Raw genomic sequence first — 144179 nt, 5'->3', positions numbered from 1 at the left:
GTGACGTGTTTAGTGTTCTTTATTCCCATTAGAAGGTAGTGTTTATCTGCTGTGCTGAGATCACAGGGGGATTGCTAGTGCAGTTAGAATGGCATCTAATACGAGAAAGGTCATTCCATCTCCAGTGGTCCAATACAGGTTGCTTGGTCATTTTTAATTTTCCGGAATTTTTTTTTTTTTTTTTTTTTTTTGAGTGATTACCTCTATGTATTGTCATTGCAAAACCACCATTTTTCTTTATTATTATTTTACTTAGTTTAAGTATGAAGGCCATCTTTGTGTCATGGCGCACAACAAAGTTTGGTTATTCAACCGTTTATGGAAACCTCAATATCTCGGCTCAGGATGGTTGTAGCTCCTTGGAACAAATGCTGAATTCTAGAGCACATTACATGTATGTACCTGGTAAATACATAAACATTTGCACATTCTTGTTCCTTAGACTTTGAACTTAAGTCCAAATGTAAAGCTCAAGATTGCTCACAGTTCAATTTACAATGGGAAGGGATCACGTCTCAGTCTTAATTTTTATACTGGGTAAGTATATTGTGCATGCAGAACATTTCAAGTTTGAGACATCTCTTGTTTTTTTTATGGGGGCTAGAAAGTGCAATTTTTCAAAATTCCCCTCACTTTCTGGTTGAATATCTCTGGTAGGGGACCAGATACGAGCCTGAAATTTTCACTGAAATAAGTCCTCTATAGTAGCATTCTGCTATATAGTAGCATTTTAAGTTTGAGATCCCACTGGTTAAAGAGCTAGGGCTAGTAGAAAACTGAGGAAAAGTTTTTGAGAAATGAACAGATGTAATATAAGCATGACGGATAATAAAAATGAACAGTATTTACCAGTAATTTTGTTTATGATTGACACACAATAGCTTATGCTTCATATTAAACCATAATGAACTTTCTTTTACTTTCACACTATCCGGTGTTACCCACATGAGGACGGGTTCCCTTCTGAGTCCGGTTCCTCTCAAGGTTTCTTCCTCTTAACATCTTAGGACGTTTTTTCCTCGCCACCGTCACCACCGGCTCGCTCGATAGGGATAAATTCACACACTTAAAATCTGTATCCTGTGTTTATGTTTCTGTAAAGCTGCTTCGAGACAATGCCCATTGTTAAAAGCACTATACAAATAAAATTGAATTGAATTGAATTGGATTATGCTTGTCAGTGAGGTCTAAAATGTTATTAGGTTTGATATTGGCAACATTGAAGCATGTAATGTGCTCTAGAGATCAGTTTTTGTTCCAAGGAGCTAGTACCAGCCAGAGCCAAGATACTGAGGTTTGCATAAACAGCTATATAAGCAAAATTTGTTGTGTACCATGGCAAAAAGATGAGCATTGTAGTTAAAAGTAAGTAAAAATTTGTATTTTTTTTTATTGTGATTTTGCAATGCGAATACATAGAGGTCATCACTCAAAAGATGGACTTTAGATGGACTGTACCCGAAAACATTTCAACAGTCTTAAAAATAAGGATTAGGGATTCTTCAGGATTTGCTGTTAGTGCCTAAAACTGCTCAACGTATGATGTCATATTAATGAGAACTTAGAAGAAGTGGAAGCAGCAAATGTTGGACTCAAAAGTCCAGAACAGTGCTGGGTTAAGGGGCGTGGTCTTCAAGCAGCTCACTTCACTGTTTCATTCCAAAATAAGAGGATCACTTATTAATTACAAATATTTATACGTATGCAAGTCACCAAGGATCGATTTGCGCCTCTAGTGTGGATTGTCTTAAAAAGACACATCGTGAATACTTTAGAGTATGCTTACGAGTGTGGGTTCTACAGTGGTTCTTTTTTTTAAATGGAAGTATACAATGAAAGTGTAATATACTGTAGTATATGGTACAATGATTCTTTATCTCTGCACGATAGGGCTGCCGAACAGTGTTTGCTCTTTTATGGGTCTGGGTTTGTAGCTAAGAGTGGGAGGAGGAACTGTTTTGCCTGGAGGATTAACATAGGATTGAGTCCCTTGCATAAGGAGATTTAGGAAAAAAAGATTTTTGTGTGTTCTGTTTAATTCTACCTGCTTCTATACCAAGTCTGGAAGTATTCCCAGATATCTACATTGTTTAAGCAATGTATATTTATTGAGCAGACACGTTCAAGTGAGAGTCCGGTTCAATTCAATTTATTGGCAGGACTCGTACAGCACTTACAGTATTGCCAAAGCACTGAAGTGATAAATTCTTAATTACTCAACCACTAGTGTGACTTCTATATATTTAAACATCTTGTTTTATAGCTGACCCCTGTAGTGTGAGCTGCAGTGGTGGCTCATCCAGTTAAGTTTGTAATTTAGGGAGATGATGCATTACAGCTAATACAATTTTAAAAAATTGCTTCTTGTTGTTATTGTTGTTAGAGGTTGACTGGAACTATGGGTTATCAGCAAAAATCCACACCGATATTGTTTCCCGGTTGCGTCCGTTGTGGGAGAAAGGACCGCTGTCATTAAATACATTTACATCTACATTTATTCATTTAGCAGACGCTTTTATCCAAAGTGACTTACAAATGAAAAAATACAAAGCAAAAGAGTACATAGTACAAGAGCAGCCTCTAGAGGCCAAATTTAAACTATCACTGACAAATTTTGTTGTGTTATTTGAAGTGTTTTTTTTATTAATTTTGGATGTATATCTTTTATTTACTTTATATATATAATTTATTTACTTACTTATTTCATTTAAAGCTGCAGTGCTGAACTTTTGCCTCTCTATCACCATCTTTGTTTGAAACCTAAATGGCAAGTTATGTTTGGAGCTATTTTTTTTTTTCCTGGGTTGGGCTTCGGCACTGCTCCTCTGCGCAGGTGGTAGTTTGATGTATACTTATCAGAGTTGCCTGTTTTTGCTTTTCAAACTGTGAGTGGTTTCCATTTAATATGTTGCAGGCTCATTGAGTCTGTTTACATTGATGCCGTAACAGGCTGTAATAATATTGGGCTTGTTTTGAAGCTGCAGTTGCTTATTTGTCTCGTGAGAGTTGGCAACACTCCATAAGTATCCATATGTGTTGTATATTAGCTCCAATACTTGACACCAGAGGTGGCAGCGAATACGGTTTACTTGGAGTCGAGGTAAATTGCTCTGTCTCATAGCTAGCAGAAAATTTACCACACTGACCATAGCAAAACAAACAAACAAAAAACAACATAGGAAACTCAATACCTAGCAGAATCAAGTGAACAAGTGGGCGAATGTTAAATAGCTACCCATTGAGCCACTGAAATGTCTTAACTGTTCAGCAGGAAAAAAGCCATCAGTCTTCAATCCCTTCAGAACTCTGAGTTGTCGCCACCTCTCAAATGCCATACCGATATTTATTCTCGTTTTAGCATGGGCTCTGTCGCGTTCCCTTTTTGACTGCAGGCTCTCTGCAGTTCGAGCCTTCTTTGTTTTGACAACAGCTAATTCCCCAGCTGTCAACAATGATTGCGTTTAGAACTATCCAGATTAAAAGCGATTTAAATTCTAAGCAACACTCCACCATCCTCAGCCCCCACACACGCGATATAGCATCCGTCTCTTCTTCTTTCTGTTTACGGACGTGACCTCAAACTGAAATTTCCCACGAACTCCGACCCGACAGCTCAAATTTTAAATCATTATTATAAGCTTACCGTTGCGAATCGAGGTAAGAAGACAGTTTTGAACACTGATTTTTTTTTTTATGTACTTGCTCAATGATTGATTTTTGTTCATTTTTTAACAAAAAAAGTGCCATACTGCAGCTTTAAAAAAAAAAGTACAGTACATTTTCATGGTACAGTCAGTACTGTTTATTTTTGTAATAAAGTTTAGCAGTATTTTACTTTGAGTGTTATGTTTTCATTCAGTATCAATTTTAAACACTGCTGGTTGATTAATCGGTTATCGGCAGGTAGGTACTGCCCAACTTCATTATCGGTATCTGTAAAATCCACTATCGATCAATCTCTAGTAGTCGGTGTTGTTGTCATTGCTGATGAGTACTCTTAGTTGTTGAGCAATCGACCATTTACACCCAAACGAGCATTCTTAACGGATTGTACATGTAGCTAGCTAATGTTCAACCGGACACAGTTTATAAGCTGCTATAAACACAGCACTAAAAGCTTTGCAGTTTTTTAATAAATAAAAAAATTGTATTCACTTGTAATTTATTAGAATTCAAAGATACAATGTTTTACTTAACTGGAAAATGGTACCATATGGAGGGGATTTTTTTTTAAACACCTAAAGTGCTCGTATTGGCTTAAATATTAAACCAAGCAATTCACTCACTGTCATTTTCTTCATACTCTCGTGCATATGTTGGTAAAAACCAATCGGTCTTAAATTACCGAGTGCACTCACGGCACAGCGGATTTACCTTTAGCGATGGCCACAAAACTGACGACTAAACAGTAAACGAGCGCCTCTTAAGAGCAGTGTGCGCTACATCTTCCAATAACGCAGCTCATCCAGTGCAGAGCTTCGGCTAACTTTTCATCCTGTTACAGGACACCATTACTTTTGCTCTAATTGAATAGCTAGTCTTAACTAGTAATACGATCTGAAGCCGATCAACTGAGGTTCACATTAGTGAGTCTACTTATATGTAAATTTACACGAACTCGGCAGCTCTTGTAGGACATGAACATTTTTTTCCCTTCGAAACTATCTGGATTTTCATTGGATACCACATTTTTGTGTAAACGTTTCTGCTATTTACGAATAAATTTGTTTGCTTGATTGTCACGTAATGTAGGCGCAGGACAAAAGCAAGTGTAGGTATGGCAGTTTAATCAAACAAAGTCCAAAGGATCAGGCAGAAATCAAAGTACAAGGCAGGCTAGGGTCAAACGATCAGGCAAAACTCGGCAGGGAAGAGGATCGAGGTCAACAGAGTAAACAAGGTCAAAGATCAGAAAAGCAAACACGATATAAGGCTTGGAAGTACGACAGAGACTAGGCAACTGAGCGTAATACTTCGCGAAATCATAGTGTTCAAAAGGTCTCTTGGTTGTGAGTGCTGTGAATAGGATGCAGGTGTGCGTGATTAGAGTGAATGTGAGTGTTCTGGGAATTGCAGTCCATGGTGGCCATGTTTGTAGGCCGCCATGCAGGATGGGAAATGTAGTCTATGGTTTGCTGTGATATGACATTGATGAATGAGGCCCATTGATAGTCCTTGAGCGACTCATGTTCACTAGACCTTACATGTCTTTGTGTGTTTTACCGTTTGCCGGATTTAAGATTACTATTTCCTCATCTAACCAAAGCCCAATTTTCTTTTCTACAGCTGTATGCGATTCCATGGTTCCTGACAATGTTCACTCGTAAGTACTGTTATACATTCACATGCTCCACTTAAAGCCATTAGCTGGTGCTGGAACAATGAGACTCGATCAATCCATTCTTCCTTATTCATATCAAAAATTGATGAAATGAAATATTCATGGAAATGTCTAACAAGCAACATAAGTGTTTTGTGAAGAATTAAGTGTATTATGTAGTATGGCATGTTATATAGAATACATAGCTTAACGGGACGTTATGAGCTGCATGTAAGATGTTCTCGCGAAATCTCAGTGTTTCATCATTTTCAATTTGATTTGATTTTGAAGTTCTGATGCGTGTTTGGGATGCAAAACTTACCTATAAAATATACATTTCAGCATTAACCCAAAAGGTTATTTATGTTATTATATGAAACTGCGCCTTATGCATCCTAAGATGAAATGTTATTTGATATTTTTGATATAACCTAGGTCAACACGATTCACATTTTGTCTATGCATGATTCAAATCACATCTCGGTAAGAAGCTCTTTTTCTTCGAAGTGTTTATCAGAGTATAAATTTCCGAAACAATCATCGCTGATGGTCCGTAATGGCCCATTGTTTCCGAAGGCGTATTTTCCATTATGCTGAAATTTGTGCTGAATTACATGCAATAATTATTAAATAGCAAATTCCTCCATGCTGGTGTGGTGAAAAATCTATTACAGCCCACGCGTCGATTTTCCGAACGTCTCGTTCGGTGAGACAAATGTCATCTAATCTTGTTCAGTGTGCTGCTGTGAGCGGCTTCTGTTCGACGCCGCTATGTAAATGAGGAATGACACACTTGTTGAGTTGCATTTCATGAGGAGAATTAGAAAAGCGCAGGCTTAAGACCGGAGATGGTGGTGCGAAACGCCGCCCATGTGAGCTTTTGACCTGGAGTCTGTGTGGAGGGAAAACACATAGGCTCTCCTTACTGATACAAATTCAGCTCCATAAGCCAAACACGCTCAGCCTTCGTATACTCTAGAACGTACAGCTGAAATCCAATATTGTGCTAGTTTATAGATTTTACTGTATCATGTGTCCTTATGAGAAGATAATCAGATACTATTTGTAACCATGGTGACAAATGAGGAATGCTGTTAACATAAAGTCAGCTTATTTCCATAATTATCCCACATCCGACTAAAGGCCGTAACTAATTTCCAACTTCCGACTGGGGAAAAAAAATTAAAAAACGCCTCCTCAACTCCTACTTAGGAACTTAGGACGGTCTCCTCAACCCCTGAGTTCAGCAAGTGACGTAAAATCACCATGGTTAAATGTAACTATAAACAGATAAAAACTGTGATGTGTGTCATGCATTAAAATACATGAAGTTAAAAATTGCGAACGTTGGCAATTTTCTATGGTATAAGATTGCTGAAACACTGCGTGATGTGCTGTTCTAGGAAAACAATCAGCTTTAGAGCTCCAACATTTATTTATTTTTATATGAATGCTGAAGATAAGGCCTTGTTCATTTCATCTAATGCAGGAAACAATATTAGCTAAGGAAACCTTAAGGTAAAGTAATATGACGCACTTAATTAACTGCACTCTTCATTTATTCCACTCTTTTCTTCTTCTACACTTCTTAATGTTCCTAACGTATCAATGCGAGCAACTGCAAAGCCCTTGTAAGTGCATCGATGAAACCGATTTTGATTCCGTTCACCCTAAACGTCCCATTCGTCCTGCGTGTGCTTCCTTTGTAGATGTCTTTCCCCTGCATAAGATCTTCCACCTGTGGGACACGCTGCTGTTGGGCAACTCCTCGTTCCCGTTCTGTATCGGAGTGGCCATCCTGCAGCAATTGCGCGATCGGCTCCTGGCCAACGGCTTCAACGAGTGCATCCTGCTCTTCTCTGACCTGCCCGGTAAAACACATCCCTTCATTGCTGCTGCGCATTTCTCACAAGCTCATTCATTCAAATATTTAAAAGCTGTCGAATTCTTTCCAGTCCGTGTAGTGCTGCTGTGGCTGTGCGTTATCGAGTGTCGTGTTTTGTTGTTTTTTTTTTTAAAACTCCTGCCAGAGTGTGATGGAGAGCCTGCAGTATGAGTTGGTTGACATTTGGACACATAAGCATGTGCACTCAGCTTGAGGCATTGGAGAGCTGATGCAGTGCAGCAGAGTAGTTTCATTTGGCTGTACAGGCTGTGTGGTGTGTGTGTGTGTGTAATTCGGCCATGAGCTCTGTTTGGAGCATAACGTATATCCAGATCCAGAGAGAGCTTTTCCCTGTAGTTTTAGCTTGAAATTCTAATTGTATTTGGCATGCAGTAGTTTTGTGGCTGGAAATACAACGCAAACAAATGGCAATAGTGCTGCAGCTCATTGGCTGGAGCGTGCAGATTCTTTACTAATATTTTTTCGTGATGGTTATTACTAAGAGAGTATGAGGCTTATTTGAAAGGTAGTGTTTCTGGCAGAAATGTTTGTAAGAGTTATGATATGTTTGTATATTTCCGTCTTCTTTTTATATTTTTCAGGCCCTGAAATGAGCTCCGACTTTAGCTCTTTCCTTTAAAGGCAAATCATAAAAGCGTGTTGGGTGGAGAGAAAGCTGGAGTGTTTTCCTTGTAATTATAATTTGCTTTGTAATCAGTGTGCTCTTTAAATATTCATTCTAAACAAAATTAAATTCAAATTAAATACACTATAGGGCCAAAAGTTTGTGGACACACTGACGTCAGACCAATATGTGCTTGTTGGACATCCCATTCCAGATTTAGTCCAACTTTGCTTTTTATTAAAATCCTCACTCTTCTGGGAAGGCTTTGCACTAGATTTTGGAGAGTAGCTGTGGGGATTTGGGTTCATTCAGATACAAGAACGTTAGTGAGATCAGGCACAGATGTTGGGATGTTGAGGAGGTCTGGGGTGCATGCGGTTTTCCAGTTCATGCCAAAGGTGTTCGGTGGGGTTGAAGGTCAGGGCTCTGTACAGGACACTCGAGTACTTCTGCTCCAACCTTGACAAACCATGTCTTCATGGAGCTCGCTTTGTGCACAGAGGTATTGTCATGATGGAACAGGCCCTCTTAGATCCAGTGAAGGGAAATTGTAATGCTACAGCTTACAGAGATGTTCTGTGGAAACAGTTTGGTGAACCACATATGGGTGTGATGGTCAGGTGTCCACAAACTTTTGCCCCTGTAGCGTAGGTGAATAAATATGGCACCACAGTATGTAGCTAAATAGATATTTGAGTTTGTGATTCAATGCCAGGTTTAATTAAAAGCATAGCTGTTGTTTTCTCACCAGTATCCCAAGTGCTTCCTTAAATTCACTGAAGAAGCCAAAATTGTGATAATGATTAAAATACCATTCACACTGTTCAGCTTTACTTGTTAAGTTTATTTACATTTTTTTTTATTAGTTCAATGTCAGTTTACAGACGATGCTTAGATGGATAGTTTTTGTTGTTTGACAACAAAATTGGCAAATAGATCGTCTACTTCAGCACCCATGTGTGTAAAAGGCAGATCCATCCATCATCTGTCCTTCAGAATGAATGGTTTGTTTGTTTATCCACACAGCACTGGTGATTCCTAATTTGATTCCTGATTTGATTCCTGTTGGTTCACTTTATAGCTTCTTTAACAGCTTGACTGTATTCAGTCACAGTTGTTCGGTCACATTGGGGGGAAAAAAAAGCATCTGCCAAATAACTGCGTAGATATGTAAGTATATAGTGTAATAGTGTTAGTCATAACTTTAAGAGGTCTTTTGTAAAGATATTTTTATAGTTAAGCTCCAAAACACAGTGCCTACCATGTCTACCATCATTTATATAATAATAAAAACATTTGGATAATAATTGTTTTCTTTCACATGCCAAGTGAATGGAGAGGGGATAGAGGGCACTTTTGGGAAAATGCTGCTTTTTTCCAACGTGGAGCTTCACTGTTCAAAAAAAGTTCAACCAAAGTTCAAAAAGTTCAGCTTTTCAGAAGTTTTTTTTATTATTATTATTATTTATTTTGGCCTGAACTCTGAGCACTACGTCTTGTGAAAACTAGATACTGCTCATCAACTGGCTAATAGCATCTCTATGGTGAAGCACGGTGGTGGAAGCACTATGCAATGTGGGTGCTTCTCAGTGGCAGGGATAGGGAGATTTGATGGAAGGATGAATGCAGAGAAATACAGGGCGATCCTTGAAGAAAACTTGATGCAAACTACACACGACTTCAGATTGGGGAGAACAATGAGCGGAAGCATACAGCCAAAACAACATGGGAGTGGCTTCAGGGCAAGTTTTTGATTATACTTGATGGTTCAGTCAAAGCCCAGACTCGAGCTCTGTAGAACATCTGCCTCCAAACCTACAGCAAAGACAAAAACTTTCTCAAACAAATCTTTATTAGTGATAATAATAAATCCAATCTAAATAGCTTGCTCTAAGTGTACACGTTCAATGAGCCACTTTTATTCATGTCATGCACAAAAAGTGCTCTAGCTGGTGCCTTTTTTCTGGAAAAGTGTGAAAGCAGCCTTAGTTGTATAAAACGTCGGGTTATTTTGTTTGAACTGCATTAAAAGGACGTGATCCGTTCACTTTTACGGTGACGCTTATTTTTATTACTTTTATTGTCTGAGCTTGGCCTGTGTAAAACTTCAGTTCTCAGGCAGTTGAGCATCAGCAGGTAATTTACTTGTTGTCAGCTACACATGACTGCGTAGTCAGCACAAACAAACCAGCTTGTGTGAAGCAATGCGCAGCGCTTTAGCGATCTGAAAGCTCACTGTCAAACTTTCACAGCGTCTGAGCATGCGGTCCCTAAGAAGCAGCTCTCGGCTGGAAAGCCGGATGGCTCTCGTTCTGAGTGACGGGTAAGAAAGCGACTTCGGCTCTTCTCCTGGTGCATGCTGGGAAAGCTTGCCTGCCAGGCAAGCCCTGCGCTTATTCTCACAGGTGGCTGTCAGCCCTCAGCGTTAGCATGCTGTTATAGCTGCAGCTGAGAGGAAGAACGATGATTGAACCTAATATAGGAGGATTAACTGATAGATGGAACGGGATGAAAAACAGTAATGTTGCTCGTATGTAGGAAAAAAAAAAAAATCCAAGCTTTTAGCTGTAAACTCAAACAAAAAGCCTCCCTTCAGTCTCCAGAAACCCTGAAGGGAGAAGAAGCAAGCTGGAAAAAAAAAAAAAAACGGTGGCCAGAGCCGTTGAGTGACAGATCTTAATCCTCCTGTTGCGTCTAATTTATTGAGCAATATATCAACATGGCGTTTTCCACTGCAGCGAGGCAGCAGATGAGATTGCAGCTCGTTGTCCTGTTGTTCATGCGCTCATTACAGATCTCACATGTCCTGTCAGTTGGGGGAAAAGAAAAAAAAAAAGCTTCAGTCTATTCCTATTAAAGTCTCCAGTGGTCTTTCTGAAATCCTCTGTATTTGTAACTCGGGGAACGTGAAGCATGGAAGCTGCTCACTGGAAAATTCAGAGCTGTATTATTTTTCTCAGCGTTCCCCCTTCTCATCTCTGGTTGTCATGCCGTTAAATGGAAGTATGCATAGCATTTTAAGCGCAGGAGTTGAAGGACAGGTTTGTTTGCTTCTAAGGCTCGGAATTCTTTCTCTGCAATTCGTCCTTGGTCACTTCAACTCTTGTAACTAATTTTATGGGAGGCTGATGCTTGAAGAAATGAGGGAAAAGAGGTTTTTCGATGTTTGAGTGCTTTTCTCATCTTGTAGCACACAATACACATGGATACGGGAGAATACATATACAAACGTATGTGAATATGAATTTCACATATTTGAAGTACACGGGGTTCGGAAAGTATTCCGAATCCTTCAGTTTTTGCACACTTTATTGTATTATACCTTTACATTCAAATGTTTTGGCTATGAATCTACACACAAACACAGTAACTCATAATGACAAAACTCCAAGTGCTACAAACCAGGTACTGCTCATTAATTGGCTAATACCATCCCTACACAGTAAAATCCGTATTATTGAATTAACAACCGGAGTGTTCATTTGTGTCCAATGGACTTATATAAACACTGTCGGGTATAAATTCAACACTCTGGGTGTTAAATGAACACTGGGGATTTTGCTGTGTACAGTGAAGCATGGGGGTGGTAGTATGCTTTTCAGCAGCAGGGACAGGGAGAATTGAGGGATGAATCTGTGCGACCCAAATCCAGAGAGAAAACCTGCTCCAAAGTGCATACAACCTCAGACTGGGGCAAAGAGTCACCTTTCAGCATAACAACAACCTGAAGCAGAGATCCAAGACAATGCCAGAGTGACCTCACAATACAATACACAGCACAGTAAAGTGTTCAAAAACCTAAGGGGTCTGAATATTTTCTGGCCCCGCACATTGCAGTGCACATTGTTTTTTTTGTTGTTGTTGTTGTTTTTTAATTGAAGCTTCTAGTTAAAAATGTACAGGACTAATTTTCAGGAAACAAAAGCCTGAAACACAAACTAGTGAGATTCTTTCGATGGCTAACGATTATAGGTTTCTAATGGGGTTCTATTTGGAAGCTTTAACGGAAACCCTCTGCTGTAGGGTTCTCCATGGAAGCTTTAAGGAGATTTTTTTTTTCTAAGAGTGTTTATGGTTAAATCTTGTAGCTGTAAAAAAAAAAAAAAAAAACAAAAACAAAAAAACAATCAAAGCCCAGAAATAAAGGTAGTGAAAACAGATCAAACAATCGCTATAGTTTAAATATATAGTTTACAGTTAAATGGGGATTTGTGTTATACAAATACATTTCTGATGCTGCAGTAAAAGAGTTTGAAATTGCCCACACGAACACAGAGAGGTTTGGAGCATGTTTCTAATGTATTCCCAACTGCTTTATATAAACACCTCATCCTGAGCACTTCTCCAACTCGCGCCTTTCACACAGGGGTTCGAGGCACGTGGACGTTTAAAAAGCTCTGAGCAGATGTTCACGTGTTGCGCTGTGTCCAAGCGGCGGTGCTGTTCGGCACACGAGTATTTGTGTTATTTTTACTGGCAAAGTTCAGCAAGATTGTGAGGTTAGAGAACTCCTTATAAAGGTAAAATATGCCTGGATCGTGGTTGTGCACTCCACACTGTTTTCCTCTCAGCTACACACAGACACACACCTTTCTCTATCTTTGTGAGGACCTACTGTAGCTAATTAATTCTTTGATGTATGTACCTGAAACTAACCTTAACTTCAGTATCCAAAAGGATTTTAATATTCTAATTATTTTGATTCTATTGATTCTATCTGACAGTAGTTCTGGCTGCAGGACAAATAACAGGTTTATATTAAGGCGTCCATTCAAATCAGTCCGTACAGGATTTTGCAGTTTTTTGTGATTCCTGCGATATGGATAAAATCGTATATCATATAATGGATGATTTAGAATCTCGAAACGATATATATATCATGATATATTATGTTTTATCTCAAGTTGATGAAAAAAATTGTCTGTATGAAATAACTGTGCGTTCATGACTGATCTGCGGCATACCTTCTAAACGACCATTTTCATCAGCGTCTTATTTGTTATACCCAAACTACGTCCAAATGACAGAATTACGTCCCGTCCTCATCTTTTAGTTCGATTGATGCCTGTTCTGTATCAGGGTATTGCGGAGAGTTTTGCTCTGTGTCACACTCCTCCATGCCTGTTCTTGTTTTTGTTACAGCACACCACTATTAGCTCGTAGCTCCGACCATATTGCCGTATATTGGCTGCCGAAAATTGGATTCTGTGGCATTGGTGATACAGATGATATATGGGCAGTGGGAGCTCAGTGGTTAAGACATTTGGGCTACTGATTGGAAGGATATGAGTTCAAACCCCAGCACTACCAAGCCACCACTGTTGGGCCCTTGAGCAAGGCCCTTAACCCTCAACTGCTCAGATGTATAAATGAAATAAAATGTAAGTCACTCTGGATAAGGGCATCTAACAAATACCATAAATGTAAATATGAGAATATCTATCAATAGACATTATTCTATTGTCCTATGATATGTATCGCCGTATCATTTAGCCCTATTTTCTACAGTCATATAACTCATTTACAGGGATTCCATATAAACTGACTAAAATATGAAGCAGATGCTCCATGTAAACATGTACACCATATAAAAAGATGTTATTTATGTGAGCTGATGTTTATTTAAGATTTTTAAGCCTCAGCACTTATCATCAAGAAGCAAAAATGAGCAGACCGCTTTTCTTTCCTGAATCTTTTATTGGACGTTTGCCTTCATATTAAGTAAATGTAAGCGTTTATACTTGTCTGCTTTGGGTTTTCAGTAGTTTCTGTTGAAACCGAACCTAAATTCCTTTCGTTTCTCTTTTCCATTTTCCATGCAAACTTTTGCACTGGACTGTATGTACTTCTGTGTAAATGCTACAGTGAGCATCTCGCTGTGGATGGGGAAACACTATGATTTGGTCTAAGCATGAGAGTCATGTTTGTTTTTTCCTAGTGTTTTGTTGCTATGGTTTTGGAAATGTCCTGACGTTGTAGATTTTCATCCTAATGCCTCAATGTTTTTTTTGTTGTTGTTTTTTTGTTTTTATTTTTTATACTTGCCTGAGATTCCGTCACGCACCTCTCGACATCTGGAGGTAGTGTGGATAATCTGATCACATTCCAATCTCACTCACAGCTCAGCCAGTGGAATATGGTTTTCTTAGATCTAGATCATGTTCCAGAAAACATCCCGAACATCAGGATTGATCTACAGCTCTACATGTGTTTTGAAATCCTGATTAAGGTCCTGCTCATAGATATTTATATTATTTTCTTCCACAACGCTGTTGAATTCTCAGTTCTGTTTGTTCAGAAGGTGTTGATGAATTTTTCATGACAGCAGCTCTGACAGTAGTTCCGGCTGCAAGGTTTATATGAATGTGCTAAACCTGTTATATGAAAATAATGCATGCCCTAGGGACAGGAGGGCATTACCTCCGAAGTGCATTATTATGATATAACTGCATGGTCTGGAGCGTGTTATTCCACTTATACCATGGCAATTTGCCATGATTATAATGTTGAATATATTACACAACATCATGCATTTTAATGGTTTATAGTTAGATTGAACGTTGTTGTCCGAGATACAAGTTAGTTTCTGTTCTCACTTTCGTTATATTCTCTCACCAACCTATCTCTTTCTCTCTCTCGCTCGATCGGACTTCTCTCTCTCTTTCTCTCTCTCTCTCTCTCTCTCTCTCTCTCTCTTACAACTGAGACTCCTTCTGTAAATGTTAAATAAATGTCTCTAATGAAAAACATTACCACATCAATTATTATAGATTTTACTTTGTTAAACATCAAATCTGTTTATTATTAGTCGTAGATTATGTGTATCATCCACCGTAACAGTCCCTGCGTTTGATCTCTTACTATAGAAAGAATACCAGTGCGTTAATATAAACCTATTGTCCATGTTATAGCCGGTACTACCTGTGCTGTTATACAAATATAACGCACACCTTCGGACCAATCAGATTCGAGCAGTCAACAGCACTGTGGTATGGGGAAAAAAAAGTATCATTGTTGATAGTTTTCTGTAAGGAGACATTTGTTTAACATCTTTGGAAGGAGTCTCCAGTGTTAGTGTTTTGTAACAGTTAGAGGTAAAGCTGTAACTTTTAATGTTTCTGCAATATGAAAGGCTTCAGGATGCAGAGCTTTGCAGTTTCTCACTAAAATGAATGACAGGAACGACTGTTTATAGCGTTTAACAGTTTTTACTTCTCGCGCTTACTTTGCAGACATTCGACGACATTAAAGGTCATTTTAAACAGTTAAAAACTACAATATGCCATTCTTTAATAAATACACAGTTGTAAATATGGGCACTGCGGTATTAGAGAAGTAAAACAGTTTGAGCTGTTATAGGAACATAATCTTTAGGGTGATGAGAGTAATTCCGCTTCACGTCAGTCCACATCACCACCCTGTCATTAATTGTTTTCCTATAACAGCATGCCCCCCCCCCCCCCCCCGATTGTTTCACTCTTTCCTTATTAATTGTAGTAATTTCCATGATGGTTTACAATAAGCTTTTTTAAACTCCCTAAGATAGTCATTGAACTTCGGTATTTATAAACCGGCTAATAAGCAGGAAATGGTGACAGTGTGTCGTCTTTTTACGCAGCTGAAAAAGTGCTAAAAGCCATTTTTTTTCCTTCTGCCAGACGCATTCAGAAAAGCAGAGAAAGTGAGGTTCTTGGTGCTTTAAGACAAATGCGTTGGTTGGAATGATGGAAACTGTATTTGTAAATCTCTTCCAGTTTTACAAATGTCTTCATTTCTCATTTACAACAGTGTAAACCCCACGACTACATGCACCATAAATAACACATATACTTTTTAACAATTCTCTAGTTTATAAAATAACGCCATGTCTAATACTAAATCTGCATCTGTGAAGAAATATTACTCTTGTCCAAGCCTAGACATGATCAAATTACAAAGCAAATTATATATGACCTTGTTACAATTTCTCTGATGTTACTATTTAGTAACCCTACTGTGCATGTTTGTGTGTGTGTGTGTATATATATATATATATATATATATACACACACACACACACACACACACACACACACATATATATATATATATATATATATATATATATATATATATATATATATATATATATATATATATATATATGTGTGTGTGTATCAGCCCTCTTTAGTACTCCTATATATTTGTATTCTAACGAGGCATCATTATCAGTACTTTTCATATAAGACCCTTTTAGCCCTGAACATGTAGAAACAAGAGGTTTTACACAAGCACACATTACTATAGAATAATGTCCACACAGTGCCAGGTGGCACCCTGTTCATCTGACACTGCCAGAGAAATCTCATCAGCTCCAGGAAAATGCTCAGCGCTTGCCAATATTGTCCTAATTACACCCCAACTAGAAGTTGGATTTCTCTGAATGTGGACCGTGTAAAGCTGAAACTATTTAGTTTGACTGTCTGCATTGTTTCTATTTAAGGTCCTGACAGGAGGTACTTCTCTATCACACGCAAGATTTTAGTAGAAGGTAGCACAGCTGGAGCACAGACGGGATTTGCACCAGTAAACAGTCAGGCTGAGACAGTATGCTGGCATGCAACATGATTTTTTGTGTCAGATTTGTAGGAATTGTAACAAGCTATAATTACAAACCACTCACTCAGACTAACAATTCATTCCTTTTGACACACACTGTTCTTTGGTGTAAGTGTGCTGTTCTTGTGAATTTATAGTTGTTGGAACCTGGTGTAATATGCTACAGTTATTGTTTCACAGTACATTTTCCTCTGAGAATTTCTGTAACACTGACCTAAACATCAACCAAAAAAAATTCAGATCATATACTAACAACCAATCTGTTTAAATGGAAGCCATTTTATGTTCTTAACTAAGTTGAACTCTTTCACCTTGATGTTTTAAAACCCTATCACTCAAAATGTTCTAATGGTTTACTCCTGATTTATATTCTCCAATTTTTTGTAGTTTCTTGACCATGAAATAATGTAATAAAAAAAAAATATATTAATTTAGTATTATTGTTAAAGATACTTAAAAGGATTACAAAGGTTAACAAAACGTTATTGTGCATTGTTACTATATGGTGATATCCATTTCTCTGGAATAGTTAGTTGGTTAGTTACTTAGTTAGTTAGTCTATTTATTAAAAGAAAGCTTTTTCACTAATTGGCATTTTTTAATAGGTTGGATTTAGTTGTTCTAATTATGTAATTAGACACATGACAGGTTTTCTGTAAAGCTACTTTTTCAATTGAAATCTCCCACAGTCCTTCTCTCTCACGCTCAATTTGAGCCACCCACCTAATTTAGTTTCCTCATAATCTGCATATTTTTGCTTCATACAAAAAATACTTACTAAATCCATGGTATTGTTTTGGTCTCAAAACAGTTTTTCTTCAATAAAATATGTGTTATGATACCCCATTTGGCAAAATGAAGTCCAGAGAAAATCTTAATATGACTACTGTTTGCTTATGCAATTCTTTAAAAGAAGAAATGCATTATTCCAGCTTTCATAATAACGGTATATATGTCTTTTGTATACCACTCTTGTTCCCAGAGGTGGTACTTTCCACAACTCTGAGACCAGACATTGTCATGTGGTCTGTAGAAGGGAAGAAAGTTATCCTGGTGGAACTAACAGTCCCGTGGGAGGAGAACTATGAGGAAGAAGCAGAAAGAAAGAAAACTAAGTACCAACAACTTGTCCAGGAGTGTCTGAGTACAGTTCGCAGGCTGGGAGAAGTGGCAGAAAGAGCCTCCTGTTGGCTTTGGCATAAGAGGGAGAAAACTAGCTGGAATCTGGGACGAGAAGGACAGAGAGTTGGCCGCCACTGCCGACCCACCACATGGAGAGTGTTGAGGTTAAGGGTCAAAGCACTCTAAGAAGGTTGGGTACCACCTGAAGACCTCTCCTCCTGGCCATCCAGGAGGCTATCCTTTATACATCCAAAATAATGGATTTATAAAGGCATCTCTGATGTAGTACAAACCTGTAACATGACTGGGGTATGACTGGGTTATTCTTATAAAAAGAGTGAGGATGAGTAAGTCCATAGACAAAGCAGGAAGTGAGGAAGAGTCTGTTTTAGCAGATGAATATGTCCTTTGACGAATATTCTGAGAATGTTTAAAATTCCTACCTCTAATTAAAATATAACTCGTATTTCAGTGAAAGGGGGGAAACAAAAAAGGGCAAAAACACTGGTTACAAAGACTTTTCTGTGTGATATTTTTTAACTTGGAGTGTATTTACAGTTGATTTTCTTGTATACTCTGGCATGCTTCGCCTTTAAAGTACAATTCTGGCAGGAAACAAAGCACTAAATACAATATGTACCACTGTTTCAGCAGTCGTTAAAAATAATGACATGTTTAGTAGGCATCGTTCCATTGTTCAATGGTTTTGTGTTATAGCAACATGCAATAGAGCATTATAAGGACATTTTCAGTCCTTCTTTCCAGGTACACCTTGTTAAGCTGCACACCATTTTCCTGCACTAAGTCTTGTTTTCTTCTTCTGCTACTGAAGGTTCATGAATTCTTAATGTCATCTTAGGCTTAACTCTCCCAGGTGCTCCGCATTTCTCTCGTTTTTTTCTATCATGTGAACTTTCGAATGGAAACCGCTCGAGTTAATCCCCATTGACAAGCCTGTTACAGTCCGACCATACGTAAGGAAATTCTCAGGTCTTTCAGCCTCAAAATCCGAGTCACAGGTGTGGAATGATTCTCTGAGTGAACCCGACAGCAGACGGGACCAACAGCAAGAAAGCACAGACATACCGAGCGGGTTCTTTATCGTAGTGGCGTCTTATTCAGGGTGGTCTGATTTCAAACACAGCACTGCACAGTGTAGAGTCAGTGTAGACTTTGCTCTGCTTCGACGGGATCGATAGTGTGAGATTTAGCTTAGCGATTCTAAATTTAACCCTGAGTCAGTTTTACACTTCAAACCTGGTTTCGTTTTGCAGATTAGGTGGATGGAGGAAGGCAAGCACACAGGATTCTTCCCAAGAATAATCTTTCTTCATTTATCCTAACTGTTAGCACAGACACAAATAAGTGCTCTTTCAAGTGCAGCTGGGATTCTTGTACAATTTCTCACGTTCCAACAACAGCAACCCAACACAATCCAATCCAACTAACTCCTCTGCTTCTCCACTATTCCTATTATATTCTGTCTCCTTTCTGCTCTGCCAACAGGTTCTAGAAGTTTCTCTCTTCTGACTGCTTTTTAAATGAATGCATAATATTTCTAGTAACTTCTATGAGCACACCCTGAAGTGTTTTATTCCTCGTAGACCCCAGGAGTTTGCCAATGCAAACAATATGTCATACTTTTTTATCCATTAATAGGTACTTCTGATGTAGTAGAACATCCTAAAACAAGTTGGTTCCCGGTATCACTTACATTAAAGCAGCTATAAACAGTTTTTCCCTCACTAGCCTCTCTTTTTGTCCTTTTGAGGTTAATGAGACTACAAATGCTACTTAAAATGTTATACAAGAAACATCCAAGTGCAATGTTGTTTGTTGGAAAACGTACTGCTTTAGCTCTGATTTGTTACAAAATGCTGACACTGGAGACTCCTTCCATAAATGGTCAAATAAATGTCTCCTCACAGAAAATGTCACCATCTCAACAATTGCATTTTTTATCCCTTTATGTGGAGTGTTTCTGTATCTGACTAATCAGAATCAAGAATTTAACATCACTGTATTATGTATAAATGGTTATATTGCATTTCTGATCAATTCAGCTCGGACTTCAACAAGCTTTACATTACTAGGAAGTTCTGCAGAGAGGAACACATTTCCTTTACCGTTTCCATACCAAACCATATTGTATGGCATAAATAAATGTGGTTATAGTTGGGGCTTGTAATTTATCACTCTCTTTCAGCACTGTTCACTTTTTTCTGTGCTAAATATATTGTATATCTAAAATTGGACATTTAGGGGAAAAACAAAAGACTTAAAGACCCTTTGTCACGCATTTGAGTGGTTTTATTACTCTCCAAACTAGAACATCATAAAAGAGAAATTCTTTGGTTAACTGGCCACATGTTTTGACAGAACCACTCACAATTCCATGGAAGGTTTTCTAATCAGACAATTTGACGTTTTCTGGTTTTACTGAATTCTTTTAAATGAGCCTTTTTCCTTTCCTACAATCAATTAATTTTATGAATCACACTGTCAGTTGTGTGAGAAGTTGTTGTTTGGTACCACTATGTATTTTTAGTTTTTTTTTTTTTTGTTTTTTGTTTTTTGTTTTTTTTGGCAAAGCCCTCAATTTTGGGTCACCCTCGCTTCGTTTCTTTCGGCTGCGAGGCACCTCTAGCTTTAATGGTTGTCCTTGTGCTTGTGCTTGTGCTTGGAGCAGGAGCGTGTTCCGCTTGTGCATTTGATGCAGTGCCGCTTGCCTTCACGCTCCATTAGCCAGAGACGTAATGGAGTGGTGCTACGGAGTGCTATTAGTACACCACCGGAACATGATGGAGGAGTGTTTGCTTTCGGGAAGGGTTTTTTTTTTCCCCAAATCTTTCCACTGGAGACTCTAATGGAACAACAGACCCAGTTGATTATGACCAGTTGATGCTTGATCAAGTTTGATGCTCCACTTTGGTGGGATGAGATGGTCCTTAATGATCTCATATTTTTTTCTGCTCTGGTTTTAGGGCGTCGTTAATGTTTAGCTCAGTCGAGGCTTGACTTTTACCCCAGAATTTGTCTCCATAATTTCTCAGTCCTCTCTATAACTGCTTTGAGCCTTGTATTGTGTTCTATAAAGTATCAGAAGTAGTTGCTTGATGGGAAATCTGGTAAGCACTGTGTCCACCATTATGATGCCTTTGAGACACCAATTCAGGATTGCCTTGGTAAACTGGATGGTATTGAACAATTTTTCCAGCAGATTGTTGGAAAATAAATTCTGTTGCTTTTATTTCTACCGCTTGCAGCTTGGCAGTGTGATTGCTCATGATAATTTCTCAAACCGATACCATTTAATAGGCTCGTGTTAAAAAAATAAAGCTTTTCAGACATGTAGACTAATTGGATGGCATATGTCTGGCTCTCATTGGCAGTGCTGCCTTGAAGGGCTGAGAGTGATTGCATGCAACATTCATGAGTCAGGGGAGTCTGAATGTCGTCTTCTGTCTCCACTTGTACCCCCCTTGACACCTTTACGTCTCTGTCTCGTGGACACTCTATCCCGTCTCTGTCTTGAAGAATTTTGAGGCACATTTACATTCTTCCTCACGTTCCTGTTCCTGTCAGATTTTCTCTCCCTCCCTTGCTGAGAAGAGTAATCACACACCATGACCCAATAGCTGAATCCATCCTCTTCACTTTCTCGCCGTAATGTGAGGAAACGCTTGCGTTGGGTATAATTTGAATAGCAGCCCAGTCACACTGAAACACCTCATTAGATACCCCTGTCACTAACTGAGGAGAAAGTGAATAGAGTATCAGAGAGAATGAGAAGGATTGCGATTCCTATTTTGTTTATATCCCACTTTTAATCCAGTGAATTCCCATATTCTAAGCCATGGTTTAAGCAGCGTGACTTGGGTGAGGCTGTGTTATGTTTGGAGGAAGCAACTAATCTCATCCTATCCTCAATGATCTCCCACTGTAAGAGTGTGTGAGTGTTGCTGGCTGTATTTTTGCCAATGTCCTATTCAGGAACAGACTTTGGATTGCTGGAATCGAGAATTTGAATGAGTTTTTCTGCATGGTCAGCCAGCCTTAATTGGAAAAAAACAAACGCCAATGATTATTCCAAGCTTGGCTGTGTTTGTGATTTGAGCTTTTACATTTTTACCATTTTAATAGATTTTATTTTCATCAGTTTAGCCAGAAGCCGTCTGTCACTTCAGGTTTCCAACCACATGCAGCATTTCCAAATGGTCTAGAACAGTGTTTCTCAGTCCTGGCCCTGGCCCTGAGGTTTGTTCTCTTTGACTAGCCCAGTTCAACCTAGTTCGAGCCTGTTAATTAGCTGATAAGTTGAATCTGGTGAATTGGGAGAAGGAAAAACACAAAAAATACACAAGGCAATGGTACTATAGACCCAAGACTGAGTAAACTTGTGTAGTCCAATTCAGAGAAAAGTGCCAAGGACTAGACTTGTTACACATACAGCGAAGGTTTTCTTTACTCAGGTGCTTGGCTCATTGAAAATATCCCTTCCACACAGTAGAGTTTACTTTATTGTTATTATTATTATTATTATTATTATTATCTACTTTTGTTTGTTTGTGTATTTTCAATACGATTTGGTACATCTATAATGGAGATTTTTTATGTTTTACACAAGAAGGACCGGTCTTGGTCTTTGATTCAAGCAGTGAGGACTCTTTGGGGAAAATGCATCAGTTGCATTGTACATTCATTTGTTTGGTAGACATTTTTATCCAAAGTGACTTCCAATTTAGCCGAGCAGATGAAGGGCTAAGGGCCTTGCTCAAGAGTAAGCAGCTTGGTGGTACAAGGATTCGAGCTCACAACCTCACCAACAATAGAATAGAATATCTTTGTCATTGCACAATACAGTGTCATACAAATACAATGAAATTGGGTTTGTAGATACAATTATACAGCAGCTTATTAGAGGTATTCTTAGACAGTTGAAAATGCAATACTGCAGTCAAATAAGTCAGTAGTAATACTGTACCTGCATAGTGAAATTAAATGGTGGTTGAGTCACGGCATACCCTCAGTCATACAGTAATCATGTCCATAATTGTCCAAAGTGAAACAATTTTTGTCATTTTGCTTCTGTACACCACCACAATGGATTTGAAATGAAACTGTCAACATGATCGAAGTGTAGACGTTGAGCTTTAATTCAGGGAGCTGACCAAACACACTGCATTAACTGTTTAGGAATTACAGACATTTGATTCAGAGTCCCTCTATTTTCACAGGCTCAAAAGTAATTGGACAAACTAGCGATCATAAATATTAGGATTATTTTGTAATTTAAAAATGGCAAAGATTGTGTCACTGTCCAAATACTTATGGACCCAACTCTATATAATAGTACTAGTAGTCCAAAGCTGAGCCAAACTGCAAAGTAATGTAGTTTTTGTGTATTTTTTTTTTCTTTGTAGAGATTGATATTGAACGCTGTGTCCGTGAATCCATCATCCTGTTCTGCTGGACTCCCAAGAGCGCCACATATCGGCAGCACGCCCAGCCATCTAAACCCACCAGTGATGGTAATGGCTTTGTGAAGACTATGGCCTTCTATTCATCAGAGTATCAAGACCTACCAAACACAGACCTGGTGAGTGTGCTAAGTGTATAATGGAGTTTGGGGGGGTATTGACTCATTTGAGTATCATGGTGCCATTCACTCATTTGGAGAAACGGCTGTTAGATTAGACTTCTGATGTTGGTGTAACACCGGTTGTACCACCAATTTGGACTCAGTGCCATTTTTCCTGAGAATATTGAGTCCATTATGCACTATCAATAAAGATCTGGACACAAATTAAACCTAATGCGAAACTAAATTGTTGCCCAACAATGTCGATTGGAGTTCAGTCTATGTTCTAAGTCTAATTTAGTCCAGATCTGCAGGATCTTGGTAATTGAATCTCCACTGAGATCATGCCCACCACTCACATTCGGTTAGGAATAAATCCTTTCTCACTGTCAGGTTCTTAACCACAGATGGTATGATACATATTGCCGACTTCTAAAATGTGATGCCTGACTTGTGGGTTTATAATCAAGGTTCATTTGAGGACAATATTTTCCATATTAACTTGGAAAGTTGGACATAGAACACAGTCAAAAGAAAGAGGTGAAAAAATAGTTAGTGTGTGGGAGAGTAAGGCTTAATAAAGCATTTAGTCTTGAATTTATTTCAAATGTAATTAAGAAGCTTAATAAGAAGCTTACTGAACCCTTTATCTGTCAGGAAAAACCTAGGGGAAAAAACAGCATGAGTTTTGCCATTAAAACAATTCTGACCACACACATTCAGATAAGAATTAATCCTTTACCACATATTCCATTATATGTAGCAGATTTCTGAAATTGTGGGTTTGCACTGTGGTGGGGGATTATAATGGTGACTTGGGATTCAGTTGGAAAATGGTGAAACTGGGAAGCAGTTGACTTGGGAGTGGAGATTTCAAAATAAAGAGGTGAGAATGAGGGGAGCTGTGTGTGGGCAAAGTTTAGTAAACAATAATAGGCTCAGAACAAGGAAGGCAACTACCAGACGTCGTGCAAATAAATTTTGACATACTGTACAAACATAGAAGAATAGGGATTAGTAGGGCCAGGATTCTGTCATGACAAATAGGTCAGGAGCAAAGCACCCTTTCTGAAGTCCCCTAACATACCCTTGGTTTCTATTTTTATTCTAACTTGAGGTTTAAGAGCACTCTGGTTTAAGAGTATCTGTCTGTTGCTCAGAGCTTGTTGCGCTTGCATGGCTTTACATGGGAAAGAGACTATTTGTACTTTAGGCTACTGTTACTGCTGTAAGCTGCAAAATAACACCACAAAGTTGGAAGATTAATGTTTAATGAAGTATGTTTTATGAAGAATTTCCTGGCTGGATTTGAATTTCATCCTTCTAAGTTAATTACTGGCCGAATCTTGCTCATGTGGAACACCATTTGGTTGTCCCCTAATGAAATCTAATGCCATATGTTAATGAGTTATGACTTCTGAGAACTTCATGGCAATCAACACGGTCAAAATGAGCCATATTTCACACCAAATTCCTTTTCAGATGATGTTGGACAAGTAAAAGAGATGGAAGCCAAATTGTGGGTTCGGTTTTCAGTTATTTCTGAGTTAGTGCACACTGAAAACGTCCACTGGTGATCATCTTCTGTGCTCTTTAGCAGATGGTGCTGTACATATCCAGTGCTGTTTCCCCTTACCAGGTTAGACTGTCAACATGATTCTGTTGGTGTGCAAGATGAGCAGTCATCTCCAGATGGAAGCACAGTTCAAGGGTTGTTAACATGCACAAAGGGGCCTAAGCCTTCCGTCGTAAACATGTCAAGCCTCCTGACACCTACCCAACCTTCACCCCATCACCCAGGCATGAGCCAGACCCTCCATTCATATTCTAATCATTCCACAGCCAACACCTACCTAAACCCTACCCAAGCTCTAATCAAACTATACCAAACTCTCTGAGTTTCTGTCTAAACTCTAGTCAAACTTAACCAATCCAATATCCAACTCTGGCTAAAGTTTAACAAGCCTATCTCTAAGCTTGTCTCTATTTCCCTAAATTCAACCAAGCGTGTCTCTCAGCTTCTACCTAAACTCTTCCCAAATTCCAAACTAGACCAAGTCTGTCTCCCAGCCTCTCCCTACATACTGTCCAAACTCAACTAAGCTTGTCTGTTAGTTTCTGCCCAAGCTCTTCCCAAATTCTACATAAATTCGACCAAGTCTGTCTCTCAGCCTATCCCCAGATCCTACACCAATTCTATCAAACCTGTGTCTCAACCTCTGCCTAAACCAGGGGTGTCCAATCTTATCCAGAAAGGGCCGGTGTGGGTGCAGGTTTTCATTCCAACCAAATGGAAGCCACACCTGAGTCTATTGAAAGCCAAGATCAACTGATTAAACAAGTGGAATTAGGTGTTGCTCCTGCTTGGTTGGAATGAAAACCTGCACCCACACCGGCCCTTTCCGGATAAGATTGGAAACCCCTGGCCTAAACTGTATTCAGTTTATACTCAAACGCAACCAAACCCCTCTCTCTATCTTGGACTAAACTCTACTCAAATTGAACCCTAACTATATAACCAGTGCTTAATTTGTAAAGCTGCAGGTCCTGGAACACTAAGAGGGTGGTGATCCGGCAAGTCGGGAGGCACGCAAAAGTCCCCGAACTTACAGACACGTAAAAGTGTTCTAGAATCTCACGTAGCCAGCGATATTCAATGCTGATAGGTAGGCCTATGTAATTGATCACCCTGGTACACCGACGTAACAGGTTTATTGCAGTGTGTATTCCCAGTACGAAGGGAAACATTTATGGATTGCACATTCTATCAGTTTATGTGCCGTCAGCTCAGTTAGCTGCAAAACACAGTTGCCCAAAGCACTTCATAAACAAAGCTACATTTCATACAGTAGGCCTACTTACAATAAACTACCACTGACTGCACAACATAATCAAGAAAAAAGTCTCTTACCTAACACAAAATATTCCACAAAGCTATCACATCAGTGTCCTCCTCCTCTTCCCTGTGTCCCTTACGTATCCTTGAGCGCACGAATGGTTCGGGATTGAACTTTGTAAGTGGTGGACACACGATGTTCAAAAACATCAGAGACGAGATGGTGGGAATGAGAAGGGATTCACGCTGCGAGCTACAAATGAGATTCATTTTGGAGAAACCCCGCTCATTCTCCACTCGAGGTTGGTATGGTTTTCACAGTAGCAAACAACTGCCTCAGTCCTTCTGGATCTTTTTGTGTATTTAGTCTCTGTACTCCCTAAAAGCCCAAATGACTGTACGTGAGATGTCAACTCTATTTAATTCCGGGCAGTCGATCTCATAAAGCCATGCGCAGGTTGACAATGTCTAGCCTCATAAAAGGTTCTAAAAAGCTTCCACAATCAGGTTAACATCATCACTGCTAGTCGTGGGAACGGTCGCCAAACTGCTTCATCAGTGACCTACTGCCGCTCACCAAGGATTGGATTGGACTCTTGTCTGTTAGTATTTTGCTCCGTTTTCTCACTGTCATTGTTTGTGCTCTTAAAAAAATGCTGTTAATGATACAGTAACTGCTTTCTTTTCATCATGACACACTCTACAATGCATGCTACGTGAGTGTAGGCTTCACTTTGCGACAACGAATTCAGGTGAACTGTGAACGTGAAATGATTACATTATGTTATAGAGCCTATTGATTGGCTATTAGCAATATTTGCGTACCGGTAATATAAGATTAGCGTTTTTATTGCAGCCCTTTGTTTCTATTTTACTTTTGGTGAATTAAAAACGAAAACTACTTGTTTTTATAATACAGCTGTAGAAGTGCCGGATCCACATAAAAAGTTTCCGGAACGCAGGTGTGCTATATTTTGGAGGTGTAAGATCCTGTACCAGCAGGATCCAGCTCAAATTAATCTCTGTATATAACAATGACTTGAACAAGCCTTGTCTCTAAGCATCTCCCATCTCTTGCCCAAATTCTAAACTCAAGCATGTCTTTTAACCTCTTCATAAATTCTACTTATATTTGACCAAACTCTTCCCAAATGCTAATTAAACTCAACCAAGTTTCAGGCTGTCCGTGAGTTCTACCCAAACTTGACCAAATCTGTCTCTTAGGCTCTGCCTAATCTCCTCCCAATTCTCCTTAAGTTCAGTCAAGTCAGTCTCTCAGCCTCATCTTAAATTCTACTCAAACACAATCAAACCTGTCTTTTTTTTTTTTTGCCTCTACCTAAACTCTACTCAAATTCAGCACAAACTTGACCAGACCTTCCTTTTAGTTTATTCCCAAACTTTACTCAAATTCAACCAAACTTGTCTCTTTGCCACTGCCTGTTGTACTTGAATTCAGCCCAAACACTACCAAGCCTGTCTTTTACCCAATTGCCAAACTTTACTCAAATTCAACTAAAGCTTAAACAAACCTGTCTCTCAACCTCTGCCTAAACTCTACTCAACTTCTACTTAACCTCAACCAAAACTGTCTCTCAACCTCTGCCTAAACTCTACTCAACTTCTACTTAACCTCAACCAAAACTGTCTCTCAACCTCTGCCTAAACTCTACTCAACTTCTACTTAACCTCAACCAAAACTGTCTCTCAACCTCTGACCAAACCTTACTCAAACTCAGCCCAAACATAACCAAACCTGTCTCCTGTCAGCTTCTCCCGAAACCCTATATAAACTTTTCAATGGGTTTATTTAACCAGTAGCGTACAAACCAAATTTGTTCTGTTTCAGTAAGTGACCCATATGAAGATACGAGTGAAGTTCCCATTAATCTACTGGATAAGCAAAAGAGCAAATATATATTATACATGAGTGAGTTTTCCAGACTTGTTGGTTCAGCGGAAAATAAAACGTTAGGTCCCATTGCCATGCAGTCAAGATTAACAGGTTATTGCAGGTGTATAATATTGTCTCTGTGTTATCCGTATATTTCACATAACGTTAGTTTACCCTCATTCCTTCTTCACATTTGTAAACATTCCTCATGATTCACACCAAAATGATGGAAACTCAATACTTAAAACTGACAGAACCAGTGGGAAATACTTGGCTTGGCTGATGAAATACTTGTTTAATCTTCTCTGCTATGGTTTTGCCTCTTGTCTGAGGTTCACTAGTTCTTTTTTTTTCATCCACAGTTATATACTTGTGGCTGTAGTAGCTACTTTTCTGACTTTCAAAGGGCTGGGTTTTGTATTTCGTGGTACGTACTAACTCAAAGTCAACCCAGATAGTTTTGCAAACTATTTGGAGGAGTTTGTTTTGTTGTTTTGCTTGAAAATCCATTTTCAAGCAAGGATTGCCGTATCAGGATGAGTGAGTGCAGTTCCAATTTTCCACACTTACTGCAGACCTTCATTTGATGTTCCAAAGTCAGAGAAAGCTTTCATTTCTGCCTTCACTGGCAACTGCCCAAAGCCCACTCTACACCTCAAAACGCTCTCGTCTGTTCATCTAGTGTGTGCTGAAGCATTTGTCCTAATTTTCCACCATTCTGCAGCTGAACACGGCCTCACAGCTGGCATTGCGCTGCTGCAGATATCCCTGGCCATTTCTATTTCCCAGAAGACACTCAAATGGAGGAGACTTCTCCTCATGTTGTGAGATCTAATAACATACTATACACTTTATAACACAACACCTAACACTTCTGTCAAGAAAAGCAATTTTGATCAGACTTTAGAGCAGCACTGCTCATCTAGACCGACAGATTTTAGACAGACTTTTTTTTTTTCTATTAGAACAATAACACCTTTAGATCCAAGTGCTGTTATATACAGCCTGCCAAACCCTGAATTTTTATAGCCTATAAAACTGCCAATGTGTTTAGTCTAATGCCAAGAAAACTCATCTTAATAAAGTCCCTGCATGGGTGTTTACAGAAATCTGCAGAGTCTGCAGTAATGCATAATATTTTATTACGACTCTGTTAGTCAAGTTATTATTAACAAAATACAGTACTGTGCAAAAGTTTTAGGCACCCTATTTTTTTTTTTTTTTTAGTACAAACTTTGTTATATATTTTTATTTTATTTTATGACTTCCACATTATAGATTCCCAAGCCAAAATTAAATGATACAGAAAAAAGTTCATATGTCATTAAAGAAAGCAGCGTATTATGTAAGAGACACTTTTCAGACAAAAAACATAATGAAGGCTGCTGGGTTTTGCTGCAAAAATAAGAAGCGAGTGCGACAGTCAAAGTCTTCAGAAGAACCGTGTCTGGTTCTATAAGATGCGCAATAAAACTTACAGCTCACTTCCTTATAAAACTGCACTAACCTTATAAAACGGCACTAATTGTACCGCAGACTACTATTTATTTATTTTATTTATTTTTGTCACACCAAATGTTGACTTTGTTTCATTTGCTACTTTTTACGATATCTTTTTATGTAGAAACATTTAATTTCTTTATTTTGAAGGCATCTTTAATCTACAGCATTTCTTTGCTTGTGCCTAAAACTTTTGCACAGTACTGTAAATAAGCTAGGTTTTTGCTTCCTGTCGTCCTGAAATATTTACCTTTACTGAGAAACCAACAACAAACTTATTTACAAAAAAATTGCTTGTCATGAAAGTCTAATCGCAGTTTAAAACTAAACACTTTAATAATAAAGTTCTTAGGTCGTGTTCATTTTAACTCCTAATTTGGATTTAGGTTTAGTCTCATTGTGTTGGTAGTTTTAGTCATATTTTGTCATTTGGTTATTGTTCGTTTTAGTCTAGGCCTTTGTTGGCGAAAAAATTTAGCAATTTCTGTTAGCTAAAATTTTCGGTGAGAACTAAAGGTTTTATTTGTTTCTTTTTCTTTCTCTAGTATGTTCTCTTTAATGTTACAAACATAAAATCCTTAGATGAAATAAAAGTTCATTTTAGAAATGTACCTCACCATTATAGGCTTATTTAAAACCTTTCTTCTTCCTTTTTTTTTTTTTTTTCGATATTTGTTGGCTAAATGAAAGTTGTGAAGTGGCCGAAACTGTAAAACAGCTACGGCATGGAGCAGCTCCTCAAAATATTTAAAAAAATTGAATTACTGTTTTATGCTGTATACACTCAATAAAAGTAAATCAGTTTCAGTAGGGTGTTGTCAAGTATGCTAATTTTAGCTAGCTAGCTAATATTTGTTTTAGCCTCAGAAGACAGTTTTGTTTTTGTTTTTTTTTGTTTTTTTATTCATAAAATAACCTCATTGTTGTCAAAAAGCTTAATAATGTTACCAGACAATTAAGGAGAAACAGATAGAGCTCAGCATCTTGACATCCTGTCCAGTGTCCTCATGTGTCGAGGCACTGTCTTAGGAGTCGGGGTGGAGACATGAGGAGTTTCTCATATCAGATAAAATGATAAGTATTAATATTGACTAATGTTAATGATGAAAATGATGCATGATATTTACACTAATGCTCTAACTGCACTGATGGCCATGAATTCATCTGTAATGACAATCTAATTGAACTCTGAGTTTCAGGATTCAAACACAGCCTTATATCAGGGCACTGCATGTAGTGAGGCTTCCTTATGCTCGATTATTCTCATTTACGCAACAGTGCTGCTGAATTCTCAATTCTGATTGGTCACGGTCAGTGACTGTTTACAGCTGCTGTAACGGAAGTGATAACAGGAACCAACTTATTTCGTGGATGTTCCACAACATTAAATGGGGCTATAAATGGATAAATGTTATGTCTTAGACTGCGTGATCTGGCAGACACGCAGGCGAATTTTGAGAATAGACAAATAGAAATGAAATTGCAGCTTTAGTTATTTTGGGTTGAAATCAGTCCATATCCTTATGAACAATTTCTCAATTGTCATTCATTTTGATGGGTGCTGCTGCTTGTCTCATTTCCATGGTGGTATAATAGGTGTGTGGTTCTCTGGGTGGTTACTGATGCCGAGTGAGGAGATGATTGTCATTTCTTAGTCATTACAGCCAGATGTGTGTGGAGAGAAGCCATCCTCCATGACCTTCTGATAAGACGTGCCACTGTGTGGACATTTCAGTGCTAAAACAGGCATCGCTGCCAGTCTTTAAGTCATTTCAGTTTTTGAGCAGATCAACTGTAAAAAGACTATATGATTTCAGATAGTTGGGTGCTTGTGACACAATTTTTGTAGGTGTTCAACTGTTGTCTTTTTCAGATAGCGCTTGTTGTAGGGCTGGTATCCTTGTCAGGTAGGCTTGACTGTTAATATTCTACATGTCCATAACACGTGTGTAGCCGATATCTATATTAGGTAGAGATGCACCGATACTAAATTTCTCAGCCGATAACGATAACCGATTATTCAGAGTGCTATCGACCGATACCGATAGTTCTGCCTTTTATGCCTTCTTTTAAATTAATAATAATTAATTCCACAATTCTGAAGGAAATTGAAATAAAAACTTTATTCTTTCAACACGTTGTTTCACAGTAACTGGTCTCATAAACAGAAAACGCATTACTCAAATTAACATTAACACGTGAACTCAATTCTCTATAAATATATATATTTCTGTGCAATATATACTTTTTTGTCAACTCATCTTCATTTAAATCTTTCAACAGTGTACTGGCGCTTTAATTCAGCACAAGCAGCACCGATCTGCCTCAAGTTTTTGACATGTTGTGCGTTCTTTTCTACTTACCACGGATGTAAAGACTTGCGATTTGGGTTACACAAACCAGCTCCAACCAGTATGTCGATTATCCAAAGCAGAACTGCTGCTCACTGGATGTTTTTTGGGTTTTTTTTGCACCATTCTGAGACTGTTGTGTGTGAAAATCCAAGGTGATCAGGAATTTCTAAAATCCTCAAACCAGTCCGCCTGACTCCAACAAGCATGCCACGGTCAGGATTTTAATGCATTGCACTGCTGCCACATGATTGGCTGATTGGATAATTGTATGAATGAGCAGGTATACACATATTCCTGTTACAGTGGTTGGTGAGTGTATATTATTTAGGGTTATTTCTACTGATCATTTTATAGTAGATAAAAGGTCATCTTTTTAGTACATTTGTTGCTACATTCAAATTTGATTAAAATACCATAATTTAGAAACCGGCAGCCGTGATTTTTCTCCCAATTAGGTTGCCAGTTCCCGCCCCATGACGATGTTAAATCATGTGACAGTTACCAATATTGGTGTATTTTAATTACCTTTATTGTACCATGCATTCACAGGGCGGCTGAATGTACTTGGAGAGAACCCTAATAACCCTGTTCCTTTTAAAATTTGAACAGACACACACCTGTGATTGGCTGTATTCTCGCTGAAATACGGCCACGGGTGGGTATAAAAACAGCTGTCTAATTCTGTCTTCCAAGTAGGACAGCTTTTACCTCAGGGGGAACATGTACTGTCCCAAAAAAATGTCATCGGATAACTACCGAATGGAATGTGGATTATTTTGAAGGCCATAGACCTTGATAATATTGTGCATATTATGGTGTATCATATGACTGATTATTGGCTCAAGTCTTATTTTGACCTTTGAGTGCAAACCTAGCTTCACTATGAAAAGGATTATAAGCTTATTAATAATCCTCTTAAAAATGCATTCCTTTGCACTTCCCTGCTGTCCGGAGTATTCGGAGGTCCTTCTTGGGCTTTCAAGGTTGTCAGTGAGATGAGGTTGAATGTCAAATTGCAGCAACAAGGTCAAAGCAAATCACTGTTTTGTTGTTGTTGTTGTTGTTGTTGTTGTTGTTGTTTTGCTTGTAATGTTATCCAGCAGCTTTTGATTTCCCTTTTTGGAGCACCTTTTTGTGTTCTCTTTGGTGACCAGTATGTGGCAGGTCTATAAATTCATCATCAGCAGTATGTGATCTGATTTATGAGGTGTTTCCCAATATGCTAATTAATACCTCCTCCATCCTATAGATAATTCACAGGAACTTGTATAATTGTTGATATAGTGAAGTGATAATCTTTTGTTTAATCTTTATGGAAGGAGTCTCCAGTGTCAGAGCTTTGTAAAGTTTCCCAGTTTCTTGATAGAATGACATTGCATTTTTTTTTTTTGTCTCAGTAACGTAAAGCAATAATTTGCTTCACAGATGTTTCACAGCATTAAATATAACTATAAAAAAAGTCTGACATGTCCTTCGTTGCTTATTTTTAAATTGTAATTGTTGGCAAATTGCTGTGGTATAAGCGGAATAACACACTTTGGATTGGATTGTTAGACAAAATAAATAAATAAATAAACACTTCAGAGTGGTATCACAACACCCCGATGTGTATTTATTTTCCCTATAACGTTATATTCCTAAGTTTTTTATCATTTGGCAAATACGTTTGATGTTGATTCTTCGTTTTTTGTTTTTTTTATTTATGAACGCAGACTACTGCCATCCTTGATCCTGTCCCAGAGGTGCAGAACTAATGTCTCTCTCTCTCTCGTTCTCGTTCTCTCTCTCTCTCTCTCTCTCTCTCTCTCGCTCTCTCTCACAAACACACACAGACCCGTGAGCCCCTGAAACTCTCCGAGCTCAAGGCTGAAGTGTCTCCACGGATCTCAGCTGAGGATCTGATCGATCTGTGTGAGCTGACTGGCCCGGCTCACTTTAAAACTCCTGTAAAGAGACCCAAGGCGGTCAAAACCAAGATCGTGGCAGTAGACATCCGGAGCAGCGAGGAGTATCCTTTAAACACTGAGCTGCAAACGTACACTCACTCCCTGACTCACTCCTACAGCCAGAAGGTGCTGGAGTCAAATCCTTCTTATTCCCAAGCCACAATTACTGCATCAACACCACATGCAGAGCAGTGAGGTGAACTGAACTCAAGCCAATCCAAAAACTGGACAGTAAATGTCAAAGTTACAGTGCCCTACACTAATATTGGCACCCTTGGTAAAGAAGGCTGTGAAAACTTTATTGTTTAACCTTTTGATAAAAAAAAACACAAAAATACTCTGCTCTCATGGATATCAAACCATTGCAAACAAAACACAGGTTTATCAGAAAAAAAATGTGTTAAATATAGGTGTGCAACAATTATTGGCACCCCTATGAATTCTTATGACTAAAATATATGTGAAGTATATTCCCAGTGATATTTAACGTTTTTTCAAACTGAAGCCCGCGATACATCACGACCAGGTTACTGCGCTCAAACACCACCTGCGTTCTCACCTTAAAGAGCTCTGAAATGAACCGATTCCTACAGACACACACTGCCTACACGTTCAGCTTAGTTCTCACTCTTACACACACACATCATGCAGTGCCAGCTCATGCTCCATATGGCCTTCATTCCGCATTCCTGTTTACCTCTACACATTTACCAGATGATATTTTTTTTTTAGCTTTGTGTTACCAGAACACATTAGACTATTACATGTAGCTGGTAGTTGATCAGATGTTATGTGTCTGGGATAGTGTCTGGATTGTTGTTGGTTCAAATCGCAAGTTCAGAGATCCACTGTTCCGCAAGGATCCTCGACAGCTCAGCTGTATGTTATATGAAGCTTTGAAGAGTCGGATTAAAGCGTTTGCAAAATGAATAAATGGAAATGATATGTGAGGGAAATGATATGCTTGATGAGATTGAAGTCTTACATTGATTTATATTTACATTTATTCATTTAGCAGACGCTTTTATCCAAAGCGACTTACAAATGAGAAAATACAAGCAAAGCGACATATCAAGCAGAGAACAACACAAGTAGTGCGACCGTACAAGATTTATAATTGAGTTCCAGAAGAAGCAAAGTGCGCAGAGTAGAGGTGTAAGAGCCAGAGGAATTTTTTTTATTATTATTTATGGGTTGGTTTTGAAGATGGTGAGAGATTCTGCGGTCCGGATTGAGGTTGGAAGTTCATTCCACCACTGAGGAACAGTTAGTGTGAAGATTCTCTAAAGGGACCTTGAGCCACGCTGAGTAGGTACTACTAAGCGTCAATCGTTGATTGATCGTAGATTGCGTGAGGGAACGTGAGCCTTCAGGAGAGTGTTGAGGTAGGAGGGTGCTGATCCAGACAAGGTCTTGTAGGTGAGCATCAAGGCCTTGAATTTGATACGGGTGGCTACAGGAAGCCAGTGGAGGGAGATGAAGAGGGGTGTGACATGGGTTCTCTTGGGCTGGTTGAAGACGAGGCGTGCTGCTGCATTCTGAATCATCTGAAGGGGTTTGATGGGGCTAGCCGGGAGACCCGAGAGTAGTGAGTTGCAGTAGTCCAATTTTGAGATAATAAGAGCCTGGACTAGTAGCTGTGTAGCCTGTTCGGTGAGGTAGGGTCGGATTTTCTTGATGTTTTACAGGATGAAAACACCTGCAGGACCGTGCAGTTGTTGAGATGTGGTCTGTAAAGGTCAAGCTGTCATCGAGAATCACCCCAAGGTTCCTGGCCGTCCTGGTTGGCTTGAGTGTGGTTGAGCCGAGCTGTACAGTGAGGTTGTGGTTGATTGAGGGACAGGCTGGGATGATGAGAAGCTCAGATTTTGCCAGGTTGAGCTTAAGGTGGTGTTCCCTCATCCAGACCGAGATGTCCGACAGGCAAGCAGAGATACGTGCAGAGACGGATGGATCGTCAGGCTGAAAGGACAAATAGGGCTGGGTGTCATCAGCATAGCAATGATATGAGAAGCCATGAGACTCAATCACCTGCCCTAGAGATGTAGTGTAGATAGAAAATAGCAGTGGACCCAGAACTGACCCCTGTGGAACACCAGTTATGAGTTGCTGAGTTTCATAAATACCTCCCCTCCATGATACCTTGAAAGATCTGTCTGTGAGATATGATTCCACCCAGCGCAGAACCGTTCCAGTGATGCCCAGGCTGGAGAGAGTTGACAGGAGGATCTGATGGTTCACAGTGTCGAAAGCAGCAGAGAGGTCGAGTAGGATGACAGATGATCTAGAGGTTGCTCTTGCTAGTCGTAAGGCTTCTGTGACGGAAAGCAGAGCAGTCCCCGTGGAGTGATCTTCTGTTAGCTTTAGAGCAGGAACGTCCTGAACATCCTCTGGCGAAATACTGTTACTGCGTTTCATTTGGCCGTGTGAACTTATGGGAAGTAATAATAAAAACCCCTGAAGCAGAGTTTTACTCACATTACAGCAAATATTAGCGTAATATCAATTTTTTCAGTTATTCAAATTTAAAATGATAGAGGTTGTGCATACATTTATAATGTTTTTACAGTCATAATTGAATACATTTCATAGCAGTTATCACTCAGAGTTAACCATGTGATAACATTTTACTCATAATTCTACACGACAGCTACATAAGCCCTGACATAAACCTATATAAACATTTCATAATAAAGTGCATCAGCTGGAAGTTGTAACCTAGTGCATGTGTAGGATATTTACAGAGCTCTAAATCATTCTGAAATACTTAATAATCTCGTTAATCATGCAAGTATTTATTTCTCCTATTTCATTTCTTATATCCCTAGTGTATGTGTGTGTGGTTTTTTTTTTGAGGTGAGAAACGGACACTCGTTAAGCACTGGAACACTTGTGCTGAATGAAATGGAGATTGTGTAGAAAAAGTATACCCTTTTATAACACCTATTTGCAATAAACATTGCAATAATTTTTTTTTAATGTACATTTTCGAGGGGCACAATGACTTTCAGACTGGCAGTGTAGTCCGAAGCAGAGCACGGTGTCCATACAAAATTGGTAATGTGAAAGCTGTCATGTGGACCGGGAAGCACAACGCGGTATCGAACCCGAGACAACCTGCACTGGAACTGTGCCGCGAGTCCCGCAATTGTTAACACAACTCGTGCTCGGACCTGCACGTGTGTTTTAGCCAGTGACGACATCATTAGTTTGGTCTGGTATATAGCGCTTTTTTAACCTTAGCGGTTCCAAAGCGCTTTACACTGGTTCTCATTCACACACACACACACACTCACACACCAATGGTAGCAGAGCTGCCATGCAAGGCGCTAATTTGTCATCGGGAGCAACTTGGGGTTCAGTGTCTTGCCCAAGGACACTTCGGTATGTGGAGTCACGTGGGCCGGGAACTGAACCGCCAACCCTAAGATTAGTGGAGAACCCACTCCACCACCAGAACCACAGCCACCACAGTTTCCACAACAGTACGTTGTGGGACACGGTAGAGGTGAGGTGCGTCGCTGTGCACAATAGCACCAAAATAATGAAAAAACAATGTGTACTACGTGATGATGTAAGATGTGAATGCAAATGCATCAATCAAGTGAGGCTGAAAGCAGACCACTTTGCGCGGGGCGCCGGGAACAATCGCACTTGTATTCGGACCGCAGCAAACATGCCCAGTGTGAAAACCACCTTAGAGGCTAGCACGTTTGTCTCGCACCTCCTGGGTTGGGGCTTCGAATCCTGCCTCCGCCATGAGTGCGCTGAGTTTGCATGTTCTCCCTGTGCTTCAGGGGTTTCCTCCAGGTATGCCGGTTTCCTCCCCCAGTCCAAAGACATACACTGTAGGATAATTGGCATTTCCAAATTATCCATAGTGTGTGAATGTGTGTGTGTGCCCTGTGATGGGTTGGCACCCCATCCACAGTGTCCCTTGCCTTGTGCCCCGAGTTCCCTAGGATAGGCTTCAGGCTCCCCATGACCCTGCGTAGGATAAGTGGGTACAGAAGATGGATGGATGGATGTAAGTTGTCATTTGACTCACCCTTGTGTAAGTTAAAGAAATGGCATTTTCTTATAGTTTTTGTCCCTTTATTAAGGAGGAACATAGAAAAGCCTTAGCAGAAAGCGAGTTTGACACAGCGGGTAGCGCTTTTGTCACACAGCTCCAGATTTGTTCCTGAGCTCGGGTTACCATCCTTGTGAAATTTCACTTGTTCTCCGCGTGTCTGTGTGGGTTTCTTCCGGTTTCTCTGGTTTCCTTTTAAAAACATACAGGTAGGCTGACTCTGATGCTCCCTGTGTAAAAGCAAGCTTTTCCATCCTTTCATTCATTTATCAGTCTTCTGTAAGCTTTTTATCCTGGTCAGAGACATGATGAATCCGGAGTCTATGCCAGGAATATCGGAATTGAGGCGGGAACGGGTCCAGACTATTGTATGATGATTTCTCTTGCTGTAATCGAATGCCGTACAGACTAACCAGCAGCCGTGATGTTAGCCAAAGCTCTTTCTTTTGTGCATTTGTAATGCTAATGTACTCCATGTTTGCTTCCTGAACGACTGACTCGTTTCTGAGAAGTGACTCTGTGTCTAATTGATTTTGGAGAACTTGTCTGTGTTTTCAGTTCAGAAGGATGATTCAATTACTCCAGGACCCTAATTAGAGAAAATCTCTCGCATTCTTTCTCTGGCTGTCTCTCGTGAGTTATTTGTCCTGAGGTTTCTCTTGAGCCTCTTGTCTTCTCAGGCCTTTGGATTTGCTCGCTCATTAAGTCACTTTTATGCATTCTCTTCCCGGCCGTGGCCCTCCTCTTCTCAAGAGACTGGTTTATATCCTTAATTTATCTCCATCAGGCGTTTTCTCCTGTCCTCCACACGCTTGTTCTTATCTCTGTTGCTTTACTGTGGAGCTGAGATGTTTTCGGAAGTCCTGCCTGTCTGTCAGGAGGCTGATGCTCACTCTGTGGACTTCTACCGGTTCTTGAGAGTAAGATAACCACGAGCTGTACCATTGGGAAGAAACATTTTCAGATTGAGTTGTTATCAGCTGTATCAGTTTGACCCTTGACCCTGGTGGGGTAGCTTCAGCCGTGGTCACATCCCAGGCAGCATTAATGTTCCGTACAGCTCGGTGTTCGGGCCGGACGGAGAGCTGCTGCAGTGCCCCAGTACCAGCACACTGGCCAGCTACAAGAGCCGAGTCGTCGTCATCCTCAGCAACATCACCAAGAACGCAGTCACGGTCAGTATGACATCTGTCTCTCTCTATCTTTCTGTCATTCTCTGTCTCTCTCGCTGTCTCTGTCAGCCCATTTCTTTATCTTTATCTCTGTCTGTCTCTCCATTTTTCTCTGTCTATATGCGTCTATCTCTGTCTCTCTCATCTATAATTGTTTGTCTCCTTCTGTTTCTTTCTCTAGTTCTCTGTCTCTCTGTCTTTCTCTGTCTGTATGTTTCTCTCTCTAACTCTCTCTCTCTCTCTCTCTCTCTGCTTCTTTCTCAATTTCTCTGTATCTATCTTTCTCTCTGTTTCTGTCACCCTAATTTGTCTGTCTCTACTCTGTCCCTCTGTGTCTGAATGTCTCTAGCTCTATCTCTCTCATCTCGCTCTGTCTCTCTTTCTCTGTTTCTTTCTCAATTTCTGAGAATCTGTCTCTCTCATCTGTCTCTGTCTCTCTCCTCTCTCTCTGTCTGCTTCTTTCTGTATTTCTCTGTCTCTCTCGTTCTCTCTTTGTCACTCTCTGTGCCCCTCTCTTTCTCTTTTTGTCCCTCTCTGTGTCTCTCTATTTCTGTCTCTCTCTCTCTCTCTCTCTCTCTCTCACTCTCTCTATCTGTCTTTCTCTCTCATCTTATCTAACACTTCCTCTCTCTCATTCTCTCACACTATCAATCTATCTGTCTGTCTCTGTCTGTCTATCTATCTACCTCTGTATCTCTGTCTGCCTCTCTTTAGTTCTCTCTCTGTGTGTGTGTGTGTGTGTGTGTGTATGCATGAGTTTCAGTGCACCAACTGTGTGTTGCGTTTGTTTCCTGCAGTTTGCGGCTCACTTGGTGAAGGTGAATTTCCCTCGTGTGTGTGTCCTGGATGGCGGCATCAACAAGATGAAGCCCACCGGCCTTTTAACTGTGCCGTCTCCACAGATCTAAGCTCTCCTCTGTTTCTGTGTGTGTGTGTGTGAGTGTGTGCGTGCATGCATGCGTATCAATCAAAAAAAAAGCATTTTTGGTACCATGTCTTGAATATGGCATGTGGAACAAATCTTGGGTTTGAGCTAAAATGTCGCTGTTGATGTCTAAATCGTCATTAACTCGAAGGGCATTTCACTGTAAAAAATAAATAAATAAAATGCTGTAAATTTTCAGTAATTTACTGGCCACCTGAGTTGCCTGTCAAGTGCTGTAAAATGTACCGTAAACACCAGTCAAACATGTTTACACTAATGTACTGTAATATCTTACATAGTATAAAGTAACACACAATCCAGTACATTTTCTCAATGCAGGGTTCAACCGAGCTGTAGAGTCTTGCTCTAGGACCAGATTGGTGGTGCTGGGATTTGAACACACAACCTTCTGATTTGCAACTCAAACCTTTACCCACTGCGCCATCACAACTAGCTCGCTTAACACACAGTCAGTACGTTTACATGGACAACAATAATCCGATATTAACCCGATTAAGACGATACTCTGATTACGAAACTAGCATGTAAACAGCGATTATTGATGACCTTAATCCGATTAAAGTCATACTCGAAGTAAACACAAATGGAATTAAGATGCGTGGAGTATTCCTGTTTTAGTTGCATTATCGACGTGTATTACAGACATGTACACGCCTTAATCACACTATTAACGTCGTGTGGGAGTTTTCACCGCATTGTGAGACAGGACACGTACACACACGGCAGCGCTCAACCGTTTAACGGCAAACAAGAGAGCACGGCTGCGTCCCAAACCGCGTACTTGCCTACTATATAGTAGGCGAAATACATGTATTTCAGCTATTACATAGTAGGTAAGTACACGGTTTGGGACGCAGCCCACGGCTTCAAGCAGTCGTCTATTTGCACGTATAGCATGACAAATAATTAACGGCACTTGAAGTGTTCGTAAAATGAAAAATAAAAGCACCCAAAACTGTATACGGTACCATAACGAAGACGAACTGTATTGCGATACGTGAAATTCTGGAGGGAATGTCGGATGGCGTGGCGCGGTGACGTAATGACGTGTGCTGTTAATCGAACTATTATCTATAACATGTGAAACGGGTACATGAAAGAAATATTCTAAAAGCAACTCATGTAAACACCTTAATCAGAATATTATCTTATTCAGAATAAGATTACTGCTGTCTGTGTATACGTAGTCAGTTATTCACCCACTTCTACTTCTAAATGAGCTTCATTAAAAAGTTGCATTGAATCAATTTGAGCTAGTTGTAGTGGCTCAGAAGTTAAGGCTTTGAGTTGCAGTTCAGAAGCTTGTGCGTTGCTCAGTTATATCCTACAACAGCCAAGTGAGCTAATGTACTGGATTGTGTGTTACTTTATACCCCATGTAAGACATGACAGTACTTTACTGTACAGTAAATATGTTTTACAGTTGTTTTCTGTACATTTTACAGTCCATTTTTACATTACTGTAAAATCTACAGTAAATTGATTACAGTGTTCATCATCTCGTCATCTAACATTTATTGTAATAAAGAATGAATTAAAACTTCTTTTCTATTCTACTGTTTGGTGCAGAAGGGATATTCATTTTGACTGCTTGAGTGTGTGTGTAGAGAGATTGAGAGGGAAAAATGAAAGAGGGGGAGAGAGAGAGAGAGAGAGAGAGAGAGTGTGAATGGTAGCCTTAGGCTATGACAAAGATTTATACTGCATCTTGTAATGTGCTGCATATTTGAATTCTTTATACCATGATTCTCGATTCTGATTCGTCAGAAGGGTGTCGAGTTATTTTCAATAACAGCAGCTCTGACAGCAGTTCCAGCTGTAACTCAAATCCCAGCTTTATTATTATTACTCTTATTATTATTATTATTACTATAATATTACTGCGCTCGTTCTAATAAGTTATTGTTTCTATAGTAACAGCTTACACAGGGGCTTGTTCGCTGAACGCTTCACATGAACAGATTAAAACAGTGTAATTGTTGATAATGTGTTTTTTGCTATAAGGAGATTTTATGTAGCATTTATGGAAGGAGTCTCCAGTGTCAGCACTTTGTGACAGTCGAAGGTAAATCTGTAACGTTACATTTTCCACCACAGGAACGTCTTCAGGACAGAGGAGTTTGTGCTTCCTGGTTTAGCAGTAACATGACGACACATTTATTTATTTATTTATTTATTTATTTATTTATTTATTTAAATTATTTTTTACTTAATGACTTCAAGCGGGAGAAAAATGAGAGGCTGGTGAGGCAGCGATGGTTTCTCGCCCCTCTGACGTAAGTGATAATAGAGATGAACCTTTTTCATGGATGTTCCATGACAATAAAGGTAACTATAAATGGATAAATAGTATGATGCCATTTTAAAAACTATATATATATATATATAATATATATAACAAATAGAAAATGTAATCTTTGTCAAATGGCTATGGTAGAAGATGAATATAATGCTGCTGTTATTTGTCAAGTAATGAACTTAGGGCTTGTAAAAGTAACTCGACTTTGAGTCAGGTCGCATCACACTACCTCATCACTGATTATTCTCTTATTATTCTGATTACACTTTAACCTTAAACACTTTCACAAGGTGAACTGGGTTCATATTAATCAGGAACCAGTATTTTCCTTGGCTTGTGACACTCATTTAACACACTCAAGCTTTGGCAAGATCACTTCGAGGTGAGTTTTAGGAACGTTTGGAGTTTAAGGAACTTTTCATAATTATACATTATTATAAATCCTGTACGCTTCATTTTCTTGTGTTTTGAACAACATAGAAACAAATCAGACTTGGATCCTATATACATTGAGTGTATGTGTGTGTGTGTGTGTGTGTGTGAGGGAGAGAGAGAGTGAATGATGCAATGAGAGACAGTTGTGACTGTCATCTCATGGTCATTAGAGCAAACCAGATCTGCAGAACAAAGTTTCTGTTCCTCTCACATGCTGAGCAGCACTGGCACCACACACACACACACACACACACACACACACACTGCCTGCAGACTGAGCAGCTCTGTGTGAGGAGGTGGAAAAGAGATAGAAATAATGAGAGAGAGGGAGAAAGAGGGAGGATCTGATTATGACTAATGCAAATCTTTATATTGGGTTCAAATGACATGATTTGCTGGGTTTTTTGCTGACTTTTTTTTTCACTTGAACAAGCTCTGCCTGTGTGTTGTATGTCTGGGAGTCTTTGTAGACAGCTGAGTATCAAGATCAAGATTGTCTCAGAGTAGGAAGTCTACACGACTTGACTTGTGTTTCAATCTGAAAGTGAATTTATCAATGAAGCTTAACAAAGTTCACTGGGAGATCGTTTCCATCAAATCACTTAACTCTTTAAAATCCATCTCCAGTCACATGGAGTTACTACAGGACTGTAGAGATGTCCTGAATAACAGGAAACAATATTCTTCTTCTTCTTCTACAACTACTTCTATTTGGTTTTTTTCTGCTGCTGCTACTTTTACATTCTTCTGGATGCCTTCCTTTGTTTATTTGTTCTTATTCATCTTGTAATTATTTTTCTACTGTTTCATCTGCTGCTGCTGCTGCTGGTACTTTTACTTCTTTCTTTTTGTTCTTGTTCTTCATTTGCTCATTTCTCATTCTTTTCCTCCTGTTGTCTTTTTTTTCCTTCTACTGCCTATGTTTTGTTCTCATGTTTGAGTTTTTGTTCGTTTGTTTGTTTGTTTGTTTGTTCTCCTATTTTGCCTCTAGCTTTTACTTTGTCTTTTTTCTTTATGTTGTTCTTAATTTCATTTTTTTGCACTTCTCATTCTTCATCTTCTTCTTCTACTACTGCTACTGTCTTTGCTGCTGTAGCTGTCTTTTTTGTCCTTCTCATTATTGATGTCTTCTTCTACTTCTGTTTCTTTTTCTGCTGCTAAATATACTTTTTCTTTTTGTTCTTTACTTGATATCTCCTCTTTTGCTGGCCCTTTTCTTCTTCTTCTCTTCTTCTTCTTCTTCTTCTTCTTCTTCTTCTCCTTCTCCTCCTCTGCCTACATCCTACACTTCACAGTCTCCTGACACTTGACAGTCTTTTAGAAATGATTGCCCACGTTCTGACACCAGAGGGGGTGAGACATTTTGGTCATGAGTCTGAAATCCAATATGAGAGGTAAAAAGGCCCAATATAACCAGGAGATGTGTGTGTGTGTGTGTGTGTGTGTGTGTGTGTGTGTAATTGGACTCACTGGATCATGCTTCCAGGCCTCTGTGTGACAGTAGTCTGAATTTAACTGCTGATAAAGGATAATGAATTACTAAAGCATTTAAAAATATCAATCCAGAATCTCCTATAGGTGTTAGATCTAGTGACGGTGAAGAGCAGCGCACATGATTTACATCATTTTATTTACAGCATACAGTGAGTCCTTGTGCCCTGTGGATGGGGGCATGGTCATCCTGGAAGAGACCACTCCCATCAGGACAGAAATGTTCCATCATTTCAGAATAAAGTTGATCAGTCAGAAGAACTTTGTACTGATTTGTAGCGACAACTGCAAAACAGAGCTAACATTTTGGTTCTTTTCCCTGTTGTTTATATACAGTTGCTTTATACCACAACACTGTTGAATTCTCCAATCTGACCTATTGTTCTTTATCAAAGTGATGGAGCTGCTATAGTTGCTAAAAAGTAAGAGACCTAACTTGTTTCACAAACACCCCACAACATATTACACACACACACAAAAAAAACAAAAAACCAACATTATACATACAGTGGCTTCCACATTGAATATTTGGGTTTGTTTTGGGATTTTTAAATATTTAAACCTAAGAAAGTAAATGTTCACTGTTAGATAAAAAATATCTCAGGTTATGTCTTTCAGTCGTCCTCCGTCAGCCTTCAGCCTTTAATTCTCTTAACTCTTAGTTCTGTGCTCTGATCGAGAAAGTGTGTGGTTGACCGCAGAGCGTTCATGCCTGGAGAGTCTAAATGAACACACTGACACATGCTTATTCACAGAGACATCCGAGTTCATTCGTGCAGAACAGGAGTATTTATACACATAGTTAAACAGCAGTGCGTGGGCAGTTTCTACTTGTGCAAGGCCGCACACACAGTCATACCACAAAATAAGTCTCTCAAGGTATGGAAATATATGTGTCAGCTATAATAAAGGACGGCAGTTGATCCGCTTATCAGAAGAGGTAATTAAGTGAATACATTCATCATAGGTATTACAACATGGAAATCCCAATAGCATGGGATTGAGCAATGATATAAGAGAATCTCCTTCATTCACTAGCTTGAAGATTTAATATTCAAGGCAAAAATTTATCATATTGACCCTGTTATGGTGGCAGTGGTGGCTTGGCGGTTAAGACTCTGGGTTACTGATTGGAAGGTTGTGGGTTCAAGGCCCAGCACTGCCAAGCTACCACTGTTGGACCCTTGACCAAGGCCCTTAACTCTCTCTGCTCCAGGGGCACTGTATCATGGCTGACTCTGCCCTCTGACCCCAGCTTCCTGACATGCTGGGGTATGTGAAGAAAACAATTTCACTGTGAAATGTAGTTGTGATCAATAAAGACTTATTATCATTATGTTAACTGCTTTGTACAAAAGCTCAGATTTTTCTCATGCCTAATCTCAGAAGCATTTATCAGACGAGACACCGATGGATTTGATCTAAAATGGATTATAAGGTTTTGCACAAACTTGTGGAGTCCGTGCCAGCTCGAGTGCACAGTGTCATTAAAGCAAAACTCTGAAATTCATGTAAGTATTTCAGAGATCCTTTTTTTCTTCATTCAAGTTGTTGTCAATAATATCATTTCTGATGAAAATTGTTGGATTAAATTAGAAACGAATCCCAAAGAGAAGCATTTTCACTGGTGATCTCAGACTTTTGGACCCCTCTCTGTCTGCTCGTCTGTGTGTGTGTGTGTGTGTGTGTGTGTGTGTGTGTGTGTGTGTGTGTAATACACTGATCAGGGAAGCACACCTGGCAGTGAGATGTCTAATCAGTGGGGGATTATATTATGTTTATGATCAGCCGATTCCCGCCTCCTCCTTACCGTACTTTGAAATTTGTTACAGTGGTGACGAAACCCATGAAAGAGGAGGGAGGTGCTGTCAGAGAGCCCTTAGCACTGTGGGAGGATCACAGCATCGAGGGAGAGTGAGGCGATGGTCCTGGAGCAGTTGCCGGGGAGGACAGAGGAGATGCTGCTGTCTGCCGGGGACCGAGCTCCAGAACCATCACCTCACTCTCCCTCGGTACTGCGATCCTCCTACAGACCCCACTGTAACAAATTTCAAAGTTGAGCTACCTCACAGCCTGGCTCCTCCCTCTTCCTCATCACACTCCCCTTGTGCCGTCAAAACTGCTCTGACCCATTTAGGTATGCACTCCACAAGACCTCTGAAGATGTGCTGTTGTATCTGGCACCAAGATGTTAGCGTCAGATCCTTTAAGTCCTTTCAGGTGTGAGGTGGGGCCTTCATAGATCCGATATGTTTGTCCAGCACGTCCCACAGATCCTCAGTCAGATTGAGATCTGGGGAATTTGGAGGCCAAGTCAACAACGTGAACTCTCTGTCATGTTCCACAAACCATTCCTGAACAATTTTTGCAGTGTGGCAGGGAGCATTATCCTGCTGAAAGAGGCCTGTACTATTAGGGAATACCGTTGCCATGAAGAGGTGTACTTGGTCTGAAACAGTGTTTAGATAGGTGGTATGTGTCAAAGTAACATCCACATGAATACCAGGACCCAAGGTTTCCCAGCAGAACCTTGCCCAGAGAATCACACTTCCTCCGCCAGCTCGTCTTCTTCCAATAGTGCATCCTGGTGCCATCGCTTCCCCAGGTAAGTGACGCACACGCACTCAGACATCCACATTATGTAAAAGAAAATGTGATTCTTCCACCTTCTTCCATTGCTCCATGGTCCAGTTCTGATGCTCACGAGCCCATTGTAGGTGTTTTCAGTGTTGGACGGGGGTCAGCATGGGCGCTCTGACCGGTCTGCAGCTACACAGCCCCATACACAGCAAGCTGCGATGCATTGTGTATTCTGACACCTTCCTATCATAGCCAGCATTAACATTTTCAGCAGTTCATGCTACAGTAGCTCTTCTGTGGGATCGGACCAGTCGGGCTAACCTTCACTCCGCATGTGCATCAATGAGCCTTTGGCCCCATGAACCTGTTGCCGGTTCACGGTTCTCCTTATTTGGACCACTTTTGTTAGGTACTAACCACTGATACCGGGAACACCCCACAACACCTGCTGTTTTGGAGACGCTCTGACCCACTTGTCTAGCTATCACAATTTGGTTCTTGTCAAAGTCACTCAGATCCTTACGCTTGCCCTTTTTCTTTTTTTTTTTTTTTTTGCTTCCAATACATCAGTTTAGATAACTGACTGTTCACTTGCTGCCTAATAAATAAATCCCACCCCTTTACAGGTGCCACTACAACGAGATAATCAGTGTTATATCATATCACCTGTCAGTGGCTTTAATGTTATGGCTGATCGGTGTGTGTTTGTGTGTGTATGGATGCATACTCTCAGTTACTTCATATGATTTTACAGCACAACTCTCACAGCTCTCACAAAGAAGTTCCATGAAACATTTCCAATTTTTTTTTTTGTTTTTTTTTTTGCAATAATATTGCAATAACTGCAGGAAAGTCAAGTAAACAACCTGTCATGCTTTTTCTTTGCTATTCTAAGCAATTACATTACTCTTCTACTTCCTATTTAAAATGCTGTTTTCTTGTCTTTCTTAATCAACATTACTGAATTATGGGTAATGTGTGCCAGGCCCGTAAATGTACCATGAGGCTAAAGGCCCACTTTAAGGAAAATGTGTGCCTGAAGATAAATGCTTTCCACACAAACTCTGGACATTGAGCTAAAATGTATTTATTGGATATTTGGAGTATAAATAGTTTAATTTCGAAAAAAGCCAGTCAGTGCCCTTTGATTGTTCTCTAATTTCTGTAACTGCTATAAAAAACAGCCCACAAAAGCTAAGAGAAATGAATCACCCACTTTTAATTAGCAATTTTTTACATGCCTCTAAACATTATTAATATCATATTTATTTCATCAGTGTTTAATTCAAAACTTTTAACAATCTCTAATTGTTATTTAGAGGGTTGATATCTTATTTGTTTGTATTTTCTAGTCGTTATCTTAGGACTAGATAACTGTTTTGAACTTAACAGGTTGTCACTAGTTCCATTTCAGATCTATAAAGTCCATGAGTGTTTGCTGAAGGATAGAGAATGTTGTCTGATCTATTAGCACATAAGCCAGCTTTGGAATACATATATATATATATATATATATATATTGGCAAACTTTTGGCCGCCTCAATTTCATCTTCAAACACAACTTTCCTCTATGTCTCAAAAGAAAAGTGTTTGATCATTGTGTTCTCCCTGCTCTTACATATGCATGTGAAACCTGGACCTCAAATACTAAAATAATTCAAAATTTAAGGGTCACTCAACGAAGCATGGAACACCGCATGCTTAACATATCGCTATTAGACCACAAGACTAATGTGTGGGTGCGAAGTCAAACCAAAGTAATGGACATAATCAAAAGGGTGAAAACATTAAAGTAGAAGTGGGCAGGACACGTAGCAAGAATGAAAGACCAAAAATGGACGTCTGCAGTCCTAAATTGGACTCCACTGGAAGCCAAACGTCCAAGAAGATGACCTAAGGCCAGGTGGGCTGATGACATCAGAAAGTTCGCTGGAATCAGTTGGCAACAAAGGGCACAGGATTGTAGTTGGTGGTGGCATTCAACAGAGGCCTACGCCCTGCAGTGGGCCGAGAACGGCTGAAGAGAGAGATATATATATATAAAGGATTATAACTTAGGTAGTAATTTAGGTAGTTTCCTAAATAATCTGCTTTTAAAAGCCTTCCAGTGTGCTAATATGAATATTTTAATATATTTTATTTCCTCTGGGTTGAAGTATTAATATACTAACTGAAATGTGTGACCACAACTTTATATGAGGAGAGACAGCAGCCTTGGGGACATGCCTGGGCTTACTGAAGAGTCACAGCTAATAAAATAAGGTCAGGACATACTTTGACTGTAGCTTTGTTCATAGCACTTGGTTCGACGGTACGTGAACCCACACGGATCAACCCAGGCTCTCAGGTCCATTTTTGTTATTGTTTCATGGCTAATGCCACGCTTGGCATTTAGTAGATGTCTTCTCATCCTCTAAACGCATGGTTGCCCTTTTATTTCAGAATCGTCTCGGTGAGCAACAAGAAATTCATCGCTAATGTGATTAGCATTTCACTCCCTGGGCTGATCAGTATGGTAATGGATTTGGACAGTTCAGGGAGCACTTGGACGACTGCTATCTGTCCTTACCTACTGCTTCAGAGCAAAGTGTTGCAACAACAGCAACTTAAAGGTGCAGTATGTCATGTCTAAACGTTTTTCTAAACATCTAATGAAGATATTCATTCAAAAAGTCAGTAGAAATGTGATTCACAATATTGCCATGCAGTGGGCCTCGCTAATTTATTCATTTTAAACTTATAAATGCGTTTTTCTGACCCAGAAAATAACCACGCCCCTATAGCTGACAAGGAATATATACAGTAGATCTAACAGAAGCGGGTGGGGTTGGTTAGACGGAAAGGAAATGCTTTAAAAAGTTTTCAGTTTAATTGCGGTTCTCTTTCCAGGCAACAGAGGTGTCTAAAAATGACAAAGAGTTCATTTAAGGTAACTCTAAACTTATATTAAAATGTGCTTTTAAGAGGGATTGATTTTATTATGGGAAAGTACAGAAAGAGGGATTTTAGAAAAGTCAGTGCAGCATTGTTATCTCTCATTTCACGATCTCTTCGGTGTAACATGTGTTAATGGTCCACAGTTCAACTGCAGGGAACATTTGGTTAAAAGCATTGAGACAGTAAAAATGAGTAAAAGTACAAATATTTAATCAAAACCACTAAAGACGAGGTTGAACCTGACTATGTGAGTGGTGTGGCATGATTACAGAACATTTTGAGCAGGGACTAAGATACAAATACAAATGTATTTTCGCCAGAACAAAATGCTGGAGCAGTTTGCATATTCATAACATCTGCCAGTTTTCTGATGACAGTAAAAGTGGAGGTGCTTTTGTGCATTTTTCTCTTGTCTAATGACGTTTTTGGAACCACCAAATAAAATAAATTAAGCTGAGCCTATTTGCACTTGGCTGCAAATATATACAACGCGGCTATTTGTGAATTTAAATACCAAAAAAAAAAAAAGAAAAGAAATGCTTGTAATAGAATTCTCAAGTTATTAGATCAACATTAGCTAAGCTAGCCCCCAACAAACATTTTAGCAACCGTGAGTTTATTTTACCAGCTAATTAGTGCTTAGTAGCTTAGATAGCATCATTAACTAAGCTAACTATCTATGTACATAGAATACAGCATTGAGCTAATTATACCAGCTAAGTAGTAGCTAATTTTACCTCTCTAGCAGGAGCTACTTTATTAGTATGCTAACAAGCTAACTTATGTTAGGATATTATATCTTGTAAACCAGTTTCTAGCTAGCTCCATAACATTAGGCTAACTATTATATTGTGTAAAGCAGTAGCTAAATTTTCTAGCAAGCTTGCTAACGATAGGCTAACTATTATATTGTGTAAAGCAGTAGCTTAAGTTTTTAGCAAGCTTGCTAATGATAGGCTAACTATTATATTGTGTAAACCAGTAGCTAAAGTTTCTAGCCAGCTACCTAACGTTAGTCTAAATATTATATTATGTAAAGCAGTAACTAAAGTTTTTAACTAGCTCCCAAACATTAGGCTAGCTATTATATTGTGTAAAGCAGTAGCTAAAGTTTCTAGCAAGCTTGCTAACGATAGGCTAACTATTTTATTGTGTAAAACAGTCGCTTAAGTTTATAGCAAGCTTTCTAACGATAGGTTAACTATTATATTGTGTAAACCAGTAGCTAAAGTTTATCGCAGGCTTGCTAACAATTGGCGAGCTATTATATTATGTAAAACAGTAGCCAGTAAAATTTGCTAGCAAGCTCCCTTTCGCCTTCATCTGTGTGACAAAGGCTAAATTTAGTGCAAATAGTGTACTTTTTTTTAATTTTCACCCTGGAGCAAAAAAGTCATCTAAAAGTTTTAAGTATCCTGTTCACTCTGGAAAGAAATGAATAATAAATTATTTCCACAGTTAATTCTGAATACTAATCATTGCAGTCACTTCCCTTCCCAATCCTAGACATTTTAATCAGATTTATTTTTACTCTGTCATTTACTGGAAAAGGGAAACCGAGTACTTTAAGCCTTCACTCTTTTCACCTTTTTTCTCTAATTTCATTCTGTCTTAATCTCCTAATCTACTGAAGCGGTGCGAGCTGAGGGCTGACATTTGTTCCAGACCAGTGCTAGATGATATTAAAAGGTGTCATGTAATCCTGTTGTGCAGTTTATTTGTTTATAGACTGTCTGAAGATCTTCACTTGACTTTTACCATCAGCACATGGACATTTCTTCTCACTGTCCAGCCTTGTCTCATTTAAATGTGTAATGTGTGAATGCAGGAGTAAAGTGCAAGACACAAGTGCATACTGGACACGGATTCCATCGTTATGGTACAAGGCAGTAAGGTTGGCAACAATATAGAGCAGGGTAAGACAGTGAGAGAGGCATCGCAAACGCACTGAAATATAAACAGCAACTGTAAAAGCACAAGGGATAAGATTAGCAGAGCACAGCTTTGAATTGCAGTATAATTAAAAGCAAGAATCCAGTTATGCTGAATATCGCCACGGCGATAGGCACGAATTTGTTCAACAGTTATATTAACAAGAAATTAATATCGAGTAAGTGGCATTTCGGACACAATATGGCCAAATGTTTGGTTTATTTTTACTTCATTAGAGAAAATCCATCCCGAAGAAGCCACACTCACTTCATAACACATCGTCTAGCATGCTAGCTAGCTCACGTTGATTTGTGCGTTCCCCTTAAAGGTGCTTCCAGTAAAATTGCTGTCCTTTCTTCCTTTACATCTTCATCTGATGAGCTTTCATCGTGTAAATCAAAAGTTTTATTGCTTAAAAATAGCATTTGCCATGTCTGTTGAGGATGTCGCTAACACTACTGTAGTAGCCGTTTCGAACTAGGACGTGATACACACAGTGAAACTTCCCAATGCGGTTATAGGAAATATAGGCACTAATTGGAACGCCAATCAGACCAATCAAATTAGTGGACAGAAAGTACTTCACAACCACATCATCTTCACGTTGCAGTGCTTTATGGAGTTAAGGAGTTTAATCAACATGACTGAATGATGATAACAGTTACATTTTCTTCTTCTTTGTCTTCTTCATACATTTCTATTAGTGATTAGTTTACAGCTGTAAGTAAGATTCATGTTTGAAGTGGTTATGTTTTAATGTGTAGTGGCGCTTCTCGAAGCCAGCTTCTGCATGAACTGCTGCTAATGCTACATCACCGGGTAACTGAACCCTCAGAGCCTCAGACTCAGAGAGATCTCAGAGAGACTCTCAAATGGTTTGTGTTACTCTGATTGACAGGGGAGTGAGTAATGCCATCCCTCCCCAAGAACATGGCCAGTTTTGCTCTGTTGGACTGCCAGACATCAATGGTTGTGGCATGGTTGGGATTCAAACTCACAATCAAACTCAATTTAATTTTTTTTTTGTTAATCTCTGAACTGCGAGTTATTTTCATGCAGCTGACTTTTTTCTCACAAGGTTTCACAATTGTTTCTCATTATCTCGCAATTACCTATTGATATTACGCAACTGCTACTTCTAAAGTTTCCATTTCCAATAACAAACCGCAAAGAACAAACAAGAAATAAAGCCTGAGCAGTACTAGCGTGCTTGTGGTTGTTGGTATGGTGTGGTTAGGGGTAGGGTAAAAGTCGCAGTAACTCACAATTATGAGATAAAAAGTCACAACTGTGAGATATTAATTCACAATTGTGAAATAAATCTGCGTAATATTTTCTCATATGTGAAGCCTTGCTTTTGTAAACTAATGGCATTAACCCTGTATCTAATCTCTGGTCTGATGAGCTGCCTACAGCTAAATAATTTGTATAAACCCATCATAAACCACATCAGAAGTACTGTTACAGAAACTGCAATGAGTCATGTTTACTGCAAAGAGTTTTTTTTTTTTTTTTTACGTTGGTCATTTCTGCTATATTTTTTCAAGTACAGTTTTTTTCATGTACTCCATTCTGAACACTGAAATAGTTTCAGACAGCATTCCACCAGTTGATGATCCGTGATGTTGAATTTCCTGGAATCCCACAACGCACTGCAGCACGTTAGTATCCAGACACATAACATAATGGATACAGAGCACCCATAGTGAACTACATATTGCAGTTTACTTTTTGTATTTTTTGGGGAATAGGGAGTAGGACACTTTTATGGATAGAAAACACAGAGGTTGCGACTCTGTTGTGGCACTCGTCTAAGAGTCACCAATAGGAGGACGGCATACTGTAGAACACACAAAACTCATGGGGCAGCTACTAATATATAGAGCTGGAGGACACGAGGACTCGAGTCCAATTATGAACGAACTCGGACTTGTCACGCGCTCGGGTAAATTTGTACTCGAACAGCGAAATGTGTAACATATAAAGAAAGATCAAAAATAAATAACAACATGCAATTAAAATAACAAGAAATTAATGAATGTCTCCCTGCCTCACCAGGGGGCGTTCTGTGTGCAAACACTTGAAGTGTGCACACAGAGGCCACCTCATAGTGCGAGTACCGAATTGAGATCTCTTTAGTGGCTTTTTATGATTGGACGGTCAAATAAATACACACACGCCATGTCAAAATGCAGGTCTGGCCGAGTCTTCATGCAAACACAGTCGGTTATGTCTTAAGTGAATATATGTCAAATATATTTTTCTCATATGAATTCATAGGGGTGCCAATAATTGTTGCACACGTATATTTAACAAAGTTTTTTTTTTTCTTCATAAACCTGTGTTTTGTTTGCAATTGTTTAATATCCATGAGAGCAGAGTATTTTTGTGATTTTTTTACACAAAAGATCGAAAGGTTAAACAATAAAGTCAATTTTTCACAGCCTTATTCGCTAATATTTACCAAGGGTGCCAATATTAGTGGAGGACACCATAGGGAACGTGACAGGGAAAATGGGTCAGGCTATGCAGTATTTAGAGTAAACAGTGCTATCAACCTTCTTAATAAAGAACTGAGATTATACTCTTGTCTTTGCAACCACTAGTAAAAGGTGCCGTAAAGAAACAAATCCATATTGGTTTTTAATAATATATTGTAGCCGAAAACGATTCAGCGACTGCCACTTCTGAGATGGAGAGGGCAGTTAAGAAGAATTATTATTCCATATTGAAATGCAAAACTCATGAGATTCCTGAGAGAAGCCTGCAGTCATGAGGCGTGATGCTGCGCCGTGCTTTATGGAGTGTCTTAGGGTCTGACACTGACTCTAATATACTACACTGTAAATTTCCACACAGGCGACAATCTATTAGGACATTAATAATCTCGATTCAGGTCTACCGGATTATCAGATCTTACTGTGTGTCCGATGTAGTTTTTTTATTTGATTATTTATTTATTTATTTTTTTTAAATAGCAGGACTGTGGAATAGTCTGCACTTCATATACTGTACACTTAGAAAATAGCCAGAAAAACAAATCTCCAGGTGTGTAGTAATACTGGATTTTATCAATAAAGACTAATAAAATGTGAATAACTCTTATTATAAGTGGGCAGTGGTGGCTAGGATGGTTAAAGGCTCTGGGATACTGATCAGAAGGTCACGGGGTTCAAGCCCCAGCACTGCCAAGCTACCACTGCTGGGCCCTTGGCCAAGGCACTTAACCCTCAATTGCTCAGTTGTATAATGAGATAAATGTAAGTTGGTCTGGATAAGGGCATCTGCCAGATGTCTAATTTGAGCTTTATTTAACAAATAACAACATCTTAATTAACCTTTTATATGTGTTCCGTAAAATAAAGAAAATAAAACGTTATCCAGTTATTGTTGGACGTTTTATCCAGGTAGAGTGTATGTAGGGATATGTTAATACATATAGTGTACATATACATACATTATAGTGTAACAGAAAAAAATGACATTATGAATTATTCAATTATCAATGAGCTTTTAAATTAATGCCAAATATCAGTATCTGTTTCATGAAATACTTTATCTGTAATATGAACAGACTTCATGTAAAAACCATAATGAACTTTCTTTTACTTTCACACTATCCGTCGTTACCCAGATGAGGACGGGTTCCCTTCTGAGTCCGGTTCCTCTCAAGGTTTCTTCCTCATATCATCTTAGGGAGTTTTTCCTCACCACCGTCACCACTGGTTCGCTCAATAAGGATAAATTCACACACTTAAAATCAGTATCCTGTGTTTATATGTTTCTGTAAATCTGCTTTGAGACAATGTCCATTGTTAAAAGCGCTACACAAGTAAAAATTGAATTGAATTGAATTTGTCGATCATGTAAAATAAATAAGAAACTACTTAAACTCCTAGAGAATCATAAGCAAAACAGATGAGTGTTGAATGTTGTGGCAAATGCATAATTCTCAGTGCTTCATGATGGTAATATAGAACATGTATCGTGTGATTTTAGTTAATTGCACACGGACTCTTGCATCAAACTTGGAATTATGTCACTATATCATATATTATATCCCTTAACTAATATTATTTACTGCATGAGTTAACATTAACAAACTGTGGAGCTTCCAAGTGGCACAACATTGCCAAAAAAAAAGCATTTAGTGCTTTCCTCCAAGTGTTCAGCTTCTCTGTGATGTACAGTACACTACATGGCCAAAAGTATGTGCACAGTTGACCATAACACACAAAGTTATGTGCTCGTTGAACATCCCATTCCTGCTTTAGTCTTCCTTTACTGTTCTACTAACCTCCACTCTTCTGGGAAGGCTTTCCACTAGATTTTGGAGCGTGGCTGTTGGGATTTGTGCTCATTCAGCTGCAAGAGTTCAGTGGTGTTGAGGTCAGGGCTCTGTGCAGGCCACTTGAGTTCTTCTACTCCAACCTTGGCAAACCATGTCATTGTCATACTGGAACATGTTTGGACCGCTTAGTTCCAGTGAAGGTAAATTTTAATGCTATATATGTGTGCTTGCAATTGTGTGGCAACAGTTTGGGGAACATATGTGTGTGATGGTCAGGTGTCCACATTTTGTATGTATATTTTGGCCATATATTGTAGCCTGAGCAGCAGTTCGATTAGATCTATTGACTGGCTTGTATTGGTTTTACATGCCTCGGAGGACGCATGTGTTTTCCTAATTATATTTTAAACCATAAGAAACGTTAAGCTAACAAGTTGGCACGTGCACTAATTAGTGTTTGTCTAAATTCTTCTGCATTAGCATTGTTTTTTATTTTCCATTTTTATATTTTAAGTATGTATTAAGTGATATTAACTAAAAATAGTCTGCACAAATGAGCAAAAATGACAGTACATCATGTTCTTAAATGATAACGTAATGAACTCTGGTCTTCAGGTATCAGTATAATTTTATTCACATGATGGTATGAACATTGCAAGGTGTTTAGCAGATTTGTTTGTTAGTTTTGCTTATTTGATTTATTTATTTTTTAAAACAAAGTAAATTCCATAAAAGTGAGTTCATTTGTTAATGTTACTCAAGTTTTGTTAATGCTGTAATGAAGTTTATGGGGTTATGATAACTAATGCTTTAGCTAAAGGAAACTTAATATAAAACATTATCATATATTTTAAGCGAAGAGTGTTACAATGTCATCTGATCTCCTCTTCAGACGTCATTAGGATTCAAATTCAGGCCCCAGTGACCTTTATGTATGTTTAAAGTCTTTCAATGGATGGGAATCCATGAGAACGTAACTGGTTAAGCTTTAATTTAGTAGTTAAATTGGCTTAGTGCCCCCTTCCCTGTGGTGTTACAGTGATACTAGCTAATCTCAGGTGTCTGCTATTCCACAAATCACAATTTTTAGCACTTACAAGTGTGTTCAGCTGTTGTGTATACATATAGCTTATAGCGTTTCAGTAATGTTTTACACCAACCAACAAAATTGACTAAAAAGGTAAACCCGTGATTGAAAAAAAAAATAACAACAAAACTATCCATGTCTAAAGTATCCATGTACGGTATAATGTGACATCATAGCCTCTTGTTGACTCCTCATTAACACCATTCAGAACATGACTTCATCTGTCTGAAATACAACTCTGTCAGTTTGACCCTTGGCTGCACCCGTGGACATATTTTGGGTTTTAGTAACATCGTAATCATCGCTTCACGGATGGCGTCTCAGTCTGTCTCGACTGTCCCCCCCCCCCCCTTCCCCACCCACTCACCCACCCACAGGGATTTTGTGATCATTCGATCTCATAATGGCGCTTCATGAGACAGACAAGCTGTGAAGAGAAGTCATGCAACAATAATTTAATTATTGCTGAGAAACTGGCTGTTATTGTGATTGTGTCTTATTTATGAAAAGTGGAGAACAGCGGTTGTTGGGTTTTTTTTTTTTCTTTCCCCAGGTATGAGACACATGCATAATGTAATACACGAACAAAAAGTTCTCACCTCTTTCTCTAGCATGGAAAATACAGCATCTAAACTATCTATCCATACTTTGGCCTGTAAAACGTCTCACTTTGCATAAAATGATGTCTGTGTTGTAAACAGGATTGCTTCAGTGACACACGATCACAACATCATCAGCGGGAAGCACTTGATGAGAACATGTTTTGAAGAAGTGCTTGTTTAGATGGCATGCACTGTGCTAAGACTAATACTGTAGGGGTTTTTTTTTTGCGCTTATTTTCTTCAGTTCAGAACACATCTGGTGAAATTACCCTTGTATGCATTTCATGCACTCTTAAAAAAAAAAATGTTTGAATGCTTATGGGTTCTATGGATGGCCATCTGAGTGAACTTTTCTGTGAACACTGAGTGTTTTCCTACCCATTTTAGAAAACTATGAACCTTTAAATATCCAAAAGTTTTAGCGTGGCGCTATTGAATTCTCACGTATGTTTGGACAGAAGGTGGTTCTTTTTCTATAACAGCAGCTCTGAAAATAGTTCTGGCTGCACGTTCTAATATGTTATTGTCTCTATAGTAACAGCTCATTCACAGGAACTTGCAGGAAAGACGCTCAACATAATTGAAGATTGATGTTTTATTTTTTTATTTTTGATTGCAGTCTTCTTATAGCCTAGGCCATCTTTATGTAGAGCAACAATTCTTTTTTCAGATCCTCAGAGAGTTCTTTGCCATGAGGTGCCATGTTGAACTTCCAGTGACCAGTATGAGGGAGTGTGAGAGTGATGATACCAAATTTAACACACCTGCTCCCCATTCACACCTGAGACCTTGTAACACTAACAAGTCACATGACACCGGGGAGGGAAAATGGCTAATTGGGCCCAATTTGGACATTTTCACTAAGGGGTGTACTCACTTTTGTTGCCAGCGGTTTAGACATTAATGGCTGTGTGTTGAATTATTTTGAGGAGACAGCAAATTTACACTGTTACACAAGCTGTACACTCACTACTTTACATTGTAGCAAAGTGTCGTTTCTTCAGTGTTGTCACATGAAAAGATATAATCAAATATTTACAAAAATGTGAGGGGTGTACTCACTTTGGTGAGATACTGTAAATGAATTAAAAATGTGTTCTTATTTAACAAAGAAATACATATAATCACTGTGAAGTTTTTGAAAAGGAGACATTTACCGAACGTTTTCGGAAGGTGTCTGCAGTTTTAGTCATTCTTTCATCAGCGAGAAGCTGAAGAGGAAATGTTTGTTTTTGTTTTGTTTTTTTTAAATAAATTTTCCACAACTATAAATGGATAAATCATATGACAGTTCATTAATAAATAGCACATTTTAATTCATTGGAATAGTGCTGGAGTCTAAGAGGAATAAAACTTTTTGGGTGTGTCTCAATCAGCTCGCTAGTTCATCAGTCAGGGCACTGATCAGGGAGGCAGCCATTTTAACCGCCGTCTCAACTGCAGAATCCTTCCAGTGCACTGGAACGTTCGCTCCCTAAAAAAAATCCCACAATGCACCACAAAAACCAGGGAGCATCAATGCTCACTATGTTCCCTTACTGGAAATGACATAATGTTTTCTTGAGACTTTCAGCTCGAAAAATACAGTTGACGAACTCAGCCAACTTCGTCTACAAATGTAAGTAGCTTGTTATCGTTGTTGCGGCTCTCAAATGATTACTTACATTAGCGATTTTTAAACTTTCTTTGATGCTATATATACGATTTGTTACAGTCTAACGACTTTTGTGTTTTAATGTGTTGTATTTTAAATGATTTTTCTTAAATCCACTAATGAGCCTACGATCCTGCTTGTAGTACCATTACAGAAACGTGTGTGATTAAGCTAACACATTTATATGACATATAAAACTTTGTAAGTTTTACATTTTTGGTGACGTTTTACAACGCGAATACGTAGTCATGTCACCGGAAACTGAGTCATCAGTGTCCCAATTTGTAGTGAGCCAGGGTCCTTCCCAGCAAACCCAGATGTAACACCAAGTGAACCTGTTTGTTCAAGTGGAGAAGTTGATCAGAAGTTGAAAAATATACCCGTTTTTATAGTTACCATTTATTTTTTAATGATACAGTGTTCTCGCAAATGTTTCATCTATGAAAAGGTTTTCATGTTTTGTTTGGTTTTTAATTAAATGATAATTTCCATTTCGAATGTCCCAAGATTCATGACTTGGTGTTTATCTTATGTAAACAGTGGATCAACAAAAACATTGTGTGCTGATTATCTATTTATATAGACTGAGTTGTTTATTTATATTTAAGATTAATGATGCATGAATGTATGAATATTCAAAATAAATGATGAAAATTGAGATTACAAGAAAGTTAGGGGAACGTTAGGGGAACGTTCGGCAAACAGAAAAACAACGTTGTGTTTACGTTAAGGAAACTTTCCCGGCTAACCAAAAACAAACCTTAAAAATGTACATTCTGGAAATGTTCCGGGAACCATAAACTAAAATTCCCACAACGTTCTGGGAACCTAAAATTGTTAGCTGGGTTACTAGTGACCAAACTCATGTACACGGTATATTGATTCACGAGCTAGGGAGCTGATAAAGGGAGCTGATCTAATTTCCTATAACAGCATGCATCTCAAGTGTTTTTTTCCCCATTTTTTGAAGAACCTTCTTTTCTAACAGCGTTGGCTGATCATAGTAATTGGATAAAATCGCACTGATATAATAAATGATGCAAATGCTCCTGATTTTAAAGATGAAATATAAGTGAGTCACTGCATAAATATATTTCAGTAGGCTTTGACATCGGTGTTCTGCTGTATACTGCTATAATTTATTGAATTTATTTTCAAATTGCTTCTGAAGGATTTCTGTTCTAAATGTCCTATCTGTCTGTCTGTCTGTCTGTCTGTCTGTCTGTCTATCTATCTACAGTATCTCATAAAAGTGAGTACACCCCACTGAGCTACAGCTCAGTGTCAAGGTCTTGGCAATCTTCTTATAGCCTAGGCCATCTTTATGTAGAGCAACAATTCTTTTTTTCAGGTCCCCAGAGAGTTCTTTGCCATGAGGTGCCATGTTGAACTTCCAGTGACCAGTATGAGGGAGTGTGAGAGCAATGACACCAAATTTATCACACCTGCTCCCCATTCACACCTGAGACCTTGTAACACTAACAAGTCACATGACACCGGGGAGGGAAAATGGCTAATTGGGCCCAATTTGGACATTTTCACTTAGGGGTGTACTCACTTTTGTTGCCAGCGGTTTAGACATTAATGGCTGTGTGTTGAGTTATTTTGAGGAGACAGCAAATTTACACTGTTACACAAGCTGTACACTCACTACTTTACATTGTAGCAAAGTGTCATTTCTTCAGTGTTGTCACATGAAAAGATATAATCAAATATTTACAAAAATGTGAGGGGTGTACTCACTTTTGTGAGATACTGTATCTATCTATCTATCCATGTATCTATCTATCTGTCTGTTTGTCTGTCTGTCTGTCTATCTTTTTATCTATCTACATAGATACATATATCCATAAACATAAATCTAATTAACATTGTGATATTTTATCATTAGATTTTAATTCAACAGTTTCATTTTGTATTTTTTACTATTTATTTTGTTTATTCTTAAATTTATTTCTATAAGGACAGTGTAGATCAAAACCCAACTTCTTATCGCTGCTTGTGTGTTGCTCGTTTGTTTGCCTCTGTACAGAAAGGGAAAATCGTTTGTAAGAAACATTTCTCCAGTGGAAGTCTTGCATATAGTGAGGTGAGTACATTCAGCACTATTTCCACATATGCAGTGTGATTATTTATGCTGGGTTCCATTTCAGGGAGTCTGGGTTTTTTGTGTGTGTGTGTGTGTGTGTGTGTGTATGTGGGGTTGTTTTTTGCATCTAAATTAGCCACCGGTGGCATTTACGTACACCTAATTGGCATTTGAAAAAGGATCCTATTCTTGCAGATGTCTGTCATGCTAATCAAGTTACATGTTTTTCATGCTTGACTGGTAGATTTCTCTGAGGTGGAACTTGAATTACAGGAACAGACCTGTCAAATTGTCATTAGTATGCTACAGGGGTCCAGCGACTGACGCGCTGCATGAAGGTGTCTCACGTTATTGGATAAAGCATTGAAATCTGTCATTTGTGTCAGTGTAATGCAATTTTGATCAAATTGAAAGTGATCTTTGCATAATAATATTGCTGACTCAGTAATGAGTCCGTGGGAGTAAATAGCAGTGCAATAACGCATTTGAAGTACGAACTGTGCTGTACAAGCACCGCAAATGCAAATATTCCACCATATTTAGATTTGTATGCTGGAGTCACTGTAGATTAGATGTTCTCGGATGTTCTTCTGTTCAACACATACCTGTTGAAGCAGTCTCCAGTGATAGTGAGTACACAGAGATTCTCCAGATTCAGTATTTATTGGTTAACCTACAGAAATGTTTTGTCACTGATGTTAGCCTATATATCTTTAATCTGTACTCATGCAATAAAATAAAAAAAAATGGCTTTCTATTAACTGTACATGTTCACTGCATAGGGTGTATTGTAATTTAGTTGCAGTTCTTATAGTACACTGGTGCTTGAAAGTTTGTGACCCCTTTAGAATTTTCTATACTCCTGCATAAAATATGACCTAAAAGATCATCAGATTTTCACACAAGTCCTAAAAGTAGATAGAGAACCCAATTAAACAAATGAGACAAAAATATTCTACTTGGTCATTTATTCATTGAGGAAAATGATCCAATATTACATATCTGTGAGTGGCAAAAGTTTGTGAACCTTTGATTTCAGTATCTGGTGTGACCCCCTTGTGCAGCAATAACTGCAACTAAATGTTTCCGGTAACTGTTGATCAGTCCTGCACATGGGCTTGGAGGAATTTTAGCCCCTTTCCTCAGTACAGAACAGCTTCAACTCTGGGATGTTTTTGGGTTTCCTCACATGAACTGCTTGCTTCAGGTCCTTCCACAACATTTCCATTGGATTAAGGTCAGGACTTTGACTTGGCCATTCCAAAACATTAACTTTATTCTTCTTTAACCATTCTTTTGTAGAACGACTCGTGTGCTTAGGGTTGTTGTCTTGCTGCATGACCCACTTTCTCTTAATATTTAGTTCACGGACAGATGTTCTGACATTTTCCTTTAGAATTGGCTGGTGTAATTCAGACTTCATTGATCTATCAATGATGGCAAGCCGTTCTGGCCCAGATGCAGCAAAACAGGCCCAAACCATGAGACTACCACCACCATGTTTCACAGATGGGATAAAGATCTTATGCTGGAGTCGTGTTTTTCATTCTCTAAACATAACCCTTCTCTTTTAAACCAAAATTCTATTTTGGTCTCATCTATCCACAAAACTTTTGCCCAATAGCTTCCTGGCTTGTCTGTGTGAGCTTTAGCAAACTGCAGATGGGCAGCAATGTTCTTTTTGGAGAGCAGTGACCTTCTGTTTGCAACCCTGCTATGTACACCATTGTGGATCAGTGTTCTCCTGCAGGTGTAGTCATGAACATTAACATTAGCCAATGGGAGAGAGGTTACAAACATGTAGTTACACACATTTAGTTACGCACATAGTTACGCATTTAGTTATGCACATGCAGTCATATACATTCAGAAAAGCGCTATATAAGTGCAGACCATTTACCATTTAGATAGTCACACACATAATAACACACCGGTATTACTACAGGAGAGCATGAGAAATTTGAACAAATTTAAGTGACCAGGTGTGATGTTGTTAGAGTTTGGGTTTGAATTCATTCAAATAAAGTAATAACACAAGACACGAATGATAACCCAAACTCTCTAACATTAAACTTAAACTTTGTAACTTTTTTTCTACAAATTAATAGGAATTTTTTGTTTTGAATGAAAACTGAAATTAGTGTGAAAATAAAAGCACAAGGTTAAAAAAGAAAAGAAAAAAAAAGCTGAAACACTGACACCAACAAATCAGAAGTGAATCCAAGATAATGACCATAATAATAGAAATATTAACAGGCATAACAATAATAAAAAATATCATATTTGTATATTACAGACAAAATAATATTATACACTGATAGAAAGAACAGCGAGAGGAACAGCTGAGTGGGAGAAAACCAGAAATAAGTCTTCACAACTGTAGAGGAGAATCTGCTCTATAGGTTTCAGAAATACTGTATATTATGAAAGACATATTTTAATGTTGCTGAAAGAAAGTAAATAATACATTCTAATCTATGTGGAAGGGAGTAAAATAACATTTGTGCTTCGGGCATAGTATCAATTCACACAACATTTCTCTTTAGAGTCGTAATTAGTCACAGTCCAAATAATCAGTTCTCATGGACTGTTTTCTGCAAACACAGTGTAAAAGGAGGACTGATGTTCCAGGCTGAAATCTATTAATTAAATCAATATAGTGTTGAGCTTGAAGTGCTAATTATTCATTTTGTCAAGAGCAACATTAATAAGGGCAGCTAATTTCCTCACCAAATGCACAGCTGAAGACTTCACTAGTGATGAAGTTAAAAACAAGAGCAGTAATAATCTAAATAGACTCATGGCACCAAATATTAATTGAGTTTACAGGCTTGCTCTCTCCGTGTCCATGTCTTACATACTGTATAACTTTATTACATTAAAACGAATTGTTTATACTATAGACAATATACAGGTTATTTATTCACATTGTGAAATTTTAGCCTTCGATTTTAACTTCATCTAATTAAAATACTGAGTTCACCTCCTCGTCAAATCGTTTCAATATGAATTACTGCTGTGCCTCTTAAAATGAATCAGTTATTACTTCATGGAGAACTGAACACACCACCCACAGGAACTGCTGGCATATTTTTTTGTCACAAAACTACACATGTATTATTAGTTGTTGTTGTTGTCGTTGTTTTAAAATGCATACTTGCTTGACAAAGCAACCCAGTACTCTGGAGTCTACAGTGTAAAATGGTGATATCTACCGAACCCATACTATAAAGGGCAGTCATTTATGAGGTTCTATCTCTTTGCTGTTGAGACAGTAGAGTGGGAGCATGATAAAAGTATTACAATCATATTACTCATTCTTAATCATGCTTCACATTTGCTTTAAATCTGTTATTTGCCTTGCAGCCAGAACTACTATCAACTAATGCATCAAATCATGCAGATACAGGCCAAGAGCTTCAGTTAATGTTCACATCAAACATCAGATTTGGGGGAAAAAATTGTGAGTTCATATTTGGCATGGTTGTTGGTGTCAGATGGGTTGGCTGAGTATTTCAGAAACCTGGGATTTTCATACCCAACAGTCACCTTGTTGATGAGAGAGCTCTGAGTAGAATGGCCAGACTGGTTTGAGCTGACATTAAGGCTACGGTTACTCAAATTATCACTCTTTACAACCGTGGTGAGCAGAAAAGCATAGCAAAAATAGCAGAAGACCACTGGAATCAGGTTGCCATGAACTGGAATCTGAGGCTACAGTGGACACAGGCTCCCTAAACTGGATAGTTGAAGATTGGAAGAAGGCCAGGTAATGTTTTTTACCCTGACCAAGATGAACAAAATAAAATTATTATTATTATTTTTTTTTAAATAATGAGTCTAATATGTAATTAGTTTATTAAATATATCTGTGCTGAGGGGATTCTGGCTGGTAAACGTTGTGAACCCCTGATCTAGTGTATGCAAAACATCCAACCTCCATCCAGCAGATGGAAAAAATCAGTGGCCCAAATATTAGAAAACCCTGGACCTGGCAACCATGCTTCCGAACTGTTTCCAAACATGCTTTTTCCCCCTGTGTCCTTTTAACTTTCTGATTCTTTTAGTTATTTTAGTTCTCTATAGCCGTTTTGTGGGTATTTTTTTTATTTAATTCTACCTGTCTGTTTTCATTCGAATATGTAATTATCATATCCGACTGTGAAATGTCCTCCGCTATGGACCTTGACTACCATTCAGGTAAAAGCCTTAATGTAGGGACTCTGTGATTAAAATCCACCTACCTCTGGCTCCCATTTGTTAAACCCACAGCAATTCAACTAGCAAGTCAATTTATACCTTTTAATAAAGGTGTGTTAGTGAAAGCACATGTAAATATGCTGAAGTCAGAGCCCTAAATGTTTGATATGGAAATTAGCACACAGAGACTGGACTATTTAATCTGTCAGCTGCAGACAGGAAGGCTGTGAAATTAACATTCCCATGTCTAAACAGACATAATTTTTCTATTCATAATTGCAGTATGTAGCATTAGCACAGAGAGTGCAAATTGACATTAATTATGCTGTCAGCTTTCATGACAAGATTAACTAAATTACAGCAACGCAGCTATTGAGAAAAAAGATGGCCAGTACATTGCATATTACGGAAGGCGATTTGTTATGAATTAATGATTTTTATGTCCTCGAACTAAAGTGGTAATCAATTTTGCCTTCATAACAATGTTATAAAGCTTAAATTTTACCTTTTGCAACTTTGTTTAATTATGATGCTTATGGAATGAAATGGATACTTCACAAATTATGTGCTTTTGTGAAATATCATAAAACAATACTCCAACAGTTTATAATAACATTTATACCACCGCGCTGCTGAATTCTTGAATCTGGGGCTGGATTCACGAAACATTCTTAAGAATAAATTTCTTCTTAACTGTCAATTTCTTCTTATTTTCTAACAAGAAAAAAGTTAAGGATATTTTTGTCACGAACCTCGAATCAGCACGGAAGCAGGAGCGGGCGGCAGGTGTAGAGCGTCGTATCGGGAAGTTCAAGAAACGTAGTCGTAGGACAGGCAAAGGTCAAGCGATCGGGCGAACAACACAAACTGGGTCAGGCAGAGAGCGTAGTCGAAACCGGAAACAAGGGTCGAGGATCACGAGAAAACAAACAAACTAGAACGGCTTGGTAACGCAGAGAAACGAGTGACTGAGCGTATACTTCGCGTAGATTCTGGGTGAATGACTTCCCTAAGTACTAGCGGTGAGAGTGTGTGTGTGTGTGACTGGTGCCAGGTGTGTCTGATCAGAACTCCGGGGATGGTGAGCGCATGCGTGCATGAGAAGTGAGTGTTGCATCTTGGGAATTTGAGTTCTGATCTGACTGAGCTGTGACAGAGCCCCCCCCCCAAAGGGCTCAATCCGGGAGCCGAGTTCTTTCTTGGCCTCCCCCGGGGTCGTGGACCAGGGAGATCAGGATAAGTTGCGTGAAAGTCTTTAGTAAGCTGTGGATCCAATATATCCTGCTTGGGAACCCAGCATTGTTCCTCGGGTCCATAACCCTCCCACTCGACCAAATACTCCAGCTTGCCTCTCCTGTGTCTAGATTTGAGGATGTTCTTGACATGGTAAGCCGGTTGTCCATCAATTTCTAGAGGGGTCGGAGGAGTTTCAGATGGTACTTCGGTGGCTAATGGACCGTTGATAAAAGGTTTGAGACGTGATACGTGGAATGAGGGGGAGATGCGGCTGTGTCGTGGCAGTTCCAGACGGTAAGTGACTTCATTGACTCGCTTGAGGATCTTGAATGGTCCAGTGTATCTTGGCGTTAGTTTTTTACAGCTATGAGCTTGTCTTAAGTCCTTTGTGGACAACCACACCCTATCACCTGGTTGGTAATTAGGGTGTTCTTTGCGGCGGCGATCTGCTTTGCGCTTGTATGTGTCTGTGGTCTCTTTCAGGCGTCGGTGGGTGTCAGCCCAGACATGCTCGCTACGTTCAAACCAGTGGTCAATGGCAGGAGCTGCGGTGGGAGTCGCGTTCCACGGGAACAGTGGAGGATGGTAACCTAGCACGCACTGGAAAGGAGTGAGATTGGTAGCCGAATGACGTAGTGAGTTCTGGGCGTACTCGGCCCATGGCAAAAACTTGCTCCAATCCTCTGGGTTATTGGCACAGAAGGTACGGAGGAATCGCCCTAGTTCCTGATTGATTCGTTCAACTTGTCCATTGGCTTGTGGGTGATATCCGGAGGTGAGATTCACTGTTACTCCCATCTTGGTCATGAAGCTGGACCACACTCTGGAAGTAAACTGCGGGCCTCTGTCACTGACAATCTCCTCCGGAATGCCGAAATATCTGAACACATGCTGGAATAGAAGTTCGGCTGTCACGAAGGCGGTGGGGAGAGCAGGTAATGAAATAAAACGTACGGACTTGGAAAACCGGTCCACAGTGACTAGAACTGTGGTATTTCCTTGGGATCTTGGCAAATCCGTTATGAAGTCTACGGATATGTGTGACCATGGGCGTTCGGGTATGGGTAAGGGCTTGAGCCTCCCAGCTGGGAGGGTCCGAGGTACCTTATTCTGTGCGCAAGATGAACAGGACGTCACCACCTTGTGTATATCTCCCTCCATATTGGACCACCAGTACTTCTCTTTTAGGAGATGGCGTGTGCGCTGTGCCCCTGGATGCCCTGTACCGAGTACCGTGTGTGCCCAGATGATGAGTTCTTGGCGGTACTCTTCAGGTACAAATAGTTTGTTCGGAGGACACTTTACGGGTACTTGTGACTGGGGAATCTGCTCTAGCTCCTGGTCCAGATCCCACTCTAGCGCATTGATAATACATGAAGGATGGATGATGTACTCTTCATGCTCGTTGACACGTTCTGTGTGGTCGAGACGACACAGGGCATCAGCTTTTATGTTCTTGGACCCGGGTCTGTAGGATAACGTGAAGTGAAACCTGGTGAAGAACAGGGCCCATCGGGCCTGGCGGGGTGTGAGTCGCTTTGCAGTGCGAAGGTACTCCAGGTTCTCATGGTCTGTGAAGATGACAAAGGGATGTGTAGCCCCCTCTAACCAGTGTCTCCACTCCTCCAGCGCTAACTTAATTGCCAAGAGTTCACCATTTCCCACATCGTAGTTTCTCTCAGCGGGGGAAAGCTTCCGCGAGAAGAACGCCACCGGATGGAGCTTTGGCTTCTCTCCAAATCGTTGGGATAGAATGGCTCCTACCCCGGTCTCTGACGCATCCACCTCCACTATAAACGGTCTGGATGGGTCCGGATGTTTGATGATGGGTGCAGTAGTGAAGGCTTTCTTGAGCTTGTCGAAGGCGGTTTGGGCGGTTGAATTCCATGACAGATGTTTGGGTTTCCCCTTTAGCAGGGACGTGAGGGGGTTGGCGATGGTACTGAAATTTCTGATAAACCTTCTGTAGAAGTTCGCAAACCCCAGAAACCTCTGTAGTTCCTTGATCATCGTGGGTGTGGGCCAGTTTACTACTGCCTGGACCTTTTCTTGGTCCATGGAGATCCCCTCGGGGCTGATGACGTATCCCAGAAACGCAATGATGATTCTATGAAATTCGCATTTCTCAGCTTTAACATATAACTGATGAACATGGTGAACATGTTCCTCCCGGGAGTCAGAATATATCAGAATGTCGTCTATGTAGGCGATCACATGGCGTCCCAGCATGTCACGTAACACATCGTTAATTAGACATTGGAAGACCGAGGGAGCGTTAGAAAGCCCATACGGCATGACCTGATACTCATAGTGGCCTGAAGTTGTGCTGAACCCAGTCTTCCATTCATCTCCCTCTCGAATCCGGACCAAGTTGTATGCACTGCGTAAGTCCAGTTTCGTGAAGATGGTGGCAGTGTGTAATTGTTCCAGAGCGGCTGGTACTAGAGGTAGTGGGTAACGGTACTTGACACAACACTGGTTTAGTCCTCGGTAGTCGATGCATGGTCGTAAACCTCCTCCCTTCTTCTCCACGAAGAAAAACCCCGCGGCTGCTGGAGGAGTAGATGGTCGTATATAACCTTGGTGCAACGCTTCCTGAATGTACTCTTCCATGGCTTTTTGCTCAGTTACCGTTAACGGATAGACTCTCCCTCGTGGTGGTGTAGTGCCTGGGAGCAAATCGATTGCGCAGTCGTAATCTCGATGAGGAGGTAGTCCACTAGCCTTCTTCTTACTGAATACTTCTATGAGGTCTTGGTAAACACTGGGGATCAGAACGTTGTCTGCCTTGTCCGGGCTCTCAATGGATGTGGATGCTAAGGAGATCACAGGGACTTGGAGACAGTGATTGATGCAGTGAGCTGACCAGCGAGTGATCTCCCTTTGATTCCATGAAATTTGTGGGTTGTGATGTTCGAGCCAAGGAAGACCGAGAACCACTGGATGCCGGGCCGTCACAATGACATGGAACATAATTTTCTCCTGATGAAGAGCGCTGGTGAGGAGGTTAATGGGTTCGGTGCAGTGGGTGATTAAACCATCTCCAATGGGGGCTCCATCAATGGCTTGGACACGGCGGGGGGTGCTGAGAGGACGAACGGGGATGTTATATTGGAGTATGGTCTCTTGGTCAATGAAGTTCCCCGCCACTCCAGAGTCGATCAGCGCCTCCCTGGCTGAGGTTGTTTGGCAGTTTTGGTTTCCCCTCGGGTAGAGCACTGTTTGAGAGGGCATTGTTGCATGAAGTGGCCCTTCTCGCCGCAGTAGAAACAACAATGTTCACGGCGCCGTCGTTCTCTCTCCTGCATGCTCACCCGAGTCTGTCCCAGCTGCATGGGTTCACTAGGGCTCTCAGATGCTGGTGCTTCCGCCTCGCTGCGTATGGAGTGGCGGCTCCGTAGTAGACGATCCAGGCGTATAGCTACGTTGATGAGTGAGTCGAGAGTCAGCTGATCATCGCGGCACGCCAGCTCCGTTACGATGTCTGTATTTAATCCCCGGCGAAACATAGTCTTTAGAGCGGGTTGATTCCATCCGCTCCTAGTGGCCACAGTACAAAATTCAAGAGCGTAATCCGCCACACAACGTGATCCCTGCGTCAAGGACAATAATTCCTCCCCAGTCTCCCGGTTGTCTGGAGAATGATCGAATACAGTGCGGAAGCGTGATGTCAGCTGATCATACGTGCTGATAACGTTCCCCTCCTGTTCCCACTCTGCGATGGCCCAGAGGAGAGCTATCCCGGTTAAAAGTTCCATGAAGTGGATTATTTTCCGATTCTCTGTCATGTCTGGGTACGTGGAAAAAAACAGGGAGCACTGGAGTAAAAAACCTCGGCAGCGTGCCGGATCTCCGTCGTATTTCTCCGGCGCTGGAGTGGGAGGTAAGTGTGTGGTCGGTGCCGTAGAAAGCTGCGCGGCTTGGTTTAGCCGAGCTACCTGCTCAGTCAGGTTGGCGAGACGGTGATCATGGTCACTAATCATCCGGCCCTGTCCCTCGATGGCTTGCGGCCAATGGGGATCTCCCGCTGCTTCCATTGGAAGGCGAAGTATTCTGTCATGAACCTCGAATCGGCACGGAAGCAGGAGCGGGCGGCAGGTGTAGAGGGTCGTATCGGGAAGTTCAAGAAACGTAGTCGTAGGACAGGCAAATTTCAAGCGATCGGGCGAACAACACAAACGGGGTCAGGCAGAGAGCATAGTCGAAACCGGAAACAAGGGTCAAGGATCACGAGAAAACAAACAAACTAGAACGGCTTGGTAACGCAGAGAAACGAGTGACTGAGCGTATACTTCGCGTAGATTCTGGGTGAATGACTTCCCTAAGTACTAGCGGTGAGAGTGTGTGTGTGTGATTGGTGCCAGGTGTGTCTGATCAGAACTCCGGGGATGGTGAGCGCATGAGAAGTGAGTGTTGCATCTTGGGAATTTGAGTTCTGATCTGACTGAGCTGTGACAATTTTGAATTCCCGAAAATTCTTCTTAAAAATTTTCTCTTTTTTTTTTTCTTAAGGTTGTTCCTAAGACAAAACTTCAAATTCTTAAAAAGAACGTTCTTAAAAATCATCGTAAAAATAACTTCTTAAAGTTAGAATAACTGCCAACTTGTCATAGAGCACCAAAGGGTAAAATTTTTATGAATATATTGGGTTGTTTCAAATATTAAACATTACAAAATTATAAAACTTGCAACATATAATAAATCCTGTATAACTACTGCAATATTTTACTTATATAAACTAGCATACTTGGCCTATTGATTTCCACTTTCGAGCAGGTAAATTCTCCTTTGATGGTTAATATCAGTAAATGTTGTTAACTGAACACATCTCATGCTCTTTACATTTGAATATATGAACGGGGTGATTGCTACTTAAAACATAATAAATTGCTACATTTAAAATTGGGCAGTATTGAATTTGTTGTAGCTATTACACTACTGTTATTTTATTCTTAAGAAAAAAATTAAGAAGCTCTTAAGAAAATATTTGAGAACTTCTGAAGAATTTTTCAAGAATTGTACCTGGGAACATTCTTACAAACGTCTTAGAATTTATCTTAAGAACTTTCTTAAATTCTTTCGTGATTTTCATGAATCCGGCCCCTGATCTGGTTGGTAGGTGATGGACGTTTCATATAAAGAATTAAAAAAAAACCCATGCAAACAGTTTAATTGATATGGTTAAGTTTTCTGTGAGATGTTTATGTAACATTTTTGGAAGGAGTCTCCAATGTCAGCATTTTTAACAGTCGGAGGTAACACTGTACTTTCAAGTTTGCTGACAAAAAGTTTGCACTTTTTGGTTTTTCTGTTACATGATAATGCATCTTTAAAGCTCTTTTCAAGTACACTCACTGCTAGAATATGAAGAATCTAATCTTAGAGTATTTTTGTTGATCACAGTAAAATCCCTAGTGTTGAATTAACACCCAGCGTGTTTATTTGAGTCCAGTGGACTTATATAAACATTGTAGGGTGTGAATTCAACACTGTGGGTGTTAAATCAACACTGGTGATTTTTGCTGTGATCCAATGCTGGTGTCTTATCTTTTTTCATTCTAAGTAAACTTTCACAAAGCTCTGTATTTTAGTGCATGTCTACCAAGTTTATTAGTGACAATGCGATCATGCTAACACTACTGTATATGTTTTATCTTCCATATGTGCATTATTTAGAAAGTATTCCTTCAAAAAAGGAAAAAAAAATCAATGTAAGCAAAGTTTATTCTCCAAAACTTCCAATGGAAAAACGAAGCAATCTGTCACGCCCTCGCCGGCAGATGGCACTGCGGCGCGGCTTATGAGTGCGCGCGTGCACATAACCGAACTCTTATATATGGACACGCGCCTCTGTGTGTTTAAGCATTGGTTGATTTAGTCCAGGTGTCTGTGGTTTAGTTTAATTATGTTGGTTATTTAAACCCCTCGCGTTGCTGTGCACGTCACGCAGTATTTATCTTGAATGAGTATTTATGTTACATTAACTAAGAATATTGGTATATGTTTGAACATAGTAGCGTTTAGCATGCTAGCGGTTTTAGTGTCATGTTTGCACTCGTATCCAGTGTTCAAGTTTAAAGCCAGATTATCTGTTCCTGTCTAGAACGGGTTTCCTTGTTTATTGCTTTAAATTTATGAATAAAGACATTGGTCCTGCACTTACTTCCTGCATATAGTCTCGAGTCGTTACACAATATTATGGCCAAAAACCGCAAACAATTCACACATATCCAATAGGAGTGCTTGGAGAGTGTAACAGTGTAAATATCTACATGATAATTAATGTAGGTGTTATAATTGACTTTTTCACTCATTGATTCCTGTCTAGGTGATGGAGCATTGATTACTTTTCTGAGGAAAGCAATGTCCTCATCTATAGTGTTCTGTGGGCCAATACTGAGAAGAGAGGTGTCATTACGTCTATAGAGATAATGGCCTCAGGTTGTGAAACATTAGGCTGCATTCACACGTGACATTTTTTCCTTCACTGCCAGAACATGTTTTACACGCAATTCTGTAAAAAAAAATAAAAATAAAAATTAGTTTCTAGGCGTAGATTAAACACTATGAGGAAATTCGAAAGTATTATACTTTCATCTTGACTTGATCGTTTAAACATTTATATTAGACAAGAGGCAAGGTATGTTCATGAAACAATTCTATTCTGATTGGAGTGATCTCTTCCAGGATGACTTCACCCCATCTACCAGGCTCAGTCACCAGATCTCAACCCAGTTGAGCAACCATGGAACACTTTGTGATGTGTGATGTGTGACAAGTGAGGTGTCAGACATTTTCTCCACCATCAAAACAAGACAGATTATCTTCTGGTGTTCAACCCTCCAGAGATTTATAGAATCTGTGCCAAGGCACATTGAAGCTGTTCTCTTTTCTGGTTTCCTCCCATCTCTCAAACATATACCCTGAAGATAGATGACCTACTTTAAACATGATAAAACCTCTACAGTCTTAGAAAAAGGGTTCCTCAGTGGTTCTTTAAATGGTTAGTTCTATGGTACAATGATGATTCTCAGGCAGCTCTACATGTAAATTTTGATGGAGTTTCACTCTCCACGGCTCACAGAGGATCTGATATCTTTTGTACAATTATCTGGCCACACACACGCTTCAGAATCTTGCAGTATTCTGGGTGTAATAAGATTGGTTTCCGTGCACCGTTTCCATCTGTTGCACGATATACTTTTTTGGAGCAAGCAATGAAAATACATGCATGGCATATTCGTGAGTTTTGTAAAAGTTAGAAAGTCCTTGTGACTTTTTAGTGAAGGTACCACTAGAAATCTTTGTCTTTGTCTTAAAGTAAAACTCTCTGCTCTAGTGTTAGAACATTCATCCAGAGGGATAGACTAAAGTGAGATGGGATTGAGCTGTAGGTTATTCCTTATATTGTTAAGAATCCCAAAGACTATTCAGATGGTGGAAGAGTTTCTTAAGATGATCTGATCATGATGCTGATCTTTTCAGTTTCAGTTGCTTCACTTGGGCATCAGCACATTATACAGTATGATTTTACCTAATGCAGACCATTAATTTCTTCAAAATTAATTCTTGTCAATGTTCACAAAACAGAATAGGAGTGAAATTACATTAGTACTGCTTTATGGTCATTATGGCTTTCCAAAAATACATGCTGACATGCTTTGAAAATGAACACCATACACTTCCCAGAGCTGTGGCAATCACAGTTGTTAGCTTAATATACGTCTTAATATATGATATGCTGATACATTGTCAGTTATCTGTGAGGATCCGTTATGGAAATAGCAAGTGTATTGTGAGCCAATCTTGCATTATGTTGGCCAAAATGCAATTAATGCTTGGGTAGTTTCACTGATAGTGAAGTGGTGGTTGTGTTCTCACACTCATATTCCTCATCATTACCTGGTCATATATGGTCCATCATTGGACCTAAACTGCTTACTTATCTAAACCTCAGGTTCTATATATTAACATTAACATTGTATAAATTTCTGGGCTTCATAATGTATTATGCTAAAGACCATCCAGAAATCCATCCAGAAATAATACTTTCAATTAAAATTCACTTTCAATGAACATTACTATTGCGATGTTTTAAAACGACAGTTCCCTGTTTTTATGTTTCCACAGTCTCCTCATGGACGTTACCCTGAGGGACGCTTCACTGAGGCCGTATGCACTGAAAAGTGGCGCAGTTAAGGAAGGATCTGAAACCCCTCAAGGGTGAAATTAAAGCAAGGTACACTTATCTGAAACTTCCGTATGACCACTTAAATCCGAATCATGTGGACAATACACTGTAAAGAATGGCTTCAATCGACAATAATATACTGGGTTCATAGTAGTGTAATACTTTAAATGTCTTTTCCCATTTGATACAGCTGCGTGCCTGGTATTCTGGGAAAATATTTTACAGTACTGGTAGTTTACACTGTATCAAAGTATTGTGTTATATATATATATATATATATATATATATATATATATATATATATATATATATATATATATATATATATATATATACAGTAGCTAAAATAACACTGCTGTGAGTGTATTGTAATAATACTGTAAACCATATAATACAGTAAACCATGATAATAGTAACAGAAATGAGTGTGAATGTGTTTGTACAGAACACATTTATTGACAGAAATCATTTTGGAAAAAGTAAAAAAAAAATAAAAAAAAAACATTTGTTGAAGCAATCATTTCATTCACACTCATCGTTACAATAATTTTAGTTCACAAACAAAACAACCCATCATGTTAGACTGTTAACTATATTAGGTGTGAAAAAAAAACTAAGTTTTAAAAGCATTTAGGAGAAGCAGCATAGGAACCTTGTCTGGCTAATTTTTCCTTGTCTGGCTAATTTAATTAAGGAGTACACCTTCAGTTATTTTAGTGCACATTAGCAGAGTAAGTGCAATGCTAAGTAATGCTAGTTTTGCTAACCCTAACTCTAACCATGACATATAGGTTTCTTTCTTATTGTTTTTTGCCCCCCTTGTGCTACTGAGGACGGTGCCTTCCTAAATCTGTCATAATCCTCTTGTTTATTTTAAGAGTTTATTGTTGTGTAATTCAATGTCTTGGATTTTTGTGAACTGAAATGAATCAAATGGTTGCTTTAATTACGCCATTTTATTGAGATACTTTTAAAAGAACTTTGTTAGAACAGCAGCATAACTAAAACTGCCACTAAATAACATTCATTTCGCAAAGTACTGATTTTATATTGCAGTGTAAATAGACCTTTATGAATAAGACTGCACATACAAATTTATTGTTTTCTGTGTGCGACAGAAAACAATGATACATGATTAGTGCAGCTCTATTGTGTGTAGCACTCCTCTTGTTAAATTAGGTATTTAGACTGAATTCATTTTCCAGATGTCAACACTTTTAATCTGAATAAATGGCTACAGAAATGATTATATAACCTTTTCAAAATAAAGAAAACTCCTTGTGGAACCTGGTGTAGGACTTTATATAATTTAAATTATAATCAGATTCAGAGTAACACAGTGCTTAAGGCTTTATTTCAGTATGTAGCAAGATAGCGTGGGTTTAATCGCAGAAAATTGACATTGACTTTCACAGAAAATAAATCTGCAAATAGACAGAAATTACTGTGTGACCAGCAATATACTGTATACGATATGGCCAAAAGTTACAAATGACCATCACACCCATAAACTGGTGCCACAAATTTGGAAGCACACAATTGTGTAGAATGTCTTTGTATGCTGTAGTATTATAATTTCCCTTCACTGGAACTAAGAGGCCCAAAATCTGTTCCAGCATGACAATGCCCCTGTGCACAAAGTGAACTCCATGAAGACATGGTTTTCCAAGACTGGAGTGGAAGAACTTGAGTGTCCTGCACAGAGCCCTGACCTCAACCTCACCGAAAACCTTTGGGATGAACTGGACCACCGCATGCACCACAGACCTCCTCACCCAGTATCAGTGCCTGATCTCACTAATGCTCCTGTAGCTGAATGAACACAAATCCCCACAGCCAGGCTCCAAAATCTAGTGGAAAGCCTTCCCAGAAGAGAATACTATAACAGCAAAGGACTAACTCAGGAATGGGATGTTCAACAAGCACATAAGGCCATATAGGGTATTGTTCAACCACACTGATACTGAAGATACCCTATTGATCACGTTACCCACCTTAAGCACCTCCACAGAAGTCAGGTCCAATTCACAAGTATTGAATATTCGTCTGATTTAAGCTTTCAGTACCTGGATTAGATGTGATGCACTGAGATTGAATCGTTTCAAGTTTCTGTTTACATTTCTCAACCATGAAATTATATGAACTACCAGAGAACTGTTTTTTTATTATTATTTATTTTATTTTCTATTTCCCACCTTGAGATTTTTGTCTCTAAAATGGAAACTCATGGTAAGTTAACTCTTGTTTGGTTTCTATAGGAATTGCTTTTAAAAACTCAAGAAAAGTGGTTTGGTAGATTTGCCTTTATTTTAACAATGGATGTTAGTATGGAAATTATACAGCTATCCTTGTGGTGTGCTGGGTAGCATTGGGAAGCACCTCACAGCTCCAGGGTTCCTGAGGTTTGATCTGGAGCTCGATTACTGTCTTTGCAGTGTTTCACATGTTCAACAGTGTCCATGTAGGTTTTCTCTAGGTTCTCTAGTTTCCTCCCACCTTCCAAAAACCACGCCGGTCGGTAGATTGGTGACTGTAAATTAGGTGTGAATGTGTGTGTGCATGGTGCCCTGTAATGGAGTAGCATCCCATCCAGGGTGTGTTCTGGGATCAGCTCTGGATCCACTGCTACCATGAACAAGATAAAGTGGTTCTTTAAAAAAAAAACCAAAAAAAAAAACTACACTTTAAAAGACACTTATTTCTTGTTCTTTCTTTGTACCGTGGATGCTGAACGCATGTTCTGGATGATAAACTCAGAGAAGTCATGACTCCTGATCTTCTTATTTCCCTACGTGGTCATGAAGGCAGCATTAGCTCCACCCCTGGCCAGAGAAAAGCTGAAAACACTCCTGACAAACATGATTTTTCCAGAGAAGGCGTTGTCAGTTACGCTGGTCATTGCAATTCCAATTCACTTCACAGGCAGCAGAGTGCTGAAAAATGTACAAACTGCTTCTTTCAACCAACGCAGTATACACAAGACCAATGTATAAAGTGTACATTCACAACTTTTATTGGCATAAATCTTTAAATACTGACATCATCATACTGTAAGATTTAAAGGGTACACACGTGTATCATATGCCAAAACATGATGGCTGATACAGCCACTTAAAAATATAATGCAAAACAATTTGACTGGCTGGTAGATTACAGTATACATAATGCCAAGAGAACACTTGAAATCGGGTCGTGTAAACATTGCCTTGCATCACTTAGACAAGTTGAAGAATTCACATACTGTAATTCTGCACTAGCAAAGCATCTTTTCCAAATATATCTATAATTATATTTATATATATATTTATATATATGTACACACGGATACATTTACAATAATACAATGGAAATATGTTGTCTCTCGGCTAGATTTTAAGCACATGATGCTCTCGTGGGCTAGTTTAAAAAGGCTTTAAAAAGGCAGTCTCGAGAGCGAACATGTGGCCGTGGCACAGCTGGGTCCATTTTCCTATTGTCTCGTTGGAAATCATACAGAAGTGTATGACATTTATAAAAGAAATTGGCACATTTTCCGTGTTCGGAACTACTGTTTCCATACACAATTTCATCCAGCTACTGGAGGCATTGGGCTTTTGTCTGCTGTAGGAATCACACTCATAATCTTGAGGGAAGTCCACGGAAAAGCAGATCCCTCTTTTCTTTCTTAAGCGAATCGTCGGGCGAGAGGGTTTTCTGTTTGTGTTTGTTAGAGCCTCCTCAGGTTGTGTTCTTCCTGACAGACACCTCTCTTCAGACTAATGTCGTCCAGGACCATTTCGCCAGTATGGCCTCTCCGCCTTTCACCCTTCACAATCACCTGCAAGCACACACACACACACACACACACACACACACACACACACACACGCACACATCATTCAGATGTAACAGCATTGATCCAACATGCTCAAGTATCCATTAAAATGAAATCTAATTTCTCTGAGCTGGGAATTAAATAGAGCTCTTCAGTGTAGTCCTCAACTCATTGTCTGGGTTACAATGACCCAGTGTTGTTTTTTTTGTTTTGTTTTTTGTAAAAGTATTGAAATGCTAATGTCAGAAAGCAGCTTTATAGAAATGCAGCTGTAGACTCTTACTTACTCTCAGGTAAGAGCGGGAAGAAAAAAACTCCTTGATATAACATGAGGAAGAAACCTTGAGAGGAACCACCCTCAAATGGAAACCCATTCTCTTCTGGGTGACACCAGACAGACGGGATTATACATGATTATTACAGTATACAGGTGTAGAAGATTAAAGAGTACTAAGTGTGTTGAAAGGATTTTCAGCATAAGCACAGGACAGTTTTTATAAATACAGCAGCACTTCCTAATTACAAATCTACTGTATCCCGGTGAGATTATCCACTCAAGTAAGAGTGAGAATTTGGGAATATCCATCCATCCATTTTCTATACCACTTATCCTACAGGGTCGCGGGGAACCTGGAGCCCATCCTGCTGCAACCCAAACTGGGAGGTGTGAGGCGAATGTGCTCAACTTTAACTCTTTAACCCTTTAACAGATTTCACAGACCCCTCCAAACATAATCGTAATCAAACTATTGCAATATTAGGCTCATTATTCAAAAGGATACAATAATATTTTTGGAGCTTTGTAATTGGTCATAGAGCTTTGTAATACTGAATTTGAAGTGAAGTTATCCACTGTATAATAAATTAGACGTGAGCATAGTTTTTTAGCAAGTTCGGGCTGTCCGAGGGAGAGCATCCACAATCATCTCTATCCTATTAAGGTGCTACCAAAAATAGTACTACTATTGATAATGTGCTAGTTAGCACTACTCGCAGGAGATGATGCTAGCATTGTCTGTTTAGCTACAATATTCATTTGATCTCAGCAAGAACTGAGCACAAGCGTAATCTTACAAGAGTAAGCTTATACTCACACTCTCCAGGCCATTGCCCCACAGTGTGATCTGTGTCGTCCTCCAGCCGCTGCCTCCTGTGCGACCCCATACGGCTGGACTGTGCTGTCGGCCTTTCTGCACAAACACCTGCAGCATGCCCACGTGGTGACCTGCCAGATTGTGCCGGAAAGCCAGACACAGGTTACCCTCGTTCCAGGGAGATGCCAGGGGAAGAACCAGCTGAGCTCCGCGGCCATTCCGCTTACCCGCCGCATCAGAGATGGTCAGATACTTTCCACCTAAAATAGAACCAACAGCACACCATGCACTTACAACACAAGGCTAGGGCAAAACATTCCCTGGGCAGGATTGTTACAGGATTGTTACAAAATAATTATTTTATTTAATAAATTGGCTGGCGTGCCACTAATCAGTATCATGTTCTTTTTTTAGTCTACGTATAAATATATATATATATTTAACCTGTGTCAGTGTTTGTAGCAGAAACATATAGGAAGCTCTTTAAAACTTTCTAAGTCCTGAAAGACTCAGGAGTACCTCAGTTACATGGTTTATTAACTTAAAGAGAGAGAAGAAATTAAGGCTAGTGAGGGAATGACAGTTTCCATTATCACTTATGTTATAACACCTATATACAAAGTTGTTTGTGGATGTTCTGCAACATTAAACATAAATGTAAATGGATAAAAAAAAGTATCCCTCTAGTATCATATTCTTTAATAAATTAAAATATTTCAGCACTGGCAAACTGCCATGATATAAAAGGAACAAAATGTACCATGTTGGGGGGGACACGCTGTTACTGAATAATAATAGTAATCATACCACCTCATCACTGATTAGTTTCATATAACAGCATGCCTCCAAGTGTTTTATTCCAGACTTATTCATAATTTCTTGCTCAAAGAAGCAGAGAAAATCTATTGAAAGTGCACACAATCCTCCATTTGTGTTAAAAAATTATAGCTTTTTATGATAAAAGAAAGTCTTACTTATAGTTTACATTTAATAGAAATACTATATATAGATGCAAGTATAGTATGTTTCTGTTACCACATTGTGTTTATGGTTAAAAAAAAAGGATTTTATTGTGGTGAAAATGTAAGACTTTAATGTAAGAAATTTTTTGCAGCAGTGTGTCTACATACATATCAAATTGATCAAATTTATAGCTGAATTGTGCTGGTGGAAAAAAGGATACAATATACTGTATTTGGGGTGTTCTATGAGGATAGAAACTCTTTTTAAAAGGTTAATATATTCAGTTATTTAACAATTTTCTTAAGTTGAGCAGTAAGTTTTTTGTTGTTGTTGTTGTTGTTGTTGTTGTTTTTGGATATGTAAAATGCTGATTCAATTCTAGTGAAGCAGTTACCTGAAGGGTCTGGTACTGTCTCCCAGTGCACGTCTCCCTCTTTGTGCTGGATCCAGTCACAAAGACCCCGATCAAAGGAGCAGCTCAGAAATCCAGCCTCTAAAATATCAAATACAGCATTACAAAGCCATTCAAAAATGCAGCTGGATTCCAAAAAATAACACAAAACACACTTCTGAATTCAGTACTGACGCAGTCACATGAGCTCTAAACATACATCAGGCAAGCATCAATCAGTTTGTTGGAGAAATGGATATTTGCAACGTTTTAGGGGCCAATGAAAGCTCTGTCCATGCCAGACTACTGATCCTGTTTTAGCGCTGAGTGCCAGGATACAGACTGAAATTGTTAGACAATTTGTGTACCTCTGACCTCACTTCTAACGGCATGCAAAAACAGTGAATAGCAACCTGGGCTCACTTCCCAGACACATACTGGACCCTGTTTTAGACTATAAAAGGAGTTGTAGCCATATATGTAATGAATTATGAACATTCATAAGGCATAATACTATATATTACTAGGATCAATGCATTGCCCTCTGTTTTTATGTGAGAGATTGCTTAAATAATATTTAAAAGTAATCGAGTGGGAGTAGTGGGATGACATAAGGAAACTGTCTGTTATGAATGAACTTTTGATAACTAACAACCTACAGCTTTTTCCAGCACTGTGCTGGAAGTTGGGCATTTTAGCCAAGTTTGGAGCTCTATTTCAATTTAAAATGGCAGCTCAGGTGCTGCTACGGAACTCATTATGCGTCAGTGGATCATTTTTCAACGGGTCAGGGTTTATTAACTAAATATTTTGGGAGAATTTATACAGTTAATTTTTAACATATGGTGAACCTTTAGGACATTTTGTTTATAATATAAAACCTCTGTTCGTAGTTATTTAGATTTATTTAGTTTTATACAGACAAAAATGCACATTGATTCGTGAATAAAAAACGAGTCTTTTCAGTCATAATTTTACTTCATTCAATCAAATCGAATTGAAATTGACATTTATGATACCATGTCATAAATACCACTTATGTTAACTCGTTAACAATTTATGCTATAAAATGCAATGCACTGTCATAACTAACATCTTAACGTATTATAACATTTTAAGAATTTCAATCATAGATAATTAAATATATGACCTTTGCAGAAAGCATTACAAATGAATCATGCATATGATTATAACTGAGACAGGATGTCACGTTATCAAACATATATACGATGATATAGAATAAGAAGTTAATCTTTAAAGATCAGGTTCGTGTGTCAATATCGAGTGCATTGATGCTGCCTTACTGCTAAGCCGAGCTGAGCTGGTAAATATTGACAGAAGCCAGCCTACAAAGACATGGATGTACAGCAGATATAGGAAAAGTGTACTGCACCTGGGTCGTCTTTTAGCTCTTCTTCAGTGTTACCCAGTTCAATATCTAAATCAGTACCGAGAACGTTGTTGTCTCCATTATTCCGAGGTACTACAGGGAATTAAAAAAAGATACATCAGAAATTGCTTGGAGAAAAAGTGCAATTATGATGGCTGACTGCACAGAAGATAAATGATTCTGGGTTCAATCTAACACAACCACAGCATATCCCAACATTCAGTATGTATACATGTTTAGGGCTTGTAATTTTATGAAATATTCATATTCAAAACATTTACACTGTGTCAGAAAGGTGCTCTGAGTGATACCTTGTAGGAATTATTATTATTATTATTTTTTTAAACTTGTGATGGATGGTAAATTTTTGATGGTGTATTATTTCCAACCATAAATGTTTTGCATTATTTAGAAGGCTCTTTGTAGGTGGAAATGAATAATTACTTTACTGTGGCACCAACAAAATGGGTAAGAAACCATACTTCAAAAAAATTACCTCGACAACAGAGGATTCTTTTTTCCTTAATTTAGTCCAAATTTTCACCCATCAGGCAGCTCTCCCCTATCAACCAACAGTTACCAACCAGGGAGGGTGATGCCCATCACGTGACCCTCCGAGGCACCTGAAGCCAGCAAACTGCATTTTTTTTGGAACCGCTGCTTATGGAATTTCGGGGCGAGGTGGTTGGGGGGCGGGGGTGCTATTCACCCACTTCTGCATGCATGAGCTCACAGATGCACATGATTGGCTAGTGTTGCTGAGATTGATAGGAAAGGGAGAGTATGCCACCTGACAGCTCTTGGGCTCCTGGCTACAGACAGCGTAGCATCATCAGAATTCAAACTCACCATCTTTAGATGATAGTGCGAATGCTTTTCTGTTGCACCACTCAGGAACCACTTAGCAGAAGATTCTTGGCAAAAAAAAGGGTATTTGGACTCTGGGCCAAAAATGTCCTGACTGTAGCCGGTGCTTGGTTTTCATTTTAATTTAGGCTGTAACATACTGTCCCATCTAGGTAGAGTTGGACTGTGTGCCTGTTCCAGGAGTCGAATGACCATCATTCTACAGGACTATGGGGTGAAATGAGGCGTAAGTGTGGGCCAACTTTGATACATTACTCATTTGCTATCAAGGCATCCACTAAATAAATAAATAAATAAATAAAATAGTGTGGCATTGCTCTTAAAGATCCTTCACATTTATTTTTTTTTAAATGTTTACCAAAACGTCACCTAGGAGATCCTAGATGGGAGTTTTGGAGCACATTTTAGAGAATCAGACACCACTGAGTGGGAAGTGGAGGCTCAGTGGTTAAGGCTTTGGGCTACTGATCAGGAAGAGTTGTGAGCTCAAATCCCAGAACTGGCAAGTTGCCACTGTTGGGACATTGAGCAAGATTCTTAACCCTCCATTGCTCAGTCACTTTGGATAAAAGTGTGAAATGAGCAAATGTAAATGTAGTATTGCTCCTGGTGTTGGATAAGATGGAAAGCCAAGAAGCCTTAAACTCTTTTGTTATGACATCCAGTGCCTTGGAAACCGTTCACTGCTTTGTAAATATGTTTGAGAGTTTTCCAAGTCTGCAGTAATGCCAGCACAACTGAATTACGTAAAATGTCACCTCTGCCCCCAACAACAAAGAAATTTCAATGGACCATAAAATGAAACCAGCCACTAAAATTCACACATCAACACTAGAACTCAATTTTGTTTAGGGGGACTGAAATATGGTCTTCACATCTTCACATCACATCTATAAGCATTTACTGTATGTCAGTATTTGTGAGGTAACAGTATTTTAAACGCAATATCTAACTCTGTCTTTATGTAAAAGACAGTAATTATGGCAATAATGAAAAGCATGAAGCCTTGAGACATCTTCTATTACTTATTCACATCATCCCTAGCCATTCATATATATATATATATATATATATATATATATATATATATATATATATATATATATACAGCTTCATAAAATAAGTGACTTATTGAAATGGGGCTTCATAATATTTTTTCAAGGCACACAGACCAACACCACTTGGGTTGAGTAAGATTCAATTCCATGTTCCTGTATGACCTTACAGTAAATACACTTCCCAGAAAGTAGATTCTTTATAGATGTTTCAAAGCTTTATGAATGTGATGCTAGTGAGGACACATAGATAAATCACATATTACATAAATCTCATAGGTTTTCATATAAGCCTTTCATCATTCAAATCATTCAGCATGGCCTTATATTACATATATTACTACAATATGTATGAATGTGTTTTAAAGACCTGATGTTGGGTTTATTAAAAAGTAAAGCTTCCTAAAGAGGTTCTACTTCCACACAGCACTTCCAAACTGTAGGTACAAGCTGAAGAACCCTTAAGAATTCTAGATTTAACTTGTTTTTTCTACAGAAGTAAAGTATTTGATTTATTTTTGTCTTGTTCAGCAGATGCACCACATAAACATATTAAGAAACTTCTGGACCTGTTAATTTGGTTTAATTCAGTGAAGTTTTCTGTGAGGAGATGCTTATATAGGATTTACGGCTAGGAAAAAAACTTTTTCATAATAGCAGTGAAGAAGCAGATTTCCGAAAAGGCTTTCCGTGTCATGCCTCAGGCGCTTTTCCCCAGTTTCACGTTGCCCTTTTTTTGCCCTTTAACGCCCCACCTCTGCTGATCTTTGTTTCTATTCATCGCTTTTGGTTCTTTGCAAACATTTGGAAAGCCAAACAGAGCCGTGTTCAGTCAGAGGAGACAAACACACGCTCAAGGCTAAACAATTCGCCCTCTCAATCTTTTCTCCCAAAAGAGTGACGAGGACCTGATGCTAGATTGGTGACATTTCCCTGTGCCATGTATGTGCCAATTATAGAACAGGATAACAGCGAGGAGATAAGGCCATGTGTCCAAGCCTTAGTTTGTGATTACTACATTGATTTCAATTACCTCCCTATCTTGTAGTTGAAAACCGCATTCTCCGGACGTGCCCTCATTCCAGCGCCGATAAATAAATTAATGAAATAAACTCACAGAGGACAAAGTCATTACAAAGCACTACAGGTGTAAGTGCTGCCGCTAGCAACGCTTTGCTAACTGCTTCATTCAATCATTATTGTTTCGAATCAATTTCAGAAATGTGGTTCTAATGAGCTTCTTCTCACGTTGCCTAACATCTCAGCCACAAAATTTTTTACAGCCGGTGGGTGAGGGTTCGGTTCCAGCAGGAGGTAATTGACTGATGTGCTTTGGCAATGTTGACCGGTAATGTAATAGTCATCACTGTTTTTCTGTTCTCATTACGCCTTGCCATCTGGAAGCTGAGGCTTTCAGATGTTATTTTCCTTCCCAAAGCAAAACTGATGTTTCCCCTACTGGTGAACCCAACTGATACAAAGCACCAGATCAGTCTGCGAGAAATAAGCACCAAATTGATAGACATTAACATCATCATTCTGGATTATCATTTTGGAACGTAAACTATATCCAAAATGGCCATAGTTCTAGCCATAGTTTTCTAAACATGAATCAAAATGGCTCCTCTGTTGCACCCAATCATATCATATACACTTATGTAAATTATTTAGCAGCTAATAAGACCAGAGACTGGCTACAAGGCCAGAGACATCAGGTTACCTTCTCTGGTCTGATTAAAGAACCAAGGACAAAAGGTTAATGAAAACAGAATATTTAAAGATGAATAAACAGAGAACATATGTATTTGTATTTATAAAATATAAATACAAATACATATGTTAAATATGTATGTAAATAAATATGTATTTATTCTCCCCACAACAAATTCAAAACAAATGTGTCTTATCTGTTCAGAGACTGTGGTGCTGGTCAAATGCCTGATGTCTTATTTATAACCATGGACTAATTCTCAATGGTTAAGCATTAAATAGTAACCACTGTCACCATTCAGTCATGTTAGTTCCTTATCCAGAACTTTATGAGCAAAGAATTTTACGTGACTGGACTATCACAACTTTCAGTGGAATTTTGATGATCTAGAGATTGAGAGAGTTTGGACAGCACTACCTACAGTAGTACACTAATAGAGGAAACAGAAATTGTCAATGAAGTACATGCATGGTTTGTTCATCACAGAAATAATAATACCATCCATTGCAAATGTGTACAAAATCACACCTGATTCAGTATTTATATTGCATTATAGTGTCAATAGAATATGTTATCTGGACCCTACATTAAAAAAGGTTCCTCAAAAGTTCTGGATTGTTAAGGGTTTTAGCTTCCTAAACGGATTCTTCTGTGAACCGTCCCCGATAAGAAAACACCCTGCTGTAGGGTTTCTCCAAAAGAACAAATGTAAGAAAGCTTTAGGGGTATTTTGGGAATTCGTGATGGTACCAGGATGTTCTATGCTACACTTTTGGACAATACCTTAACAGGGCACTATATACTGAGCAGACTGTGGTTTGGGATATATTGTTACGTTCTAAGAAAAAGGCTCATTAAAGGTTCTTTGGATGGTTTACAGTTTCCAACAGTTTTCCAAATGACTTTTACTTATACTGGGGACAATCCAAATAAAACTTTTATGGCACTAAACAGAACCTGTAACTACAGAATCCAGTAAGCAGCACAAAGTGTGCAGTACATTTTAAGGAAATAAATCCAGGTTAAATCCAGAACCTTTAAGTGTTCTTTGGTTGTCCATCTGGGGGGAACTCTTAGTTCTTAGCTCTTAGGTCTATGATGTTCTTTCTTTAGAACCCTAGAGCTAAGCATTATTTTAGTCTTAAAGAGACAAAGAACCCTTGAAGAATAACTTTAAAAAGAGTATAAAAAGGATAATAAAGAGATTTAAAAAAAAAAAAAAAAGGTTAGTACTTACTGTGGACGTCTCCTCTCTGTTTTTCATTGTTGTCTTTGTGGATGTTGTTGTCCAAGGGAGTAACTGGAGGGACAGGAGTCCTGCGAGGGGGTACAACTGGTACCCTTGGTGATGGAGCTGGGGCTTTGGTGGAGGTGGTGGCCATGGGATGGTGAGTGATGACATGGGGCTTATGGGTAACTATGGTGGGGGGTCTGGGAGAGGTCATAGGTGGTTTACGGGTTGGGATGGTTGGTTTTTTGGGTGTTGGGATGATTTTCTTTGGTGGTGAAGGTGTTTTGGAGGATGCTGTGCTCGGGCCGATCCTCTTGGGTGTCACTGGTGGTCGAGACGTGGTAGTGGTCCTCTTCTGATCTGTATCTGGAATCCTGTTGTTGTTCCCAGGTAGGGGAGGCTCAATGATCACTCTGGGGATGGCTAAGTGTATTGATCAAACAATAATGTCATGAGCCATGTCATTTTAATTAAAGAAAACAACAACATTTTTGTATGTATAGAATTGTTCATTTGCAGATTACACTCGTATTTCATTTTCATTTTTAACATACTGGATTTCAAGTGTTTTGTAGATTCATTGTAAAATAGAGGTTTGTATTCCTTTCCCTATTCTTTTTCTACCTAAACACTGACAACACAAAGTTTTGTACTAGACTATGTGGTATACACTATATGACCATATGATGCATTTTCCTTAACACTTACATTGTTATTAAGTGATCAGATTTTCATTTTTTTTAAAAATCTATATCATTGCATGAATGATGTGGGACTTTAACATATTTTCATTTATTTGAGTCTACACATGAGATGTGATATGTAACACCAAACAGGAAATAAGTTAGTGTTTTTGACTTCATATACAGTCATAAGTTTAAGTCATAAGTTTCATATAGAACAGTTAGTGTGTTTGGGAATGGTGTTCATGGTTGACATCCTTCATTACAGCATATAAAGGCTGTTACTTAAATAACAATGTTCCCACAAGGAGGCTTAATGCGGAATCATTTCTCACTGAAAAAGAAATTAATCTGACAGTTAAACCTCCTGTTATGGAAATAATTCATTAACTTTTCCTGTGTTTGCACAGAGCAGTGGGCGTTATACCAACAAACACAGCTTTGTAAGACCCTCTTATGGAAACAAGGCCACTGAACACTAAACGCTGAGCTCGTTACTATATGTAATTTCATGCGACTAACTGACAGGTGGATATTAACTTTAATGTTTAATGTGTTTAGTGTCCTGTGCTATTAAAAATCCTTACATGATGTTATACCAGACTGAACAATAAAGAACCAATAAAACCTTTGTACGTTTTTCAGTGTATGAGAACAGACACCATGGCATAAGTAAAGACTACTGTAAATGTGTGTGTGTGTACGAGCGTGCATTTGCGTTTTCAGAAATGAAAACAGAAGATAAAACAAAGGCAACCTGAGTAAACACAAAATACAGTTTTTAAATGATAATGTAAAATATTGAAGCAAAAACGCTACCCAATACCAACTGGGCCTGTGTGAAAATGTATTTGCCCCCATAGTTACAGTGCTAATTCTCCAAATCTATGAAACTGCAGTCATAATGGGGTTCAGCTGGAATAAACACAACCAGGCCTGATTACTGCAAACCCTGTTCAATCAAATCAGCACTTAAATAGAACTTTTTCAATAGTATGAAGTTGGTTAAAAGGTCTTACCCAGTAACACACTATGCCAAGATTGAAAGAAATTCCAGAAATGACGAGGAAGAAGGTGATTGAAATACATCAGTCTCGGAAGGGTTACAAAGCTATTTCAAAGACTCTGGGATTCCAAAGAACCACAGTGTGAGCCATTACCTCCAAATGGAAAAACTCAGCACACTAGTGAACCTCATGGTGTGCATTTGTTGAGCAGTGTGAAATCGATAGGTCATTATTTAATGTTTAAAAGCAACACCATTTTTTTTGCCTGTTAGGGCTGAAAAGCTGGAGCTGAATTAATAGTAAACGGAGCACATAATAGATACACAAGAGAATAAGAAGGCTCAGTCAGCCTACATCTGAAACTAATCAATAATCTCCAGAAATGTAATTAAAATACAGTGTGAACGTCTGACAAAACAATCTGTGCTAACACGACAGTACAATGCAGCTGTATGTGTGTATGCTGAGAAAGGACAACGTTCTCAAAACGATCACGGCAAAGAAGTGTCTTACGCTACTTCTGAACAAAGTGGGGCTCATTACATTTACCTTCACAGCAGTGAGTCTTATTAGAGTTGAGCAATGCGGTAAATCACAACATCTTATCGAATGCCATAATGAGAATGCTGTGGGCCAAACTGTTACGCACACATACAGTATACGTACACTATATGCCCAAAGGTTTGTGGACACCTGACCCTTACAAACATATATCTCCAAACTGTTGCCAAAGTTTGAAGCAAACAATTCTATAGAATGTCTCTGTAAGCTGTAACATTACAATTTCCCTTCACTGGAACGAAGAGGCCCAAACCTGTTCCAGCATAAAGGTGTTTTCTTAATGTTTGTATACATTACTCATCAACTATATGAAAATTTAAAACTCCATTACTCAAACCATCACTTTGAATATTTGAATATATTTAAAGCTATTTAGTATTTAATGATTTGTTTTAATAATTTGATTTGTAATATATTTGAATATATTTTTGTTTATGATTCAATTTGATATATGTGTTTTCCTCAAGTCAGAACAGCCTTTTTAATGTATATTTTTCCTGTTTGTATGTTTCTTTTTCTATCTGCATTTGATATATGTTGGAACTATAATTTTTTTGTACCTTATTTGGTTTACAATCAACAACACCTAACAATAAATCTGTCCGGTTGGGGTAGGAAGTCAGTTCAGCCAAGGTACCAAATATAGACCATATTATAGAGTGCTACAGGAAAATGAGTTAGCATTTTAGCACTTCCGGTTCCATCGTCCTGAAGTCAATGGGTTTTTTGAAAGGGTTTTTGGTTAAATGCCTGAAATAAGTTCTGTGGTTAACACAAGCTCAAGATATTTTCACGTCTTATTCTACAACATAAAATACATCAGTAATACCCCTGATACTGTTAAGCGTTTACATATCTAAATGGGACTACAGAGACATTAAACGTCATCATACCAATCAGGAAAACTCATCTACTACAGCCTCGTTGTGTTTATACTCACGCTCTTGCAAACTCTTCCAACTCAAGTATTCCAACTTGTAGATCTGTCAATTTATAGTATTTTCCAATTGTCGGAAGCTTAGTGCTGGTGACGCTGAAGTCATGCGACTGTCGTGTAGTTCATTTACAGCCTACCTTTAGGTGTTTACTTCTGCCGATTATGTTTAGGCTTCAAAATTCATAAACGTTGTGTTCATTTGTGAAGATTATCTTGATGAAGAAAACGTGTAAGACTCATTAAACTTTTGTTGGTCACAGAGCTTATTTTCTGCAATAAACCAAAAGCCAATGGACAAATCCTATTGGATTCAAGGGAGCCTGGGTGACGCTAACTTCCAGGTGGGCCTACAAAAATACGTCTATACCACAGCGATGCTAAATATTGATTCTGATTGGACAGTGTTCGCATGTATTGAATAGCTGAGACCACAAGGACTGTGCTACTGAGCTGAGCATACTCACGTTTGCACTCGTGACCCGTGCCCCCTCGGAAACCATCCTTGCACTTGCACTTGAAGGAGCCCGGTGTGTTGTAGCAGGTGGAGTATGTGCTACACTGGTGCTGTCCGGTCGAGCACTCATCCACATCTGAAAGAATTATACCACCAGTGTTTACCCTCAGAGACACTGCATGTACAAGCAAATATAAAACCGTATGCCTAATTAGATGCTAATGCTAATAAGGGATGCCCATTTACAGTTGCTTTGGGCAAACAGACTGAAAAATTATTAGTACTAATAAGCACTTAAATCTTTATTATAAACAGTAAGTTCCCCAGTGCAGCAGTGAATGTAATCTTGACAAGGTTTTTTCTTATTAATTAAAACGTATTGTTAAGTAAAAAATGTGAATGTTACAGAAAATAATAAGTCCACCTCGAGATATTCAAAGTACACAACAAAAAACTGAAGAGTTTACAATGTTCCTGTCTGTCCATCTGGACTTACAGTGGTGTGAAAAAGTATTTGATTTCTTCTGGTTTTGTGTAGGTCTCATACTAAATTGTTTCAGAAATGAAATCAAAAGGCAAGCTAAAATAAAACAAAGGCAAGCTGAGTAAACACAAAATACAGTTTTTAAATGATAATGTTATATATTGGAGCAAAAAAGTTATCTAATACCAACTGGGCCTTTGTGAAAATGTATTTGCCCCCGTAGTTACAGTACTAATTCCTCAAATCTATGAAAGTGCAGTCATAATGGGGTTCAGCTGGACTAAACACTGCAAACCCTGTTCAATCAAATCAGCACTTAAATAGAACTTTCAACAGCATGAAGTTGGTTAAAAGGTAACACACTATGCCAAAGTTGAAAGAAATTCCAGAAATGATGAGGAAGAAGGTGATTGAAATACAGAAGTCTGGGAAGGGTTACAAAGCTATTTCCAAGATTCTGGGACTCCAAAGAAACACAGTGAGAGCCATTATTTCCAAATGGAGAAACTCGGCACAGTAGTGAACCTTCCTAGAAATGGCCGACCTTCCAAAATTCCTCCAAAAGCACAGCAATGACTCATTCAGCAAGTCACAAAAGAGCCAAGGACAACATTTAAGGACCTACAGGCCTCTCTTGAATCAATAAAGGTCACTGACTCCACTATCAGAAAGACACTGGGCAAAAATGGCATCCATGGAAGAGTGGCGAGGTGAAAACCACTGCTAACCCAGAAGAACATTAAGACTCGTCTGAATTTTGTCAAAACACACCCTGATGACCCTCAAACCTTTTGGGAGAATGTTCTGTGGATTGATGAGTCAAAAGTGGAACTGTTTGGAAGAGAGGGGTCCCGTTACATCTGGTGTAAACCAAACACAGAATTCCACAAAAAGAACATCATACCTACACTCAAGCATGGTGGTGGGGGTGTGATGGTGTGGGGATGCTTTGCTGCTTCGGAGCCTGGGCAACTTGCAATAATTGAGGGAAACATGAATTCTGCTCTCTACCAGAAAATCCTAAAGGAGAATGTCCGGTCTTCAGTCCGTAAGTTGAAACTCAAGCGCAACTGGATTATGCAGCAAGACAATGATCCAAAGCACAGGAGTAAATCCTAGTCCTAGAAGTAAGTGAAGTATTTGGTTGCAGTCATTGCTACTAAAGGTGGCACAACCAGATTTTAAGTTTTAGGGGCCAATTAGTTTTTCACATTGATGATAGGCGTTGGATAACTTTTTTTTTTTTTGCTTCAATAATAATAAAAAAAACTGTATTGTGTTTATTCAGGATGCCTTTGCTGTAGGATGTTTTTTGTTTGAAGATCTATATTTATTATGAAATATACACAGAAACAGAAAAAAATCAGGATGGGAGCAAATATTTATACACACCACCATATGTGTTAATTTAACACTGGGGTTGTTGTTCTGTGCTGTCTCCTTTAGGCCATCTGGTTTGTTGCGATCTGCTACGCCTCTTCAATCACAAATCATCGAAGCTCCCAGATCAGTTTTTAACACAGTGGCATAAAAGGCCATTTAAATACCATGTGCTGTTATTCAGAGCTTGTAACTGATTTACAGTAAAGTGTGGGGGGGGGTATTTAATTGACACAACTGTCCCATTGCATTAAATATAATCAAACAACCAAGAGTACCATGCCTGAATTTTTCCTCTTTTGTTTTGCTTTACTTACTTTGACATAATAATAATAATAATATTATTATTATTATTATTATTATTATTATTATTATTATTGTTATTGTTGTTGTTGTTGTTGTTGTTGTTGCTGCGGTTATTTATTTATTTAAAATAGAAGAGATGGTCCATAAGTTGCATATGTCCAACATGGCAACCCCACAGTGTTATAGTGTTCAGCTAGGTCACTTTGACATAAGCTACATTACACCACAGCACTCAATTCTGAAGCTGTTTGATGGCGTTGAATCATTTTCTATGGCAGCAGCTCAAAACGTGGTAATGGCTGCAAGCCAAGTTACAGTAGAGGTTTATATTAATCTGCTCATTCTAACACATTAAAGTTTGTACAGTAACAGATAATTCACAGGGAAATGTATGATGGCCACTACATATCCTAAGTAGAATAATCAACCAACTAAAGCTGTCTTGTTGTTTAACAAACAAAAAATTTCTGTAAGGAGATGTTTATTTAACATTTATGGAAGGAGTCTCCAGTGTCAGCTCTTTGTGACAGTCAGAGGAAACGCTGTAGGTTTCTAGGTAACATGACGAGTTTTGTTTGATTGCTTATAGCTGTTGTACAAGTGAACTAAGTAGTTTCACAGTTGTGTGAAACGAATGAGTTTCAACACAACATTAAAAAGTAACTATAAATGCCTCAAAAGTACATTGTGTTGCTCTTTAGCGAATAAAGAAAATACATTATAGAATAACAGCCCTATAACAGCACGCCTGTCGTGTTTAATTTCTTACTTAGCCATTCTGGGTGTCATTACTGAAGACTTGGGTGCAGTTTGAGGCAGACATTTATGGAAAAGTTCTCTTCAGACTTCCATTACTTGTTAGGTACATGCAACTCAAGTACAAAGAACCATTCCTATAGATCACTTTAAAAACATACTGTCTCACTTAAAATAACTCCTTTAATATCTACTATAGCTATTGTCATTCTTATGCACATAGAGTCCACTTATACATATTTAAAATCTCATACATGTTCAATATTTTATGTTTCACAGCAGCCTCGTGTCCATGCGTTTACCTATACACTGGTATTTGCCGTTGATATACTGTAGGTCGAAGCCGTCATGACACTTGCAGATGTAACTCCCGAACGTGTTGATGCACTTGCGGAAGCGGGGGCAGACGCCGCGGCCTGTGGCGCACTCGTCCACGTCTGAAAAGCAAGCAGCCTTTTGAGTCATCCTTTTTGAATTTTTTTTTTATATCCTCCCTCGGAATTCCGACTGCATTATCTTCCCCAGACTGGATGAATTGATAGATTATGGATTAATCTAGATAGAAAGCTTCAGAGGATCAGTCTGTGTGGACGGTCAGGAATACATTTCACGTCTCTCACCCTAGAATTTATGCATAGGGTAATGCAGAATAAACTCTCGCTGGGATATTTCACGCATGGGTGTAGAAGTAAAGAATGCTGTGTGTGCTAAGTTAGAGAGAGAGTGTGTGTGCGTGTGTGTGTGAGAGAGAGAGAGAGAGAGAGAGAGGGAGGCAACAATGCTTCATCAATCATTCCTGTCCTTGTCCAAAACACTCTGTACTGGAGTTTCAGCTTGCCTGAGCAGCATTTGATTCCATAATCACGCAATTAGGATCGTTTCCTTTTACCTCCTCTTTTTTTTTCCCCCAGACAAACACTTTTGATTGATTGCTCAGTCAGACGAGGAACAAAACACGTCGGATGACGCTATTAGTCAAAATCTGTTGGGGGAAAAAAATAGACTTGTGGGAATCGTAAATCAAAAGGCTCTTCATTCACGTTGTCATACAACGGATGCTTTTTTCCCAAGTTATGACTGATGCGTGGAGTATTTCCATCCTAGAGAATTCCATCGTTGTTACCGCAGTTTATAAGGCAACAACCTACTGATGGAAGTTTACAATTCTGCAGATATGACAATGGCTTCCGGCAACTTTGCCCTCTCGTCTGATTTATGTCACAACATCTATCTATTGTAGCTGTCCCTTGGGCTTGTAAAAGTACTCTCCTAAAATATTACAACACCGGAACACCTGTGCTTCAGAAACACCATCGACACCCACTTTGTGATTGATGGGCTTTTGTTCGAGACACCACAACTCCACTCTCCAGGGTGAAACACGAGGGATGAAAAAGTAGACCAGGGGAAGAAAATAAAAAACGAGGAAGGCCAGGACGAAAGATTTAGCTCATCCCCTGTTACAGAAGCATATATTTAAAACATGACACGGGTTAACTGCAACAATTTGTTCCCATTCCCATCTGTGATTTATTGTTGTGCAGGGAGACGCGTCTAAGCGTGGAGTAAAGGACGTGAACCGCTTTAACGTCTCTGCACCTGTGGAAGGGCATTAATATGGCCATTAACGGATGTCACTATGCAATCTCCAAGCACTTGCTCTGTAATTAGAGCATCGGAGGGAAAAAGAAAAAAAAGAGTTCATTGTGTGGTTGTCAAGAGCTGCTGGAGTACCACAGGAGCGGAGCGCTACAAGAGAATCTGTGTACTTGTTTGCAGCTATTTGAATTACAAAACTCTGTTTGTCATCTTTTACTGATTCACCGCTAGCACAAAAAAAGGCAACAAAAGACCCCTGCGTTTGATTAGAAAGCTACAAATCTGAGTTAAAAAGAAACCAAGAGCCAGAGGGAGAAGGAGGCAAAGGCAAAGCCTCTCGATGTTGTGCTTCTTCGTATGAGAGTGCTTTTGAATTCAGAGTAAAGTAGCAGAGTTTGTTTGGCTCACAGCGAGCAGCCGTACCCACGCATGTCCTGCCATCTGGGGCGAGCTGTAGGCCGGGAGATGGACACTGGCACCGAACTTCCCCTTTCATCACTTCGCAGCCGTACTGGCAGTTAGCCATACTGCATGTCCGTGCATCTGAGACACACACACACACACAAAACAAGGGAATGAAAAGGAGACATGATTGCTGATATAAACATCAAGAGTAAGAATGTACAGACCAGGACTAGCACATTCTGTTCAACATACATTCCAGTGTATTTGGATATTTTCCATGACCTTACCTTTCATTAAAGTCACAAAAACAAAACATTCAAGCAAAGTCCTTCTTAACTCAAAGGTAGTCAATCAGTCACGACATGTTTGATGTTCAAACGTTTGATGCGTCTTCTATCGCTAGGAACCTAATGTTGCCAATTAAAAAAAAGCACATTTACATATAGCTAGCTTAAAAACTAGCTGAATAAACCTGTACTTGCAAATTTATAAATAAAATGAAATCAAATTTTCAAACATTATGAATTGAATCGTGTCTAATTAACAGTTCTGTCTTTGTTTCACACCTCCTTTTATCCTTTTGTTCAAAAGCAAGCCTGTGAGGCATGTGTGTGATGTGTGCTAAACTGGTTCTATAAGCCAGTGGTTTTCAAAGTGGGGGCCCCCTTGGGGGCAGCCGGGGGGCGCCCGGTGGCCCTCAACAATTTGGTGTGAAGAATAAATAAATACATGATTTAAAAAAAAAAAAAATATATATATATATATATATATATATATATATATATATATATATATATATATATAATTCCTAATGTAATGTAATGATGTAATTATTAATAAAAAGGGGGATATATTCAGAAGTCTGTATTTTTAATGTGTTTTAAAGACATCTTGCAAAAGAGGGGCCTCAGTCAAATGTTAATGCCAATAGGGGGGCCTTGCCCTGGAAAAGTTTGGGAACCACTGCTATAAGCTTCCTTTACTTATCTACATTTGCCCCATAGCACCAGTGCAAACGTAACGACACAAGATTAGCAATGTACAGAGAAAAATATGCACATTTCATTCAAGCCAAACTGTTCTATTATGAAAACCAAACAAATTAAAATAAACAGCCTTTTTTTTTTTTTTTTTTTTGCAATTGTTACGATTTCACTTTTACGATTGATGTGGTTACAAACAAAAGCTTTGTGTTTTTCCATGATAAACACGTTTAAGTGTAATCTTTCGATAATGACCATGTCTTCCCCAAGCAGCTAATTTCATTGTAATGCGCATGTATTCCAACAAGTCTTAAAACTTAAAAGAACTATAAAATGTGCGCAATATTTAAGAGATCAGGTGGTTTAAAGCCACAGTCTGCTTTTCTAAGGTTGTTTTGTTCAAACAGGCTGTGTGGTATAATTACATTTCTATTTCAGACGTGTACAGAGGTTTCTAAACCCCACTGTTTTACGCCGAATGAAAGCATCTTCTCTTTTTGCATCTAAAAAGCATGAGCACTAATTTCAGTATTGAGAAGTGTAGTAAGCTGAACAGTGATGGTTAGTTTGATTTGCAAATCAATAATGCTTCTGGCGTGAATAAAAATTAGAGACATGTACATAATTCAAACGTAACAAATTCACAGGTTCGTATCAAATGGCATAGAATGTCTGCCTCATCATTTGGCTTTCAGAGCTGCTCTTCTCAGAGGACTGAACTTTGTAAGTGGGTCTGTCTGACCCTGAGGCAAAAGACTACTGGAGATGATAACCTCGTATTATTACCTCACCATCTCCAACAATGCACTGAGGAAAAGAAAACCGCTTCATTCTCTACTCTACACCACTACGAGATCATCAATGGGTTCAAGCTGCTCTTTCCAAAATAACAGGGAAATGAAATTGCTTATTATTCTTACCAGCCAAAGCTGTGTAACATCAGCAGGGCTGCAAATGGGCTTATTTAGAGTCTAAAAACAGAGCAGTTCTTCAGCATTCTTATATTAACGAAGTACAAGGTGGTGGCAATACTCAGGCCAAACTAAATTACTATGTACTCAAACTTTGACAGATAAATATTACTTAGTATTAGATTTGTTGGATTTCAAAATTGGTGAAGGGAAGTGAAGGTTTACGTGAAGACATCAAGACTTCAGGGGATGACTTAAGCCTTTAAATATCTGGAGATATTAAAAATAATCTACTTTGAATACTGAAAACAGCCTGGGAGCATTTTTACCCTCTTTGACCCTCATGAAGAATGCAATGATGGATACATGATTATGCAAATTAGAAAGGATCAGGATCCTTCCAACACCCCATCCCCACTACTCTGGGTTTGGTTCTGCTGGGGTATCAGCTATTTTATTACAAAATAAAAAAGGCCAGTGGCCATGTTGGGGAAATAAAATGTGAAGTCTGAAGACGTAATTGGTGACAAATTAAAGGAACACCTGGCATGCTTTGGCTCCACTTGTCCCCCTAGAGAGCAGCATCACTGCAAATCAATCCAAGGTTCTTCTAACTGATCACTTTTATCCTATGATGGAACATTTCCGTCCTGAAGCAAATGGTCTCTTTCAGTGTGTTCCTGATCCATAGCAAATGAGGACTCACTGAATGATTTGATGAGGATGAAAATTATGTAGTGTAAATCACAAGCCGTCAACAGATCTCAACGTGATCTCAACACCTACAGGAGATTTTGGAGCGATGTGTGTTTGACACCTCTCTTCAGCATCATAATCAAAACATCAACAGGAATATCTTTATGAAGACTGGATCTCAGTCCTCTAGTACACTTCCAGAGACTTGGCGACTCTTCAAAGGAGCATTGAAGCTGTTCAAGAGGCCCATGGTGGCGCAACACCTTTCTAAGACACTTTCGATTAATATTCTTTTAATTTGTCAACCATCTTTATATGTTTTGAATGACAAACAGCAATCTTAATCAAACTTCCAAGACGGATAACCATTTATGTTGCATTTTTCTTTTTTTAAGGAAAATGGATGCATTCTGTTCTTATTTGTTGGAGAAAGCCTTGTGACTTCCTCTACCCAGATATTACTGAAAGTCATAAGTTTTAATAAACAATATGTAAAACTAAAAAAGCTCACTTCTTTATATCCACTAGCATATCTCATTGTGAACAATACCCTTAACCATTAATTATCGCCACTTCAAAAACATTTGGAGAGCCTGATGGCTCAAGGATATGAACCATTCAAGACCGACATCCAGGCCTGCACAAAATCTCTCAGAAAAACCACAACTGACGGTATGGTTGCCCTTGACGCCCTCTTTGATAAAAGCAACGATTTGAGCGTGCTTGCAGTAGTGCAGGCCATCTGGAAGAAAGAAATATTGAACCTTTTCAGTGGTTAACATGAGGCAAGCACAGGCACAGCCTTCTCAGCACTGGGAGAATAGCTCAGGGCCAGCTAGAAGAATGAGGATTTACTGGCAGGGTTGAAGTTCACGCTTCACTCTTTCTCTCTCATTTTTCATTTGAGTCACTGTAAAGCCCTCAACAGGGACTAACCATGCCCCAAGCTGATAGGGTGACTGCTGGGAGTTAAAAAAAAAAAATTCTGGAGAAAAAAAAATTAATCATAGTAGCTTACAATGGAAAGGGAAAGGAACATTCAGTGATGGAAAAAATACTTTACACTCCAAAGAAATGGACCTGCAGAATAGTCTGGTATACAATTGAGGGTCACTGTTCAAACGAAAAGAAAAAAAAATTGGCAACTATTAAGCATTTCTCTTGGGTCCTGGTGGTTACAATGGTTTGTAATTTTTAGTAAGTCTTTTGGATTTTCCATATGATAAATATGACAGGTTGATCAGGTTACGTGTGACTAAGTCTAGATTAGTCATTCTTTGAAAATCTATTAAAGGAGGTAAAAACTTTTGGTATAATGGTGATCACATTGCGCAATGGATTTTAAGAATGCTGTTTGCAAGAAACCAGTACATTATGTAGGATGAACATTAAGATACAGCAATTCAACATCAAATATCCTGCCTCTGCAGCTGAATCCATTGGAAACCATTAGATCCTGATGGCGGAATGTTTAACAGTAACATTTCACTTAGTTCACATTAAGAGTGACGATTTTTATAAGGCTCTGGTTACTTCCTCTACTTTCTCCAAGATCGTAACAAGACTCATACTACTTGTGTAGTAGTAAAGCGTTTAGAAATGGGTTATTCTCATTTCCACACTTTCTTCCTCCATTTGAGCAGAACTGGACATTTTTTTAAATTCTTACTGTTGGCTCCTGAGCTTGTTAATTAAGCCGCACTGATGAATATGTTGGCGAATTTACATGCATCAGACATCTGTGCATGAAGTTAAATCTGTGTAGCGCAAAAACAGCATCTGCTCATTAGGGTTCAGCCTTAGCGCCATGCCATTTCCATCTGCGACAGCGAGCACGCATGACTGGCGAATGCACTGAGCGGTGGTGGTGTTAGTGCGTGAAAGTGGAGCAACACGCCAGCTGGATGGCTGAGGGCTAAATGAGCAAAAGCGAAGCGCGACTCACTTCCGCAGGTCCCGTCAGGCTGAAGCATGTAGCCGTTGAGGCAGTAGCACTTGTAGCTGCCGTACGTGTTCATGCACCTGTGTTTACAGGGTCGAGGCTTCAGGCCACACTCGTTCAGATCTGCAGGAGAGAGAGAGAAAGACGAGTTAAGGCATCCAGACAGAAAACCTTGCGATGTGTGGTGTTAGGAGAATATAGCCAGTGGTCACAGTTCAGAGGTCATTCCCCTTAAAACTGTGAGTTTGTGGGAGTGATCTGTGTGGCGACGATCCGTGTCTTAACAGGTCCACCTTCAAGAACTCTCTTCCTGGCTATTACTGTACCTTCTAATAGAGGTATTTCATCACCACCCACACTTACATATAGACACTGTGTTTTTCCTCTGACATGTCTGTGATGCTAAATGCCAGCAACCTATGGCCTTTTAAAAAATATTATTAGACACTGTGATATGTCGAGTTCAGATTAGATGGATTGCCTGGAGTCGAGCACCTGCCAAAACGCTCGGAAAGCACACAGAAAAGTCAACAGAGCCCGGAAATTAATCATAGGCCGCTAGCCCAATGCGTGCATGACAAGAATACAAAGAATTCCAGCCCACTTGCATGGAGGTGAAAAACGATTCCACGCTCAGCAAAGGGTCGACACTGCTTAACTATGTATCACTTTCCTCCCCATAATGTAGGGTATACCTGCGGGTTTTCTGTGCACAGAGTCTAATTTACCCCACAGTGAAAGCAGATCCTGCTGGCAGGCGTATGAGCAGATTCAGTGTGGCCCAGCGCAGAGAGAATGGCGCCATCTTTAGCTTCGGGTTATTCCTGGAATGTATTCTGTGGCATAGCACGACTGCTACTTTTGACAGGTGCCACCGATTTAAATAGACAAATGTGCTAATGTTGTTGACTGCATAAACAGCAATTGGCACTAATGTGAGGTCATTGCTGGGGCACTGTCAGTAAAAAAAAAAAAAGTTCATCTTACCGCACTGGTGTATTTTTACTCCTCCAGGTAGATGTACAGTGACAGTTTTCATACTTTGACCAGTCTGTGCATTTAAAATGATTTTCCATACGAGAATTTAATCATAAACAAAAGAAAAATGTTTTATAACATTTGGGGAAGGAAGCACAAATGGTGTCAAGATTCTGATTCACACTTTCTTAATATGTAAAAGTAATAATCAATTATTGATGTCAATGTACACTATATGGCCAAACGTATGTGGACCATCGCACCCATATGTGCTTTTTGAACATCCCATTCCAGATGCTGTTATAATAAGCTCCACTCTTCTAGGAAGGCTTTCCACTAGATTTTGGAGCATGGCTGTGTGGATTTGTGCTCATTCAGCCACAACAGCATTAGTGAGGTCAGGCACTAATGTCAGGCGAGGACACACACTTGGCCTTCCATTTCATCCCAAAGGTATTGAGATCAGGATTCTGTGTAGATTATTTATTTATTTCCAAAACAACCTAAACAACCCATGTCTTCATGGAGCTCACATTGTATATTACAAGGGCATCGTCATGCTGGAACAGGTTTGGGCCTCTTATGAAGGGAAATTGTAACGCTACAGCATACACAGACATTTTTATACAGTTGTGTGTGCTTTCAACTTTGTAGCAACAGTTTGGGGAAGAACCACATATGGGGTCATGGTCAGGTGTTCATATATTTTTCGGACATATCGTGTATATATGGTATTATATATTTACACCACAACACTGTTGAATTCTCAAATCAGTAGGTGTGGATTAATTTTGTATAACAGCTATAATAATTCAAATGTTGTTTTTATTTTTTATTAAGGTGCACATTATTATACGTTATCTATAATAACAATTCATTCACAGAGGCTTGTATGACAGATGCTCCACATAATCTAAGCATAATAATAAATGTTTTTTTTTTTTGTGTTATTTAATAAAGCATTTAATTTTATATTTAATAGCACGTTCGCCTCACACCTCCAGGGTCAGGGGTTAAATTCCCACCGTGGCCCTGTGTGTGCGGAGTTTGCATGTTCTCCCCGTGCTGCGGGGGTTTCCTCCGGGTACTCCGGTTTCCTCCCCCAGTCCAAAGACATGCATGGTAGGCTGATTGGCATGTCTAAAGTGTCCGTAGTGTATGAACGGGTATGTGAGTGTGTATGTGATTGTGCCCTGCGATGGATTGGCACCCTGTCCAGGGTGTACCCTGCCTTGTGCCCGATGCTCCCTGGGATAGGCTCCAGGTTCCCCGTGACCTTGAAAAGGATAAGCGGTGTAGAAGATGGATGGATATACTCATTGATATGGTGATGTTTTCTGTTTAGGAGACATTTCTGTAACAAGAGTCTCTAGTGTCAGTGCTTTGTAACGGTCAGGAAGTGTCCCAACACGTGAGCCAAGCTACCTTTTTTTTTTTGTCTTATGAGCTTCAAGAGAGAGAAAAAAAAGAGAGGCTGGTGAGGAAACAACTGTTTATAGAAACTATAACGTAAGTGATATCAGGAACTAACTTATCACGTGGACGTTCTACAACATTAAATGTATCTGTAAACTGATAAAAGGGTAACGTTTTGTTCATGAATGAATTAAAAATCGCTGTTGTATAAGCGGAATAGCACACTTTAGGCCATGATGTTATTGGAAAAATAATCCAGCCCTGGTAATCTATAGCAGCATGGTCTGTCTTGTTGTTTCTTAAGTACTATAGATTTTGAGTTGCATTCTTAAGTCTTTAAAAATGTTTTTTCTCAATATCTTCAGTAGGGAACTCAACCTAAACATGACAGGAATCTATGCAAAACCTGCATATATTATCCATGTAAATAGGGTTTTATCAAATGATAATCTATTTGTATACTGTTATGTGAAAGACTGGGGTTATTACCAGTGAAATCCATTTGTCGAAAAGTTAGTGAAAATCTGCACATATTATATGTTACATAACATATGTTCAGTTGAATCAATCGCATTTTTCATAGGTTAAGTTTCAAAACTGGTTTTTAAGGGCAAAACCTACTCATTTTCCTGAACAGCTAGCAGTTATACCTTACACATCAACCTTTTACCTTTTAGAACATCGAATCTGAATCTACAAAAATAATAATAATAATAATAATTCAGTCTCTAGTGTATTTATTTAAAGTGAGAAACAACACACAGTATGTCGAAATGTTATCTAGGCGTGAATTCTAGGCAGCCTTTAATGTCTGCAACTTGCAAATGCCCTCGAAATGCCAAACATTTTATAACAATTATATTGAGGTTGGGTGAAAACAAGATGTTTTTCTGACCCCCATGGTGTGTGCGTGAGTGTTTTATTGGTCTTACTATACTTTACTTTCTGCCAAACTTCCTGACAGTTGACAAGCTTTTATAACTTGCACAATGTCAGAGGAGTCAAAATCAGGACAGCAGGCAGAACTCCTCCATCTCGCTCTGCACAGAATCATCCACATTCAATTCAATCCTGCTTTTTCCAAATAAACTCCAATTATCATGTAATTGAGGGCATAAATTACAGGAGGCAGAACAAGCCAAACCTTCTGAGTAGATAGTCAGTTCTTGTGGATATCATCAGGGCCGTTCGACGTCACATGCTCGTTACTTATTAGGATGTGGTAATGAAGTGGCATGGAAGAGCAGTTGGCAAATTAATCAGACTACAGGTTAATTAAATGTTAGAACTCTATTCAGGAAGTATGGGAGTCATTTATTTTTCAATTATACCACAGCACTGTTGATTTCTCGATTCTGACTGATCAGAAAGTGTTTATTTTCTATGACAGTTGTTCTGACAGTAGAGCCGGATGTAATGCAAGTGATCGGTTTATGCTAATGCGCGCGTTCGAATCCGTTATCGTTTCTATAGTAACGTCTAATTCGTAGGGTCCTGTCTGTCCGCATAATCTAAGCCTAATAAATAAATGGATTAAAAATATGTTGTTTAACAAAGAAATCATAGTAACCTTAATTATTAAGTGTTCTGTAAGGAGATTTATGGAAGGAGTCTCCAGTGTCAGCACTTTGTAACAGTGAGTAAGTTTTCTACTATAGGAACGTCATCAGGCGTTTTGTTTTGTTGGTAACATGCCAAGTTGCGTTCTAGTCTTATTAACTTTAAGAGAGAAAAAAATAAATGGTAGATAGTGAGGTAGTGACTGTTTATCACTACTTGATTTGGGGATGTTCCATAACATGAAGTGTAACTACAAATGGATAAAATGTATGATGTGTTCAATTCAATTCAATTCAGTTTTACTTGTGTAGCGCTTTAAACAATGGACATTGTCTCAAAGGAGCTTTACAGAAACATATAAACACAGGATACAGATTTTAAGTGTGTGAATTTATCCCTATTGAGCGAGCTGGTGGCGGCGGTGGCGAGGAAAAACTCCCTAAGATGATATGAGGAAGAAAGCTTGAGAGGAACCAGACTCAGAAGGGAACCCGTCCTCATCTGGGTAACAACAGATAGTGTGAAAGTAAAAGAAAGTTCATTATGGTTTTTACATGAAGTCTGTTCACCAAAGGAGACCTATGTGTTGTTCTGGTAAATAAAAATGTGTAAATGTTGATACATCTCTGTGGTTTATGACTAATAAAACATTTCAGGATGGTAGTGGTATACTAAAATAATCAGCTACGGGGTGGTAATGACCTTCTGCATAGGTGATTATTTCCCTATAACAATACACGCTGGTGTGTTTAATTCCTTACATGGCAAATAATGGAGGAAGTGCATGCATCATTGTTATTTGGAACTTGAGCATATACACTATCTGAACTCACTAGTGCAGCATTTTCTATATGGCAAGATACCAAAAACCATGTGCACAGGTATCAAAATGTTCTCTTAACCTTACACTTTTCCCCTTTGGCTTTTTCTTTTTTCTTTTCCATTTCTCATTCTTCCATTTCCATAATAATCTCGGCATCAGTAGGAGCTCAGCCTTCAGGTGAACTCTCAGGCAAACTTCTCTTATCAAACCGAGCCGCCAAATCTCTATTACAAATACATACTGCTAAGGGAGGAAAGAAAAGAGTTTTCCTTTTTTTTTTTTTTTTTTTTTTTAGCAGAGACTCAGCTGGTTCTTTCTTGCCTCTGGGGGGGGGGGAAAAAACCCCTGAAAACAGCAAAATTTAAATGTCACGAATGTGGATTACTGGAACTGCCATCTAGTGTCAGTGAGCTGGGAGCGAGCTACAGCCCATGCAGGAACAAATGAGAAAGAGCACGAAGCAGAAAGGTTTGCTGTAGAGAAGAAGAAAACAGAGGGGGAAGGTGAAGAAATAAAGATGGGGAGAGGGATAGTGGAGAACAAGAAGGAGATGGAAAGAGCAGGGTAGATTAAACCAACATTACACTATGAGGCACAGCCTTTCACTGCAAATGGTGTGTGAAGAATCTCAGCTCACTAAACGATGAATAGAAAGATTTAGAGACAATAAGACAGAGATAGAGAGATAGAGAGGGGGGAAGGGAAGAAGATATTTGAAGTATTCCTGTATATATAGTATATATAGATAAAATATGCTCTAAAGAAAGACAGCCTGAATTTTTGCAAAATAAGTAAGGAATAAAACATGCTGTTATAGGAAAATCATCAACAACGGGGTGGTTCTCACTGACATTATAGAAAAATAATAAGTTGTTCTGTCACCAGACTCTCTTTTTAGACAAAAAAAAAAAAACAGCTTATTATGTTGGAACTTGGAAACTTTTTCCAACACGCTGACACTGGAGACTCCTTCCAATAATGTTAAATAAACATCTCCTCACAGAAAACTTCACCACGAATGATGACGGATTTTTAATTTGTTAAATAACAACATACAAAAAATAAATCCATTTATTATTAGACCGATCATGTGAAGCTTCCGTCAAGCAAGTTCGTGTAAATGAGTTGTTACCATAGAAATGATAACGTATTAGAAGAAGCGCCTTGAAATAAACCTGCGGTCAGAGCTGTTGTAGAAAAAATTAAGCAACACCTTCTGACAAATACGAATTGCGAATCCAAAAGCATCGTGTGACCAATAATGTAGACTCTCATCGAACTCCCTATAGTTTTGAATATTTCAATTCGCTTGATAAGTTCCTCTCCTAAGCGCTTGGTGCGGGAAGTGTGTAGCAGAGCGAGGGCGCCGTCTTTCTTAAGTACGCTCGCTTTCTCCCTTCTTAAGAATCGTAACCCGAAGATTCAGAAATCCTAACAACGCGAAAATGAGGAAAGCAGAAATTAATAAGAATAAATACGAATGCAAAAGAAATAAGAAATGAATAGGTACAGCATTTTTTTTTAATGATGACTGATCACTCTAATTTGGCTCTAGTACAACACATTTATTTTCCCTACAATTTAATCCTTCTCTTCTATGTTTTCCCTAACTCTTATATTTCTCCATATTTGATGTCTTTTAATGAATTAAACCTCTAAGCATACCTTCCTTTAATAAAGCATCAATTAGAGTCCTATTAGAAAATGAGACAAAGATTTAAAGACAAAGATTTATGATTTTACTGGAATACTTGTTTTATAAAAGAGCTGCTGGTTATTTTCAGAGACTTCTGCTCCGTTTATTATAAAGTTAAGATGAGTTCAGATGATTGAGCGAGAGAGAGAGAGAAAGAGAGAGAGAGAGAGAGAGAGAGAGAGAGAGAGAGAGAGAGAGAGAGAGAGAGAGAGAGAGAGAGTTACATGTGATGCTTGTTCCAGTATTTAGAGGTGATATTTGTACTGTGGTGCTTTTGGGAAACTCAGCCTGCGACCTTCTACAAACCTCTACCTTAATTGCCTTTTTTTCTCCCTTTTTTGTTATGGCTGTTCAAACTATAATACAACATAAACAGCTCCATATTTTGTCTGACTGTGTCAGATTCTGGGTCAGTTTCTCACAACACAAAGGCACAGTATCACATTTGAAGAGTTCAGATTTGAAGAGTTCAGCAGTAGCACTCGTGCTCACAGAGGAGTTTGAGAAAGACTGGGAGAAGAAACGCAGTAAGACGGAGAGAGGGGAGATGAAAGAGTGGGTGTGAGAGAGAGCAGTAGGTCAAGCTTTTGGGTGCTCTGAGATGAAAGATGGTCTGGTTCACAAGTTCATGGTCCTGGGAATCGAGTAAGACTTGCAGTCTGTGTGTGTGTGTGTGTGTGTGTGTGTGTGTGTGTGTGTGTGTGTGTGTGAGAGAGAGAGAGAGAGAGAGAGAGAGAGAGAGACTGCACATGGTGCCATTGCACAGCTTCTCAAAAGACAGAGAGAGAGAGAAAGAGAGAAAATGGGGGACAGAGAGATACAGAAAGGGTGAGGGAGATAGAATAAGAGACAGTGTGAGACAGAAAGAGAGGGAGAGTTAAGGAGACAGAGAAAGAGATAAAGAGAGATATAGAAAGACAGACAGAGATAGGGAGAGGGAGAGAGAGACAGACAGATAGAATGACAGAGAGAGAGAGAGAGACAGAAGGAGACAGAGGGAGAGAGAAACAGACTGAGAGACTGAAAGAGAGAGACAGATAGGCAGACAGACAGAGACTCAGAGAGAGGGAGAGACAGAGAGAAAGAGACAAAGAGAGAGAGGGAGACAGAGATAGAGTGAGGGAGAGAGAAAGAGAGGGAGAGACAGACAGATAGAGAAAGACAGACAGGGAGACAGAAGGAGAGAGAACCAGACTGAGAGATAGAAAAAGAGAGTGCCAGAGAGACAGAGGGAGACAGAGAGAGAAGCAGAGAGAAAGAAACAGAGACAGAGACAGAGATAGAAAGACAGACAGACAAAGACTCAGAGAGCAGGGGAGACAGAGACAAAGAGAGAGAGAGTGAAAGAGAGAGAGAGGGAGAGACTCAGAGAGATGGGGAGACATACAGAGACTGAGACAAAGAGAGAGAGGGTGAAAGAGAGAGAGAGGGAGAGACTCAGAGAGAGGGGGAGACATACAGAGACTGAGACAAAGAGAGAGAGAGAGAGAGAGAGAGAGAGACATGGCATGCTCGGCTTTCAGCATGTCATTCCGGCCATGCCCATCCAGGCTCTGGGATCTACTACGGGAAGAAAGGGGAGGGAAAAGGGGGGTATTCACTATGCTTGGGCTGAACGGACTGCGCCATGCAGGTGCTGTGGGGGGCAGAAGGGTGAAAAGAGGAATCGCCCAGTGACAGTCAGATTAGCTCACCCTCCGAAGGCACCCCCACCGCCGGATGGTCCATGGGAACAAATAGAGGAGGGAGACTGTCCCAGATTGGGGGGTTTACATAGTCCTGCTGTTCAGCTAACAGGTTAAAGAGAGAAAAGGAAACACAGACAACACAGCACACCGGATCACGTCAGTGCAAATCTCCAGCAGATCCCACACCTTTAACCAGTCCACATTCCTGCAGAGGACAAGAATGACATTATGCACTAAAGAGGATTATCCATGTGTGAGTTGGCTTTACAAAAAAATGCCAAATTCCTGTCCTATGGAGATTGAATAGAGCCTGAGTGACTCAGTGAGTGAGTGAGTGAGTGAGTGAGTAAGTGAGTGAGTGAGCAAGTGAGGCATGTCTCTCGGCCTCCATCTGCTTCCTCTGAACAAAAGTGAGTGTGGTTTCATTGTCAAAACATGTCAACAGTCACGTCCAGATCCGTCCTCCTTGGCATCAGTTAGCACTATTTATTGTTAGCAGGCAAATGTATGTGTGTGTGGAGGGATGGGGTGGAGGGATGGGTTGGGGGGTGTTGGGAGTTGGGATAGGAGACGGACGTGAAAATGCTTGGAAGGGTTTGAAGGCTTTGAGAGGTTTGCATGTTTGCCCCACCTTTTCAGTGCAACAGACTCAGCTGCACTGTTTTTATCCTGGTCAGCATTCCTAAATGCTCAAGCCGGGGAACAAAGGAAAGCATGTTGTGGTGTAATTGAACAATGCAGCTACGTTATGCCTAATTATATGATGACATGTAAAGCCTGTCCCGTAATCCGCTCAGCTTCATTTCACTTTCAAGTTATAAATATCGCAGGAAAACAGCCAGTCTGCGGTGTATGGTTTGTGCAAAACACGAGCTCTTATCCCACATTAAACAGTTGGACTGGAGACTTTGTTAACTTTAAACTGTACACACGCTTATCAGCTACAGCCGGAGCCAGAGGACTGATTGCATATATGAGCTATCGTTCTCATAATAGAAGCATTCACGGGGATGTGAATGGTGCGCTCGCCACCATCTGTTAACAAGATAATATACAAAGAGGGAAATGTAAGCACACTTGCCCTTAGATGGGGCTCATAATACATTGCTTACAGAGAATGCTCGCAGCAGGTGAGCTGATTCTCATTTACAAAGTCGCCTACAGCAAATAATCATCTTATTAAAATGATCTGATCCGCTCCGAGTGAAGCGCGGCCAGGTGCCAGTGCGTCTAAATGGATTAGCGATTTAATCGGTTTATTTGCATTTCCTCACGCATCTGCCTCACATCAGCAGTATGACATGTTCCGAAGTTATGATGAGCGACTGCGGCTCTTTACACAAAATGGAGATCAAGAGAGGTTAACGCTAATGAGGCTTTAATTGGAATTTAGTCTAAAAGCCAGATTCGCATTACTGATTGGGCTGCAGTGTTTAGTATTGCTCAATTAGCATCGATTCGTTCATTCTGACAGACTTCGCTAACAGCGCAGTTATCCATTTAGCAGGTTGATACGTATTTCTAATGTGTCATTATCTAATAACATTGTTTCATTTGGATGGCTAATTCTGATTATACGGGGTGTGTCTCAATCAGCTCAGTAGTTCAGTAGTCAGGGCACCGATCAAGGAGTCGGCCATTTTCAATCGCAAAATCCTTCCAGTGCACTGGAATGTTCGCTCCCTAAAAAATCCCACAATGCACCGTAAAAACCAGGGAGCATCGATGTTCGCTATGTTCCCTTACTGGAAATGGCGTCATGTTTTCTGAAGCCTCTCAGCTTCAAACAGGGGACGAACTCTCAGCCAAACTTCATCTACAAATGTAAGTAGCTTTTTAGTTATTGTTGTTGTATCTCTCAAATGATTACTTACGTTAACGATTTTTAACTTTATTTGACGTTCTGTATACCGTTTAAGTGTTTAATGATTTTTTTTTTTAAGTCCACTAGCTTGTCTACAATCCTGCTCGAAGTACCATGACAGAAACGCGTCTGATTAAGCTAACAAATATACATGACGTATAAAACGTAAATATTTTTACGTTTTTTTAATTTTTGGTGACGTTTTACAAAGCGAGCACGTAGTCATATCGAAACTGGAGTAGTCAGTGTCCCAATGTGTAGTGAGCTGGAATTCATGTACACAATATACTGACTCACATCCTATGGAGCTGATCGAGACACACCCATAATATGTGAGTGTTTGGGTCTTTTAGAATGTTTAACATACTAAAAAAGTCACATTTTCAATTTAAAGCTACGATTTTAGATACTTTAATAGTGGAAAGCATCACAAAATAGGCTCAATGGCTTCAACCCATCATTTAAGCCTGTGTAGTTTACTAGTTAGCGAGCTAACTTACCTGTTATTAGCAGTGAACAAAAGTACGGAGCTGATAAGGTGACATGGTGGTTATTTATTTTTTTTAATAAAGCATGACCATAAACGAATATATTGAGGAAATTAATCTCTTAAGGTCTATGTTGTGACAAAGCTCGTGACCACTATAGTATTTTATGATAATAATGAATGAGACCGAGAAATCAATTGAATTAGACTGTGGCCATAGGAACCTAAGCAGGGAGATAATATTACACTTCAATTTGGAGTGTCGCCTAACCCTAACCCTAAGATTTACTCGAGACACTGGCATTGAGGCATGGATATATCATTAGCATACGTCATGTTGAGCAAATTCTTTAAGAGATTATAGACTTTGTTGCTCGTTTTATTTAGTCGAAAATAACTAACGTCTCAACTTTGTATGAAACAATTTTCATTGTATTTATACAGCATCTTTGTACAGGGTTGCTTACTGTAAAATAATTAGCTAAGAATTTTGACAATGTAAATCAAGACTCAGATACTGAAATCTCACTCATGTTGACCTGTGAGCTAGTTTTGCTAGCAGTTAATGAACCGGCTAGCTATTAGGGATGGCAGGAGTTTCATAGATATTGTTTTTTTATGAGGATAAACAAATCTCTATGACATTTCAGTATTTTCTGAGGCATTCGACTTTTTTATTTATTCCACATAGAGTCTTTTTAATAGTTTAAAATGGCGTGATGTTATATCTTCACGTGACCGGACGACTGTATCGGGTTTATCTGACAGACTCGGCTTTAACTGCAGGAGCTGACAGTTTTATTTAAGATCTCACAGAACAGGTTACATACATGGCGGTGAGGTAACTGGACTAACAACACTGTACGAGTTACTCCGCCTCCTGCTCGGACACTGACCTCGTCACAATAGTACTAATGCACGGTACTATACACTACAGGGAACTTTAAGTTCAATCTTAAACATATGTCTCGATTTAAAGACGTAAAGACAACAAATTCGTAATATCGTCTGTGTACATACAGTATGTAGACACTTTTCTTTTTAACAGCCGCTCATTAAAGGCTATCTTGTACGAGGGCTATCTAGCAATCAACACATTTCAGGGACAGATGAGGAAAGGGCGCTCAACACACTGGCTTTAATTACACATTTGGAATTTTCCCACCAAAGCTGTTTGTAAATCAATTCACTCGATTTCACTATGAAACCAAGCAAGCAGTTGAATCAGTAAGTCTGGACTGTGCAAGATTCCAGATCAAACACTAAAGCTGCACCATAACGGCTAAAACAGTAAGATTAGCTTTCTCTGGATTGAAATCATGGTTAATTACACACTATTATTGAACCAACTGAAGCAAATAATAACCTCCGTCTCTCTTCGTCTCTCAGTCAGAGCGAATCATTTCATAATTATTTAAAATTAAGCCGCTTTGCTTTTACATTTGAGAATTCAAATAAGGCTGCTATTTAAAAGTCATATTAATTAAGTTCACTATTTTAATTTCCAATACAAAAATAATTCCTATACAAAAAAAAACAATAAGCGAATATAATTAATAATTACAGTAGAAATAATTTGTTTTCCTCTTTCGGCTGCTCCCGTTTCGTGGTCGCCACAGCGGATCACCCATCCGCATATTGATTCTGCAACAAGTTTTTATGCCGGATGCCCTTCCTGACACATCCCTCCCCATTTTCCAGGCTTGAAACCAGCACTGAGAGTGCACTGACTCTTGCAACCCTCCAGTGGCTGGGGTCGGTTCCCTGGCTGGGAATCAAACTGGGCTGTGGCGATGAGAGCACCGCATGCTAGCCACTAGTCCACCAGGGAACCTATCGTAATAATTAATCATCTAAATAAATATGCCGCCACAGTATGTGCTCGTTGTCTCAATGTGTTTTGGAAGCAGAGACTAGAAAATAATCTGAGCTTGCTCGGATTGGTCATACAGTTAAAGTATAAAGGTGAGGGCATCCTCCATGGCTTTTGAATGAAAAAAAATCCAAAATGTACTAATTTATTTTCCAAAAAAGGGAATCTTTATTTCCGCCTCACACCTCTAGGGTCGGGGGTTCGATTCCCACCGTGGCCATGTGTGTGCGGAGTTTGCATGTTCTCCCCGTGCTGCGGGGGTTTCCTCCGGGTACTCCGGTTTCCTCCCCCAGTCCAAAGACATGCATGGTAGGCTGACTGGCATGTCTAAAGTGTCCGTAGTGTATGAATGGGTGTGTGAATGTGTATGTGATTGTGCCCTGCGATGGACTGGCACCCTGTCCAGGGTGTACCCCGCCTTGTGCCCGATGCTCCCTGGGATAGGCTCCAGGTTTCCCGTGACCCTGAAAAGGATAAAGCGGTATAGAAGATGGATGGATGGATGGACGGAATCTTTATTTCCTATTCAGAAAAGGAAGTTCAACCTTCCAATCTGATCACTTTGTTTGTTTGCTCGTTTTTTTTCTTTTAATCAAGTCAAGTGAAGTCAAGTGGGTTTTTATTGTCATTCCTCTATACACGTAGCGTGTATACATTGGACCGAAATGTCATTTCTCTAGGACCATGGTGCGACACATACAGTAACAGTACGCAAGACTACATAAATACACAACATGTGCGGATGTAATCATAATATGTAATCATAAACTATTTGACCGATTTTATTATATGTGATTATGCAGAATCTAACTCCCTAAGAGCCGCATTCGGTGTTGGTGAGTTAAGTTTAAAAGTTACGTTAATACTTAGCAAAGCAAGGGGGAAAAAAATCTTAATTAATGGTGTGATTTTTATGCATTTAGGGGGGCGTGGTTGCTTAGTGGTTAGCACGTTTGCCTCGCACCTCTGGGGTTGAGGATTTGAATCCCGCCTCCGTTCTGAGTTTGCATGTTCTTCCCATGCTTCGGGGGTTTCCACAGGGTACTCTGGTTTCCTCCCCTAGTCCAAAGACATGCACTATAGACTGATTTGGAATTTCCAAATTGTCCGTAGTGTGTGTGCGATTGTGCCCTGCAATAGGTTGGCACTCCATCCAGGATGTGCCCTGAGTCCCCTGGATAGGCTCTGCAACCCTGTGTAGGATAAGCGGTACAAAGAATGGATGGATGGATATTTATGCATTTAATATTGGTCTCTATTGGCATTCTATAGTTTTTTTTTTATGTATTTTGACCAAAACATAATATTTCGATGAGACATATTGTGGTTATGTCAAACTGTCAGTCAGCAGTGTCCGACTTAATACTGCTCCTCGCTGGAGCAAATATTACGCAAGAAGAATGGGCTTAAGTTCAAGTTTAGAACTGTGCATAACTGAGATATGCCTCCGTTTTTGGCAACGCCTACACGACTGTCTGTGTTGTGCTAAAATCCCTAGTTACATCTGAGGTCTGAATATGAAAAAGTATTAACTCCTTCCTATGTGCATGTAACTCAACCCTGAATACGGCTCTAAATGTGTAGTTATTTGAAATGAAATGTCTTCACGTTGTCGTTTAAACGTTTAAATTCGCTCTATAACTGGAGACTTCGTAATACACACCCGGCTCATGCTTAATTCATTGACAAGGCTATTCTATACACTTGGATTAGTTCCACAGTAATATGTACTGTAACAAGACTATCTTGTCTATTCATGTGAAGCGATCATTTCCGTCTCCTCTGCTCGGTGTTTTTGACATGACCACTGCCCTAACAATGAACCGACACGAAACTGCGTCAGCCTGGAAGGCGAGATCACTCAGTTCCACATTCCTGAGGGGTTTTGTTTTCCTCCTTCTTCCCTCCCTTTTAATTACACCTTCTCCCATTGCTCTCTTAGGGCAGTAGTTTCACTCCTCAAATCTCAAAAGCTGTCTCCTGTTACGTACTGATTTAAACCAAAGGTTATCTGCAATGCTGCGTCCTGATGTTAAGAGCACTTACCGTGCAATTACTTTGAAGCGCTATCTTTATTCAGTGCTGAGTTATCTGAGGCCAGTGGTTGAGATTGCATCGCTTAAAGGTTGAGAAGAAGTTCAGATATTATTGCTTCTCCATTCTGCTGAATAAGGCCTTTTATATTGTACATAGCACAAAAAAACCACGCAGTGAGTGACAGTAGTGTGCAAACTGAGACTTACTGGCCCACTGAGACATGACGGTCTGAAGTGAAATAAAATTTTTTAAAAAACTGGAACAGGAAAGGATACACAATGTCATATTGGGAATTATTATTATCAGAATAAAAAATGCACTACATCTGTGCAAATTAATGAGTGACATGTTTTCCTCTTGTTGCCATCTGTGATGTACTCTCTCTCTCTCTCTCTCTCTGTGTGTGTGTGTGTGTGTGTGTGTGTGTGTAAATGAACATAATATAGTGTGTTTTCTTAGTGGTAAAGCTGAAAGCACTTACCTTGGTTGCAGGTCTTTCCCGTAAAACCAGGGTGACACTTGCACTTGTTGGGTCCGATACAGTCTCCGTGCTTGCATCCGTGCTGACACAGAGCTGTAGAGATTCCCATACAGGCGAGACAACCGTCAGTCATATACAATGCAAAATTTCACACATACAGTAAGATTCCAAGTCATCAAATCAGAACAGCATTAAACAGCTTTATGGGTTAAAGATTAATACCATTCGAACAACCAAACTGATTTAGGAAAAGAAGCTTTAGTGGAAATTTAAGCTAGGAAACAAGATAGAACCATTTCAGGGTCAAACAAACAGGAAATGCTTCTGCATCCAATGCAGTGCATTCTTAATTAATATACTTTGAGATGAATGACTGAATAATAAGCCTGGACTTGGGTTAAAACACTTGGAGGTGTGCTTTTATAGGAGAATAGTCATTATCAGGGTGTTGCAATGCTGCCAGATGTGATGCAGAGTTACTTTTATCCAAAGCGCTTTACATTGGTTCTCATTCACCCATTCACACCAATGGTAGCAGAGCTGCCATTCAAGGTGCTAACTTGCCATCGAGCAACTTGGGGTTCAGTGTCTTGCCCAAGGACACTTCTGCATGTGGAGTCACGTGGGCCGGGAATCGAACCGCCAACCCTTCGATTAGCAGACAACCCGCTCTACCAACTGAGCAACAGCCGCCCATTTTAACGATAACAGCGCATCCTGAAGTGTTTTCCTCTTCTTACACCACAGCAATTTTCCAACAATTACAATTTTAAAATGAATTATTTATTCATGAAATTAATTGTCCATATATAGTTAGATTTAATGTCGTGGAACATCTGAAAACATGTTATTTCCTGCTAATGCTTGCTATAAATGAGCACAATAATATAAACATACTCACATCTGTGTTTTATCATAAGGGTTTTCACATGAAGAAATACCCATATTAAGCGAGAAGCAAAGCTCTAAATTGCCAAAATTGTCCTTTTGAAGAACCGTCCATTACTATCATGTGTTTTTCAAAACCAAACAAAAAAACATTAATAAAAGTATAAATGATTCCCTTGGCATATAGACTATTTAAGAACTACTTGAAATCGTGCTGTAGTGTTTTACTCCTTGATAAATGCACTAATTCAGATAATTTGCCCTGTAATGTTTTCCTTTAGACTCTGGGCCATACGGAGTACAAACTATTCTGCACTTCACCTTCACGACTCATTTCATCTATCATTTGGATTGGGACACAGCCTAGCTCAGACCTGTACCTGGGGAAATAAAGCTCCTCAGTTTCTCAAATATGAAAACAGTGGCATAATGCAAATTCCAGGCGCTGCTGCCTCTGAGTCAGTATATTAAGATATATAGAGGGAGCGGTGTGTGTGTTTCCGTCGCCAGCCAACATACACTTTCCTTTTCAATCAAGGAGCCGTGAGCCACAGCGAGCGGTTTTGTTTTCAAAGCCCTGTTCGCATTGGCAGCTTCCAGCCAAGTCACACTAATTTCCATTAAAAGCTTCATTAAGTCTGTCATAATACTGTCCTCTGAAAGGCGTTAATTATGCCCAGTGTGGGGACGAAGAGACAGACAGCGGGGACAATAAGGGACATGGATGTCAGACACCTCCATCTGCCCATACACACACACACACAATCCCACATACACAGCAAGCAAAGATAGCGGTCTGAATAAGCAGACGAGGGAACATCCTCACAGTGCCGTTCTGTCAATGAATTCAGCACCGGATCCAAACACAAACAACACTCCTGATCACACCAAAGCCAGTAATAACCACAGCCAATATCCGGCTATTCAGGGTTTCTGGATTCGAATGACACTGTAAATAAACATTATCTGCCAAGCATGATGGGAAACAACATGGCAAAAGTGATCTCACTCGCTTTTTAGAAGACATTTTTATCAAACACAGTATGTATTATATATGTTAAGTCTGTTACCATATATATATATATATATATATATATATATATATATATATATATATATATATATATACACACACATATACACAGTATTTAAAAAATACAAAAGTTCCAATTGTATTTATATGCAATCCACATGGAAAAGGAGGGAAATTTTTTAAAAAATGATGGAAAAATCAAGTGATTCTTATAAAACTGCTGATAAACAAAACAAACAAACTGACTTTTTTTTAATACACCAACTGAACAAACCCAAATGCTGCAGTAGTTTTAACATAAATATATGATTTATTAGCTTTTTGTACTGCTGTATACATGATTCGTTTTAAGTTAGTTTCTCGTTCTGCTTTTGAAAATTGAAAAGCAACAATTAAAAGCACTGAGGCAATATAAGGGAATAATACAACACTATCGTTATTATAAAGTCCATCATTTCAATAGGACAACACTCCATAAAAATCGAACTGGCAATCAACGTAACAAATAACGTAAGCTATTAAGATATTTTGCAGTATGTGGTCTGCATATTGATTAGTCTGTCCTAGTTTCAAAGTGGCAACGCAAACCTGTAGTGGAAAAGTCCTTGGATGAAACAGGGTAATGTTTTCTGTCAGATATTTTCATTTTAACTCGAAAAAGTGCCATTTTTGTCTGGAAAACTTTGGTGGATGATATTTCGTTGCTGGAATTGATCGCAATATCAAACATTTTATCGTTTTACCAGATCGCCCAGCAGATACACCCTGGATGGGATGCCAGTCCATTGCAGTACACCATTCACAGCTCCCTAAGAGTTTCGCATAGGCATTCTGCCTACTGGTGGAAGGAAACTAGAAAACCCAGAGGAAACCCATGCAGACACAGGAGAACAGAAACTCCTAACCACACAGACCGTAACCTGAGCTCAGGATTGTACCAGAGACCCTGGAGCTACAAGACGGCAATGATACGCTGCCACCTTGATTGACTGCTCCTATGTAATTATTTGATCAGTGTTTAAGAGACAAACCTTACGCTTTTGTGAGTGCGCTTTGGAAATTGAAAACACTGAACACGACATCCGCGGCACGTTCAGAAGCACTTGTCCGATCTCTAAGACCCCGTCTGATTTCACTTTAGCAATCACAACACAACCTTTACTTCGCTTTTAAGCTGCGCTGTGAAAGTCACCTGATCCAACCTTCCTGGAGTTACACCACATGGAGTAATTTGGTAGTAGAACCAAACACAGCCAGTAGTTGAGCTTTGACTTTAAGACGTTATCCAGGTCACTGATTTATCTGGTCCGACAGGCAGCTATCAAATCCGACGAAATCGTGGATTAGTCTGGAGGACGTGCCGCCTGATCATGAGATGAGGTTATATTTGTAAGCACCAGAGCAGCAAAAAGAGCTTATGGAATGAGCCATGAGTAAGGGGAAACCTAAACTCTATGCCTGGCTCAGAAAAAAGCCAGCTCTTGGCATGCACATGCCTTAGGCAAACTGTGCCAAGGAAAATACCCTGTATTGACTAACCACATCAAAACCTGCCAACATCTCTGCAAGTGCCGTACATACTTTCTGGAGCTTCATTACCCAAGTAACTGGGGTAACAGTTTACTTTAACCATGGATCACAAGACTGACTCAACCTTGTCATGACAGAGATCATATACTGACTTGCTATGGCAGTTTATGCTCCATGTAATGTGTGTATACGCACTAGATAAACTGCTGGACAAAAATAAGAAGCATTAACGACTGATTTTTGTTGAACATAATTATTTATAAGGTACATTCTGTGCAAATTTTTTAATCAAGGGGTCAAGAACAGATTCAGAATGCCCTTCGAGATGTAACCATAGCAACAATTGCATTAGAGTAGTCTATTGATATGTGAGAAGGTTCGCTAGAAGTAATAGCAATGACTGTCCATTTCAGTAATGAAGAAGTAAAATAACTACAAAGCATGTTTCCTAAATGCTTAAATAGCCAACAATGGGTCTTCAATGTGTCTTTACCTCAAGCTCATTTATTACAGTACAATCCAGAATTAATGGCACCTTTCATATTAAATGAGTAAGAAGAAGAATAGTGCATCCTGTACAACGAGTAATGTTTTTAACGTAATCACACTGGAAAGGTAGATACTGTCATTTAAATATTTTTTTCCCGCCGCTGCCTTCCTTAAATACTGCAACGCATTCTGAAAAAGACTATTACTAAAATGACTAGCACACCATATGATTAATGTGATGAAATGATAAGATCATGTGTCCAATTCCCTTCAAACTTTAAACTCTTCCGGACTTTTATTTTTCAAATTTCCTTTATTATGGCTCTGATTGTGTTTTCTGATTTTTTATAAAGTGCACTTTCTTCATATTTTGACCTGATGTGCGGTTTAATAGCCATCTGTCTCTCTTATGTTAAAAACAACTTTGATTTTCCTCATGGCGATGTATAATAAAGCAGATTTTATATGTGTATAAAAGTTTCACCAAATATATTTATTGAAAGCGCACACAAACGTTTCTGGAAACTCAACTGCGTTAAAAATTATTTATTTATTTTTTCCCCAAGCATGATGATTTGTTGCATTATTTAAAAAGTTCATTAGCTATGAGAAGCATTTTGAAAGCAAATTCTACATATTTTGAAATATATAAAAATAAATAAACGTTTTTGTTAAGGGAGAGTGGAGTGTTTTCTGTGGACAATTCAATCGTGTGTACTGTAAACTTTATACAAGCTTAATAAATCTCTTAAAGGGTGCCAATAATTCTGGAGTGAACTCTATTCCTGTCGTTTTTAAAACAATCTGTTGAGCTTTATTTATTTCTCATATCTCATACTAAAATTACTAGTGGGTCCCTGGTCAGCATACCTGCTATTACAAAGGTCATAACAAGCCCTTTATGATGCTGCTATCGACTTAGAAATTTCATGATGAAATCCAGAACCTTTTATAAGCAAATGTCACGTTTCTTATGAGGTCAAATCAGGTAACATTTCATTATGCATTATGACAGTTGTAATAAGCATGTCAGAACGTATCATAAAGTGTGTGATAAACCTCACTAAGCAAAACATGACAGTGCAGTTAGATCATTAGACTCAAACTGTCAATTCACAACAATAGCACTTTTATGATATCATTACGTCAGTCTTATGATGACAAATGGTCTGAACTTATATAGCGCGTTTATCCAAAGCGCCTTACACTGTATTTCATTCACCCATTCACACACACACACTCACACACCAGTGGTAGCAGAGCTGCCATGCAAGGCGCTAACTTGCCATCGGGAGCAACTTGGGGTTCAGTGTCTTGCCCAAGGACACTTCAGTATGCCGGGAATCGAACCACCAACTCTACGATTAGTGGACAACCCACTCTACCACCTGACCACCTGACCAATGTGACAGTTGAATGTGACAACTGTGACCAATCGGATGTCACTGTAACAGAATTCTTGCAAGCAACCAAAAATATTTCACCTTGTAAACTACATTTACGTGAAAACCTGATATTTTTTTGGGCAGAATTCTCCCACATGTACACAGTCAAAGCACACATAATGATCAAGAGCCTTGTTCAGAAGGTCACACTACTAAAGTCCTGAGATTTGATCGCAAGCCTTAAATCACTAGGTCAGTCATTTAACCACCGCCTCAGACTGCCACGTACCCTGAACACTCTCCTGAGAAGCTTTGAAATATGACAGTAGCATAAATCGAGACGTATGAATATGACTAAAACGTTAGCTCCAGGTTATTATTGGTAAACATAGCACACACATAAAGAAAATAAACATTTAACAACACTCAGCAGCTCCATGAGAAGGAATTTCAACTCTGTGGTGTAAATTAAATAAGTAGTAGATGCACAGTTCTACTCTACATTCGCATTCCTGTGGTCATGGTCATGTGGCAATAATAGAATGAAGCTAAAATATTAGACTATTACTATGTTTGCGCTGCTTGAAGCAAGTCTTGGTATTTATTCTTTTCTTTTTTTTTTTTTTTACAGGATAGCATTTAAATCTATTCAAATAGCAATCAAATAGCAATAACAGTTTAATTGGAAACTGCTTTCATAGTAATAAAAAAATATGTACTATTTCTCACTCACTCTCTCTCTCCATCTGCATATATATATATATATATAGAGAGAGAGAGAGAGAGAGAGAGAGAGAGAGAGAGATAGTACAAAGAGAAAAAAATTTACAGCTTACAGGGTTCAGAGGATGTATACAGTTGTATGTTGTATAAGATTAAAGTGCTTCATAATTATTAAATAACGTTTTAAGCTGTGCTCAAAAAAATTCTAAGCAGCTTACCTGGGTATACTAAAGATGACGTAAAATGTTTTTTTTGTTTTTTTTTTAAACTGAATGGAAATGTATTACTATGAGAGAACCTAAGCACTTCATAACAGATTCATAAGCAGCGAATCAAATATTTATACTGTAGAAAAAGGCATTATAATAAATGAATAGGATGTGTCAGATTCCCGAAGATGATGAGATGTATCACTGGGGTAAAGTAGGGACTTCGTAACACACTCATAAGAACTGATTAAGACTGGAAAAGCAAAGCATTTATAATCATTACATACTATATGTCACATGCATAAAGCTTGTTTCTGATACTTATATCACGCTTGTTTTTTTCTCCACACTTTAGCCACATTCATGACATCTACTCTATTTATAACATTGCTACAATGCATTGTAACGAATATATGCCAGCTCTAAAAGTGCAATCAAGTCACTTGTTAAAGATATTCACTGACTCATGTGTTATTCTTTATGTCGTTCAATGCTTATGCGTGTGTTATGAATTCATTATCTAAACGGCCTTCTGATTTCCATCCGCTTGCAGGAGAAGAATCATAACAAAGATAAAGAATAGACAGTGTTGTTTTGGACAGAATCCCACTCTTCAAGCACAGCAGTGCAAACAGAGGATGAAGCAGCAGGTGGAAAATGTTCACAGGAAATCAGCATGTGCACTGAGCAAGAGTGAGAGCTATAAATAAACAGGAAGTGAAGGTCCAGAGGACGGGTTCCTCACAAAAAACACTAGCAGAGATGACTGCAAAAGGGAACATATGATGCTAACCTTTGACCTGGCATCTTATCCCGAATGCCCTGTTGGTTAAGGCGTAGAGAGCTGCAAAACAAACGGCCAAAAAAAAAAAGAAGACGGGGGAGGGGAAGACAAGCTGAAAACATTATATGGGAGCCATGCCGTGAAAGACATGCACATATACAATGCATAAAATGCATAAACACACACACACACACACACACACAAATACATGCGGTCTCTCACATTTCATTTGGTGCAAGAGCAAGAACTTTAGGTACGCAGTGCAGAGAAGAACGGCTTCATTATGGGATTAAAAAGGTTCCTTGAGCCTTGATAACCCAAACACCTCATTAAAATGTACAAATCCTGCCACGCACAAATATTTTGAGCCAAGAAACGTAAGCACATTCTGTACGGCCTGAGACTCGGAGTATTGGAGCGCAACAGTGAAACTGAATCGATGCCAGAACACAATGAGACTGCACTGAACCATCACCGAGATACATAATGTCTCCTAGCGCTTTAGTCTTTATTACGTTTTTGGTTTAAATAAAGGCATTATTCTTCAGCACAGTGTGTTTCCATATTACATGCCACTTAAATGGGGCTACACAAAAAAAAAAAAAAAATACAAGCATACACAGTGTGTTCCTGAGGGAAATTGTTAAAGATTCTCTGACCATAATAATAAATTGAAATTAGTGCCTTACAACACTGGTTCACAAAATGGGATCCGGTGACCACCAGGGGTGCGTGAAGCATAACCAAAGGGTGAACGATTTTCTCATTTTGTTACAGAGGTGGAAATCACAACCCACCATTATGAAAGCTATTATAATTATTGAGTTATTTGTCATCTTCTTCTTCTTTTTCTTCATTAGTGTATTTGACTGGGTGCTTGAATTGATGGGTTTAATCCAAACCTTTATGACTCGCCTATAAATAATATGTTAAGAATAATAATCATGGAGGTGGAACGGTCATGAATTAAAAAAAAAAAAAAAAAGCAGTCTAATATATACCCAAAATATATTGTACAGATTTAATTGTGGCTAATATTTGAATAGTTGGATTATATTGATGAAATACCGGCCCTGTGTGTGCGGAGTTTGCATGTTCTCCCTGTGCTGCGGGGGTTTCCTCCGGGTACTCCGGTTTCCTCCCCAGTTCAAAGACATGCATGGTAGGCTGATTGGCATGTCCAAAGTGTCCGTAGTGTATGAATGGGTCTGTGAATGTGTATGTGATTGTGCCCTGCGATGGACAGGTATCCTGTCCAGGGTGTACCCCGCCTCGTGCCCGATGCCTCCTGGGATAGACTCCAGGTTCCCCGTGAGCATGAAAAGGATTAAGCGGTATAGAAGATGGATGGATGGATGATGAAATACTGTAAATGTGCTGAATTTATTTTACTGTGAAAGGAGTCCCTGGGTGCAACAAATTTGAGGACCACACACGTGAAAAATCCAACCTGATCTCACAGAGGAAACATTCACATGCAGCTTATCTGAGGCACCTTGTATACGGTTATATGGCTATACACCGATCAGCCATAACATTAAAACCACTGACAGGTGAAGTGAATAACATTGATTATCTCATTACAATGGTACCTGTTAAGGAGTGGGATATATTTATTAGGCAGTAAGTGAACAGTCAGTTCTCGAAGTTGACGTGTTTGAAGCAGGAAAAATGGGCAAGTGTAAAGATCTGAGTGACTTTCACAAGAGCCAAACTGTGATGGCTAGACGACTGGGTCGGAGCATCTCCAAAACAGCAGATCTTGTGGGGTGTTCCCGTTACGCAGTGGTTATCAGTGTACGTTGAATATCGACATATTAAACTTTCACTCGAATGCGCTATATGCTACGTCCTGCACCAACATATTTTAACCAAGCTAACCTCTACCGCTACGTTATTTGAATAAGATTGATATATAACAAATAATTCTGCTTCTTTTCTAAATACATGTTTGCTCTTTCCATAACATATGATTAGACTTACCAATCTCATGAAACGTCTCTTCTTCTCTGCAAACACAATCAGGCTTGCAACTCGTTTGGTAAGGTGGTACGGAAAGGTATTTTCGAAATGCGGATAGTGTTTAAGCTGTAAATTCTTTAGACTGTTGAGAATACTGGGATTTTCTGATAAGTGTCATGACCCTGGTAAAATTATTTATTATACATCGATTATATTCAAATAGTGTAAAAGAAGAAGAAGTCGTTATTTGTCACATATATATTACAGCAAATGCCTTCTTTTTTTTTTTTTTTTGTATATGCCAGTTTGTTTGGCAGCAGAGGTCAGAGTGCAGGGTCACACAAGATAAAACACCGCTGGAGCAGATATGTTTAAGGGCCTTGCTCAAGGGCCCAACAGTGGCAGCTTGGCAGTGCTAGGGCCTGAACCCCCGACCTTCTGGTCAGTAACCCAGAGCCTTAACCAATGAGCCACCACTGACAATGGTGTAGTAGTAGAGAACAGAGTGTAGGTTTGACACGTTGCTATGCAATGTTCACTCGTGCCAGAACGTGGATATTCAGTGTATAGAAGGTGGTGCAGAGAAGTTGCATACAAATATTTGGTCTGTGAGACTTAGTTGGAACAATGAAATCATTCTTTACGTGTGTTTTTATTTTTCATCTTCAGTAGCCTCTTTATCCTGGTCAGTGTAGTGGTGGATCCAGAGCACTGGGATCTCAGGAACACTGGGTGCGAGGTGGGAATACACCCTGGATAGGCAGGACACAACGGATACCTCCATTCGCAATTTACTGTAACCAATTCACCTAGCTGTATGTTTTTGGGAGAGGGTAAGGAACCAGAGAACATAGAGGAAACCCACACAGATACAGGGAGAACATGCAAACCTCCACACACACAGTAACCCGAGCTCAGGATCAAACCAAAGAGCTGTAAGGTGCCAACACTACCCACTGCTCCACTGTGCCACATTGATTCAATTCTTTTATTTTCATGTTAATTTTTTACATGTGGTTTTTTATTTATTTACTTATTTATTTTTACGTGTGATCACATATTTGTCACGATAGTCAGTGACTCTGTCTACCATTAGGATCCCATTCACTTTCATGCATAAAGAAATTCACGTTCATTTATGACTATCTGCTACACTTACCGTATATCCACCCAGATTTGTTTGTGTATTATGTTACCAATTAAAAGTTCAAATCTGATTCAGGCCTCTTTGTAGTCTTATCAGGAACTAAGCAGGCAGAAAGGGCCTCTCCAAAGGATTCAAATCCTCCTGGCTTTCAGGATCTGCCAGTGGGATCAAAGCAGTGGAGCACGTCGGAGAGAGAGTTAATACGAGCTTAATCTTCCCAGTGTAAATCTAATCACATGGAGAGAGAGAGAGAGAGAGAGAGAGAGAGAGAGAGAGAGAGAGAAAGAGAGAGAGGGTGAGAGAGAGAGAGAGAGAGAGAGAGAAAGAGAGAGAGGGCGAGAGCAAGACAGGTAATGACAGAGTTATAGAGAGACACAGAGAGAAAGGCAGACCGAGAGAGATAGCGAGTGAGAGAGAGAAACAAACAGAAAGACACATTGTGATACAGTATGCCAGAGAGAGATACTGAAAGACTGACAGAAACAGGAATAGTGATCCTGAGAGACAGACATAGAAAGACAGTCAAAGAGAAAGAAAATAACAGACAGAGACAGAAAGAAAGAGAGAAAAAATATAGAGACAGCAAGAGATACAGAAACAAAAAGGCAGATAGAGATAAACGCAAAGAGACAGAGAGGAAAATAAACTGAAAAGACTGCGTGAGAGAGGTAGAGTGAGAAACACAGGGAGACAGATACAAATATAGAGATGGAGAGAGAGAGAGAGAGAGAGAGAGAGAGAGAGAGTGTCCTGTTTCACACAGAACACAGAGCGGAACAGATTTGAGCAGTGGACATATTCGAACTGGGCATGAAGATGTGCTGCACATATTCTGACACTCATTCATCAAGAGTTAGTACTCTAAAACATTATCCATACACACCCTGATAACATGTTACAGCACTATGCTGTTACAACTGATTCACCAGATGATTAGCCTGAGTATAAACAGCCTAGCTTAATGATAACTCACATTAACGATACAAGATGATAACATAAATCAGAAAAGCCTATAAACTATCCATGGGTATACTATCCATGCTCACAAAGTTGCTAGAAGTCACAAGATGATGTCATAGACAAATTTGCATATTCATTCATGCAAACATGCAATGTTTGATCGTTGGGAGACAATGGTGACCAGTGATCGGTCTTTGGGAATAGTGGCGATCAGTGATTGGTCATTGGGAACAATGTTCATCAGTAATCGGTCACTGGGTGACAATGCTGGTCGGTGACTGGACGCTGGTAGACAAGGGTGATCAGTGATTGGTCATTGGGAAACAAGGGTGATTGGTGATTGGTCATTGAGAATAATTGCGATCAGCGATTGAGTGTCGGAAACAATGGTGAGCGATGTTTGATCGTTGGGAGACATTGGTGATCAGCGATTGGTCTTTGGGAATCAGTGGTGATCAGTGACCGGGAACATCAGCCAGTCAGGCAAATGGAATAATAAATGCAACCAAGCTAAATGCTAAGTTAGCAAAAATTCTCAGCAGTGGCCCGCTCCTGATTCAGATTCAGCAAATAAATTCAGTATCTAAAGCCTATTTTCCTTCGATTCCTGTTGCATAATATTGTCTTTGATACGTGACTACATGTTAAGCTTCCATTCATCATTTGGATTACAACAGCTGGGTGCAAGACTACACCTGCCCGACTTTATCGCGTTCTCCTCCAACATCCTTGAGGAGTGAGTTAAGTGAGTTATCATGTCCACTCATTTCTAGTGGAACTTACACCAGGAACACGATCACAGAATTTCTAAAGGGCAAATAGTATATTTACGTGCATTTTCAATAGCAGATAGGTGATTGAAATGCTTGTGAAGCGTAGCTAAAATAGCGGCGAAGAGGGAAATAAACCTCTTCATGTGGTGTGAAGAGGCATTGATTTTTGACAACTGTGACTGATTTGAAGCACAACATGATGGCATATTTTCCATGTCCGGTGTAACAATAACAGACACAAATGTAGAGACAGGAAAAGAGAGACGGAGAGAATAATACAAAGGGAGACAAAGAGAAAAAGACACACACCGACAATGAGGTAAAGTCATTGAGAGAAAGAGAGAGAGAAGAGAAGACTTTCCTTCAGCTCTGACTATGGTGAATGCTTTGCCCTCCAGAATCCAGATGACCTCTTTGCATCTTCCTGGAGCCACTGCCATGAACAGCGCCAGTTCTGAATTTTGGCCCAGCATTTGGCTCTAAAGCTTCGTGTGGTACACAGCGCAGATCTCTACGCTAGCTCAGTGTGGTGCCAGGCTTTTATTAGTATCTTCTACCTCTGTACTTCAGGACATCCCCTGGAGTGCAAGAATGTGACGGATGACGGGAGAAGCTGAAACACTGCAATCAAGAAAGACAGAGCTCCTGCTGTCCCTTTCATTCACCCTTATCCTGTCTCTCCTCTCTTCTTCAGCCAGTTTCAATTACTGCCTGAGTACGTGACGGGCCCCTGATTGCACACGAACTGCGATTGGGGACACACTAACCTTGGGTTTGACGTGTTTCCCTGGAGATTCCTGAATCTTTTTCAGGAAGTGAACATTTCCAGGACTCTTGGTAACAAAATGGAAATTTCTATCGCACTGTAAAATAACAGAAGTGAAGACTCCAGAACTTTTTAGGTGCTTTTCACCCCAGGAACATTTTCAAGAATACAGGAGCTTGACGTACCTTTTCACAGCAGGAACATTTTTAGGAAAACAACATTTCCCTCAGATGTGTTGGTAATTTACACATCTACAATTACACTGTAATTACTTAGCATTAGCATCAACCACAAACTAAACCTTCATGGGGTCCACCATACTGAGAAATGTCGGCATTGGGTTATACACTCATGAGCTCATTACGAGGTGTGCGAATTTCTTCTTATAAGTTGTAAATAGCACTAGACCGGGCCGTTCATGTCGAATCTTTTCATAAACACGGTACCCTGTTTGAATAATATTCTGAGGGTTTGGGTTTTTTTTATATATGCAAGTTGAAAAAGCACCAGAGGAAATGTAAGAGACATGTACACACTCACTCACTTACTCTCACTCACTCGACCACCCAACAAAAAAATCACAGGTATGCACCCATGCTTCGTTTCATCCTGCCCCACGTGTGATTCCGTGACAGGTGGCGCTTAAACTAAATGAGATAAGAGAGACTTGCGGCTCAGTGCACAGATGCCTCAGACACCGTGGAGTTAGAAAAATCGCATTAGCTGTTACTTACAGCTCCGTGAGTTGATTTGTGAGTCAAGCAGCTTTCTTCTCGAGCGAAGCCAGATATATCGCGCTCCCACAGCCGAAGCAACAGCTGGAATATCATGCGTACAAGCCATGCAGAGAACGCTGCGCATTTGTCAGGCTGCCAGCCGTGCTCAGCTCGCTAATAATATCCTCACATGCCTCTGAACGTAATTACACCAAATGTGAGGCTATTTTGACCTCAGCATAAGGCTAAATGTTTGGGCTGGGAAACATGCCTTCACTTTATTGGTTGTGTGCGGAACATGCAGCAGCGGAGAAATAAAACATGCTAATGTTGGTAATGCAAGCGCTGCTGGCTCATCCTCTGAATAGACTTGATGAACTGAGTGCTGTTGTACGCGGAAAACATCTTGTGATGTAAATGTGTTTTTTTTGTGTGTGTGTGTGAGAGAGAGAGCTCATCACTGTGAGTACAAGAGGAGAGGAGCTCATGAGTAGTGCATCTCATTGGCCATCTACAGTGATTGCACAGTCATTTTTACAGGTATTCGGTATTCTAAGATCATTCTTATTTGCAGTGTAGGATCATGGTGGGAACTGTCTTTTGGATGAGTGTGTTCTATAGCGTTTCGTCTTTGGTGGTTAATAAATGAACACCTCGATTATTATAACGATGATCAAGTCAAATTTCCTTCTTGAGCTTGGACGTACAGGTTTGTCCTGCAAGTGTGTATTTATGTAAGGAATAAAACACGATGGAATGAAATGTTACAGGAAAATAATCAACAACAGGGTGGTGTAACAGAACGGTATGTCCCAGAGTGTTTTATTCCTCTTATACCACAGCAATTTGTCTTTCTTTAAAGTGATATGTTTTATACATTTATAGTAATATTTAATGTTGTGGAATGTCCATGAGGCAAGTTAGCTCCTGTTCTCACTTACATTATAGCAGCTATAAACATCCATTTATTCAATTAAATTTGATTTGTATAGCGCTTTTAACAACGGACATTGTCTCAAAGCAGATTTACAGAAACATATAAACACAGGATACAGATTTTGAGTGTGTGAATTTATCCCTATTGATCGAGCCGTTGAGACGGTGGTGAGGAAAAACTCCCTAAGATGATCTGAGGAAAAACCTTGAAAGGAACCGGACTCAGAAGGGAACCCGTCCTCATCTGGGTGACAACGGATAGTGTGAAAGGAAAAGAAAGTTCTGTACCTGTAGCTGTACCTCTGACAGTTGACGGTCTAAGCGCTGACGCTGGAGACTCCTTGCTAAATAAACGTCTCTATAGCTATAGCTGCGCTATATCAACAATTACTAAGAATGAGACAGAATATCATTGTCTCGTATACTGCGATATAAAATACTGGTGAGATGCACTCAGCTTCTCTGAGGTGTTTCGCGATATTTCAGTTTAATTTTCATTATGCGCTCACACACTAGGTGGATGTAGCAGAGGTAGTTGCATACAGAGTACAAAGTTTGCGAGTAGGAGCCTAACTGCCTTGAAGTATGCTCATTTAATAGTCCAAGTTAATCAGACGGAAGCGATACAGCACAAACACAAAGCCTCTAGCCTTGTTTCATTTGGCCCGCGTGAACTTGGTAAAAACAATACCGAAAGGCCCGTAATACACTACTATTCAACGTTTTCACACTAACCATGATTCACAGCATGTACGTAGTGTAGCCATCTGAAGGGCAGTTACCGTAACCCATCGTATATACAGTACGCATGTTAAAATCTAAGCCTGTGTGCTGTGCCTGTGTTCTGAAAGGATTCAGAAACATTTTGTACGTTGTCCTAGCTGTGACATAACCGGAAATTAATTTCAGAGGGATGAAGAAATATATATAATTAAACTGGTAAGTGTAATGCATTCGGCGCATTTCAGGCGGAAGTCGGACAGCAGTAGGAACCTTGATGACACGAAATTGTTATTTAGTTTAATAATTTAAGGCACAATCTACCGTCAAACAATCTTTCCATATTAATGATGTTGCTATGAAATACACTTATGACACTGAAAAAGATTAATAATAATGTTACACCTTATATTATAAATCCTGATCTAGTTTTCTTACAGTAGTTTCTTACAGTGTATAGTGATATTGCAGTGGTTGGATTTATTGTCATTACAAAATGAATGTATTCAAATTTGATATTTTATTTGTAAGGGTAAATACCGTCTCATGAAGCCTGTATAAGGATCTGTTTAGTATCGTGGCTTTAGTGTACCGTGTCATGGCTAACAATTATACATTTTTAAACGTTTTGAAGTGGACCGGCCACCATGCAAGTCTATGCGCTTGTTGCAACTATATAAATGTTAACGTATTAGAACGAGCAAATTAATATAAACCTTGCAACCATAATTACTGTTGGAATTCTGTGAGCTGTGGTATAAGATTATATATATATATATATATATATATATATATATATATATATATATATATAAATATTAATCAGTCAGGGTTTCAAAACTGAATTAACACAAGTCACCAGTTCATTATATGGAGTGGAACCTTTTGCATCAAAACATCAAACAATCTGATATCAATGTTGTATGTTGTATTAAGGTATGTATGTATTAGGCATGTGCTGATCATCATACAATATACTGTAATATTCAACACACATGATATCATTATGGTGGACACTTCCAACTGTCATTGGGTTGGTGACCCTCAAGGGTGTGTTATAGACCCCTTTAAAATGTGGAACATAATTGCAGGGGGAAATCATTCCTGTGGTACTTTTACCATACCACTTATCCTACACAGGGTCACAGGGGAGCCTGGATCCTATCCCAGGGAACTCTGGGCACACGGCAGGAGACGAACCCATCGCAGGGCACACACACATTTGGAATTGCCAATCAGCCTACACCGCATGTCTTTGGACTGGGGGAGGAAACCAGTGTACCCGGATTAAACCCCCGAAGCATGGTGAGAACATGCAAACTCCGCACACACAGGGTGGAGACGAGGTTTGAACCCCCAACCCCGGAGGTGCGAGGCAAACGTGCTAACTACTAATACCATAATTTATTTCTTATTCTGAAAGTGTAGTCATCATTTCGGGAAGTGTGTCAAATGTAATAGGCAGCAGAACAAGAGTTGTCTTCTATGGTTCCTCATTTTGGTTGAATTTGAAGACGTTCTTCTCAGAGTTCCTCTTTTAAATGTGTTTCATTTGTGGCTCTCCAATATGAACAACCACAGATGGGAACAAACATTGGGGAATTCATTTTTTTATATATGATATTCTGTAATATCATGTTAAGATTGCAAACAATGGTGACATTAATTATCACATGAAACTTTAACATCAGCACATACTTCATAATAATGGTTCCATTTTTAAATAAAGAACTGGTGACTTGCTGTGTAGTCAGTCTATATTTGTGTATATGTGTGTAAGGTGTGTGTGGCAGAAAGTTAGCGTGTATAACAGAAGTGAAAGCCCCTGTAAGCGAGCCCCAGAACCCCGGCTGCCCACGGTAGCGGCAGGCTACTCACGCTGGCAATGCCCCCAAGAGCGACGTGTCCAGCCCCAGCAACAGTCGATGTGAGTGCCATAGCGGCAAAGCCCATTGGATGAGGCCATCTGCCTGGGCCACCTGTCAAGACACAATAAAAAACAATCATAAGATCTCAGTAGAATCAGTTTAATTGACTTCGGCGAATGTTTATTATGGAGCCACAAGCGTGCACTGCAATGTTTTCAATACAATAGTGTTTCTCCTCTAATGACATATAATGTTAATTCCTAGAAAACTATTCAAGAGGCGGCCTGCAGGATGAATACAGGCATTTCTACTGTGTTAAATGGATCATCAGTCTGCGGCTAGTTATTACAGTAAATAATATGAATTAACAGCAATTTCCCTTTGGATCTCTGCATTAAAAGTAATGCAAAACACTAAACGTTCAAAATGGTGTATTTGCTGTTCACACATTGACGCGTTATTTGAGTTATTCACATCACCACCAGCTGTGGCCAGCTGTTGGACCCAAACAGTCAATTAAAGTTTCACGCTCAAGCTACCATCTATCATCATTCAGAGATCTAGCAAAGCTTGGACTATTGATATTGATTTTGTTGTGTTTTTATTTATTTATTTTTTTTTTTTTTGGGGGGGGGGGGGTGGCTATTATTTGAAGCTAGTTCAGCTTGGATTGTGAAAATATGCAGTTATGAAATTAATGTTTCTGGGGCTGCTCTGTTTTTCATGGCTCCTGTCTGCTAAACTTGAGTAGGACACCATGACTAGCTTATACTGATTACAGAAGAATTCTACAGTCTTTCCAGGATTTCGTAGAAATTAATGATTATATTATATATATATTAATTATATAATAATTAATTAATTCGATTCACGTGCGTCGAACATGAGTACAGCTAAAAGGTCTCGTTTACCAACAAACATCAAACATGCGAAAGACCACGCAAAACTATTTCTTTCAATTACAGTCTCAGTTCAAGTAGTTTACCGCGAAAAAACAACAAACATAAAAACTCAAGTTACATCAAAATTTTGAGAAAAAAAACAAAACAAGCCACAGCAAAATCGAGCATTTTTGGCCGCATCAATCACAAAAACTCCGCAAAATCCTGTACGGACTGATTTTAAGTTTCATTCTGCTATTTCTATGTAGATAGTGAGTGAAGCTAACAGAAATAAAGACAGAAATAAGGAAAGTCCTTTAAAAAGTAAGATCCTCATGTATATGTTATTTAAACACAGTATAATTTTATGCTTGATCATATAACTTATACCACAGTGCTGTTGAATTCTGGATTCTGACTGAACAGATCTTGATTAACTTTTAAAACAGCACCTCTGGCAGGTTTATATTAATGCGCTTGGTGTAATACGTTATCTATAGTAACCACCGATTCACAGGGACACTCCACATAACCAAAAGGTTTTCTGTGAGGAGATATTTATTTAACATTTTTGGAAGGAGTCTCCAGTGTCAGCACTTTGTAACAGTCAGTGCTAAAGCTGCAACATTTTTTGCACGTTTCCTGCCACTTAAGTTTCACCAGCTAGAGGTTTTTGCAGTTTCTTGGTAATGTGACACGTAATTTTTTTATTCATGAGAGATAAAAAAAGATGCTTGTGAGGGAACAACTCTTTATAGCTGTTATAATGTAAGTGCTAATAGCATCTAACTTGTTTTGCGGATGTTCCACAGCATTAAATGTAACTATAATTGGACAAAACATGATGTGTTGTTCTTTATTTAAAAAAAAATAAATAAATAGTTGATAAATTGCTGTTGTATAAGAGGAAAAAAAATGTGCTCTTATAGGTAAAAATAAACATGCTAGGACAATAATTAACTTCGAGGAAGTAATAATAACTCCTTTTCGCAATGGGTCGCTGATGATTTTCCTATAATAGCACACCCTGTTATATTTTATTCCTTAAATATCAAATGTGTACACCATTTCCTGCCCAAATATCTTGTTTCACTTGCAGATGAGTCACTTGTTGGTTTGACTTGCACAGTCGTCCATGAGAGCGTATTCTGGCCATGATCATATAATTAGTGAAATATAGAAATGAAAGCAAAAAACAAAAGCAAATGTTTCTTTGATTTCAACAAAGGCAATTTTCACCTGGTATATGAGTGCCTGTGGTGTGTGTAATATCTCTGAGCCTGTCTGGCTGATGCTGCTTATCCTCTTCATCAGTGAGTCAATGACACCTTATCTGCATTCACACTGCCTCCATTGTATGTGCAGATACAGGGGCTGCAGATAACGCCAGTGTGAATAATCACCAGCGTCGTTCAGTGATGGAGGCGAGACGAGCTCTATCTGCTCCCCCCACAGACACCCTAGCATCTACTAGCAACGGTGCAGAAAATGATAATAGCACTGAACGAAATACAACATGACCCAAAGGAACGAGACGCTCTTTTGCGGGGGAGATTTTGTTTGTTTAATCCACCGTAGGTCATTTCTCAGTGAAATGAGGAGAAGATGTCTTTATACTAAGATGAACTGTTCTTGCAAATAGTCCCAGTTTCTTGGCAGTCCCCAGCAGGATTACGATTATTTTCTTTTTCTTTTAAACTAGAAGAACGAACCATATAAGGGCTCAGAAAATGAGCAGCAGATTCCAAAATTTGGTGATCGCATGACCTAGATGGATCAGGTGCTCTTTGCCAAAATGTGAGACTAAAAATAAACTTTAGTGTAATATTCTTTGGAGATGTGACCATTTTGAAAAAGGAGAAGGAGAAAAAGAGGGATGGGGGATAGAGAAGGTGGGGATGGGATTGGAGGACCTGTGATAAGAGTACGGCATTGTTAATTCCATCCACACACACCTCAATCCCCTTCGATTAGCGTCTACTGGCAACTGGCAATGCTAATGCCGCTGGCTGCCCATGCTGCCAATCACTGGGAGAGCAGGTTTGATGGAAAGCAGACATGGCAGGCCTGGGAAAAAATGTTTGTGTGCTGTCTGGCACAGAGACAGGGACATGACTCTTCACAAAGACTCCGAAGTCACAGCGGGCATGCTAAGCGCCAGCGTCTGGCTTTACTCTGACACTGTCATTGTTTGGTCTCTTGTTTCTTGCCTCGGACACACACAGCTGGATGGACACTTTTTGCCTTGGCTGTATCCTCAGGGTCGAGTCTCTGATTACTCAGTCCAATCAAGACATGCACCTAAATACTGACTGCTAAATGATTACTAAACTATTAGCCATGATACTAAATCTGATCATCCCTGATTATACTCATTTATATAATAAAGATGCTAATCAGCTCTAACAAAGGTGCAAGCTGAGAGATATGAGCAGCAGATTGCATTATTGCGAGCGCTGATAATTAACATGGCTGATCTCCAGATAGGCATTTTAACCCTGGTCGCAAAACCAATAAGGTTTCTGCAGTAATGTGGCAGTGCTCCTAGCAGCTGAGTGACGGATCATTTGCGTAGCTGCGTAGCGCAGTTTGCAGAGACACAATGAGTGGGAGAGAGAGAGAGAGAGACAAACGGCATGTTGATGCAATGGAGGATCATCAACCATGTGTGAGTTATGAATAAGGGAGAAGCAGAAGAGCAAGAGAACAAATAGACATAGCAGCAAAACAAAGACAGAGAGATGTAATCAGAGAGAAAGATGAACAAAATATTGAGATGTACAGCAAATACAGCCCATATGTAAGGAAAGAGAAAAGTAGAATAAACAAGAGCTACAGTAGTGTTGGAGCTAGTACTGGTCCAGAAAAAAACAGGATTTTCTTTTTAAAATAATTAAAAATGAAACATTTTTATGATGCCTGAGAAAATTCCAGTATCTGAGTATCAATTTATTTACAATATGACAAAAATATCATATCATGATACTTGAGGACATTTCTACGATACACGATGCCTATCACGATATATACTTAGCTAACAAACTGACCGCAAAACAGTAGTACAGTAGTAAAATAAACAAAAAAAAACTGTTGCAATGACTTTGATGGTACTTTTCTTTAATGCCTTAAGATTACTTTTTTTCAAGAATGTCAAATCAACGGCATCCATTCAGTAAAATGTCATTTTTAACGATTAAAAACATAAAATAAATACATTACCAACGATATCTTGGAAAACTGTATTGTGGAATAATTTATCACGATATCGATATTATATCAATATATCGGAAGTAAGCATTTTGGCAATCTTATTAAGAACCAGATAACATTTCTGCCACTTTAAGAGCCAAACCATTGCATATTCCAACGTATATTCCAACGTACTTTAACATTAAAACGCTGTTTTATGCACAAAACCCAGCACAATTTCATGCCACCAGCCCAACAACTTTTTGGAAGTGAAATTATTATTTTGTTGTTGTTGTCGGTGTTGTTGGATAAATGCACAGAATGAAAACGTACCAGCACTGGCACTTTGTTAGTAGAAAAGTGATAAATGAGAGGTGGACAATGTGTGGACTCTCATGGAGAGCCATCTGGCATGTGTGATGTATGAAGAACTAGAAAAAAAGTATAAAGTAGACGACGTACAGAAATGAAGTGAGAGAACAATAAAGAGAGAAGAAAAGAGAGAGATCTGAAAATCATGGTAATCCTACCAATTAATAGTAAAGGGGTTCTTAAAGGGTTCCTCAAGGGTTCTTCAGATACTTACGGGTTTTTAGCTTCTAACTTGAAGGCTTATCTGATAGGAAATCATTCTGTTGGAGGGTTCTTCATAGAAGAATAATCATTACTCCAGAGGAATTAGCCAAACAAAACCGTTTAAGGGTTTAGAACAGTAAGGGTCCCTTAATTCATTTCCATTTCATAACCTAAGCATGATATACTGTATATAAGGTTCTATCCGCCATCCTTTCTTTACCTAGATAGCACCTTACAGTACTTGGATCACAATTTGCCACATCTTTGCCTGAATTATGAAACCCCTACCTCCAAGCTTCCAGATGTCTGGTTCTTGGTTCCGGTGCAGAAGCCACAAACAAAGCGTTTTTTCCAGCATGGAATGATTTGAGATAAGACACAAGCTCCCAAAACAGCACTTCCACCTTGCTGGTGGGGAAAAAAAAAAAGCGCTAAAATGGGGAGCTCTGACAGGCCAGTTGGTTGTACGTATGGAGAAAGGATGGCATAAACAGAGAACAACGTGACAGAAGAAAAAGTGGATCAGGAGAAGAATGAAGACAGATATGAACCGAATGTCAACCCTATGGAGGCATCTGGCATGTGTGTTTTATGGGAGGAAGCCTGATCTCACCTCCCTAGTGCCAAGAAAGAAGGCACACGAGTCACCGTGTGCCAACCTGCAGTTTGTGAACCCTGGACTACATCCAATGAGACACCAGAGTGAGAGAAATCATGAGATAGAAAATGAAGAAGAGGGGGGGTGAGAAAAAGAGAGAAGTAGATGCCTGGCGCCAGGATCCATGCTTAGCTTGGTGTAAAATGACTGTCACAACTAATCCACACTTATTCGAACGTCTGACCTCATCCTGTCAACCACACACTCTCGACGGCTTATTTTGTCTGCATTCAGCACTTACATCCATCTCCTGGGTGGAGTAATTTCTCTTAAAAAATCTCTCCTTGTGGTTCATAAGTAGAGGCCAAGATCTAAATTGTTGGTAGGAGGCTGCGATTTGTGTTCCAGCGCAATTAAGGGTGGAACATGAGTCATGAAAAATTCTCTAGTCTAACACAAAGGCCTGAAGCCATTTTTACAGTCCCATATGAAATTCATATTGCGTGTCACACCATCATTTAATATGTATACAGTCTTCCCGTGAATAATGGTTTAATGAAGCATGGCATGGTTTGAGGAGAAAAAAAGTGCCTTTAATACTCTTCACATTCCTGAGACACCTCCGATTGGCCTACAATCAGACACGGGTCATCAAAACACACACTTGACAGTCACATCCCACACTCGTACGTACAGTGTGCACTGAAACAGGAGTTTGCCAGAGAGCACATCCTCACGTCTCGCTCCGGCAAGCTAATGAAGGCTAATCGCTCATAATGAAAAGGGTAAATATAAGATTCCAGCAATCTGTGCGTAATGACCAAGCAGAGGAAGCTACATTAGTGCGACCGGTCATTGGTCTCTTGGCTGCTGAACGGATATAAGCAGATGAAATGCATGTGTGCACAGATAATTGCTGAGCAACTGACAAAAGCTGAGCTAGATTGTACCCAGTGATTTGGAAGAAAAGAATAGTATGGAGCCCCTCTCACAGGAACTAATGATGAGCGTATTGAGGCACAGCAGCAAATGGAGCAGGGGTTAGCAATATTGTGCAACCTGCATCTAATATTGGAATATCTTTGAGGCCAGAATATTAGTAATTGTTATTACAGCTCATTCTCTGGAGTTGAATGCAGCGATAGATGTGGTGTGTCATCATGCAACAGGGGAGATTCAGCAAACGGGTGGTTACTGGCTGATGTTGGGTTTAAACTGTACAGTCCAAATTGCACAATATAAAATAATTCTTTCGTCAAGATTCATAGAAAGCAACTTAGTGATGCAGAATACAATCCAAACGTGTGGATGTGAGTTAAAGGCCTAGTACCGATTGGTTCTCTGGAAGTCCATCCATCCATACATCCATTTCCTGTACCGCTTATCCTACACAGAGTCATGGGGAGCCAGGAGTCTATTGGGGCACGAGTCGAGGGACACATCGGATGGGGTGTCAACCCATCGCAGCTCACAATCGCACACACACTCACATACTCATTCACACACTACGGACAATTTGGAAATGCCAATCAGCATGTTTTTGGACTAGGAGAAGAAACCCTCAAAGCAAGGGGAGAACATGTAAGCTCCGTGAACACAGGGAGGAGGCGGGAATCAAACCCCCGAAGACGTGCTAACCACCATGCCCCCAACACCCCCCACCCCCCATCCAGTCAGGGGTTGATTTAGTTTTAAATCAAATCCAATCCAAGCTTATAGGTATGAGTCCAAAGCTCAACTGGTTGTCCAGATTGTTTTTAACTTGGATTTTCACATGTGAACTAGCAGAGAGTCTGAATTGATTTAGTTTTAAATCAGACAGAATCCAATCCAAGCATACGGGTACGAGTGAAGGTCCAGGTCCCAAAGCTCAAGTGGTTCTCAGGCAGTCCTTGAACTCACACCCATCGCAGCCCTGACACAAACCCTAACTGTTCCAACTGAGAACCCTAAGGATTCCAGAAACTTTCAGTTGAGCACAGAGTAAACAACAGTGGAGACTTTCTTTCAATATGTAATATTTGCCTCTATAATCAAACTGGCAAGCAAATTTGTCATAAAATACGAATAGTTTTCTATTAAACTGAGGCTAAATCAGTTTTTGTCAACCGTCCTTGTTGGTTATATACAGAACAACAATCTAGATATATTTTTGAGTCCTCTGACTCTGATGCTCCATTAAAGCTAATGGTATACAAGGGCTGAGGCTAATGACTGGTTTAAAAGTTTTGAGTAGATGAAAAACATGCTCAGTTTGGAAAGACTCACTTAAAATGGATAATTTGTTTGTAATGATTTGTTTGTTGGCCATCACAATATATTGATGGTGACTTCCCCAAGCGAAACACAACCTATACGACTCCTCTGACCTTGAACCACTAAGCACTAGTCGGTTCTCAGCAAACTGCACTAATGAGTTTTTCTTTCGATTAAATCCGTCATTGTGTTACAAAACGACTGTATGCACTTCAGGTGTGGCTCAACCCATTAGACACGACTTCTAAATGGCCCTGCCAAAGGACAGGAAATAATGAATAGGTCTCTCATAGTGCCTTCTTGGAGAATATCCTGTCAATGAATTTAGCTTGAGGCAAGTGAAGTAGGTTTATAAGCAGTGGCAATTGCAAAATAATGACTTTGGTGACAAGCTCCGTCCATCAAGGCTGGCATTAATAAAGCATCCTCGAGGGTTAATGTATGATGATTATGCGCTGGCCAGCCAGCCCTAAAAAATGTCAGCATATGAGACCCACTGGGATTTTTCACAAATTGAACCTTTGATCAGAACGTAGTACACACACTACCAATGAGGGCTGGTCATGATATAAGATAGAAGACTAAAATCTAATCAGTCAATAGCTTGGCAAGGAAACTATTAGGGGTTTTAACTGATTGCATAGTAATAATGATATGGAGCAAATATTACATGCATACTTAAAGACAGACAGCTGCCTTCACAATTTCAATTCTGTAATGGCCTTCTGGCTTCATGCCATGTTTCCTCCAAATATAGGTAAAATATGGTAAACATAAAGCTATAACCCTTTCATTTAAAAAAAAAACAAACACTAAACGTATGGATCGGCTACACATAGACTTATCTAAACAGCCTTGAATCCTATGTTTTTGTTTGGTCCATGCAGAACTATTGATATTTTAATATGGAGGGGAAAAAAACAGTTCTTCAAGAGATCTTTAAGAGATCAAAGCTAATAAATTAGCTAACAAGAAAGTGTATTACTTGGAACCCCTAGGGAAACATTCCAAGACCCTTTTGGAAGCTCGGAAACCCTTTATTATCCAATGAACCATGAAATAAAGGGTTAAAACGGTTCATTGGATAATAAAGTGGTTCCTTGCTTCAAGAAAGGGGTACAACTTGGAACTTTTAATGTTAAACACTCTGTTATAGGGTTCTACTTGGAACCTTTAATGTTAAACACTCTGTTATAGGGCTCTACATGGAACCTTTAATGTTAAACACTCTGTTATAGGGCTCTACATGGAACCTTTAATGTTAAACACTCTGTTATAGGGCTCTACTTGGAACCTTTAATGTTAAACACTCTGCTATAGGGCTCTACATGGAACCTTTAACGTTAAACACTCTGTTATAGGGCTCTACATGGAACCTTTAAGAGTACCCCAGAGAGACAAAGAAAGAACCCTTAAAGTTTCTAAACTTCTAAGCGTGTAAGGTGACCTGGATGCTGAAAGTACAGTTGAATGTTTCTTCAAGGATTCTTTGGTTAAGTGTTTTTAGCTTCATAAAACGATTCAATTTGAAACCTTCTCTAATAGGAAAGCACTCAGTTGTTGGGTTCTATGTAAGACCTTTATAAGCTCCCTGAAAGGGACAATTGAAGAACCCTTAAGGGTTCCAATTTTTTTAAGAGTATAGGGCAACCTGGTGAGAAGTAAGGCAAGAGGTCTCAAAAACAAGAATCTAAATTCTAAAACAGTCCACACTTCAAAGGTTCTCCAAGAGTTCTTAGAAGAGGGTACTTACATAGCCTCCTAAAGTGAGTCTACTTAGAACTTTCTCTAGTAGAAAAACGATCAGTTGCATGATTCTTCTAGACAACCGAGGACCCTTAAAAGTGACTAGCTTTAACAGTTTTTTAAGACCTTGCTTCTTTCAGGCTGTCGGGTGCCATCATCAATCCCCAACCCACTGTTCTCTTTTTTCAAATCAGGTCAGGTCTGAAAAATCCTGAAAGCAAATGTGGACAAAAGAACTGATTGTGGCTGCTACAGTGACTGTGCTTGCGTTAAAATCTAGCATCCCTGTGGTTAACTTATGAATATTCCTGCACATTGTGCATGGCTGACAAGGTCTCCCTCTGCGAGCCGAACATCGACAAATAAATTGAGGTAAAAGAAGGAAGCATAAAACTGAAAAGATAATACGTCATTGAGCAAGGATTGCGCTATTTTTAGTTTCTCGGAGCCCAAAATAATGGATGTTTTATTTTACGGCACAGCAGGAGTGCAGTATATTCAGATATCCATCCTTTCTGCTAACGCTTTAGTGGCTGAGTATTTACTGTAGTGCAATCACCATGTACAACCTCAAGACATGATCAATGCACCACAGCATTCAAGTTTGCTTACCCACCAGTCTTGCACTGGGAATATCTTTTTTAGTGTTTCCTTGCTCCAACACACCCATTTGAACTTGTTCATGACCTGATGAATTGGGTCAGGTGTGTTAGAGCAGGGGAACTCCAGGAGCAGGACGCACAGGAAACATAGCTGTAAGTGGAGACTGCAGCACCACATGTCCAGAGAAAGTTAAGCTTAGGTGTATTAATAAAGCCGCATGATGCAAGGGCTTGAAACATACTTTTAAAAAAGCCCACTGGGGGGTAAATGTAGATATTACGGGTGCCGAAAGCGAGTGCGCGTTACAGAGGAAGAATTTGACCTGCAATAATCTGAGATCAGGGTTAGGTTCATGTGAAGATCAGGGTGCTCTCTGGAGACTTGGCGCGCGCGTGCGTGCGTGCGTGCTTGTGCGCGCGCGCGCGTGTGTGTGTGTGTGTGTGTTGTTTGCAGGGTTCCTCCTCACATAGTTCAGCATTACATGTTAGGACATGAAGCCAAAAGCCGGCAACCCGGCGTGCGCTTTTAGTCTTATCTTTCAATCAGAAGGAAACATTCATTCACACTTGCACTCAAATCAGGCTTCCTGTGCTGTCCTTCCATGTTTTATAAAACAATATAGCCTGAGCATAATGTACAACATTAAACTTAATTGTAAACAAACTACACGGATTAAGGAATTCAAGCATTTCAGGAACTGAAGAAATTCAACTGTCGGGGATTTTGCGTGGATGTCAAGTAAAGTGCGCACCAGTTGTTGAGTATATTGGGGGTATTAATAGCCTACCTATCTGTGCGCTCAAATGATCCAAATGCGCATAAATTGTGCGGGACAATCGTGATTTAAAAAAAAAAAAAATTGCACAAGTCATCAAACTATACATTTGCACAGTGCAGCATTTATGCAAGAAAATAATTCAGAATATGCAAACGGGAATCTCTGTGCTTACCTTCCATCAAACTCTGCGCTCACCCCGATCCAGCAAAGCCACAACACGATCAACTTTATCAACATCTCCGCGTGCGTTTGCGCAAAAATCCGACCCAACCTCGGAGCTCTCCGGTATTTCAGCACAGTGTAAATGATTCAGGGACAGAAGTTCACAGAAGGTCCGACATGGGAAGAGTAGAGACAGAGTTCACACTGCGTCCAGTTCACGTAGTAGGTCTGAAGCGCACTGGTCTGGTGCTGAGAGTCCGCTGCTTCTATATACCGCGTGAAGCCAAGTGCACTCTGCTGGCGCTCACAAAGCTGATGGAAGGAACCGATTCACGAAGGAACCGATTCCTTTCGAACGACTCGTTTAGGAAAATCAATCAGGTGAATCGATTCCTAAGACGATAGAATCGGAAAATTGTTTTTTCCTCCATGCCTTTGGCAGGCACAGTGACACCTTAACAACATGTTGTCTAGGGTAGGTGTCTAAGATTTGATTCCTAACTTTCCATGGATGTATATATTAGATTATCCATTTTCTCTAGGCTACAGTTTATTCTACATTGAGTCACAGGAAGCCTGGAGCATATCCCAGGGAACTCGGGGCACCCTGGATGGGGTGCCAACCCCCAGAACACACCCATTCACACACTATGGACAATTTGGAAATGCCAATCAGCCTAGAACACATGTCTTTGTACTGGGGGAGGAAACCGGAGTACCCGGAGGAAACCACCGCAGTACGGGGAGAACATGCACGCTCCGCACACACAGGGTGGAGGCAGGATTCGAACCATCAATCCCAGAGGTGCTAGCTACTAAGCCACCATGCCCCCCAATATTAAACACATTCATTTCCAAAATTTCTCAGTCATAAGTCTACTCTAGTGCCACATGAACAAAGGCGCCTGTTTGATTTCTGGGCTTTCTGCTCCATTTTTAGCACCCTTGTAAATATCAGCAAATATGTGTGACGTCATAAGACTCATTAATAGCAAATGCCATGAGTGTGAATTAGTGGAATCAGTGTAAAATACCGTTCTCTGGGTCCCACTTCTTGTGATTTGTGCTAAGCTATGATTTTCATGTTCATCATCTAATAAACA

The 144179-nt window shown here is 39.4% G+C and overlaps 2 protein-coding genes across 6 annotated transcripts in view; one reads left to right on the top strand and one right to left on the bottom strand.

Moving 5' to 3' along the window:
- tbck (TBC1 domain containing kinase) overlaps nucleotides 1–41395 on the top strand; it is an 84299-nt gene extending 42904 nt beyond the window's left edge. The window contains exons 21-26 of the mRNA XM_053621981.1: nucleotides 5287–5323; nucleotides 7030–7191; nucleotides 22974–23149; nucleotides 33548–33723; nucleotides 38749–38908; nucleotides 39703–41395. Of these exons, the coding sequence (XP_053477956.1) occupies nucleotides 5287–5323; nucleotides 7030–7191; nucleotides 22974–23149; nucleotides 33548–33723; nucleotides 38749–38908; nucleotides 39703–39813 (822 nt within the window). The 3' untranslated portion in view covers nucleotides 39814–41395. The remainder of the gene's footprint in view (nucleotides 1–5286; nucleotides 5324–7029; nucleotides 7192–22973; nucleotides 23150–33547; nucleotides 33724–38748; nucleotides 38909–39702) is intronic.
- A 36451-nt stretch (nucleotides 41396–77846) lies between these two features.
- npnta (nephronectin a) lies at nucleotides 77847–143382 on the bottom strand. 5 transcript variants are annotated; one of them, XM_053621976.1, is made up of 13 exons: nucleotides 143087–143381; nucleotides 132298–132398; nucleotides 115399–115491; nucleotides 108663–108758; nucleotides 100499–100618; nucleotides 95982–96101; nucleotides 94262–94396; nucleotides 91044–91169; nucleotides 87398–87814; nucleotides 82531–82620; nucleotides 81141–81239; nucleotides 79784–80043; nucleotides 77848–78692 (listed from the first exon to the last, which is right to left on the bottom strand). In XM_053621976.1, the coding sequence occupies exons 1-13, from the start codon at nucleotides 143149–143151 to the stop codon at nucleotides 78582–78584; spliced, it is 1833 nt and encodes a 610-aa protein (XP_053477951.1). In that variant the 5' UTR covers nucleotides 143152–143381; the 3' UTR covers nucleotides 77848–78581. The 5 variants fall into 5 exon arrangements, with proteins under 5 accessions (XP_053477952.1, XP_053477951.1, XP_053477953.1 ...); XM_053621977.1 differs by lacking the exon at nucleotides 115399–115491 and having other exon boundaries at nucleotides 77847–78692; nucleotides 143087–143382; XM_053621978.1 differs by lacking the exon at nucleotides 108663–108758 and having other exon boundaries at nucleotides 77849–78692.
- Nucleotides 143383–144179: the final 797 nt, after the last annotated feature.

This window comes from Ictalurus furcatus, chromosome 3 (assembly GCF_023375685.1).
Source record: "Ictalurus furcatus strain D&B chromosome 3, Billie_1.0, whole genome shotgun sequence".
Lineage (NCBI taxonomy): Eukaryota > Metazoa > Chordata > Actinopteri > Siluriformes > Ictaluridae > Ictalurus > Ictalurus furcatus.
This window is presented reverse-complemented; position numbering and strand designations above follow the sequence as displayed.

Bases quoted from the DNA above. Each gene is read 5' to 3' on its own strand.
- npnta (XM_053621976.1), bottom strand. From the start codon at position 143,151: ATGTTGATAAAGTTGATCGTGTTGTGGCTTTGCTGGATCGGGGTGAGC. The intron at 91,170-94,261 runs GTAAACGCATGG...TAATTCTTTCAG, and splicing joins CGGCAAATACCAGTGTATAG to ATGTGGATGAGTGCTCGACC. The intron at 80,044-81,140 runs GTAACTGCTTCA...GTTCTATTTTAG, and splicing joins GACAGTACCAGACCCTTCAG to GTGGAAAGTATCTGACCATC.